The 101,453-nt window shown below is 51.3% G+C and overlaps 4 protein-coding genes and 1 non-coding gene across 5 annotated transcripts; 4 read left to right on the top strand and 1 right to left on the bottom strand.

Annotated features, from left to right (window-relative positions):
* Window positions 1-12,428: 12,428 nt before the first annotated feature.
* Window positions 12,429-28,416, top strand: CWF19L1 (CWF19 like cell cycle control factor 1). Its single transcript, XM_059821299.1, has 14 exons — window positions 12,429-12,451; window positions 12,555-12,639; window positions 13,179-13,257; window positions 15,532-15,633; window positions 16,420-16,634; window positions 18,590-18,708; window positions 19,418-19,502; window positions 20,362-20,502; window positions 22,801-22,912; window positions 24,584-24,663; window positions 25,667-25,876; window positions 27,025-27,144; window positions 28,048-28,145; window positions 28,272-28,416. The coding sequence occupies exons 1-14, from the start codon at window positions 12,429-12,431 to the stop codon at window positions 28,414-28,416; spliced, it is 1,614 nt and encodes a 537-aa protein (XP_059677282.1).
* Window positions 26,710-26,851, top strand: LOC132317578 (small nucleolar RNA SNORA12). The gene has a single exon (XR_009484113.1). It is a non-coding gene; the product is annotated as a small nucleolar RNA SNORA12 (small nucleolar RNA).
* A 108-nt stretch (window positions 28,417-28,524) lies between the features above and the next one.
* On the top strand, window positions 28,525-60,752 carry CHUK (component of inhibitor of nuclear factor kappa B kinase complex). Its single transcript, XM_059820989.1, has 21 exons — window positions 28,525-28,683; window positions 28,775-28,869; window positions 31,214-31,328; window positions 34,270-34,339; window positions 37,884-37,972; window positions 38,662-38,751; window positions 39,385-39,509; window positions 41,105-41,212; window positions 42,778-42,913; window positions 43,948-44,142; window positions 44,525-44,627; window positions 46,942-47,065; window positions 48,292-48,443; window positions 49,501-49,562; window positions 51,843-51,952; window positions 54,055-54,104; window positions 54,863-54,959; window positions 55,826-55,973; window positions 56,826-56,962; window positions 58,435-58,534; window positions 60,322-60,752. The coding sequence occupies exons 1-21, from the start codon at window positions 28,525-28,527 to the stop codon at window positions 60,346-60,348; spliced, it is 2,292 nt and encodes a 763-aa protein (XP_059676972.1). The 3' UTR covers window positions 60,349-60,752.
* Window positions 60,753-61,584: 832 nt separating this feature from the next.
* Window positions 61,585-79,785, top strand: ERLIN1 (ER lipid raft associated 1). The gene is made up of 11 exons (XM_009818963.2): window positions 61,585-61,697; window positions 63,120-63,201; window positions 63,728-63,774; window positions 69,614-69,675; window positions 70,581-70,706; window positions 71,878-71,951; window positions 77,101-77,159; window positions 78,240-78,331; window positions 78,893-78,982; window positions 79,266-79,345; window positions 79,543-79,785. The coding sequence occupies exons 1-11, from the start codon at window positions 61,585-61,587 to the stop codon at window positions 79,759-79,761; spliced, it is 1,044 nt and encodes a 347-aa protein (XP_009817265.2). The 3' UTR covers window positions 79,762-79,785.
* A 5,003-nt stretch (window positions 79,786-84,788) lies between these two features.
* Window positions 84,789-100,421, bottom strand: ADAM8 (ADAM metallopeptidase domain 8). The gene is made up of 21 exons (XM_059821300.1): window positions 100,364-100,421; window positions 99,151-99,260; window positions 94,221-94,297; window positions 93,864-93,942; window positions 93,680-93,756; window positions 91,606-91,792; window positions 91,062-91,127; window positions 90,890-90,958; window positions 90,086-90,255; window positions 89,917-89,998; window positions 89,139-89,287; window positions 88,741-88,918; window positions 87,852-87,941; window positions 86,919-87,114; window positions 86,601-86,697; window positions 86,308-86,491; window positions 86,131-86,208; window positions 85,941-86,025; window positions 85,651-85,765; window positions 85,368-85,545; window positions 84,789-84,962 (listed from the first exon to the last, which is right to left on the bottom strand). Exons 1-21 carry the CDS (start codon window positions 100,419-100,421, stop codon window positions 84,789-84,791), a joined length of 2,499 nt encoding a protein of 832 aa, XP_059677283.1.
* Window positions 100,422-101,453: the final 1,032 nt, after the last annotated feature.

Raw genomic sequence — 101,453 nt, forward strand, 5'->3', positions numbered from 1 at the left:
AACGTGGTTCCTCCCATGGGCGCCCACCACTCGGAGCGATGCCCCACCTACCCAAGCTCTCAGTGGCCATCCCCAGCCCAGCTCAGCCACCGACGGGGTGGGCAGGGGCTGCGTCAACCCCTCCCCGGCCCCCCTCCCGCTGTGCAAATGACCGCAGGCAGAGAGAAGTGCTGCAAAGCAAACACACAACTTTTTTAATGAATTAAGCAAGAAAGGGGCATCTGGGAGAGGGCTGGGGCAGGAGCGGGTGGGTGCAGGTCTCTGCCTCTGGATCTCCTCTGCGTGTGGGTGCTGTGGGGGACGGTGCGGGAATGGTGCTGGACCGGTGGCTTATAGGTGGCCTGGGTAGCCGTACTCGTTGGCTATGTCCATGTCGATCTCCCTCTGCACAAAAAACTGCAGCTGGCCCAGCGACATCTGCAAGGCCGCCCGCTCCCGCTCCTCCTGGGCCACCTTCTTCATGCGCTCCCGCTCAGACCGCTGCTCGGCTGTGATGGGCACCGACTCCTGCTGCTCCTCCAGCGGGGTGGGTGCAGCCGTGAGGCCCCCCCAGGGCTCCAGGGATAGCTCTGAGTCGGCAGGAGGGCGCGGCAGCACCAAGGGGGGCACCTTGGTGTCCTCAGATGCCCTGCGCTTGCTGCCGCCTGCTTGTTGCCCGCTGCTGCCCGCCTGCTGCCCACTGCCACCCACGGCCACAGCGTCCCTGTGTGGCTTTGCGTCCCACAGGGCTTTTGAGTGTTTTGCCACCCAGCGCTCCACCATCTCCTTCTTCTTGGGTGGCATGTTGTCCCGTGGGGAGGTCTCTTGTGTCTTGGGCGTGCCGGCTGGTGCAGGGCACTTGGCCTTCTTGCCGCCTGCATTGCCCGATCTGGGCACCAGCTGGCAGGAGATGATGTCCGGCAGCAGCGGCAAGCGTGTCAAGCCCTCCTGGGGCTGCCTCCGCAGCGGCTCTTCCACCGGTTGGGCCATGCGGGGTGGTTGACGCTGGGGGGTAGCCGTGGGGCTAGCCAGGGAACTCAGCAGCGGGAAGCTCAAGGGGCTCAGCAGGGGACTGTCCTCTGAAGTCTCCATAGGAGCCTCCTGAGAAGGCTCCATGGGACTCTGTGGCAGCCAGGTGGGGAGGACTGCCACCACCCCGCCCTGCTTCCTCTCGGGGTCCAGCAAGGGGGATGTTGGCACTCCCTGCCAGGATGCGTCGACATCCCCCAGCATCGCTGCCACCACTGGGTCCTTGGGGCAGTTGCCCTCTGCCCTGTACTCCGAGAAGTTGAGGAGCTGGTTGTAGAAGGCGGTGAAGCTGGGGACATCGGGGCAGGTGTCTTCGCTGTCCCCCGGTATCGCTGCTGCCGCCTGCTCCTTGGTGCAGCCGCCCTTCACCACGTGCTCAGAGAGGTCCGGGAGCTCCTGGACAAAGGCGGTGAAGCTGGGGCTGTCAGGGACATCGGGGACGGTGTCCATGCCATCCACGGTGTTGAGCCAGGCGAGCGTATCGTTGATGATGGTGTCACTGGCCTGCTGAGGAAAGGCCTTGGCGAAGGCGTCTGGCCCCTGCTCAGGCAGGTCCGCGGGCTCCTCTGGGACCGCGGGGTTGGTCACCACTGCTGAAAAATCCAAGAAAGCAACCCAACCCTGGGGCAATGCAAGCTGTCCTCGATGTGGGCCGCCACCCCGCGTGCTCTGCCACCCCCCCCAAACCTCACCTTTGGGCTTGGTCGTGGTTCTGCCGGTCGGCGGAGCCAGGGCAGGCCGGTGGGGACTGGCAGCGGGCTCGCTGTCTTCGATGGCCGCTGCGTCCTTCTTAAAGGCATCCGCTGTCTTGTGGGTGCTGCCAGGCAGGGTGTGGAGTACAGGGGGGGCCTGCAGCCAATGCTGAGCTGTGGGTCGGCAGGGTGGTGTGAGGTCAGGGCGGGCAGGGACGTGCAGCACGCAGGAGCCCGTGGGGTAGAGGGGCTGGTCCTGGAGCACGGCCCACGGCCCCATCGCCATCATCTGGTGGGGCAGCAGCATTCCCATCCCCACCTGCTGTCCCCAGCTGTAGGCAGGAGGACAGGGAGCAGCCATGGTGGGGAACTGCACCCCGTGGGGGAGCTGCACCACAGCAGGGAGCTGCACCCCACAGGGGAGCTGCATTACGGGGGGGAGCTGCACCCCACAGGGGAGCTGCACCGCCTGCCCTGGGGCCCCCAGTGGCCCTGGCACCTCTCGCCCGACGGTGGCCGGGGCCATCTGGTAGGTGGTGGTGTGGAGCTGGTCAGGCTCACGGGACACCGGCAGCCCCGGGACGGAGGGCGGCACCCAGACAGTGACCGGTGGCGGCATGGCTGGGGTGGTGAAGCTCACGCCGGCACCTCCGACGCCATCGGCAGCTGGAGAGGGAACCTGTCCATTGGGGGAAGCGAAGAGGGGTGATGGGGTGAGATAGTGTCTGATGCTGGCACAACAACCACCACCACCAAGGACCTCCTGAAAGGGGCCCAAGCAACGACGAAGGTCTGAAGCACACTGCCAGGTGTGCTTTGCATCACTGGGTCTGTCTCCGAGGCCAGGGGAGCTCAAGGCTGCATCCCCAAGCACACCCTGGAGAGCCCTGTGATGTCACCAGAGAGTCACAGTCACCCCATGATGTCACCTGTGCCGGGCAGAATACATGCCAGCATCGAGTACTGCCAGTGGCACAGGAGACGTCCAGTCCTGTGGGCAGCACCCGAGCCATCAAGTCCTGACAACAGCACCCCAGACGTTGTGAAATGCCAGCAGCTGAGGACGCACCGAGTCCCACCAGCGGAACACGAGCCTTCGAGTCCCACCAGCAGCACCCATCAAGTCCCGCCAGCAGCTGACAGGACACCAAGTCCTAGCAGCAGCACTGGCAGCCTCCAGGCACAAGCTGGCGGTGCCGGGAGCTGCCAGGATCTCCCAGGTGGGGGACACCTGAACCATCTGCTTGGGTCCCCTCAAAGAGCCCGCTGGCGTGGCCCCGTGCTGGCATGCGTTCTGCCATGCCTGCATCCAGCGGTGGGCTGCCACCGCCGTCGCTGCCACCTGCCCGCTCTGCCGGCAGCCCATCATGGCCATCCGCCGCTTGCAGGTGGAGAATGCCCACGGTGGGGTGGCCCGCCGTCACCGCAGCCACCTCCATCCCTATGTGGGGCCGTGGCCGTGGTGGCAGGGGCAGCAGCAGGGGCGGCAGCAGCAGCAGCAGGACCCCGGAGCTCCCCGGCGCCCGAGATTCTCCGCTGAGGGTGGGGATCGCAGTCCTGCCCATATTCCACCAGAGTGTCCGGAGCCTGTCCGGGCAGTGGGACAGTGACGGGCGCAGCTGGCTCCGCTCCCCGCCGGAGAGCAGCGAAGATCCATCATGGCTGCGGAAGGTCCGTGAGGATGAGCCGGGCTCAGGGGACCACGTGCACCGCCTCCCCTGGCTCCGCTTCTGAGTGGGGTGGCTGGGCCCCCTGGGGTCCCCCTGAAATAAAAACACTGGAGGTGCTGAGAGGGGCCTCGCCTGGTTTCTTCCTTGTGGTTTGCTCATTGCTGCAGAACTGGGGGAGTGGGATATGGCCCTGGGAACCAGGGGAGAGGGAAGGATATGGCTGTGGGAACTTGGGGAGAGGGTGGGATATGGCTCAAGAACTGGTAGAGAGGGAGGAAGGTGGATGTTGGAACTGGAGGAGAGGGGCCATTACTGGTTTCTTCTGTGCTGCTTTGCTCATGCCTGTGGGGATTCACCCCCAGAAAGGAAAGGGAAAGGGAAAGGGAAAGGGAAAGGGAAAGGGAAAGGGAAAGGGAAAGGGAAAGGGAAAGGGAAAAGGAAAGGGTAAGGGGAAAGGGAAATGGGGAGTCCCCTGGGACTTTTCCAAGCAGATCCCTGAAGGGGCCAGAGTCTGCTCTCCTTAAGGCCAGGACAAGGAAAGAGGCTTAGATGGATGTTTGGGGTACACCCTCATCTCCTCTCCTAGTCCCGCACTCCCTTGTGCTGCGGAGGGCTGCGATCCCGCAGGGAGGCTCTCTGGGCTGGGGGAGGCTGCCCTGGCACAGCTGCCTGCCAAAGGGTGCTGCATGCGGGAGAAGCGGACCCAGCCAGGATGTGCCTCATATTTAGTGAATCTCTTCTTCAGGGAAACCCAGAGCCCTTCCCCTTCCAGCTGGGGAGCACTCCGGGGCATGCCCAAGAGCTGTGCCACTCCATCTTACCCGTGGAGTGGGTGCCTGGGGAGCTCCCGGCGTTGGGGCTGAGGTGCTGCCCACACCCGCCTGCCGCCTTGGTGACCTTGCTCCCCAGTGAGCAGACCCAAACGTCGGTGTCAAGAGTTTTGAGGGCTGCGCCTACCCCAGCAAGGGCAGTCGAGCATGGGGTGATGCTCCTTGGGGCAGCCATGGCCCCTCAGTGCCTTCTGGGCCCCGGAGACGGATGCAAAGATGAAAATCTCACAGAGATTTAGATCAAAAAACACTGGCAAGTGGGAGGTGGCTCTTTGGTGCTTCCCAAAGGCTCCCTTATAGTAGCATCCTCTCATTGGAGGTCCTAGGCCACACCGTGCATTGAGGTGGCCCTTTCTGTCCTTCCCCAGCACTCCAGGAGAGCAGGAGGCAGGACGTTTGCAAGGGGCTTTCTGGTACCTAGAGGAAGATCCCACCTTCACAGGGCTTTTGGCAAAATCCCCCCTTGACCCAGTAGCTAGCAAAGCACCAGCCCTCACCCGTCATGCCGGTAATGAGAAGGGAGCGGGCTCGCGTGCAGCTCGTGTCATGGCTCACAACATCTATCTGCTTAACCTGTGGCACCTCCGGCACCAGGCTGTGTTCCTGTGTTTCGTGCTACATCCCCATCAATACTGCAGGGCTCCGCGCTGCTGCCGGCACAGCGTAACCCACTCTGGCGCTCCCACTGTATTGCAGGGTAATGTCAGCTCATCCCCCCAAGAGAGCCGCTCTGTGCCGGGCATCAGCCCGCGCTGGGGCCGGAAAGGATCAAGAGGCTGAATGTGTAATGGATCCTCGCTGGGCAATCAGTGTTTAAAGGCTTTGATCTGCTGCTTCTTGATTCTATTCCAGCCCCTCAGTGGAGTTTCTCACATGTAAGCAAGCCCCACTAAGCCACCCTGGCTATATATAATGGATGGCAGCGAAGCGAAGGAACACAAACGTGGCTGCATATCGGTAACAGATGTCTGGCAGTGGTGCAGCAGGTTCCTCTGCTGAAGATCCCCCACTGCCGGTACCCGCCCTCTGCGCCAGCCAGTGCAAAACGCTTCCTCTGTCCCCAAAATCTGGCCTGGCTGTGTGCGGGGGCAGGCACTGCGACCAGCTTCGGCCATTCTCCGCTGGCCAGAGGAGCAGGACGAGGCTTGGAGCCATGCCACTGAGCTGCTATTTATTTATGAGCCGCCCTCATACAAATCTCAAAGAAACGAACAGCAGAATGGCACCATTTGGAACAGCTGGCAGAGTTCATGTCAACAGTCGCCCACTCTTGCTCACATTTCTGCCAAATGGATTTATTTGGTTTGCCAAGACATTCATGGGGGGTTGACAGGACAAGAGATTTCCACATAGGCTGACCCACTGTGGCAGCCACTTAGAAAACACTGCTAGCCAAGTAAGTGAGCTAAAACTATTAGGAAAAAACCCAACTTCATTTACACTGAAGAGCATCCAGCAGGACCCTCCCTGCCCCGGCCACACATGCACGCACACTGACTTCTCCCTTCCCTTACATCCACCCCAAACTGGGTATCCTGCTGCCACACCTCGTATCATCTAGCATCTAGCTTCATATCATCTGCATATCATCTGTGCAGAAGGTTGAAGGGATACAAAGCCCAAGGCAAGGAGAGCTGCCTCCTAGCTCTCCTCCAGAGGATGGGGGAGACAGCCTGCTGCCCACTCCCTGCCTGCACAGTATTAACCAGGAGCACAAGTCTGATGAGGAGCGGCTGAGGGAACTGGGGTTGTTCAATCTGGAGAAGAGGAGGCTGAGGGGAGACCTCATCGCTCTCTACAACTACCTGAAAGGGGGTTGTGGTGAGGTGGGTGTTGGTCTCTTTTCCCAAGTGACGAGTGACAGGACAAGAGGAAATGGCCTCAAGTTGCACCAGGGAAGGTTTAGGCTGGATATTAGGAAAAATTTCTTTCCTGAGAGAGTGGTGAGACACTGGAATAAGCTGCCCAGGGAAGTGGTGGAGTCACCAACCCTGGAGGTGTTGAAGGAACATGTGGACGAGGCATTGTGGGACATGGTTTAGTGGGCATGGTGGGGTTAGTTGACGGTTGGACTTGATGATCTTACAGGTCTTTTCCAACCTCAGTGATTCTGTGATTCTGTGTGTGATTCAGGAGCCCTAACCAGAGCCACCAGGCAAGGAAAACTACAACCATCCTGCAGAGGTGGCCAGCCTGCCAGAGCAGCACATGTCTCTGGAGATGTCAATTCAGAGCCTGATGCTCCGAATATCTTTAGAAATATTTTAGTGGATCACTTGATATGGAACTCTAATCCCAGAAAAAGCAGCAGTACTGGGTTACATTCTCACCTCAGAGAGCCTGCAGGGCCATACTGACATGAAAGCTCACACCAATTTGTCATTGCCAATCATCTGTTAGAAAAGTATCTCAAATCTTCAAATATCAGAGCCAAATGCAATGGTATTTGTGGGCAACACGGCTGCCAGGAACAACTCTTGGACAGGACGGGGATCCAAGAATTCAAGCTTTAACCAACTGTTTGAACACTGGTGTGTGAACTTATTCAGAGCATGAAGGAAGACTAAGGCTCGCGTATGTTATCACTGCTGCGAGGCCGGTTTCTCCAAAGGAGCCTTCACAGTATCTTGGCAGTCCCACCCTGGTCACCGATGATGAAGCAGTATTTGGTTGTTGACCCTGACAGACTAGACATCTTCTGTCTCCCCAGTGTTCTCAATCACTATGAACACCATTGAGAAAGCAAAACTGTGCCAAGTGTGATCTGACGTGCCCGCAAAGGTTCATAATTGGAAGGGGCTCTGGGAACAGACTGGACTTCTCCTTCCTGTGAGGGAAGTACCAGGAAATTTCTACCAGCCCATCTGCAATTTCCTGGAATGCATCACCCAATTCCATTTCCTAGTAGACAGTCTGACAGTAGCAGAGTGGCCCTGTCATGAAATGAAGAGACAGATTTGGATGCACACTTTGTGTGATCCCAGTCAAGGGGACTGGTGGGGCGTGGGGACCTTCACACATAGCACCATACCCAGCACCGGTGTACTGTCGAGGCCTGAGGACCATCACCCACATGGGTGGGGTCAGCTGTCCCAGCTGTGTCCCCTTCCAACCTCTTGCCCACCCCAGCCTACTTGCTGGGTACCAAAACACTGTTTTGGTCAAAAATCCAAACACAGCACCATATGGGCTGTTGTGAAGAGAATCAGCTCAACCTCAGGCAGACCCAGCACACAGAGGAACACTGATCTTATGGGGAGGGAGGGGAACACAATCCCACATGCATGCTGGGGCCATGATCTGGTGCCCCAAACAGCTCACATTTATTCCAACCGCCCTCCTTTCCCAGGAGATCGCCAGTGCCCAGCTCCTGGCACTGCCCCAGCTCTGCTCTGCCACCCGACTGCTTGTAAGGCGGCAGGAGAAGTCACTTCCCAAAGCCAGGCTGTGACCTGACTCTTCCCCTTCTGTGGTGATAGAGGGACCCTGGAACACAGGGTCACGGGGCAGGGAGCCAGCAGGGACAGAGCCCAGAGCCTCACAAAGGGCCCAGCAAAGAGAGGGAACGCCAGCCTGCAGCCTGGTCAGGCCAACAGGGAGACATGGCAGCCCCAAGGCAGTTGTGGTCCCGAGCAGCCTGGCCTCCATCTCCCACCGGGATGGCACCCCAAGGCACTGTCCCACCCCCGTGGCAGCCCCCCCAGTGTCCCTGTGCAGAGGAGCAGCCCCTGCCATGCTCTGGCTCAGAACCTTCTGCCCATGTGCCTCTATGTCACTTCTCTGCCATGCAATGGCCTCTCCTCCTTGCTGTGGAGGCTGCATGTCCCACCTTCCCCTGGGCCACCAAGACCCTCCAGAGAGGCAGGAGGGTGAGCGATGCCTCAGGTGCCTGCAGCAGGCGGGGAGTCACAGGCTCCCTGGGGGCTGTTTCATCTTCAGAGTGCTGAAAGTAGGGTTGGCCAGAGAGATGAGCGGGGACGTGCTGCCCCAGCCGTGGCACTGCAGCGCAGAGGACATCGGACAATTGGGTACGTCTGATGGAGCTGCAGCAGTACACAGGGTGCCTGAGAAGCTGTGTGGCTACAGAATTTGGATGTGCTTGGTGCAGCTGTGGACCTCCTGTTTTGCATGGCAAAGAAGTAGAAGATTGGCTTTGCAAGGCAATACTCTGAAAAGACTTTTGCTTCCATTTTTGGCAGGTCTTCCTCCAGCCTTTGGGGAACCATGCGATCTCAGGACTCATTCCAGTGGCAGCAGCTAGCAAAGGGTGTGATGTTGAGTGCAGGGACGCATTGTCTTCTGCTCTCAGGGGAATGAGCGAGGGCAGCCCCCGCTGCAGGTGCGCACGTGCCACACACTTGCTGGCACACTGATCAAAACGGCCCTCATTGTTTGCTCTTGGAAAACAGACACACACCCTTTGCACATGCACACACACACAGAGGCACAAACACAGATCCGTGCACTCCACACGCACAGCCCCATGTGCCCCTCACACACAGAGACATGCAGATACACAAAGTCGCATAAACTCTGCATTCCCATGCAGAAACCCACGCTCCCCTCATGCACCCATTCAGCCTGCACACACATACACCGACACTCCCATGCACCCACCTGCCCCCCACTCTTACAGTAAGACCCACATACCCCTTACACACACACACAGACCCATGCACCTCTGACACACATACACACCCACACCCCTCAAACACAGTGCCGGTGCCCAGGGGATCCCCAAACGTGTGTGTGCTTGTGAGCCTCGCGTGAGGCTCACATGTGAGTGTTGTGTGTGTGTGTGCACCTGAAGGAGTGACCTCCTGGCTGTGCCAGCGCCAGAGGAGGAGAGGACGTGGCTGTCAGTGCTTGTCTGTGATGGTGACGGCAGTGCCTGGGCTATGGCAAGCTGTGTCACCGCCCATGCCAGTGTCCTGTGTACAAGTCCTGCACATCTGTGTGTACATGTGTGGGTGCACAGGTGTCTGTGTCAGTCTGTCTGTGTGTCTGTGTGAGTGTGCATGTCTCCGTGTGCATGTCGGGGTGCGTGTCAGCGTGTGCATCGGTGTGTGAGTGTCTGTGTGTGTATGTTTTGTGTGTTTGTGTGTCTATGACTTTGCGTGTGTGTGTCTGTCTCTGTGTGTGTCTGTCTCTGTGTGTGTCTGTGCATGTGCGTCTGTGCGTGTGCCTGTGTCTGAGCGTGTGTCCGTCTCTCTGCTTGTGTCTGTGGGCATGCCTGTGTGTGCCTCTGCATGCGTTGAGACTGTGTATCCAGGTGGGCACGGGCTGCTGCGTCACAGGGAGAGCTGAAATCATCCGTAACCAACTCACTGGCTAACTAGTCCAGAGAGAGCAGAGGTGGGGTGTGACAAGTGAGGGCCAGGCTAGGGAGCTCCTTCGGGCACCGCCCCGCTCACACCGCTTCATCCTTAGTGGCCGCAGCAGCAGCTGCTTGCTCCTTGTCTACCACCCGCAGGACCCACCGCCGGTGCCTCTCTCTGGGTGACGCTGGAGAGCGGTGGGAGTGCGATGGCTGCGCTGGCCCAGGCACCGGTCAGAGGTCCAGGGCCAGGTGCCACGGCCAGCAGGGTCTGGCAAGGGGCAGTCGTGGTGGCAGAGCCATTGTGTACCCTGGGAGGGAAGGGTTGCATGGCTGGGGCCTCTCCAGGCCAGGGACCACAGGTGGATCTGTGGACCTTCCTGCCCCCCGTTACAGTGTCCAGTCAGAGCCAGCCTGCCCCAGCACCAGCTGAAGAAAAGGAGGAGGATGAGGGGACATTTGTGGTGATGGTGTTGCTCTTCCCAAGGAAACACTGTGTGTCCTGAGGCCCTGCTTCCCAGAAAGTGGCTTAACATCGGCCTGCCGATGGGAAGCAAGGAATAAATTTCTTATTTTGCATTGCTTGTGCATACACCTCTTCATTCACCCATTAAACTGTCTTTATCTTGATCCATGAGCCATCTCACCAAATCTCACCAACTCTTATTTTCCACCTGTCCTGGGGAACAGGTGAGTGAGCGAGCGGCTGTGTGGGTGCTCGGCTGTTACCAGGAGTCAACCCATTCCACTGGCTCATAAACTCGAAGATCATAGAGGAGCCCAGGTTGGAAGGGACCTCCAAAGATCATCTAGTCCAATCTCTTGTGGGAAAGGGAGCCTGGATGAGGCTATCTCACACCCTGTTTGGTTGCATCTTGAAACCCTCCAGCGATGGGGACTCCACCACATCCCTGGGGAGGTTGTTCCAGTGAATGATTGTTCTCACTGTAAAAAAAAGTCTCTGTCAAGATGAAATCTCTTCTTTCTCATATCATCTTATATCATGTCCAATTTGCTGTCAGTCAAGACCCCCAGGTCCTTCTCTGCAGAGCTCCTTTCCAACCGGTCAGCCCCCAGCATGTCCTAGTGCAGGGGGTAATTCTTCCCCAGGGGAAGGACTTTGTGCTTCCCTTGGTTGAACTTCAGGAGGTTCCTCTCGGCCCATTTCTCCAGTCTGTCACCGTCCCTCTGGATGGCAGCAAGACCCTCTGGAGTCTCAGCTGTTACTGGAAAAGTCGGTCATAAAAGAACTCTCTAGCACTTGTTTGTGTGTTAGAAAGCAGGCATTCTTTATTGCGGCGCCGGATGCACGGGGGATAATTCCACCTAGCGTGCATACCTAAACAATGTTAGTTTGTAGCTTATATCGGCCTATATGTACTTGATTTCCCGGAATTGTTATACATATTCATCTTATTTCCGAGAACTTATTAACATATGCTAATGTCCTTTGCACATGCTTGTTAGTGTCTCCGGCTGGTCGTCGGGGGTCTTCAGGTGAAGGCTCGTACTCTTGTTCACTGTGTTCGCTAATTGACCTTTATTTCTGTGCAAGGTCAGTCCTGGGATCTCGTATATCATGTCCTTCAAGGCTGGTTTTGTACTCATCTTGCAACTTTCTTATCTTATAACCTAAGAATATAAAACTCTGAATGTTCTGCTAAGAATGCAGAATAACATCTTGCTTACCTGACTGTTGTCTTTGCCAAGTACTTGGCATCTCAGAGAATCGGGTCTGAAGTAGCTGTGGCGTTCGAGAGTTCTCACATGTTTGGGTTTTTTCCCTCTTTTCACACTCTTATTAGAACTAATGACACACTCATTTTGTGGAGGGAGGAGATGTTTTTGTCAGATTCTTGTCTTTCCCTGCAATATGCTGTATGCTTACCCAGGGAAGTGATGGAGTCACCATCCCTGGAGATATTTAAGACATGTAGATGTGGTGCTTAGTGTCATGGTTTAGTGGTGGACTTGGCAGCGTTAGGTTTACGGTTGGACTCAATGATCTTAAAGGTCTTTTCTAACCTAAATGATTCTATGATTCTATGATCTTCATGGTTCCGTGCGTGTGTTCCTCCAAGGCTGAGCTGTCTAAAGCGAGATCACGCCGGAGCTCCCTATCTTACAACTATTCCAACTATTTCTAAGTTACAAAAGATTTCTCTCTTTGTTTTGGTTACATCTATTGAGCAATAGCTCTAATTGTCCGGCTGCCGGAATTGATACAGGTACCAAGCCACTCCTCCCAGTTTTGTACCACCTGCCAAATGGCTGAGGGCGCAAACGGTCACCTCACCGTAGGCTGGCGAAGCGCCGTTTCCCCTTGGTACATCCACGCTGATTCCTTCTGGTCGCCCTGTTGGCCTTCACCGGCCTGGAAATGGTTTCCAGGGTTGGGCGCTCCATCCCCTTCCCAGGGATGGCAGCGAGGCCCGGTCGGCACTTCCCCAAATCCTCCTTCTGGCCCTTCTGGAAGAGAGGGGCGATGTTTGCTTTTCTCCAGCCCTCAGGAACCTCTCCCGTCGCTGGCACCTTCCCAAGGCAACGGAGAGGGGCCCCACACGGACACCGGGCACCTCCCGCGCAGGCCCTCCCTCACGGGCCCACTCGCTCCCGCCCGGGCACCGCCGTTCTCCGCCGAAGCGGCGGCGGAGCGGTTTGAGCGGCGCACCCGGAAGCGGCGGCGGAGCGGTTTGAGCGGCGCACCCGGAAGCGGCGGCGGAGCGCTTTGAGCGGCGCACCCGGAAGCGGCGGCGGAGCGGTTTGAGCGGCGCACCCGGAAGCGGCGGCGGAGCGCTTTGAGCGGCGCACCCGGAAGCGGCGGCGGAGCGGTTTGGACGGCGCACCCGGAAGCGGTGAGGGGTTGGAGGTGCGGCGGCGGCGGCGCTTCTCCGGGCCGAGCACCTCGACGATGGCGGCTGCGCCGCTGCGCGTGTGAGTGCGGTGGGACGGGACGGGACTGACAGGCGGCCGCGGGGGAGGAGGCCGCTGAGGCGCGGCGGGGCCGTACCGGCCGCTGACGCTCCGTGTCCCGCAGGTTGGCGTGTGGCGACGTGGAGGGGCGGCTGGAAGCGCTTTTCGGGCGGGTCCGGGCCATCCAGGGCAAGAGCGGCCGCTTCGATGTAAGGTTCCGGGGGGCTGAAGGGGGGACCGGGACCGGGACCGGGACCGGGCGTCTGGGGCTCTTCCGCGTGGGGTTCCCGTACCGGTCCTGCGGGTGAATAGGGGGGTTGGGGTGGCTCAGGAGCCTGCCCAGGGTGACGCGGGAGAAGTTCCTGGGTGGGTTTCGCGTGGAGGGGATGTGCTGGGGGTGCTGTGGGGCCGTGGCCCTCCTCTTTCCGCTCCGTGTATGAAGGGACCGGTGGAGGGGGCTTTGCACCCCCTCAGCCCTCCTTATCCAGCACCAAAGCGTTGGGAGGAGCCGTAACCTGCGGGCAGAGAGTGTGGGAGAGCAGCTGCCTCTTTGGCACATCTAAACCCGCTAACGTTGCTGTTACGTGCTTAATACTAGACGCCGATCAACGTAGAGGAACCTCTTCGCCATGCCAAACGAAGCGCTGTTGGAGCGATGCGTGTCATAGCGTTGTGACAGTACGGCATGTCGGTGACAAAGTTGTGTCTTTGGTCAAATGGCAACTCTCATTTTATCTGATGTTTTTAGATGCTTTTATGCGTTGGGAATTTTTTTGGCTCTACTTCAGAGACAGAATGGGCAGAGTATCACACAGGGGCCAAGAAAGGTAAGGAAGGTATTGTCACTCTGGATGCTGGCGATTGCACTGTTTCATGACCCAGTTCACTGTCTCATCGCAGTGTGCTTTTGAATTCAGAAGTTGCGGTTGAACGGTGTATCGTTAAAGCAGTTAAGCTCAAGTAGAAAAACTCCATGCAGCAGAGAAAAATGTGGGGTTTTTTTTAAAACAAAACTCGTTTCTGGCATGCTCTCAGACTCAGGAGCAGGAAGATGCATGTGTCCAAGCGGCCTGGCCACAATTTGGGCACCAAGGACTATGCCTAGGTCATCTGGCCAGCGCAGTTTGCAGTCACAGGAGAGACGCAAGATGCTGCTAATTGGTGTCAGGGTCTTCTCTCTCCTTGCCTGGATGTCTTATGGCTCCACTTCTGTTCTTACCGTCACCTCCTTACAGTTTCAGCCTGCAGGCTGCCGCGTGGGGCGGTCCTTGTTTTCTCAACCTGGGTAGCCTGAGAAGCTGTAGGTAGATGTTTACGGCGCTTCGGTCAGCAGGCTGTGGGATCCCAGCATGCCTGCCAGTGTGTAGCCCTTCTTCTGCCACTCCTGGTGCTTCCCTCACAGAAATTCCAGGTCATTCCCTGTTTACCCCCACCTTCACAGTTCCACCACAGACCTCTCCGCAGTGTGTAGCAGTGCTGTTCTTCCCCTTCCCCTGCATTCAGGCCCGAGGAGAAAGGGGAAAGCAGAGGTGATGGCGGGCTGAGCATCTCTGTGGTTTCAGCCGTGGCAATCAAAAGGCTTTCCAAAGGAGCAGGGTTTGCCCATTCCTCCTTGGTCCCCACAGCCTTTGTGCTGAAGAGGTTTTCCCAGCCACAGATACAAAAAGTCCTGTGTGGACTTCTCTGCCTCTTTCCACACCCGTCTTGTAAGGGAGGTGCTACCTCACGAGCGTAGCGTTCCTCTTTCCTCTTCAGTGCTACTCTGGCTCTTGCCCCTGGTGCGATGCAAGCCAGAAAGGAGCTGGGACTCTTGCTTTCCGGTTCCTCTCTGCTGCTGCGTCACTCCCCAGTTATCCCCCACTTGTTTGTGTGTCTGCGTGAGCCATCTGGGCAAAGGCTGTCCCATTTGCTGCTTGTGGCTGAGGACTTACCATGGAAAGGCATCCTGCCTTCTGTTCCTGTTGCTATGAGAATATAAGGAGAATTGTTACTGGTCTAAACTTCGCTCCCTGAGGAAGCTCTCCTGTACGCGCAGGGAGAAGAGTGGGTGTTAACAGCAAAGTCTTCCCTGGACTGATGCATTTTTGCTCATCCTCACTTGAATTGTCTTTACCCTTTGAACTGTTGAAAAAATCTGTAGCTTATAACCTCCCCTGTACACCCATAGATACAAACAAAATTTGTGTCACTTCATTTTGGTTTTAAGCCATTCATAAGGTTTTCAAAATCTGCTCTGCAACTGAAAGCAATCTCTTGTGTCTTCTGACTGTGGGAGCTGGAACTTCAAGCAACAGTCTAACAACAGCTGTAGCAGAGCTGCTGTATTGCTGCTGTTCTCCCTTCTTAAATAGGAAGCTATTGCTGTTTTTTTTCAGTGAAAAAATTAGGACCTGCTGACCAGGTGAACTGTTGACCAGCTTACTGGTGTACTGGTCTGCCAGGAAATCTACAGGAGGTGTCTCCGACATCTGTTGTTGCTTTTTCTAACTTCTAATAGCTTGAAAAGATTTGACTTGTGCTGCTTGGAGAAATCAATTTTTATTGATCACCTAGCCATAGAGAAATTAAAACTGGTACTTCCCATTGCTTTTTGTTTATTATATCCAGCAGTTCTAGGTGAAGTCATGCAGCAAGTTCTTCTGCCAAGTGAATTAAAGAGCTGACAAATTTGATGTTTTCCCCTAAAACATCAATGATTTGCAGTTTTTCCATACAAATTTAGATCAGCTTAAACTGAATCACCAGGTGTCCCTGTGCTCTGGTATTTACTTAGCATTGCCCTAAGGAAGACCCATGTTTTTAGGGCTATGGATCATATTGGAGCTGATCTTCTTATATAGGTAGTGGAGCAAGTTGTAGTTAAAGCGGAGGTTATTCTCTGCTGGTGCTATACGCATCTGTGGAAACAGCAGGCTTGGGGACTTATTTTGAAGGAAGGTTCCTTGTTCTGTGCTTATTGCTTCTTGGCACACTGCAAAGGAGTGGTGCTGGGGTCTGTAGGAATGGGTGGGACCTGCTGCAATTCTTAGTAAATGTGGACTGAACTTGTGCTAATATACTTGAATTAAAGCAGACTGAGTGCATGTGGTTTTCTTCCTCAGCTCCAATTCCAACCTACGTGCTTGGCGCTAATGACCAAGAGACCGTGAGTTATTTTCCTGATGTCAGTGGCTGCGAATTAGCTGAGAACATCACTTATTTAGGTAAGACTGCAGGTCCTTTGTGATCAGGGATGTGCATTTGCCTGGTGGTGCTTTCATAATCGTTTTCTAATCTTCCCACTTCCTTTTTCTGGAAATTTTAACGTGGCATTTCTTATTCTGGAGTTCAGACTGGAGTTGAACACTATGTTGAAAGGCTGATACAACCTGCTATGTAAAATGTGAAAGAGAACCCTGCTTTTTTTGTTGTTTTCTAACACTTAACTCGCTAACCAAAAGGAAGAGTGGTTGAAAGAGCCTGTTCTTTGAGAATATCTTACTCCCATAGCATGCCCGCCTTTGTATGAGGAAGGTTTCCTACTTGAAGTATGATTTTGCTATGCTCTGAGGCTGTCCTGGAGTAGCAGAGGTAAGAAGTGTCATCTTTAAAGGGTAACAAAGCTGTAGCAAAGCTAAAAGGAAAAACTAGTTTCTTTCTAGAATGCCACCTGACAAAAACCGTAACAAGTAAAGGCACTTGCAATTGTCTTTTTTTACTCAAACTTCATACCAAGCTTTTGATATGGATTGATTTTTGGGAAGCAAGACAGCAGTGAGGAGAGAAGACTGGGGGTTGTCTGAACAGCTTCTTCGCCGTAGGCAGGGTTCAAGCCGTTGCGCTAAAACGTGTCTTTACTGCAGTTTATGGGCACAGAAAATGAGCTGTCTGTAAGGACAGTTTCAGCAGAAGTCAGGTAGGACTGCTGAATTTGGTCCTCTGTCTATGACGCGACGAAGGGATTACTTGCCATGCCTACATCTCAAGTGCATGCCTGTGTATTAATGCAGGCCGTCGAGGTCTTTACAGTGGTACTTCTGGACTGCAGATCGCATACCTGAGTGGTACCGAGTCCCAGGATGAGCCAGCTCCTGCCTACAGTTTTAGCGCAAAGGATGTAGCAGAATTAAAAACATCTTTGTTATCAACCCCAAACTTCAAAGGTGTGGATATATTGCTGACCTCCCCCTGGCCCAGAGATGTGGGGACTTTTGCCAACAGTGCGGTAAGTGTTCTGTTTTCTGGTGGAATGGGTTTCCGGATGGATTTAACAAAGGATTGCCTTTCTGCTTGCTGTGGCAATTTGGGCTATTGGGCCATTTCCACGTGCTTGAGAAAGCTGAGAGTACAAAACGGACAGCGGACGGTTTGGTTCTTCAGAGAAGAAGGACCAGTGGGAAGGGGGGTTTGTGAAACTTCAAGGTGTTTTATCTGTCCCTGCCTGAAAAATCAGAGTCGATAGCTTTCATCTGATCACAACAGTTGCTCAGAATTCAGTTGGCTGCAGTTGCTGTGGAACGATGCTGCTAGTCTCTGATGTGGAATGCTGTGCTCTAAGCATCTTCAATACCACTTGACATTAAGTCGTTCTTTCTTCCCCCTTGAAAACTTTTTAGAGCGTTTTGGTGTTTATTTCCTTAAGTATGTCAGCTGTACTAAATGGTCTTGTTCTTCCTCTGTCTGGATTTTTGAGGATGTTGTTTCGTTTGTCCAGTTTTCTGTTGTTAATGTTCCTCACTAGAAGTGACTTTCCACTTGTAAGTTCAGGTGTTCTGAAACCTTCCTTGAAAGCAAGGCCACATACCATGGGAAAAGTATACTTTTTGCTTCCTCTCAGTGTCTTCCAACATCCAAAATGAGATATGATCCTCAGTCTAAAAGCGTAATGAACCCTCCCTCATCTTCCCCTCAAAAAAACCAATCCCTGTAGCCTAGAGAGTTGGAGAGAAACAAGTTGTAGGGATGTTCTGGCTTAAAAAGAAAACTCGTGTCTTGAAATTCCCATGGGGGTTCTCTGTAGTAGTTGGCTTCCCTCAGCATGAATTTTCTGAGAATGTACTCACTTGGATTAACAGAGGAGTATATTAATAGTGATTACATTCAAATATGCACCTTGTTTGAGTGTGTACTTTATCACCCAAGGATTTCAGTAGTAAGTCTTGGAGATGCCCTTGTGCACTGAGACCCTGAAATCCTGTCACTCAAATAAAGCAGGAAGTTTGAGGAATGAACAATTAGGTCTCTTGCTCTTTGTCGCCTGAAGTTTCTCTTTCAGCAAAAGCAGTGTGAGGAGCTAAATTGCATGGATGAGAATTGACTCCATGGAGAAGTCTGTGGGTTTCCTTTTCCTGAGATGCTTCATAGCTCTGGCTGTTTTCAGTGGGGCTGGAAGCAGCCAGCCCTCAGTGCAGACGCTGCTGGGCTCCCCTTTGCCATGCCTGCTGCGAGGGCAGCAGGAGGGAGCGCAGAGAGGAAAACTGCTTTCTTGGGGGTGGCGTAGTGCCTGCCCAGCTGCCACAATGAAGGGCTGTGACAGATGCCTGGAGGTTGGAGTCTCATTCCCTGTGCTTTTGCCAAAGATAACAAGTTATAGGTAACAGACGTACGCTGTTTCTGAATATCTCTCTTCCCCTGCCCTTTTCCTTCCCTGCTTCACTTCTCAGTCTAAGGCTAATGGGGGAAAAGGCAGCACAAGAGCCTTCACCCAAGGAAACGGTTGGAAGTCTGCTCTTTGGTTGTGTTTTGGTTTGCTCTGACTTCTCAGGGGTGGGAGTGGGATAGAATTATGCTTCCTAAGGAAACCTCAGAGCTTTCCTATTCACTTGACTCATGTACTAAGGCTTTGGCGCTCTGGGCAAGTCGTCAAAACTTGTCTTAATGATTTTGACATCTGTTGGTGTTTGCCAAACTCACTGTGTGCTGCCCGGGCTTCACAAGACCAAGAGAAGAAAAATACGACAAACTTGGATTAACAAAATGAGTGGATGCAAACTCTGAGTATGTGGAATGGAATAAATGAGGAGGCTCTGGTTGGCGATAAGAGATCAAGCCCTTCTGACTTTTTTTTCCACTTCCAGGGAACGGCGACCACTATAGCCAGTCTCTACATTTCCAGCTTGCAGTTCTGTATAAAACTGTTTCTTTTCACTGCAATTTTAAATAAAACTTTGTGTTTTGTAGGGAGAAATAGATACCAAGAAATGTGGCTCCAAGTTAGTAGCTGATCTAGCTGCAAGTCTCAAACCAAGGTACCACTTTGCTGCCCTGGAGAAGGCCTATTATGAAAGACTTCCTTACAGGTTTGTAAGACCGTATGAAATCTCTTTCGTTTTCTAAGAGTTCAATTTTTAAAGAACCCAGGAGGACAACTTTAAAATAATTTTATGAACTCATCCAGCCCTAACACATGGTCAAGATTGTTTCTCAGATGCATCTTATTACCATAATTCCTGCTGCCGCGAAAACTGCCATTTCTGACAACACTTGTCTGAGTACATTGCTGTGAATCTGATGCCAAGTTAGTTGCCCTTATTTGCATTTAAATAGTGTTCAGCCTAATTCAGGGGTGTGTCTCTGAAAATGTATTGTGGAAAAGCTCTTGTGTGGTGAAGAGAACGGTGTCTTCAGTGACAACTTTGTATAGAAGATGTCACTAGTGACATAATGTAGGTGTCAGAGCAACCTACAAATAAAACTAAGGCTGTCATGTTAATGTTGGCTAAGATTATTATCCTTTCCACAGGAAACACTTTAAAGGCGTAGCTGTTTTCAGACTAGTGAATTGTCTCATCTCTGTATTTGGACTGCAATGAGATGTCATTTTGGTCTGTGCAGCTGTTTGCGGTTAGATCTCATGAGTCAGTCTGTCCTCAGGCCTCCTTGTTCTTGGCCAGAGACTGTATGTGGCTGACATGCTGGCTGAGTAGCTTCCTGGAGAACACATGGTTTTTCCCACTGTCCTTTTCTATATTGTATACGCCAGTACAATCACATTTTGCTTCCTTACAGAAATCACACAGTGCTACAGGAGACCCCACAGCATGTGAGCAGGTTTATTGCACTTGCTGATGTTGGCAATACAAGCAAGAAAAAGGTACTAACACTCTTGAATCGTTCTTCTTTTCTCAAGTACCTGTAATAGGCTAGTAAGCCCAGCTTTGGCTAGCTAGAGCACAGCGTCAATCACTTAAAAGCTTGATTGAAGTGGAGGGATCTGGCTTACTTGAGTAACAGATACCATTTGCCCATTATGTCAGAAGGGCAAGGGCTGCAAGATGTGTTCTGAGGCACTGTTGTTCTTCTCTACCTGCTGAAATGGTATGTAGCTGTGAAAACGGCTGTAGAGGAAGGTGGTTAGAAAGCTGCCATTCCTTCCTCTTCCCCAGCTGCTTTACGTATTTTGTGTTTGCATGCCCTTAAGCGAAATTCCAAAGGTGCCCTTACAAATCACTGAAATAACTAACTGCTGGGATGGGAAGGGGCTGGTTTGTTTTGTTTTTTAACCTGTTTCTCTTCTGTTAACTTTCTTAAGGGGAGAATATTGGTATAGAAGGACAGGTTGCTAGTGGTTAAGAAGGCACAGGAACCAGGCCTGGTAACAAAAAAAGGTCCAGGAGTTCTGGACAGATAGAAGGCGTGGAAACAGGCAAGGATCAAGGTTGTTTCTTTTTTAAGTAGGATACGCTGCAGCTTCTCAAAAAGGTCTTTCCTTAAAGTGCAAGGAGTGAGCCTCTTGGAAGCACTCCATAAACTCTTGGTTGCACTGGGTGGGAGACCGGCACAGGGAGTGTGTTTTTCATGTCCTGCCTTAGCTTAAACACTGATTTGCTGAGTTCTTGCAGTGTTGAGTGGTGTGTTAACCATTTCAAGGTGGCTTAGTTCACAGCTGACCTCTTCAGAGTTGCAGTCATGGCAAAAGCTTCTTGCATTTGAGTCTTCTGGTTTTGTTCCAGTATCTCTACGCCTTCAGCATTGTTCCGATGAGCTTGATGGACCCTGTAGAGCTGGTGAAACAGCCACAGGACGTCACCGAAAATCCATACCGAAAATCACGGAAGGAGGCACAGAAGACGAAAGCACCCCTGTCTGCAGAGGTACTGCTGCCTTCTCCTTCATGTGTGCACTCTGGTTTCACTTTCAGTGTTCAGGGAGCTTAGAACGGTGTTTGGCTCTAACCTTGGAATATTTCTGTCCAAGACACTACAGGGTTCTGTGTAAACTATTTGCATCAACCAAATTGTACAGATGCAATGCATGGGAGTTTGTTACAGTTTGCCCCTTCTTAAGCCAAGTGTATCCTGGGCCGCATCAAAAGAAGTGTGACCAGCAGGTCAAGGGAGGTGATTCTGCCCCTCTACTCCACTCTGGTGAGACCCCACCTGCAGTACTGCGTCCAGCTCGGGGTCCTCGGCACAGGAAGAACATGGACCTGTTGGAGCAGGTCCAGAGGAGGGCCACAAAAATGATCAGAGGGAGGAACACCTCTCCTATGAGGAAAGGCTGAGAGAGTTGGGGTTGTTCAGCCTGGACAAGAAAAGGCTCCGGGGAGACCTTCTTGCGGTCTTTCAATACTTAAAGGGGGCTTATAAGAAAGATGGGGACAGAGTTTTTAGTAGGGCCTGTTGCAATAGGACAAGGAGTAATGTCTTTAAACTGAAAGAGGGTAGATTTAGACTAGATATAAGGAAGAAATATTTTACAATGAGGGTGGTGAGGCACTGGCACAAGTTGCCCAGAGAGGTGGGTAGGTGCCCCATCCCTGGAAATATTCAAGGTCAGGTTGGACGGGGCTCTGAACAACCTGATCTCGTTGAAGATGTCCCTGCTCATTGCAGGGGGGTTGGACTAGATGACCTTTAAAGGTCCCTTCCAACCCAAACCATTTTATGGTTCTTCCCGCAGGTCTGCATGCTGATGCTGTAGTTAGATTTTGTCAGGACTGTTCCCTACGGGACCTCAGCATGCAAGGTCTTGTTCTTTCTGAGCTTGTAGACTACAAATCAGTCCTTTGCAGTTGGCCCCTGCCTCTCTCCCTTAGCCTGCTGGCTATTTGGGTGCTACTTTATTTGATGTTGTGTTTCCACAGTATCCCTCAATGCTGGTGAGCTGAGTGTTGGGTACTGTTTGTTTTTTTTTCTCAAGTGTCCTAAGCAACCACCTTGGTGCTCCTTTAAATATCGATTGCTTGCCACCTGAGAGCAGAGGGATTCTTTCCTGGGGCCTGAACACTGAGCTGTTGGTGTCAGAAGCTTTGAAATCCCCAACTTCATAATTTGATGATCAGACAAATGGATTGTGTTAGTCGGTGTAGAGACTCAGATTATTTCTCTGTGCAGAGCATGTTTTGCCCTCTGAGCATTGCGGGTACTCTGCTAATGCGGACATGTGAATACCTATGCCTGTGTATCTTAACGTAACGTAGAGAAACCAAATTGGGAAATCATTGGCGGGAGGGAAACATACTCAGCCTGAAGTTAGGCTTGACTTGGGCTTTGCTGGAACAGTGTGTCAGGTAGGAAGTGCAAGCGCTGCTCTCCAGCCTCTCTCCCTTGGAGCATGCACACAGTGAAGGGCTGGCTCCGTCCAGCGGACAGCGTGGGTGGGCATGAGGGTGACAGACACCTCCCAATCGCTTTAGCTGTGACAACCTCCCCGCCCCCAGCTGAGATTTGCTGTCGTGTTCAACCCCTGGCAACAAGGCTTTAACCAAACAGTCAGTAACTTGATAGAAGCAAAAATTCTTGTACCTTTGAGCTTCAATATCCAATTGTAGACAGGCACAAAAGCTTGTGAAGTTTACTGGGAAAAATGCTTCCACTGTACGTGCCTGTTCTTCCAGCATGGGTTGGATTTTAGACTGCAGTTGTGCTCCTGTGTGGGCACCAAGCTAAGCTGGCAGGAGCAGGCCTGCTCTTTGCCATCCTTTTCCCCAGTGCTTTCCTCTGCAGCATTAATACCTTCTAGTGGTGTTTTGCCTTACATGACAACTTAAGTCATACGGTTTCAGCCTCTGTGTGAGTCTGTTGAGAGGTTACTGTCTCTAAGAAATAAAGACGTTCTTTTGGCACTGGCTGTCAAGTGAAAAAGGGATTTGAATAATCCATAAAATCAAGCAATTCTGAATGTTCAGCATAAGGCTAAATAGGAGAACATAGCAGTTTGGGACAGCTCTCCCAGAACTTTTTCCCTGGCTGAGGCGGTGTATGCAGGCAGGCAAAGTCTGCTGCGTACTGGGAGAGCTCAGTTCATTCTGTTCCAGGGTATTGATGCTTTCACTGTTGATGCTTGTCAAAGGTGGTTACACGCCTCTTCAGGAAAAAGCAAATTCTTGTACCTACCGTGACTCTCTGTGATGCAGTTACAATGGGCTTCGGTTTTCATTTTCTAAACAGGAAGAACCCGCTTGTCAGTTTTTCTTCGATTTGAACAAGCATCAGGGAAAGAAACGTCCCTCAGATGGGAAAGAGAGAGGCAACTCCCAACCTAAGCAAGCCAAAAAACCGCGTAAGTATGCGGATGCTTTTTTCCCCGAGTTCTTCCCTTGAGGCGTTGGACTATCTCACTCTTCATTCTTCTCAAGCTGTTGAGCTGCATATGTCAGCTTGCCAATGTGCTCTGTCACTATACTAGATGCTGTGGGAATACAGAGGAATGAAGGGTTCCTTGTTTCCTACAAACCTAACAATTAATAGGTGAAAGAAAAGTCAGATGTGTAGTTTAAAAGCTACTTGGATCTGTGGTGGCTGGGGTTGGGCTGATGCCGTTTAGCCTCTGAACCAGACTGGCCTCTGAACACGACAACAGGCAGTTTCACAAAGCAGCATGCTTCTGTTCAGAGAGACTGCGAGAGACTGGATCACGGTGCTGATGAGTTCTTGAAACACCGCTTCGGTTGTTCTGTGCTGTGAGTTCAGGAAGTATTAATGAACTGGGAAGGGAGGAAGCCCATCTGTTACCTCAGTATTTCTGTGCTGTAAATCTCGTTAGAGTTTGTCTGACTTGAAGAAATTGAAATGAAATCTTTACGGATCGTGACTGCTCGGTGACAGTGTTATTGCAAGCATGTATCTTTAGAAATGTTGGTCTCAGTTATAAAGAAATTTGGGCTTAAAATACAAATGTAGGTGTCGGCCTCCCCTTTGTTTCTGTGAAAGCTATTCCCACCGCCAGTGGGTAAGAAGGCATTCTTCAAAAATGCCTCTGGTAGATAAGTCTGGTTGCCTTTGTTACGTGAGACTAAGTCGTTCGGTTTTTATTTATTAGATTTCTAAACCCTTTGTGTAGTCCTTGCACATAACCGTTCTACGGGCTAAATTACTTTATGCTAAAACGAGCAGTGTCGTTGCTCTATACGTGCCTGAAGAGGCACAGCTGGTTGTAGTGGCAGCCAGTTTTGATGAAAGAATGTGTGGGGGTTTTCTTATTTTCCCCCATCACTTCTGTAGGACATATAGTGTGCCATCGTGCATATTCGTGTAACTTCCAAAGTCTTCTGGAGGTTGATGTCATGAGAACAGAGCCTTGTTACACTGTTTTGCTCCAAAATGAACCCCAGAATTGGACGTTCGGTTTCCTGCGGTTCTTGGGAGACCCCCAGCATGTTTATTGCATTTGAAAAGCTGCTTGTCTGTTCTTGTACGCGACCTGCAGAGGACATGAATATAGTGTTCGACCCTAAGGAGAGGCCTAGCTTATCAATACCATTAACTTATATTAAAGGTGAGCTCAGGTGTTGCAATTTGGGTGTGAATCCAGGTGTTTTGAGTGTGATAAATAGGCCAGAACTGACAAGTGTGTTTGACAACATCTGTCCTTGTCTGTACCTATGCAGTAATTGCACCTCATTTTGATTTGTTTGTTTAAATTTGCCGGTGCTTTCTTAGTAGTGAGCTGTAACGACTATATTCCTGGAATTAGTGCTCTTCCATTAAATTAGAGCACTCGATGAGAATGGCAATCAGCAAGAGTGGGACTGCCGCCACCTCCTCTCTTGCTGGAATTTCCCAGAGGCACCAGTTCTCTGACCAGATCTGCTTCCAGGAGCTATGTCCTTCTGACATCTTCAGCACTTTATCACCTGGGAAGGGTGGCTGGAAAATAGCAGCTCTTCCAGATCTTGTTCTGTTCCTTTTTCTGACAAATAAGCACTTGTTTCTCTTTCCTCTCCCAATAAAGCACAGCCTGTGGGGCCCTGTTGGTTCTGCCTCGCCAGCCCAGAAGTCGAGAAGCACTTGGTTGTTAGTATTGGCACGCACGTAAGTACCCGTGGCACATTCTTTGCTACGTGAAGGCAGAATCGTGCTAAGACACAGCAATACAAAAATATCAAGCTCCAATTTTAAATCTTAAAAAAACCAAACAAACTTTATTTGAAGCTGCCTCTTGGTTTTGTTTTCAGTTTCTTCGCATCTCCCCTACAAAAGACATACGTATATAGGTAAAGTCTTTTAAAAAATGAAGCATGGCCCAGTTTTGCTCCGGCAGCAGAGGTGGATTACGGTGCCAGAAAACTTTTTGCTGTGCCGGCCCTTATGGTTTGCTTATGTTACCATCTGGCAGAACTTTTCCAGCGTGAACTCAGTGTAAACTGGGACTTGCTTTGGCAGCAGGATGCGCTGTCTGGAGTTATGCCGGATCTCCCTGGGATGATTGGTTCCAGTTTTGCTATATATATATTAAACAGAAGATAGCCATAGATTAAACAGAAGATAGCCTTAAAGTCAACATCTCGAAGTACGTCTTGGAGATTAATTGGTATATTTGGTATATTCACTTTTGGTATATTCACTTTGCTTAAATTTGTTGTTCCTGTATAGCATAATCCACTTCAAACTGCTACAGGGGTAGGTTTGTCCACGGGCTTATTTTAAAAGCTGTTAACAATTTTCAAGTGGATTTTCTTGTCATAGTAAGAAATTCTAGCCACAGTGGTGAAGTTCACTCAGCTGCTTCCCTGCAGACAAGGCATTCTCTGGCATTCAAAAGACATTTTTTTTTTTAATTTTTTTTTTGTCCTTCAGCAGTCCCTCTCTCTCATTCCTCTAGTAATTAATAAATTGCTAATAAACAATCATAAGTGTTTATTATATATTATATTCACATCAAACATAAGTGACATAGAAGAGACGACTTTCCTGTTCCTGAGGCAGAATCGCTAAGCTGGGGGATACTTAGAATGCAGTCAGAGAGTAAATTTCCACAGCATGGTAAGTGAGCGTTGCTTGCCGCGAGTAACTGGTGTGTATTGTTTCGCTCTAGTGCTACCTTGCCCTGGCCAAAGGTGGCTTATTGCCTGATCACGTCTTGATTTTGCCTATTGGGCACTATCAGTCAGTGGTTGACTTGTCTTCAGAGGTGGTGGAAGAAGTGACCAAGTACAAGTCTGCCCTAAAGGAATTTTTCAGAAGCAAGGGAAAAAGATATGTCCTATTTGAAAGAAACTATAGGAGTCAGCATCTGCAGTTACAGGTATGGTTTTAGTGTCACCCTGGGAGAATATAAACTTGCACTTGTCTGGAAATTAATTGAAAGAGAAAGCTCACCATCAAATTCCCTTCTTTATTCTGTGCCTTCCCAGAGTATGGAGAGAAGTCGTCCTACCCACAGGCAGAGCCAGAGCAAAAATAAAACCCCTGTGCTGGTTCTGCCACAGTCCTTTAATTCTTCCTGTTACAGCAGCACAGCGTTGGTTGTGTTGAGTGGGTGAGGAAGCCTTAGAAGGAGCGGCTGAGGGAACTGGGGTTGTTCAGTCTGGAGAAGAGGAGGCTGAGGGGAGACCTCATTGCTCTCTACAACTACCTGAAAGGGGGTTGCAGAGAGGTGGGTGCTGGTCTCTTCTGCCAGGTGACAAGTGATGGGACAAGAAGAAACGGCCTCAAGTTGCCCCAGGGGAGGTTTAGGCTGGATGTTAGGAGAAATGTCTTTCCTGAGAGAGTGGTGAAGCATTGGAAGAGGCTGCCCAGGGAGGTGGTGGAGTCACCATCCCTGGAGGTGTTCAAGGAACGTGTGGACATGGCACTGCGGGACATGGTTTAGTGGGCATGGTGGGGTTGGGTTGATGGTTGGACTTGATGATCTTACAGGTCTTTTCCAACCTTAGTGATTCTGTGAACTGATTAAAAAGCCCACAAGGTTTTCAGATAGGCTCACACTGGCACACGAACTGTGGCGCTCACATTTGTAACTGAAGTAGGTTGAAAATCTAAAGATCTATGCAGAACTCTGGTCATTGTCTACTAGTACCAGCCCTTTGATTTGATTTTTTTTTTTTTTTGTCCCTGTGTGTCCATCATTTAGGGATTCATTGTGGTGGTTTCTGTATTTGGCAGATCTGTAACTGTATCAGAGCGGCCTTAAGCTACCACAGAGATCAGAAGGGAGAAGGCTGTGCTGAGAACTTTTTCAAGCTTTTAGTTTTCAGCTTTTTATTCACCTCCTACAGAAAAAACCTCATAAGTTTAAGCCTGTACAGATAGGTGCTCACCTGTCTTGTTTGATGATGCTGAGCGGTACTGAGGAGCATACCAGCTCCAGTGATGGATTGATTGCTTTCTGCAAGTGGTTTGTTTTGTCTTGTCTTGTCTTCTTTTTACGGAAAACTTGTCCTCCCTCTCCAGGTGATTCCTGTCCCATTGGACCACTGTACTTCTGAAGACATTAAAGAGTCCTTTATTGCCCAGGCACAGGAACAACAGATTGAATTATTAGAAATCCCAGAGCACTCGGATATCACGCAAGTATGAGACAAGTTTTTACCTGTTACGTACTTTCCCTCTGTCCTGTCTAGGCTGCTGCTTCCCTCTGAGGTCACTTTGTGTGGTGGGGTTGAGCTGTTGGAGGCGGACCATTGTAGACTTGATTTGGAGGTGTGCCAGATCTGTTCTGCTCCGGGTGAAGTTCCCCTGAACAACAGATGTGTTGCTTATCTGAAAATGACGCCAGCTGGGTGTAGGGCTTGCTGAATTCATTCCTCCCGATACCGAACACCAACCCTCTTCCAGTGCTGCTGCACATTAGGTTCCCTTGGATAAGAATTTGAAAGGAATCTTCCTGTTAGAGCAGCGAAATGAGTCAGTAGTGACATAGGTTTGGTTTTTTTCTTTGCGCTCAGTGGTCACAGGGAGACCTGATCTGCGGCAGGAGCCAGAAATAGCATGTGTGCACACTTGTCTCTTTCTAAGCCATTGCAGCTATCGATACCCGCGCTGGCAAGCTGGGAGGCTGATTTCTCAGCCGAGGGACGTGAAGGTAATCTCTTCACGTGCTCTTCTTCCTCCCACAATGTGCCGGATTGGTACGGGATGACTGAGCTCAGGTTAAGAATGATCAGAACTGCCTGGCTGTCGCATTTAACGACCCTGTAGTGGTAACTGCAGAATTAAACCACAAGAAGTGTTATAGTAGCGTCCTGTACGCATCCTCGACTGATGATCCCGGCAGGAAGCGATCCATCCTTGGGAATTACGGTTTGACGTCGGGCCCGTGCTGTGGTCTGGTGTCTCTGGGTCGGTTGGTTCCTTTGGCCGAGGTTCCCCTCCAAAGAAGTGCCTCTCCGGTTTGGACGCATCGGCCCTGCTCTCGGGGGGCTGGCGGGGGGCCGCAGCGGGGGCCCCCCCTCTCCCCGCCTCTCCCCCCCGCAGGTGGCACAGCCGGGGACGCCCTACTTCTACGTGGAGCTGGACACGGGGGAGAAGCTCTTCCACCGCATCCGCGGCCGCTTCCCGCTGCACTTCGGCAGGTCGGTGCCTTCCCCCGGTTCCGCCCCCCCCCCCCCCCGACCCCCGCCCGGCGCGTGACGTCACGCCCGGCGCGTGACGTCACGCCCGGCGCGTGACGTCGGCGCTGACGGCGGCTGTGCTTGCAGGGAGGTGCTGGCGAGCGAGGCGCTGCTGGCGCTGCCGCAGCGGGCCGACTGGCGGCGGTGCGCGGCGGAGCGGGCGGAGGAGGCGGCGCAGGCCCGCGCCTTCCGCCGCGACTTCCAGCCCTTCGACTTCGCCCTCCGGGCCTGACGGCGGCGCTGACGGCGGCGGACGCGCGGCTATTGGCGGGCGGGCGGGCGCGCGCGGTGACGCGGCAATAAAGGCGGAGTGCCGGTGGCGCCGAGTGGCTGCGGCGCGATGGAGCGGGGCGCCCCCCCCGGGCCCGGCGGCGGCGCGGAGCGGGCCCCCGGCGGGGCGGCGCTGCGGGGGCAGCCGGCGGGCGGCTGCGGGCCCTGGGAGATGCGCGATCGCCTGGGCACCGGCGGCTTCGGTAACGTCTGCCTCTACCAGCACCAGGTGGGGCGGCGCGGAGCGGAGCGGAGCGGGGCCGGGCGGCGGCGGGGAGGGCCGGGCCGGGCCGGGCGGCTGACGGCGCTGTGTCCCGCAGGACTCGGGCGCCCGGGTGGCCATCAAGTCCTGCCGGTTGGAGCTCAGCGTCAAGAACAAGGACCGCTGGTGCCACGAGATCGACATCATGAAGAAGTGAGTGCGGCGGGGCACAGCCGGGGCCCGGCGGCCCCGGGACAGCCGGCCTGAGGGACCGGGGCATGGGGACAGCCGGCCTGAGGGACCGGGACATGGGGATAGACGGCCCCTGGCCCCGGGGACAGCCGGTCTGAGGGACCGGGGCGCGGGACAGCCGGCCCAAGGGACCGGGGCATGGGGACAGCCGACCTGAGGGATCAGGGCATGGGGACAGCCAGTCTGAGGGGCCGGGGCATGGGGACAGACGGCCTGAGGGACCGGGGTGTGGGGACAGACGTCCTCTGGCCCCGGGGACAGCCGGCCGAGGGACCGGGGCATGGGGACTGCCAGGCTGAGGGACCGGGGCACGGGACAGCCGGCCCCTGAGCCAGCCAGCCCGAGGGATCGGGGCGCGGGGACAGCCGGCCTGAGGGATCAGGGCATGGGGACAGCCGGCCTGAGGGACCAGGGTGCGGGGACAGCCGGCCCGAGGGACCGGGGCATGGGGACAGCCGGCCCGAGGGACCGGGGCATGGGGACAGCCGACCTGAGGGACCGGGGCATGGGGACAGCCAGCCCCGGCCCCTGAACTAGCCGACCTGAGGGACCAGGGCATGGGGACAGCTGGCCCGAGGGATCAGGGCATGGGGACAGCCGGTCAGAGGGACCGGGGTGCGGGGACAGCCGGCCGAGGGACCAGGGCATGGGGACAGCCAGGCTGAGGGACCGGGGCACGGGACAGCCGGTCACTGGCCCCTGAGCCAGCCGTCCCGAGGGATCGGGGCATGGGGACAGCCGGCCTGAGGGGCCAGGGTGCGGGGACAGACGGCCCCTGGCCCTGGGGACAGCCGGCCCGAGGGACCGGGGCGCGGGGACAGCTGGCCCAAGGGACCAGGGCATGGGGACAGCCAGCCTCAGCCCCTGAACTAACCGGCCTGAGGGACCGGGGCATGGGGACAGCCGTCCCCTGAACCAGCTGGGGTGAAGGCCTGCCTGTCACCTGGCAGCTCTGCGTTGGTTTATCTGTCGTCCCAAGATGTCCAAGCGCTTCTGCTCTGGTGCGCTAGCTGATGCCTTGGCTTGGCACCTAGCGATGTCTGGACCCTCTGCACTCTTGGGCTGCCTGGGCTGTTTGTCCATCCCTTCGTGATACCTAAATTCCTCCAAACTCACGCCACGCGGTATGTTGAGTTTTAATGCGGTGACATGAGAACATCCGCATGTTCCCACAGCGTGTGGTGCGTTCATCTTTGATTTAGCAAACGGGGAGCTAGGAATTGCTTGCTTTCTGTCACGCTCCCACACGTATAGAATAACGTCTCCTAACACTTTCTCGTGAGAAACCGCGTATTCTGTGCTGCCCACCATCCCTCTCTCCAGCGTGCCACTCGGAAGTACCTGTAAACCAGACCTGGCCAAGTTTTTCCTCGTGGATGTGAGCGGTAGCTCTGGGTGTCGGGGTCTCATACAGTTGTTCCCTCATCCTGAGAATTCTTCCTCCCTTTTGAGAGATATCCCAGAGCGTGAAGTGCTCCATCCCACTGGTGGGAGCAGGGATGTTGCTCAGTTTTCTTCCGAGTTGTCCTCACCAAGGCCTGCAGTGCCCCTGCTTCACGGAGCTCCTGCTCTGCCCTCTCGTCACCCTCGCCTGCTTGCTGTTTCCACTAACATGGGAGGAAGCCATTTGCGGGCAACCTGGGTTTGTAGGTCAGGGCTTGGTGATCGCCGTTCTTGTTAGCATTTTCACCACATTCTTTTTCTGGATACAAGTGCTGAGCTGCACAGCTACAGCTGCTCTTGTGGTGGCTTCCAGAGGCTTTGGAAGGTGCACGTGGAAGTCATTTGTCTTCAGTTCCTTCTGGATGTGCCTTTTATTCCCAAGAGTAACGTATACTAGAGACAGTCAGGAAGCAGCTGTTTGAATTCAGTTGCAGAAATGAACCCTTCCCCGTGTAGGTGGATTCCACCTGCCTGGTTCCACCTCCCTAGTACAGTTGCACAAGCGTTAACAGATTCCTATGAAACCCTTGGGTCGGGGGGAGACTGTCCCCACGTGCAGAACATACGTAACGACTTTGCCAGGAACGTGCAGGAATCCAGAACTTGAGCCCGGATCCCCATCATCAGAAATCCTGTACCTTGACTTTGAGACGTTGGTTCTGCTCGTCGCTGGTTTGTGTATTCCCAAGATACGGATTTTGTGCGTTTAGATACTGGTACATACCAGTTGCAGAGCGTGCTTCTCCGCGAGGATACATTTGGGGAGCAGAAATTGTACCTGAAACATGGTTGGTTGACAATCCGTTGTCTCATTCTTCCAAAAGAGGAGTCAGAGTTTTCATCCAGCTTTCCATGTGCTTAGGTTGAACCATCCCAATGTAGTAAGAGCCTGTGAAGTTCCCGAGGAGATGAACTTTCTGGTTAACGACGTTCCTCTTCTGGCAATGGAATATTGTTCAGGGGGTGACCTCCGGAAGGTAATGTCTGCTTTGCTTTGCAATATGTAGCAGAATAAGTGGAGTTAATGCTGTTTCTGTAACTGTGGTTGTCTGTGAAACCATGTATGTTCTGTGGCACTTCTCTTTCTAGGTACAGGTGTGGGGAAGTAAATGTAAAGTGGGAAAAAACCACGCGTGGGAAATAAGGCTTGTGTTTTTGAAACCGGAGGACAGGGAGCAATCTAAGGGTAGATACTCTTTTATCGTGAAGCAGTGTGTCCTTTCATGGAACTGCTTTAGCATTAATACAACTTCCCGCAGCCTAGATACTTGCAGCCAGCGTGTTTGGCTTTGCTGCCATGTGTCTCCGTCTGTTTGGGGTCTGATCTGGTTTTGATTCACGTGTATCCAGTGTTATATTGCTCACAGCACAGGGAAGGATCCTTTTGGTACCGGATTGGGGCCTCCAGGACTTCAGAGATTTCCCTGTTTCCTGCTGAACTGGGAACTGCCCTTCCGCAAAGCAGCGACACCCCAGAGTAAAGGAACCTTTCAGTAGTTCCCCAGGCAGCAGCTGCATGGCCCGATAGAGTTTATACTCCCTTTCCATTGCAGCTGGATTCAGGAAGCAGCTATTTGTATAGGGGTGAAGAAGCAAATCCCTGTTGATTAAGGTTTGCTTAGAAATCACCTCATCTAAGTGATCAGGAAGCTTGTTTTTCTGTTGCTGCTTTTGTTGCTGGTGTTAAATAGCACTGGAGGAACATGAGCAGGTTCCTGCATTCAACAGTGCAATAACCGCATATCTGCAATAGCAGCTAGTGTATTAGTAATTTACTGAGCCTCACTTGAGTTGTTTAAAACCGTAGGGACAATTTTAAGAGACAATTTGAAGGTTGGCCATGAAAGGAAGCAAGTATATATGAATATAGCATTTGGATGTTGCAAACGCACGTAGCTGACCACGTTCTCAGTGACACTTGGATGTTGTATTCTTGCAGTAAAAGTTGAGACTACTTGAAGGTAAATTGGAGACCCTGGCCAAGAAATTTGGGGTTACATTAGCTCTATTTGCAATGCAGGATTTGATCATTTAATTTCTAATGAATCCTTAGATGTTGCATAGATGCTGGGACAATTTAGGAAGTAATGTGCTTAATTTCATTTGAGCGCATGTAATGCTTCATTGCTTAAAGAAAAAAAAATGCATTTTTTTTTTATTTGTGATCCCGCTTTTCTTTAAATCTTTCTCTTACACTCACTTGGCCTCATTTGTGTTTTGCACTGCTATTAATTTCTCATTGCACATCTGCAATGTTCCATAAAGCCTGGAAAAGCATCTGCTTCTCTCTATGGGCCACACACACGTTTATGCTTGTGCTCTTTCAGGGTAGTGTTGTGGGCTCTGAGCTTGATTTCTGACTTTGCCCCTCTCCTCCTTTGTTGTTCAGCACATCTGCCCAGAACTTAAAGGAGTGAGATGTTGAAGTTTGGCTTCTCCCCCATAGAGGTTTGACTACTGATTGTGCCTGAAGTGTGGGAGGCAGGCAAAAACATGAGGATGCATCATGGGAGGGGTGGCTGCAGTACAGAGGTGTACCTCAGTCATCTGCAAAAGCCTTCACTGTAGTGATCAAAAAATCAGATCGCACATTGATTGACTTGGGGCATATGCAGGAAATTGCTGAAGCTACTTGTTGACAGATCATTAAGACAGTGGTTATGAGGGGGTTTCCTACGGTGCTTCTACCATACCTTTCACTAAAGGAAGAGAACAATTCAGGGCAAGTGAGATATGAAGAGGCACCTTACAGCGGAGGCAGGGTTGAGAGTTCAGAGCATGGTCCATGCTGTGCACACTCCAGTGATCCACAGGCCAATGATCTGCTTTTTAGCTGAGGATTAACTAGGTGGGTGACCTAGGAACCAGCGTGCTGAAGTGTCGAGCAGCTTCTTCTCATTGTGGGAGGGCAGTCAGGAGGGAGACAGTGTCCCAGGGCAGAGCTAGCCAGCCATCGAGCGCTCTGAGCCGAACAAGGTGACTTGTGTGGAGTGGGGCAGCCTGCGACAAGAGCACCGTTACCGGAGAATGTGCCCTTTGCTGGTTTTAAAGTGCCTGACTATGAGGTGGGTGGCTGGTACTGTGCCTCGGACCCTGCAGGGCTCAGGCAGAGTTGGGGACTGACTACGGGTGACGGCGGAGGTGGCTGCAGAGTGTTTGGCAGCCTCTTGCAGCGGGGGCTGATACCTGGGTAGTTTTTCCATAGCATGGGGTATCACTTGGGTGTACAGCACACTGAGAAGAACAGGGTTTGTTAGAGTCCATGGTCAGCTTGTTCAGATTAAAGCAGCAATTGCTTTGGGGCAGTTGGGCTGTTTGGGAGCTGTAAACGACTGCATCGATCTTCTTCTGTGGCCTACACTGAATTTAGGAGTTAACCTCTTGGTTTCCCTTCTCATCCTTTTATCGTGACCGGTGTTTGAATGCCAAGGGCTCAGATGCGTATCCATTCCTTTTGCTTTTTGTCACTCAGTTTATTTTCCTCACTGGAGAGCTGTTCTTCCAAGCAGCAGTCCTGCTTCAGGTATTTGGGGTGTTCCCAAATGCCATCGAGCCAAACTTCAGCAGATGAGGAACAAGCAGATTCCAGGAACCTCAGGATCCCCGTTGCCTGCAGCCATGTGGCCCTGCCTGTGTCTCTTGCCTGTTTGCTTTCTGATGGCTTTCATGCTTTTGTGGTATTATTCTAGCAGTCCAAATCTTCTTTTCAACCCCCTCTCTGTGCAATGAATTTTCATTTTGTCCGAGCTGTTTTCTTTTTCCCCCATTCTTTTATGTCATAAAGCCAACTACCTCATCCAGCTGGAGTTGTATTTGAGCTGTGCTGTTTTCTGTGTCATGTCAGCAGGGGATGGAAGATGTTGTTCTTGACTGTTAACTGTTACACTGTGGGTCTAAACATCTTTTTCTTTACTGTAGTTGCTAAACAAACCAGAAAACTGCTGCGGACTTAAGGAAAGTCAAATACTTTCTCTGCTTAGCGACATTGGTACGTAGACTAATGCCTTTCTTGTGTTTTTTTTGGGGGGGTTTTTTTATTATGTGTAATGGCATTTTGCTTTTTCAGCTGACTTTGAAAAGGGGACTAACGAGAACAGGGTGTTAAAACAAATCAGGTCTCTATGCCAGAGGAAGGACTTGGTATCCCCGCTGGTCACAGACACAAGAAGCTTGCACTAATGACGTGTCTGTGGAATGGGATTGGAAAAGCTGTGTAGTGGTCAGTTGTAGAGAGCTATGACCTGAAGGTTTTGTTACGGTCATGGTTTTCCATTCAAACCCTGTTTCTGTTCATGGCTCTGGAGATGCCAAACTGCTTGTCACTTGAAGGAACGTAACTTTTACAAGCCAAAAAGCAAGAACCGTGAGAAGTGCCAAAGCTGCCCTGCAGTTTCTCTGTGTAGGGTTTGCTTAGTAGGAGGGAAATTTTGTTTGTTCAGGGTGACAGTACAGAGGAGATGATAAACTGGAGTGGAGCTGAGAGCAAGGCAGGTAAGAGCATAGCAGAAGAGGAAGCCAACCATGCTGTGGCTGGTCCAGCAATCTTCTGGCTAATGATTTTTTTTCTCAGCTGAGGGTTAATTAGTTAGGCAATCCCAAAATAAGCGCACCTAAATGTTGAGAAGCTTCTAATTTTGGAAGAGCAATTCTGTTGGTCTGCATTAGTTGTGGCTAGTACAGTGATGGAGATCATTGTCTCCTTTACTCAGCACTGGGGAGGCTACATCTGGATACAGTTGTCCACATCTGGCCCCAAGTTCCAGAGGGATGTGGAGATCCTGCCAAGGCCCACCAAAGACTGCCCAGGGCCTGGAGCACCCGACCCACCAGGAGATGGGCTTGTTGGGTCTGACTGCAGGGAGGCTGAGGAGGGTCTGAGAGCAGCTTGTGGCTACGGAAAGGGCAGGTGCAAAGGTGATGAATGGGACCAAACTGTACTTGGTGAGCAGTGTAACAAGGGGCACCAGCCCTGTGTTGCGCCATGGGAGGTTGAAGCGCAAGGTTGGAGGAGAATCCTCCTTTCCCACCAACGCTGCTGTTGTGCTGTGCATGGCCCTAGGGAGGGTCCCGAGGCAGCCTTCAGGGAGGCAGAGTGATGACAAGATGAGAATTAGTCAGACATCAACTTGATCTGCGTTACAGAAAGTGTCTGACATCATGTGGATTTCAGATTCTGGAGTTCAGAAAGGGAGCAGGCAGCAAATCCATACAGGATGGGAGCAGCCCAAGGTGACAGCACTGCTCATAGGGAGCAAGTTAATTTGATACCTTTGGGTGCCTGCTTTAAAGCCATTTCCCAAGGCTGTAGTAATTCGTGGAAATCATTCTGTGACACAAACTTGATGGTCTCCAGAAGCGTTTCATCAAATACCTCATTTTTCAAACTGTTGAGCTTTAGCTTGCTTGATGCCAAATTCTTGACCACCAAGAGCACTGTGAGAAAATAAAAAATGTGAGAGTTCAAACTGGCCTTCCTGTCCATGAGGAAGTGCCCGGCTTCTTGGACACCCTGGGGAGGACAAGTCATCTGATTGAGGGTGATGCCTACAGATGGTTTCTCTAGCAAGTAGGCTTTCCAGGACAGCTCCTCAGTAGAGTGCCTTGTTTTTTTAGATCTCTTACAGAAAAGCCATCTGTACTTGTAGGAATGGAGCTGGTTTTGGCATGAGAAAGCATTTTGAACGTATTGGCCTGGGCTTCTGTCCTTTCAGTGCTCAGAGGGCTTGCAGTTGAGGTCCAGAAATCAAGCGTAACCCTGCCTTCCTTCATCCTTGTTCCCCTTCCACCTGCAGAACGGGGTCTGTTGTGTTCATAATAAGTTGAGTGCCTTTGGCATGTCTTTGGCAAAGATTTGAAAATGCAGTGGAGAAGAAATGCAAGTTAGAAGCTGTAAAATGTATATATGATTGGTAAATCAGTGAAGGTTGGGGACTTACTCCCCAATGGGAGCGTATGTTTGAACTGTGGGCAAGGCATGTTGGTTGAATATTTCTCTTAAAATAACCCCATAAAGAATTTACAGTCACGGCCAGTTAGAAGTAGACTTTACACAATATGCAGTCAGAATATCTTTTGCACTGGAAAATTTGAAATACCCCATAATGGAGATGAGAAAATACAACACCTGCCTTGGGCCTTTCATGGGACCTTTTCTTTTATTGCCAGTTGCACATCTCCAAGACTGAAAAATCGTGACTTAAAAAACAAAGTCGTCTTCTGCTGTTTTGTCTGCCACTATGTGCTGTGGCAGACACTTGCTTGATAATCTTTTATTTAGCAGCCAGTGTTGTTATTTGGGTGGACCGGTAGTGAATTATTCTCCCCTTCCCGCAGGCAGAATTTCTCTTGTTTCTTTTTTCATTAGTGGCTCCACAATCCCCTCGAGGCAGTTCAAGTGTGGACTGTTGCCACAAGGCAAAGTCCTGCTCTTTGCCTTTTCTTGGGCGTGTGCTCCCATTCCCTCCCCTATTGCAGCCACTCCCATACCCAGGTGAGGAGCAGGTCTTGGAAACCAGCCTGGCTAAAACCTGATTATTTTTTTTCTTGGTAGTTTCCCAGGATCAGGCTGATCACACGATGCCATAAATGCTTGTGCTGCCATGGAAATTGCTTCTGGGAAAGGAGAGTTTGGGAACCTGTGTTCCTTCTGGGGACAGCCCCCACGTGGATTAGCTTCAAGCGATCATGGGATTTCGTTTTTAGCGGTGGGAGTGGCAGAAGTGGTGCTACTTTGAGCACAGCACTCCCCCACCAGCAGAGGGGAAGCCTTGAGCCCCTAAGTTCAGTGTTGCTAATACTGACCGGGGCATTGGTGGAGGCACCTCGGTCAGCTGCTCCACATAGCGTTAACCAGAGGCTGCCCAGGAATCAGTTTTTAGCTCCAGCCGTACTTCTGCTTCATCGCAGGTGGACGGTCCCTTCCCTGATGGGGGTGGTTTGCGGTTGTGGTGCTTTGGCAGTGGTGGAAGTTTACTAGAAGGTCTATAAGCCACTGTTTGGCAGTAGTTTTAGGTCAAAAGGAAACTCGACTTGTTTCATTTGCTTAATTAATTTCAGTGCTTTCTTTCATCAGCACCTTGCATAATGTGCTCACATATATAAAGAGGTCTTTTTGTTATCTTGTGTTAATTTACCAAGATCTTAGGCTAGAGGACATGCAGAGCTGTTTCAAGCTGCCTGCACATTTTGGAGACCTGTTCTGCTTGTCTGTGTGCTGTGGTTCATTTTGTAACTCTGCAGTTTGAGAAGAATTGAGCTGCCTTCTCTCTTGCCTTAGGGGCAAGAGATGTGAGCTCCGGTTATGCCACGAGGTCTGAACTCTGTAGCAACCTCCACTTCTGCAGAGCAGAGGAGCAGAGCTAGTTCAGTCCTGGCATAAATCTGACGAATCTTTTAAGTCACTGGTTAAAATGATGCTTTAAAATGAAAATTTATTTATGTCAACCCCAAAGTCAGGGATATTAGATTTTTATCAGATGTATCTTTAATCAGTCTGAGTTTATTTTCTATTAAATCAAACACGTGTCTTTCAGGGTCTGGTATCCAGTATTTGCATGAAAACAGAATTATACACAGAGATTTAAAGCCTGAAAATATTGTTCTTCAGGATGAAGGTGGGAAGGTAAGTCAGGTGGCCTCTGGCAGTCGTGTTCCCGCTGTCATTTCTGGAAGTTGTCAGTAGCTTTGTTTTACCTGAGAGAAATAAAAGAGAGCAAGTAGTTTGTGGCATTGAACTGAACTGAAAACTCAGCTGTGAATTTACTAAAAGTTTACGTCTCCTTGGAGCCACAAATCCTATTTTGCTTATTCTTAAATCCTTTTCATTAAAAAACCCCAACTTTTGCTTCCATTCAGGAACGCTGCCTGCAACTGAACATGAATGATGCGAGATTGTAGCCTATCCCTGTGTTTGTGGCTTTGAGGGCTGCAAGTAAAATCAAGCTAGTTCAGAGGGTCAGCCTAATGGATTTCGTAGTGAAATTTGTTTTCTCTGTTGTTACTCTTTACACAAATAACTTTCAGTCCCCAGATAAAAAGTTAGATACTCTGTTCGGCCAAGCTGTAACTGGGAAGCTGCTTTAAATAAAGTCAAGTCTAAGTTGAGATAGGTGGACAGCGCTAGCTTATGTGGTGAAACAGCCTTAACACTGTGTCACATGTCGACGTTTCACTGTGGACTTTTCTCCAGAATTTCCATTCTGGCTTTCTTCTTGAGTGTATGCTGTGGATGTCACTGTATAGATTTTGGGTTGTTTGTTGGGTTTTTTCACTTAATTTGCTCTTCTGATGAACTGTTTAAACTGTCTACAGATTGTTCACAAAATAATAGACCTGGGATATGCAAAGGATCTGGATCAAGGAAGTTTATGCACTTCATTTGTTGGAACATTACAATATTTGGTAAGACTTTTTTTTTTTTTTCCCATGTATACAAGTGATGTGGTATTGCCACATTTTTTAGAATCACAGAAGTATGTGTCAGAAGGAACCTACAGAGGTCCCTTGTCCAGCCTCCTGCTCACAGCAGGACTGTGACCAGCACTAGGTCAGGGCAGGTATGGCTTGGCCCAGCCACACCCTGAAACCTCCAAAAATGGAGATCCTGCACCTTCCCAGGGACCTGTCCCAAGGGTGTTCCCTCTCCAGGGGAAGAAGTGTTTCCTCAGGTCCAACCTGAACCTCCCAGACGGTGATCTGGGGCTGTTGCCCCTCATTGTATCGCCTGTCACTTCCAAGATAAGTTTGGCCCCGTCCATCCCTTCCTGTGCCACAGTCGGGGGCTGCTCTCAGTCCACGCCCCTCTCCAGCCTCCCCACAGCCAGACCCAACAAGCCCAGCTGCCTCCTGTCTCCTCGTGAGTTGGGTGCTCCAGGCCCCTATCCACCGGGCAGCTTAAGCGGGGCCGCATCGGGGTCCCCGTGCTGCCTTGGAACTGGGGGCCAGGCCTAGACGCAGCTTTGTCTCTGCAGAAATGCAAGAAAATAGTTGACCTGAAATACCACTTTCAAAGTGTCTTTTTGTGATCCTTTTTAGGCTCCGGAACTCTTTGAGAATAAATCCTACTCAGTTACTGTTGATTACTGGAGCTTTGGAACGATGGTGTTTGAATGCATCGCAGGATTTAGACCTTTCTTACATAATCTACAGCCGTTTACCTGGTAAGACATTTGCGCTGCAAGTGGTGATGCCAGGCAATAGGAATGACAGCCACTGCGTGTGGTGAGGTGGCAGCGTGAACCAGGGCGATAAATTTATTGTTAGTTAGGTGCTGAGGCTGGTGGTCTGCTAAGCTTTGCAGAAGCCATCGATACTTTGGTAGTATCAATGACAGTTCGATTGGCTATTTATACATATCGTAGTACGCGCTTATTACGTTGTGTGGTAGCATCTGGTCATCATAATTCCTTCACAAGTGAAATTTGAATAAAAAAAAATATAATTATAAACTAGTCTGTGTACTGGTGTCAGAAGAATGTAATGGGAAGGAGTGATGCAGTCCTTTGTTCACCTAGGCTGTGAGGTTACTTATTTTTAGTAATAACACACAGCAAGACAGAGCATGTTCTGTGTAGCAAACACATACTTACGTGTTTGTAAGTAACTTTACAAAAGTGATGACTGGAAGACTTCAACCTGCGTATGGAGGTTTCTGCTTGCTTTTTGAGGGGTGGAAGAAGGAGCAGAAATACATATTTTTGTATTTCCAATCTTTACCTTGCAATACCAGGAGTGTATATAAGCTTGATTTTTAAAAGGGTGATTCTGCAACAGGAAAAGTATGAAACTTGCTTTTCTGTTAGTGTTGAAATAACAGGAGAAAAGGTAAATTTGAGGGTTTTATGCAAGTATTAGCTTCAAAAATTATTCTGTGTTAACAAAAAATGATTTTAACCTGTATGTTGCAATAGTTTCCCTTTTAACTGCTAATTCTTGGGATTTTATTATTTTAATAGTTCGATATTCATTGCATTTTTTCCAACATGGAAAACTTGATTTCCTAATGTAAGTAGTAGAAAACAAACGAATGAATGAGATTAGAAACAGCTCTTCCCTATCCATAAAAGAAGGAAGGGAGCAGCGCAGGCCACACGCATTTAGCTTCAGTTCCAGTTGGGGCTGACTGGGACAGAGAGCAGGGTGGCAGCCTCCAGGAGCACGAAGCATTCAGCTGCCTCGCAGCTGACTGATGTCTGTCGGCTTGCCCTGGGAAAGCCCGCTGCTCCGGGAGCAGCTGAGCTCTAGGCAAGGTTCACACCAGCGCTGAAGTGAGCCAAGGTGAGGAAACTGAGGCAGAGTTGCTGGTGATGCTTTCCCTGGTACCGGATCCAATAGCATGCTGTGTTTCTAACACATATTGTATGCTTCGCTCGGATCAAGGTAAGGGCAGTGCATTTGCCAGATGGAAATCTTGGAAATCTTGTCTGTCTCATTAATGTGTAGAGGCTGATTTTATTGTGCAGGCTTGCTCTGTGGTCAGGGAATTGTTGTTACCTGTTGACCCTCTTGTTTGACGCTGTCCAGGCCTCCCTGCAAGCAGGTGCAAAAATGTTGCCAGAGACAGAGTTAATTGCAAGGACTTCCCTCTTCCGCTTGGGTTCTGGATGGATTGTTTGGAAATGTCATCTTTGTCCTGAAATAAGAGTTTGTTTTCTAAAAGCTACTAGACTGTGGCACTTTTTGCTGCTGCCGTATTCAGTTGGCCCTTTACAAAGGTAATGTTGTCAGTATATGCAGAAAGGATTTTATTTTCTAGGCATGAAAAAATCAAGAAGAAGGATCCAAAGCACATCTTTGCTTCTGAAGAGATGAATGGGGAGGTTCGCTTTAGTACCCACTTGCCACAGCCTCACAGCCTTTGTGGGTAAGTGTGTCCTTGAGGCTACACGTGATAATTTTTGGCTTGTATTTTAAACTGAGGATTCTTCCTCCTTTATCCCAAGCACTGAGGGGTGCTCCTTCTTTCTCCTAAGGAGTGTTTCAAGCTCCTGGCAAGCTCCCATTTGCTGTTAAGGAATAGCCCGTAGCCACATGGCTCTTTTTTGATACTTTGAGCTCTCCAATGGCAGTTCACCCTGAAGTTCGTGGGATGATGGCAATTCACCTTGCAGCGTGAACTCTGTGACTGCTTTCCACCCATTATCACAAGGCCACTGAGTGACATCTACCTGATAACTTGATGGTATTGAATCGCATAAACCAAGTGCTTGAGTTATCTGCTCCATGAAAGCAGAAGCTTCCAGTACTTGTGCTGGGAAAACTGCTGCAAGTCCAGCAGAGGCCACGAAGATGGTCGGAGCTTGTTGAATAGCGCGCACAAGGAGGGGCCCGTGAGGTGGGCTTCTTCAATCTGGCAAAGAGAAGGCAAAGGGGGATATAATTTTGTCTTCTGCTATCTACTGGGGCGTTACAGAGACAACTGATCTAGGCTCTTCTCAGAGGGCAAAGCAAAAGGACCAAAGGCAACAGCTCAAGTTACAGCAAGGGAAATGAAATTTGGGCACAGGACAAAGGTTTCCGCGTGCTGGTGATGCATCACTGGGACAGGGCCCCAAGCAGTGGGCGACCTCCGTCTGTGGGGACTGCCCAGACTCGCCCAGACACAGCCCTGAGCAGCCTGCTGTAGCTGCGACACTGGCCCTGCTGTGGGCTAGGGCTCAGACCGAAGACCTCCAGGAGAGCCTTCGACCTGAATTAATTGGTCTGTACCAAGTCAGAGTCTGATCATTTGTCACTTCCTTAGCAATTGTGTCTTTTAGATGTGCCCAGCAATGCAGCTCAACTCACTGACACTGGTAGATTTCTGGGAAAAGTACTGGAGTTGAGAATGAAAGAAGTGGCTTTATGCCAGCGTTTTGGGCTTTTTGCACTGTGTACTGTCTTTAAAGACGTTCTTGACAATAAACTTTCGTGCTTCTTGCGTGGATGAACATGGAGGAGAAGCTTCCAGGTGGCTCTGCAGCATGGGGATGGTTATTCTGCAGACAAGACTTTGAAAACTATTCAAATTCGTGTGTATCAGATAGTTTTTGGAGGAAAATGAACCAAAAATACAATTCTTCCCCTTAGCCATTTTGACACACCTTACTGATGTATCAAGATACTTTTGACTCAATGAATAGGAGTCAGAAGCGTAATGCAAGGTATATTGGGTGGGTGTGTGCTCCTGCTCAGGTCAGTGAAGATTGTTGTTACGGTGGGGACGCTCACTCTGTATGTGCCTTCCTCCCTTTCCAGGCTTTCCCTGCTGTCAGGACGAGTGACTGCGGTGAAATCGCCGCTCTTCACACGTGTTCAGCGGATGTTGCACACATACAGTCTCTAACCAAAGAGTTGTAACCTTCTTGCTGTTGTGAGACCCTAGTTTCCCAAATGGACTGAGTGTTGTAGAATATCTGCCTTCTCTTTCTTACGGCCCTTTTGTTTTAGTTTGATTGTAGAACCGATGGAAAATTGGTTGCAACTGATGCTGAATTGGGATCCACAACAGAGGGGTGGAGGTTTAGATCCTGAGACCAGTCGTCCAAAGTGTTTCCTAATAATGGATCACATACTGAATTTGAAGGTGAGCGAGGGTTGTTACTGGGTTTAAAGGCCTACTGAAAGCATCTCCGAGGACAGAAAGTGCATTCAGTGGAGCAAAGCTATAATCCTGGCATCATCCAATTGCAGGATCACGAGGAATGTTTTTCTTGGTATCCGGAAGCGAGCGTGTATACAGCTTGTCCAGTACAAGGCAAAATATCACCAGCGATATTAATCTCTAGCTTTACACTTGAAGTGGAATAATGACCCTATATTACTGTCTGTCATCTCAGAGAGGACTCACCAAGATCAGATAATGGTTTCATATTTGCTAATAACAGTTTTCCTGAACTCCACTACTGATGCTGTGACCTCCAGGTCCACGTACTATAGTAGTAGCTCTAGTAGAAGAGAGATTACATTCACCTGACTCTGCCCCTTCAAGTTAATTATTGGAGCTTTGCTGGAGTAAGACTAGCTGAGGCAAGCATGTGTTAAATTATCCAGAGGATAATTTTCTCTGATCTGGAAGGATTCCAAAGGAATTAAAGCCCAAAACACAAAATATTGTGCCCATAATTGGGAGTTGTCAAGATGTGTATATTGTGGTGTGTCCTACAGTCTCTGCCCAGATACAGTAAAACTATAGAGAGGGCCGTGAGAGCGGTGCGGAGACAAGCACTTGTATGTAACAGCTTTGTATGGAGGGATTAAAGGAAACAGAACTCCCTTTTTTGGGAGCAGTACTGGCCAGCACCAGAGACAACAAGGCTCAAGACGGCGTTTATGCTAGCTTGTCACCATTCTTTTGATGTAATTAAGCTGCAGCATGGCTTGTGAAGGCTATTAGAGCGTTTGATTGTAATTTCCTCTGACATTAAGTTAAAAGCTACAGGCCCAGGCTTTGAGTTTTATTATGTGGGGCTTTACTCCTGAACTCGGTTATTGTAGTCATTAAAACTCAAATGGTACTCTCAGTCTAACATGTTAATTGCTACATACTCCCTCCCAGGCCTTTGTGTCCTTTGTCTTTGATAGCCGGTGACTTGTAATCAACTTGTACTCTTTTAACAGATAGTACACATCCTAAATATGACCTCTGCCAAGATTGTTTCATTTCTCTTGCATCCCGAGGAAAGTCTTCATTCCCTTCAGATTCGGATTGAGTTTGAAACTGGAATAAGTACTGGAAATCAGGAGTTGCTGTTGGAAACGGGGATTTGCCTGGACCCTCGGAAACCTGCTTCCCAGTGTGTTATTGATGGCGTGGTAAGAATGATTCTGTTTGTTTAATATCTTTCACATTCTCAGGGTATTTAAAATCTTAGGGAAGATAGATTGCCTTAATCTTCTCCCACTGGAGACAGTTTGCTCTGTAAGTGTAGTAACTTTTAAGGTCTAGCATTATTTCCTTTATCGGGCAGTGTAAGCAGATTCCTATAGTTATACTCTGCCTAAATATTTAAATAAAGTAACTTGCTAGCAAAGGGTCGTCTGTTTCTGTGGGATCTATAAAAATCGGTTTAAGGCACCTAATAAGAAGAGTATCTGCCCACAATAAGTGGTTCATGACATAACCAGGACCCTCTGGGTTAGTAGGAGCTATGTTTGGGATTTCTCCTTTTTATGTTCTCTTCTCTTTTCTCACCAGAGGGGCTGGGATAGCTACATGGTCTATTTGTTTGATAAAAGCAAAACTGTCTATGATGGACCCTTTGCTTCTCGGAGTCTGTCTGACTGTGTAAATTACATTGGTAAGTATGCTGGAGGAAGCTGGGAACTGAAAGCGCTGCTTCTCATGTAACATGAAAGTAGATTTGCCTTACAAATCTCTGTGCGTTAGCTTGAAGGGCACTGTGTAATTCAAAGAGGACCATTTAAGAACCTGGAGTAGCCTAACGAAGTTTCATCTACAGTGCTATATCTCCACTTTTTGTAGATGTAACAGTTCAGAGAACTTATTCCCCACCCTTTGGGAACTCTCCCATAGAGCAACTTAAGAATTCATTCAAGGTTTTTGCTCTTGTATTAAATTCTGTGCGCTGAACAGCATCTACCCCACCTAAAGACCTAAACCTAAGCATTGCCTCACTTAAACAGAACCACAATGTGATTGAAGGCTTGGGAGGAATATGTGCAACCTAATCTCGTAGCCTAGAGAGGGAAACTTTTGGCTATTTTGGCTTTTTTGCACACTACATCCTGGAAAGAAGATTCTGACTTGGGGACTGTGATTTCATTGGCACAGCCTTCTGCTCTGCTAAAGGGTCTTGTCCCTTCACACCCACAGAGTGTTGCAGTGACATCACATCAGGAGATGTTCGCAGAACTTGAGCGATAGCCCACACAGACATCCTTTGGTGGTGCCAAGGGTCAGGGACCTTCTTATCTTAGGGTTTAGCATCTGCAGAAGTTGTGCACAAAGCCGTTCTCTTCCTCCCTGTGCACAGGTACAATCAGGTTTCAGCTCCTGGCAGTCCTGTCTCCTGAGATTGGGTGCTTTGGATGTTCATGAGCAGTTGCCCTCCTACAGCTCTCCTAGATTTATGCTTCTGAACCCCATATCAGCATCCTGAGGATACAGATTACCTGTGATAGTTGCATTTCAGCTGTGATCCATCTCTTGTGTCTTGCCTAAGTGAAAGCACAGGTCCCTCATTCTGTGCCACTGATCATTCAGGCCCTATATGAGGAAATCCACCTTGTTCTGATCACAGAGCCAGCCAGTGTGTTTGGCTCTGTTCCACCAGTGGCAGAACTGCTGTCATTCCCCTGTGGAGGTTAGGAGTTACGCTGGTCTTCAGAGACACTGGCCAGAGGTTCAAAACCTCTTGTACTGTCTTCCTGACAGTTTTCAGCTCTAGTGATAATGTGTCCATAACCCCATAGCATTGATCCTACTTCTGGTCTCACCAAGCAGAGCCAAGTGCCTGAAAAAGTCCAGGCCCTTCCTTCCTCCTGAGTCGTTAGGAGTAGAGCCTGTCCGTCGCTGCATGGATACTGGTGGGATCTGCTCCAGTTGGACCCTCTTGAGTTCTGGTGCTGCTGCCTGGCCCTGGCATCATCAGTATACTTTCAGGCCGTGCATGAAAGCTGCTTCTCTGCTTACAGCTTCCCTTGCATGTCTCCTGAAATGACAGCAGTCATCTGCAGGACCTAATATACCTTTTATAAAGGTATATATATACCCAGTATACCTGTGTGAAGGATCTCTATGAAGGAAAAAATAGTTTCAGGGGACAGGAGGCATCTACTGGGATAATGCATGTAGAGGAGATGCCTTGTGACATACAGTTACTGTTAAGTAGCTTAATTTTCTTTAGCCTGGCTTTGCAGAAATTGTGCTGGTTTTCCCTCTCTCCTTTTACTGTCGCTCAGGTTTATTCTGATTGGTTTTCTTCTGCGTTCTGGGCTGTTTTATTCTGGTGAGTCTCATGGTGTGGCATCATTGCGCTGAATCTGTTGGAGCTAAGGCTTTTTACAACATGTTTCTTGATATCCCAATATACTGACAGTTCCCTGTCTCTTTAGGGCAACACACAGAAGTTCTGCATCTTTTCCACTTAAAGATCTACATCAGGAATCTGGGAGAAAATGTACAAAAGATTTTTAAGACGTTTTCAGATGAAACACGTCAAGACAGTGACCAATACCAGTTGATTAAATGGAGCAATTAAATTTGCTTTGCTCGCTTGGGCAACTGCTTTAGATAGAGTTTTTGGGTAAAACCACCCATGGGTTCTCCCTCGTGCCATGTTCCGTGCAGCGTGCCCCGTGTCTGCTAGTGCCAGTAGGCCACGGTCCTCAAAGAAATCAGTACTCTTGTAGCTGTGAGTTCAAACATGAGCTGTTGCCTGGCCAGTAGCAGGCTGTCAAATACCTGGGGGGCTGTAACGTGAAAAGCTTATTCACGCTTAGACAGCATCAGATAAAAATTGAGCGGTTCTTATGTGGCTTGATTCCTTAGTTTAGGCACCTGCAGCAGGAATTAGGAATGCTGTAAGCACTGAAGTCTTTTTCTAGAGTTGTCCTTTCATTTGTGTACAATTGTGTTTTTCTTGCATTCAGTACAGGATAGTAAAATCCAACTGCCAATTCCTCAGCTGCGCAAGGTATGGGCAGAAGCAGTTCACTACGTGATTGGGCTAAAAGAAGATTATAGCAGGCTTTTCCAGGGCCAGAGAGCTGCCATGTAAGTTGTTACTCCTCATTCAGAAGATTCAGTATTCTGCAAATACAGAGGCTGTTTGCATGGAAGTGTACATCTCGGGGAGTTTTGGTTACCCAAAGTTTTACAGCCCTCTGCTCTTCTATACTTTCACATTATAAAACATATTTGCACTGGGAGCTTATTCCACTCCAGGAATTGTACTGCGGAGTGTCTGACATTGATAATAACTGAAAAAACTTGAACCTTGAATATAGTCGCAGACTTACGGAATGGCTGAGGTTGGCAGGGACCTCTGGAGGTCATCCAGTCCAACCCCCCTGCTCAAGCAGGGTCACTTGCCCGGATGGCTTTTAAATATCTCCGAGGATGGGGACTCCACAGCCTCTCTGGGCAACCTGTGCCAGCGCTCGGTCACCCTCACACTAAGAAAGGGTTTCCTGATGTTCAGAGAGAACCTCCTGTGTGTCACTTTTTTCTCCTTGCCTCTTCTTCTGTCACTGGGCACCGCTGAGAAGAGCCTGGCTCTGTTCTCTGTGCACCCTCCCCTCGGGTATTTGTTTGTTTTGATCCCCACTCAGCCTTCTCTTCTCCGGGCTGAACAGTCCCAGCTCTCTCAGCGTTTCCGTGTTGGAGAGACAGTCCAGTCCCTTAATAATCTTCATGGCTCTTCACTGGCCTCTCTCCAGTACGTCCATGTCTCTGGTGTGCTGGGGAGCCCACAACTGGACCCAGGTGTGGCCCCACCAGCACTGAGTAGAGGGGAAGGATCACCTCCCTCGACCTGCTGGCAACATTCCTCCTAATGCAGCCCAGGATAGTTGTTTCACAAGTGACAGAATGAGTGGAACTGTTTGTTATATTTGTGGGGTTTTGTTCTGTGATTGAATCACAGAATGGGCAGTGTCATACATCTCAAGTGATAAAAAAGGTGCTGGCGTTCACCAGGGGCAACATGCACTGCAGGACCCTGTAAATGCTAAGAAATACTCTACACTGAAAGGACTGTTTAACTGACCTTGACAAAAAACCTGGGAAATGAGGAAGGACTTTCTCTTTTGCTTGCTGAGGACCTGCAGCTTCTGAGGATGTGAGATGGAGTCTGTGACCCCACTGAGGCTCCCTGTTCCAAGGATCTTACAAAATTTTTTGCTAGCTATGTATTTCCTTCAGGTAATGTGACTGCACTGGCCACCTAAGTCCAGATACGCTTTTCAACTAAGATGTGCTGTTCTTGTTTCATTTGTTAGGCTCAGTCTTCTTCGGTATAATGCCAACCTAATCAAAATGAAAAACAATATGGTGTCAGCATCTCAGCAACTGAAAGCAAAGCTGGAATTCTTTCATCAAAGCATTCGCCTCGACCTGGAGAGATACAGTGACCAGATGGCTTATGGCATATGTATGTATTGTGTAATACTTGTCTGGGTGTCTTGTCTGATCCTATAAAGGATCCTATAAAGGATCAGACTGACTGTGAAGGACTGTGGGTAAGAAGTAGCTTAAAAGCAAATGAACGCAGGAGCTGCCGTTGTGTTCCTCAGCATCTTTATGGGTATGTTTTAGCTGGGGCAGATGCAGGAGAAGAGATGGGCAGAAGCAAAGGCAGGAGGGTAAAAAATAAAATGTTTTTGGAGGCCTTCAGTGACAGTGAAACAGGTGGTCAGGTGTTCCCCACTGAGAACATCAAGCTAAGAAAATTGGAGTATTAATAGTACTGGTGATGTAAATGCTTGATATTTATTCAATTCAGAGTCTGATTCATTTGGAGTTGTCACTGGGCGTAAAGTGGAGGGCAGAGTTGCCGCACCTGATGTACAGTGGAAGGGCCACTAACCATCCATGGCAGAACAAACAGGCACGGTGACTGTAGAAGCGCTGTTTTGAACAGCGCTAGGGGAGTGATCTTGCCGTGCTTGATATCAGGAGGTAGCATGAGTCAGGATGAGAGATGAGGTGGAAAAGCACCAGCTTCAGTTTTAACGTCATGGAAACGTCTGGATCGTGCAAATACTATTCAGAGGAAAATAGTAAGATTTATGCATCGTTTGGATATATGGCTAAAAATTGAAACTTGAGTCAAAAGTTATGACTGGGCTGAAGGATGATGATGGAAAATGGAAAGACTTCAGTGAACTGCTTTTGGACAGTCTGTGTTTAATCAAAAGTGGCAGTTGTTGAGCTTAATAGTGAAATTTAAAGACTCAAACTCATTTTAGGCCAGTGACTGCAAACAGTGAAATCCTACCAAACAGTTTGCATGTGAGTTAAAGTCAAGCGTGGAGTTGTTAATTTGCAACTTTGCTGTCTTTCTGTGATCTCTGGGTCATGACTCCTGCTTGGGGATTCAGCGTCATGCTCTTTGTGTCCAAATTCAACTGATGTATGTAAAGTTCAGGTCATGCTTTATTTTTGTGTGTATATCTTTTTTTATAAATTAACAACTCTCTTCTCTTAAGCTTCAGAAAAAATGCTCAAAGCCTGGAAGGAGATGGAAGAGAAGGCCTCTCAGTGTGCACAGGTAGGGGATATTAAAGAAGCTTCATTATCTCTCCGTGAAGGAGACCATGACAGGAACTTAGTGTCGTATGTGGCACTGCCCTGTCCCTTCAGCATGTTTCATATCCTGCCTGCTGTGAGAATGAAAATATTATTGCAGATGCATTAAAAAAGAAACAGTCCCCAGTCACCAGGTTGTTTGAATCTAGTGATTTGAACAAAACCGGCACAAATGTCACTAGACTCAGCTGTCTGTATAAGAAAGCAGACTGTAGAGACACGTTATTTATCGCCCAAAAGAAATGCTGTTGCTATAGACAACGAGTCTTCCTGGTTGGATTTGTTGCACACAAAAATTTCTTTTGCTAAAGATGAAAATAATACCAATCACAATTTCAAAATTGCAGTACTTCATTTAGGAGTACAGATATAAATTCCTGGTATTCTGCAAGTAAATATGCAAATTAGTTTTTAGTAAGAGTCATCCTGAAGAAATTTAGAGCAGAGTTAGAGTCAGGTCTTACTCTGTGTAGTCCTAATAGTTAACAGATGTTTTCACTTGTGGTTTATGGACAGTTGAGCTGACATAATGGCTTTCTGTTTCTCGGAGAGTTAGTTCTGGGGAAAGGCTAGCTGAAATCTATCTACTGCTTAGAATTCCGATCTCTGTCTTCTGGGAATGAGCATTTTAATTTTAGCTCCACTGAAAACCATGAGGAGACAGAGAATAATTCTGCCTACAGTTCTGTCCAGACCTTCACAGGGAAGGGGTAAGCTTTTAGCTGTGAAAACTAGGGACAGAGTTAGGATGATCATAGTTTATTGTCAAAAGCTGTTTCTTCTTCTCTTCTACTGGATGTACTGAATAAAGCTTGGGAGGGGGAAGGCATTCAGAGGGGAGCATTCAGAAGTGGGGGCATTCAGAAGGAACGCAAGGAAAAATCAGCACATTTGTAATGTATTTCTCAGAATAGAGGTCTTTTTAAAAAGACCTCTAAAAGTACTCTCTTTTTTTGTGCTCCGTGATAGTAGCTAGCAGCAGGAGTGCCAACAACACTGCATGTTCTGTCGACCAGGACTGTCGTGTGGTTTGCTGGGCTGATGTCTTGCATTTCTGCTCTCCCCTGCAGAGAGTACTTGTATTGGCTCTCACAGTAATACAGAGCACAGTGATTAATACATAAAAATCCCAGACACCATTAGAAATACAAACAATAAATTACATTCCCTATTTTTTTCCCCTATGAAGGAATAGACTGGGTAGTTCAGGTTCTGGGATCCATTACCTATTTTCATCTAAGTCAAAAGGTTCTTGGTGCCTTGATTCTTCTTGATCATATGATGGAGATCAGGGGAATTGGGATTTCCACCTGAATTCACCTCTGTTTAGCTCTTTAAATTTTGGGATCTTGTTGCTCCCTGTTAGGAAGCAAGAAAGATAAAAGGGGGAGGCTGCTTCTAGCAGAATAACTCAAAGTTGTCACGGGCTGCTTCCAGAAAACCAGGAACCTCAACAAATATTTACTTTGCAGACTATCAGAATTATGTTCTGTCTTCAAGCTGTGCCGTCCACATGTATCGTCACACCATGTCCATTTATCAGGAATGGAAATGTTTTACTCTGTAATACGCAGCGGTATCTCAGTCTATCTAGCAGGCAGCTTAACTGCTGTGAATTCAGTAGACACAGTTATGCTGTGTGGTGAGTCACAGTGCTCCAGATAAAGACATTTCTTTTGATAACAGGTTTTACTTCACATTTTTCTCGCAATCTGATTCTCCTTTGATTATGTGGCTTCTCACTTCTTCTTTTTCTTCTTCTTCATTTGTTCTTTACCTGCAACACCTACAGACATCCCTTTCTGGTCAAGGGGTCACATCCCATTTATACGGCCTCATACCAAGTTCTTCTGTAGCTTCAGCAAGGAGCGTGTTCTGCAAAATGTTCAAATTTCAGATCATACAGCCCCAGGTCAGAAAGGAAAAGCTGAAATATCTCAAAATACATTCTCAGGAAGGTAGATCAGTGCCCACAGTCCATAGAGCTAAGGCCCATTACGGTGACCAGCGCTTTCTTAACCACGCATCCAGTGTGGTTGTCAGAGATTTGGATCTAGGTGATACCATGCACTGAGGAGATAATAATAGTAACCTCAGTTACTGTAGCAGCAGTCATGTCAAAGAGCTTTCTTCTCCTAAACTCTGCGTGGAGTCAGCCTGTTATCCAAACAAGTATTCTGGAGATCTTTATCTGCTTTGTTGCTCTCCATCAGTTTGATTTGTACCTACATTTCCCCATTAGGCTGAAGATATTGGATATCTGGATGAGCAGATCATGGCTCTGCACACAGAGATTGTAGAGCTTCAGAAGAGTCCATACGCAAGGCGCCAAGGAGAGGTCATGGAGAGCTTGTAAGTCCTTTGCTTATTGTTTTTATTGCATATAAATAGATTTTGCATATTTCAGTGTCTGAGGGTGGGTGGTTTTTTTTCTCTGGTGGTGGTTCCATCAGCGCTTTTGAAATGCACTCCTTGCTTTTTGCAAACTGTGAGTGCAGAGTAGTTTGCAATCGGTTTAAGATCATTTTGCTGGTAAAAGGGAAGATCCCACCTCTTGTGGCTGTATGTTCCTCCTTCCTCTTGAAGTCCTAACGATCACTTGGCAGAATTATAAGGCAGAATAAGACACTGCTCTATCCGAAAGCTAGCTGTGCAAGAAAGATGAACGTTCAGTCGCAGGAGTAAACTCATCTAGCTTACCTTACTTACCCTGCAGCCACACAATGACTAGACCTGGGGAAATGTGGAAAACTCAGCTAGGGAGGACAGGACACTTCTCTGTCACTGACTATGAAACTTCATCTTAGAAGAGGATGGGCCTAAGATGTATCTTGGTCTCAACTGACAAATGCAGAGGATTTCTTTTTGCATTGGAGAAGAGTGAATTTTACAGTGTGGAGTGAGAAAATGATGAGATCATTGTAAAATCCTGTTAAATATCTTCAATGTGTTTTCAAAGCAAGGATAATTAACAACTCATGGATACTTGAATATTTGGAAACTTGAATATTTATTTTTTTAAAAAGTATTAAAATATGAAAGAGCTAAGTGGTATTACTGATCTTAAGAAGACCTAGGAAGCAATTATTGTAGTTTGGACTGTTGCTGCCAGCACAAGTGGCAATTATGAAAGAGAGGGATCAAATAGCCACCAAGATTGAATAGCTACTAAATCTGTTGTTACTAAGAGCTCTTCTGAATGACTCTGAGTATTCTGGGAGGAAACATGCCTGTTCCTGGCGTGTTCTCCCCCCTCCCTCTTTGCAGAGCTAGATCAGCTAAGTTGCTTTTCATCCATGAGTAGTTGTAGGAGCAGCAGAATTGGTGCACAGGAGAGGAAGTGGTGGAAGGGAGAAACCACCTCTTGCAGCAGTAGCCCACATTCAGAGCAGTTCAAACTAAACACTTTCTCCACTGCAAACCCAAGGCTGTATCAGCTATTTGCAAGGTGCTTAAAGTGCACCCTAAGCTGTTGATTAGTCTGGTCTAAAGCTACTCCTCTTAATGAGGAGTGAAGTGGAGAACAGATTGAGCCTCCTGCTCTTTAGTTTTTGGGACTGTAGCTTAAGGTTTGATATACACAGCCACAAGACACACACGGATCCTGGGGGATGTCTCAAATTTACCTGACGGTGCTGGATGCTAATGTTCTCTTTTTCCCAGTGCAGCAGGATTAAAGAGCACCTCTCCCCGTATCCTCGGCTGATGCAGGAGTTTCAAGATGGATAACTCTCCAGCATGCTAGAAATGCTGACTTAAATAAGCAGAAGCAGGTTGCATGATCTCTTGAAACTGTATCGGGGTGATCTGAGAGCAGCTAAGGGGAAGAAGAGGCCTGGTGAGGGCCCAAAAGCAGAGTTAGAACTGGCTAAACTGCTACGTGTTTCTGACAGACTTTTGATTTAGGACAGTGAAGATTTGTTCAAGGTGGAACACTTCAGTGTTTGGCTGCTTTTGAAATATTTGAAAGAAGTAACATTTATTTAATGGGAAGAAGAGAAACACTGTCCTTTTTGTTTGTGATGCAGCCATCTCTTCCTGTTTGCAGAATATCACTGGCAAAAAATGCAGAACAGGAACAAGAATTTCTCAGGCAGTTGTGCAGAAGTACCTATAGTTACAAAAATGAAGTTTCATAATTAAGGATACCATGGAAAGAAAACACAGCTGAACCATGTGAAAATTTGAAACTGAAAATAACCTCGAATTGGTATGGTTATCTGAGAAGAAAATGCATAATCAGAGGAAAAGAGAGGCAGCTGTTAGGGAAGAGTTGGTTTCCATCACAGAAAGACCATCCCTGTGTTCCAAATGTCGTACTTCTATACTAGTTATAGAAGAAGGTGGCAGCTCCAATGTATGAAGTTCAGCAAGGCATAACTTAATTGTAATGCTTTCTTTCTTGAGTCACCTGCTTGTTGATACATGTATGAATAATTTTCTTCTTTTTAAAGGGAACAGAGAGCCATAGACCTGTACAAGCAATTAAAGACAAGACCTCCAGGTATGGAAGGAGGTGGTTCGAAGACTGTTTCACACTCATATCCCATGACTAAATTTTCTGAACTCAAACCCAGAAAATACTGCTTAGTGTAGGAGAAGGCAAATGTTTGTATTAAAGTTAACCAGACTCAAGGGCATAGCTTAAGCTGATTTCTTTTTCTGGCTGAGCCTAGAGCTCTCCCAAATTCCTGTAGTCCTGTTCCTCAGCCCTAGGTTTATCTTTTGGTTTTCAGTCTTGGAGCATCTGTCCTGAACACGTGCCTGCCTTCTGGCATTCTCTGCCTTTTTTCCTGCCCCCAGTACTATTGCTTCACTCCCCTCAGACATGGAAAGAACTGTTGTTCCTCTGTCATTGCTCCAACCCAAGGGCAGTCTCTTTTCTCCCTTTCCTCTTCTCTCTTAATGATACTGGCTGGAGCCCCATGTTTGGGAATTATTATGTTCTGACCATTGTAACTGCTGAGCTGAAAGATTTAGTTACTTGTGCGTTTGGCAACTACCCGCAGTCCTTATTGAAGCCAGTAGTATCTAGACAGCAAGAGTGGCTGGGATGGTGTATGTTACTGCGGAGGGAAGAGACATTAAGGAAAAGCTGTGCCTAATGAGAGATTGTGACAGGTTTTAGGATGTTTCATTGTGTTTCAGTTTGTCTGGCTGCACTTGTTAAGCCAAATCTTTCCTTCACTCTGGGTGTTTGCGTCCAGAGTGGCTCCTCGCTGAAGAGCACTTTACTAATGTGGTGATTGATGGCCCTTCTAGATCATGCCTACAGTGACAGCACGGACATGGTGAAGATCATTGTGCAGACAGTACAGAGCCAAGACCGAGTTCTCAAGGAGCTCTTCGGCCATCTCAGGTACTTTATGCAGAAAAAACCCCAAACAAATGCAACTTGCAGCATTTGTAGCTTTGTAGCAGGAAAGGAGAGGGAAAACCATGGAGATAAGAGCCCAAAAGCTCCATCCACAGGTATACATTTCTCATAGCAATATTAATTCTGCTCCTTTGTGTCTGTGTTGAATTTCCACTTACTTTTTTAAAACTTACAGCTAATGTGTATAGCTAATAGGGAAGGGGAGGAGAATGCAATGACTTGTACTGTTAGCATCCAAGAGTTCACTTTAAAATGAGCCAAATTCTGCCAGTGTTTAGGCTGGGATTAAAATCTTAAGGAACAAAAGAGAAAGTGTAACAACTGAGAAGATACCACAGTGCTTTGCTCATTAATTTATTAATTCTTCAAGTAGCTCAGAAAAAATGGCATTATGCAGATCTTCGTAGTCAGCAAAGCATGATTTAGTTTTATTTTCGTGTGTGGCTTATGCTTAGTAGATCCCATAAGGAAAGTTGTTAGCTGTGGTATGGTCAGCCCACAGAGACCAACACAGACAAGAGAAGATTAATGAAATACCACGGTTGAGTTGCTGTTCTGTCCGTTGTCATCAGGATCAATTTTTGCATTTCAAGTAAGAGGAGCTTATATTGTGGGTATTATTAGTAACATCATCTGCCTCCTTTTTTGGGTCCTAACTGGACTTGGAAAAGTCCAGGGGTCCCTCTAGTCTTGCAGGTTTTGTACCTGCAGATATCACAGTGCTGTGGTAAGAGAAAGGGGTGTTCTCACAGAATTGTTCTTGAATCCCAAGGTGAGGCTTTCGGTTTTGCCAAAACAGACTGCCACAAAAGCTGGAAAGTAACTTTGTGTTTGGGTTTTTTTTACAGCAAGCTCTTGGGCTGTAAGCAGAAGATCATTGACTTGCTTCCAAAGATTGAGGTGGCTCTAAATAACATCAAGGAAGCTGATAACTCAGTGATGCAAATGCAGGGCAAAAGACAAAGGGAGATATGGCATTTGCTGAAAATTGCTTGTGTAAGTAGCTTTTGGATAATTTGTTTGCTCTTCCTTCCAGTGCAGGACCCAGGGGACATCAAATGACTCTCTTCAGAGACCAAAAAGGGATAACTTCCACACAACAGTTGATTTTACTGTAGAGAAGGAAAGTTTGAGATGCTAAAAGTTGATGCAGGTTTAGGAAGGGGGTAGACAAATTCATGGAAAAGAAGCCCAGCAGAGGAGTCTTTGGTCCCAGTAAGACATCAAACTGCAAATCGCTGGTGGCTGGAGTACAGTAGACATGCCATGCCGTGAGCCTTGTTCTTACGTTCCCTGAACATCTAGTGTTGGCCACTGTTGGAGGGCGTACGCTGGGATTGGTGAACTTCAGCCTGACGTATTAAACTTATCATGATTCAAGTGCTGCAAAAGTGAAATAGGTGCTTTCCTGGTTAGTTTAAGGTGGTTTAAGACTACACTGCTTTTTCTGCATCTGTTATAGTGACTATACAGCTGAAGCGATCTCCTCATTTCCACGTGCTTACATTCACCGTCAGCATAGAAAACACGTATGTCTTTCCCCTGTCAGGAGAGTTGCTGCTGTGAGTGACTCACGGTTTAGGACATGGCACCACCTCCTAATTCTTCAGTGTAGAAGACATGCCGTGTACAACACGGGTGACTTACACCCCGAGACATTTGGTACCAGCTATTTGCAGAACTGTGGAGAGTCGTATCAGCTGACTTGTCAGCCACAGGCATGGCCTAGATTGTGTGCATGTGTTACAAACAGTGCTTATGTTTAATCGCAAGTCTTGTGTACAAAATAATTAAGCCAGACTAAATTCTTCCTTTGTCCGTCACAGCAGATGAATTTCTTTTTTCTAGACTCAGAGCTCTTCTCGATCGCTGGTAAGCTCCAGCTTGGAAGGGACAGCCTCAACTCTGGCAGCCACGTGGCTCCTACAGAGCTCCTCAGGGAACGTACCTCACCCTCTGTCATCTGTGGCAGCTCTCGAAGATGGGTAAGAGCTGTTGGGAAAGGAGGCCGCTGCAGAGAAGTCAGTGTAGCCATTTTTCTATGCATACACTCTGAAATCCTGTCGTCTGCCACCCGAGTCTCCAGTGCTGAGGGGGATGTCTTTACCACATCCCATGCAGTGGTTTTTGGATGTACTGGACAGAGAGGGTTTTGGCATACCAGACTGTCTCTGAAGGCAACATTGTTCAACCCCTGACTGGAGTTTCAGTAACTTACCTCTGGCTGTGCCACAGCAAAATGCAGCAATGAGATTTTGAGCCAAAATGCAGTTTCTTTTCATGCCCAGGTTCTGTTGCACATCCCAGAGAAATCAGGCCATATTTAGTGTTTTTTACAGCTTCAGTGATTTTAGAAAGTCTTAATTCAAATGGAGGTCTGAAGTCGGGGTCAGTACTAAGCAATCTATCTGGTTCAATATCTGGTGGGTTGTTTGTTTTTTATCCTTCCAAAAAACGTTTCAGTAGCTCATATGGTGCTAATGCTCTAAAAAATCGGGAGTTAGGTTGAACTCTGTATTCAGAAACCTCCGCGCTCTGGTCCTGAGGAAGTTCCACGTACCACTCTCAGCTAAAGCACTGTGCTGTTCATTTAATGCATGTCATGTTACTCTGTTTTGGGGTTGGATTTCATTAAGGCCCCTCTCTCTCAGCCAGTCCTAGCTGAGCAAGAGAGTTGTCAGGAGCTGAGGGTTTTTTCTCTTTGCTCCATTAGCAATTTTACTTCCAGTCAGCATAACAGAAGGGAAGGCACCCCTCAAAGACTGCTCAGCCCTCGATCTGCAGCAGTGCTGGTTTTGTGGGGGCTGGGGCAGGGGTTGTGAACATCGACGTCAAACCATTTGGCCATCTTTTTTTTTTTGGGTGGTCAGGGAAATGCCTAGCTTCTGAAGATACACGTTTTCTAAGTAGGCTTTTGCTGGAAGTCAGTTGATTTTTCTGAAACTGCGAGCAACCTTTTCTGCTTCCTCTTTTCTGTCTGCTGCTGCGGGGCAGTTTTCGCCTCTGAGTAATGTGGGGTGATCCCCTTTTAGTAGGTGCTTTCCTGAGCAGGGTGACTTTGGATCGCCTCAGAGCTTCTCTTTGAATCACGATGGCACCGTACACAGAGTCAAGAGATGTAAACCTTACGGGGAGCAGACAGTGATTTCAGGCCCCTCGTACTCAGCTCACTTTCTAGATTCCATAAAGACTGAATTTCAGTGTGGTTCGTGCAGTTCCTCTGTAGGGAGGGAGTGCAAATCCACGCTTCCAGGGTGGGGATCTGCAGGATGCCACCTCAAGGCATGTTTTTGTGCCCGATAAGGTAGCTCCTACAATTGCAGAGAACTCTTACAAATCAGATTTTTGGTTTGTTTGGGTTTTGGTTTTTGGGTTTTTTTCCCCAGTGCAGAGACTTTTGACGTTGGTGTTACTTTGTGTTTTAAATCTGTCACCTTATGCCTTCCCTTCCCTGCAGGGAAAATTTTGTCCATGTCATAGAAGAGAATCTGAATTACCTTGAACTCTTTAGCAGTATTTTGCAGGAGGTGAGACAGGAGCAGAACAACAGCATGATGGTAAGTCTGTTGATGTATCTCTGAAGACCTGATTTTTAAGAGCCACAGCAGGGTCCTGTGGGTGTGTGGAGAACTCCTTAAGTAGGGTCATTTGTGATGATGTGAATTGCTGTGGCTGGCATGTGATGTCTATCATCCCTCCCGGACACCGCTAACATGCCGGTCATATGGAAGGTATGGAAGTTATGGCAGAAGTGGGGCTTTAGAGAGTCTAAGAAGGCTCTTTGCACAAATTGGTATTTGAAATAGCAAGAAATGAGAAAAATAGATAACAATCATCCAGGCATTTTGATGCAATCTGAAACTCTGTTCCTGAACTACTAATTGAGGCGAGTAAGTTACTGCTCAAAAGAGCCCTGTTACCAGAAGAATGAAGAGCACCACAGAATACTGGTCTTTTAGAAAAAGAGGCTCTCAGCTGATTTTAGAGGCTGTGTTGTAGAAGCACCTGGATAAATATAATGAGAAAAGGCCAGTTAGGCCTGTAGATTGACCTGTTTATAATGGAGAAGAGTCAATACAGCTTCTGTTAGTGTGAAATTGTCTCACAAATTTATTGCAGTCCTGTAAAGAAGTCAAAGATCCACTGATATGCTGTAATTTGGGTTTTCAAAAAGCTTCTTAAAGGTCTCCTTAGGGATAACTTCCCGTTCTCATGGGTTAAAAAAGTTGAAGCTGTTTACCAGTTGTAACTGCTGAAATTACAAGGAACGGAGGGTTGGGGAAATGGAGGTGTTGATGAAGTGGAGCTCTTACAACTCGTAAACATTTTAATTCATAAACATTTTAATGTTCTAATGTTTATGAATAATAGTAAACAGTGAACTGAGAGTTTACAGGAGTTACTAAGTTATTTGGGATGGTGAAATGAAAACTTATTAGTGGGAGTTGCAGATGACATTGTAATATCAAGGGATTGAGCAATACGAATGGGGAAATGAAATTGGCTACCGATTAAGGCAAAGTAATTATGTTAGTGGGGAAAACAGCCTTAATTATACATACCCTGGTCTTCATCCGTTGGCTGATGAATGCTTTGTTTGTCTCTGTTCAGTTCTGACAGGGTTGCTATCAGTTCTGCAATAGTCTTCTCTCCTGTCTTGTCTCCTCGCTGTGGCTGGAGATGAGGGAGAAGCCGAATGACTGACTTCTTACCTGTTAATCATCTGTGTCTCTGTCATCTCCTGTGTCTCATTCCGAGCTGCAGCATCTGTCTCTGACATGTTTTAGCCCAGAAAAATTATTCATTGTTGTGGAATCACGCTCTGCAGATCAGCACCTATTGTGTTCTGTTTGGTTTCTTTCCCCTTTTCCTTGCATCAGGGGACAGAAGTTAGGCAACGGGAAAGCAGCAGAAAATGGAATTTGTCCTCTTCAATTCACTTGGGGGGAAAAACAGAGGAAAAAAGAATGAATAAGAACCTTTTCTTTGTTCTTGCATACATTTGACTTGGAGCCTTTCTTTCTTTTTCATTTGTGTTCTTGGTGTGGTACATCCCACGGTGCACTGGGAACCCCGGCGGCAGTTTTTGTGCAGGCACAAAATGTAATTTCCAAGGCGACTACAGTCTGTGACATGCCTGAGCACTGCAATAAGTATGGGGGATTTTATATCGGGGGCAAACTGAGCTGTGAAATTGTGAGATTACTTATCAGCTGTTAGATCAGCATCATTCTTTGAGGGGAGAGAGATGCTGGATACCGAGCGTCCTTTGGTCACCACCTTGGAAATGTACATTCGATAGCCGTTTCCTGCGCTTCAATTGTTTCCTTGCTTCTTCTTTCAGAGTTTTGATTGGAGCTGGCTAAAATAGCCACAGGAGCCGACGTGCTGCTACCCGCAGAGCGCCTGCGTGCTGAGAGGTGGCTTGGCAGCCTTCCTACGTGACGAGCTGGAGGGGACTGGTCGATCAATCACCTTGTGTTTTGTAAACCTTAGCGGAGTTGATTACAGAGGTGGTGGTCAGTAGCAGATACACCATTGGCAGTAACGGACAGCGTTTTACGGCCTGTTGCCTACTTGGGCTTTTAACTAAACAAGTAACCCGCTTCTCGGACATGCACCCACAGCGCCCGCTGCCTTCGCGTGTGGTGGGTGCTCGGGGGGGCAGCCAGCCACACGTACCCCGCTGAGGGCCCCGTCCCCGCAGAACCTTTCCTGGAAAGAACGGGAGGAGAGCCAAGGGGGATGGCGGCTGCCTCGGGGCCGGGGCCCTGCCACCCCCCCCGGCCCTCCCGCCGCTTGTCACGACTGCTCACGTGTGTAATATGAATGTATAGATTATATATATTTTAAATAGAATTATCTGCAATAAATGCTGTGGAGAGGCTCTGGGTGCTGCCTTGCTGCGGGCCGCTGGGCCTTGGCCCTCACGCCGTTGCCAGGCAACGGGCTCGGCGGTCCTGCGCGGCGCCGTGACGCCATCGGTAGGCGCCGCGCGCTCCCCGCCCAATCCCGCCCCGCGCGGTGAGGAGGGGGGGCGGTGCGCCTGCGCGGCGGGGCGGGGCTTCGGCCGCACGTGGGCAGGCGGCGGCGGCAGGTACGGGGCGCGCGGGGTGGGGGGGGGGGGGGCGGCCCCATCCCGGCTGCGCGCGGGCGCCGTCACCGCCCACGACGCGGCCTGAGGCGCGGGAGCCCCGGGGAAGCAGCCTGAGGGCCGCCGGCCCTCGCAGGGCGGCTGCCGGCCCCGCCGCGGCGGGTGCGGGCCGCGGCCTTCCTCCGGCGGTGGGGGTCTCGTCAGGCGAAGGTCGCCGTGAGGCTGCGGGGCGGCGTTCTGCCCGCTGCGGTTAGCGGGAGAGGGCAAGGCGGCCCTGAGGGGAGGGGGAGACGGCGGCCTGAGGTGCGCTGGGCGCTTTGAGGCTGTTCCCGGGCTTTTTGGTCCAACAGCTGAGGGGGTTTTCTTGTCGGTAAAGGGGCGGCGGGAACGCCGTCGGAGGGGAGAGGGAGTGAAGCTCTCCATGAGGACCGCGGACAAACGGCGCCCCATCCATCGTCCAGGCGACGCGCTGCTCCGGGCGGTGACGGCCCCTGTCCCGCGGGTGATGCGAGGATGACCATGGCCCAGGCTGGAGCCGTAGTTGCAGCTGCCACCGGACTCCTCGTCTTCTTCCTCTACTCCTCCATCCACAAGGTTGAGGAGGGGCACCTGGCTGTGTATTACAGGTACTGATCCCTGCCGCCGCCTCGACGGCTTCTGTAGCCTTCCCTGAGTTTCTCAGCTGGGATTCATCCCTGGCCCCAGATCACCTCGGGAGGTGGTTGCGCTCTCCTGCGTTTCCCTCCAGGTTTTGCCCTGAGGTGGGCAGACCGAGTTGTTTCCGCTCTCTTGCACCAGAAACGACGTGGGCCTGGATAGCCTGGCCCTGTGCAGAACCGTTAGGAGTTTTGGTCTTTCTGAATCCTCAGCTACTTTTCCTCCCTCCCCTTTTCTAGCTCACAATTTGGATATCAAAGCTTTTGGTCTATCCAGTCTTTTCATGTCTCTTGGTCTCTCCTTTTTACATCAAGGGCTGCCCAGGGAGGTGGTGGAGTCACCATCCCTGGAGGTATTCAAGGAACTTGTGGCCGTGGCACACAGGACATGGTTTAGTGGGTGCGGTGGGGTTGGGTTGGTGGTTGGACTTGATGATCTTACAGGTCTTTTCCAACCTTAGTGATTCTGTGTGATTCTGAGGGCTGTTGCCTCTGTCCCAAGATTGTCGGCCAGCCAGAGTACCCGCTTCGTTGTTGCTTTGAAATGGGTTTTCTCCCCCGGCTCTGGGCTGAGTTTCACCTGAGGCCCATAGCTGCCCCAAATAGCATCTGTAGAGCAGCTCATTGTCAGTCCACAGCAGCGAGCGGTCACAGTCACGTAGAGCCACTTCTTGACTAGATTTTGCTTCGAATTTGAATAAAGGAACAGAGAAATTCAGCACCAGCCTTTCTGTGTTTTTTTGCCGTATCGGCTATGTTTCTGTCCTGTCTTTTTTACCCTTCGTACTCACCGCCGTGGGCTGGTTTCCTTTGCACTGCTCTTTCCTTTAATTACAAGCGCTTCAAACAGCACGGGCCCTTGCGGGACGCTGCCAGAGACCTTACTGCACTGCGAGGCTCGATCGCTTAGAGCTCTCCTCTGTCTCCTGTCTTTTAACCACCTGCCAGTCCCCCCAAGAGACCGCGGGTTTTCTTTCTGCCTTGGGTAAGGTGCTGTGCTGAACGCCTTGTGGAAATCCAGACTGGTGGCATCGCATCAACTGCTGGATTTTTTCCATGGTTACCAGTGAACTATTTAGAGAGGAAAATCTGTGTTCTTGAAGCTCTCTATAATGTTGCAGCGATGGAAGAATTTAGAAATATCTGCCTTCTCTAAAAGTTAATTGCTCACAGGACTGAAGCAAATGATTGTGGAGTTGCAGCAGGTAAGTATAAGCAGTCAGCCCTTTTCTGGGGGAATTGGTGGCAAATTTGGTGCAGGTGAGTAACGTAATTTGCACTACCACAGCTGTGACCCCTGGCAGTTTGAATGTACTCGCTTGCTCTCAAAGCCAGCACTTATTATTTTGCGGTTGCTTGAGCCTTTTCCCCCGTTTGTCTCTCTCTCTGTAGGGGTGGTGCGTTGTTAACTAGCCCGAGTGGACCGGGCTACCACATCATGCTCCCGTTCATTACCACGTTCAAAGCCGTGCAGGTTAGTATCTTCTCATCTTGGAAGAGGGTGAGTAGGAGCAGGTGTCGGTAGGGATATTCCTGGATGGGGGTGACTCGCGCAACTGGTGTTTGCAGAGGGGCTCAGGTATTTGGTAGTCAGAGCAGCAGCTCCTAGGAAGCCCTTGGTTCCTTCTGCCGTAGGTGCCGGACCCAGCTGTGCGCTGGGATTTGTCCTTTTGGTGGAATCTTCACAACACGCATGTGTGTTGCTTGGGACAGGAGAGGTCTTGCTCTGGGAGGACAGTCTGTGTTTGTAGCCCTCATTGTTTCCCAGGACAGCTGCAAGAGCTGAGAGTAGGGAAATGAGCACAGCTGCCTTTCCCTCTCCCAAAAGGCAAGTTGAAAAGAAGTCTGTCTTCTGCCCATGCCTGCAAAACTCAGGAGGGAGGCAGAGGACACGGTTTTGAATCCATGTTCCTGTGTAATGGTTGTGAGAGTCTGGGCACAGTGTGATCTTCCTGGAGAATGGAGAGGTTTTGTGAGCACTGGTTGTCTTTTTATTTCAGACCACGTTGCAGACTGATGAAGTGAAAAACGTGCCTTGTGGGACGAGGTATGTTTTTCCTTTGTATTTCTTCTGGTGATGAGCAGATGCACTCTATTGTGTAGTTTGCGGCTAATCGTTTACAGTGCTGTGACAGAGAGGCTGAAAAGTAAAGGCACATACCCCAAAATTAGTCCCAAACATACACACGTACATCACACTTGGAAATAATAGAGCAGGAGGCATGGGAAGGAGTGCTCTTGCTTTTGCTAGAATTTATGTTCGGAGGGTATTTGCATTTATAGTGGCATTCTCTTGATTTTTCTTGGTTTCTTCCCTCGATTACTCTGATAGCCCGTTGCTTGTGCTTTGGTCTGCCCTCTGCTTTGCGGTATTTCTGGTCTGAATCTTGTGGCTAATACCAGTGTTGACCCCAGCAGTAAGCAAAAGTAAAGTGAATGGGAATCCTCCTGACGGGAGATGGTTCATTTCAAAAAACGGCTCAAGAAAGTGAGTCTCCTGGAATCGTTTGGACATTTTTAGAATTGACATTTCACCTGCCGTAAAGAGAGAGTGAGAAAGAATAGTCCTGTGCATGAAAGAATAGTCCTGCCTACTTCATAATTCAGCTGATCCTTTTGTCAGCACGAATCTGTATAGTTTTAACAAGCAGAGCGGTGACAGAAGGAGAGGGCTGGTTGAGCTGTGTTGCAGATCCTGTTGCGTTGGTTCGGTCACAAGTGAAAGTGATGACCGAATCTGTTTCTTCAGGATAAAAACAAAACTGGTGATTCTCACCGTCTCTTAGCTTTAGGGTACTCAACAATATTTCTGTTATTATAAAAAAAGTATGACTTGAATGACGACACGTAACAACCGCGGTGAAATTAGAAGTTGAACGTTAGTGGCAACATTAATGAGGCAGTGTTAATTTTCATCTGGTTTAGCCCTTATTGAAATGAGTTCTTGGAATTATTCCTGTAGCAACTCATCAGACATCACTTGGGCTTAAATATTAACATAAAGTTCTCGTGGGCTCTAGCTGGTTTTAGTTTTAGATCTCTTTCAGGAGTGTCTGTAAATAATGCTGGTGTTCAATGCTGCAGCCAGGGCTTTGTGGTCAGGTGAAGAGTCTTGAGGTCAAGCGAAAAGTAATTGCAGGAAGGAGGAGTAAGACTCATTATGTTCTCTATCCCTATGGCAGGGTTAAAAATAAGTCTTCAGAGCATATTTTAGCGTTGTGTTTAATGGCAACTTTTAGCTCATAAGTAGCATAAATAGGAGTAATACTTCACACCCGCTGGATGCTGTAAAATAGCATCACAGCTCTGGGCCAGAGATGGTGTCCTGCTGTCCTGCAAGCCTTCTCAACAGACCGAGCAAAGCTTTCCGCTGAACCTTAACCACGTTAGACATGCTAAGACGGTCAAAATTAAACTGTGCTGCTTTGACCCTGCTTGAGCAGGGAGATTGGACAAGATGACCTCCAGAGGTCCCTGCCAGCCTCGACCGTTCTATGCGTCTGTGATTTAGGAGCTAAATATTCTGTTTAATTCTGTGTAGTTAGTTCATTAAGTTCCTGTGACATTTCAGCATTGCCGGGATTCAGCTGTGCAATACAGGTGGTTGTGAAACTACAGGTGATAAACATGCTTTAAAACACCAAACAGCTGGTGAAGCAGTTCTTAGTTAATAATTGAATACACTTCAGACCAAAGGTCCCAGTAGCCCTGTCCGTTTTTAAGGTGTTACCGCAGGAGCCTTTAAATTTGCTGCATTTGGAATCAAAGTCTGCAGCTGCTCCATGCCAAAGCTTTGAATCCACATTTCCATAACAAAACGTTAGCTTACAAATAACTAATGGATCAAATGTGAAATTTTAGTATCCCGTTTTAAAGTTCATTACAAGAACAGATCATGAACAGTTTACATTTCTGTAATTGTATATTAAACCATCAGATTTTAAAGGCTGGGTTTCTCTTCCACCATATTCATATTCCTGTTCCCTGTGTCCTCATCTACATTAGGAAACTTCTGAATGGCTGTGGGGGTGTCCCATCCCCAATTTCTGCCTTACCTGTCCCATTTATACTTGACAGCATTAAGTGAATACATTAAATATAGATTCTAAAATACTTTGGCACCAGACGACTGTTTTTCATAAAACAGCTGTCATCCCAGAGACGAAAACCGTTTCGTTACAGCAGGTAGAATATGTATCTGCTCTAAGCTGTGAATTGCCTCTGGTGTCTGAGATTTCTGGCTTTCCCCAACAAGAAAATATGCACCACAGTTCCTCGGAAAGTTCAGCAGTTTCCTCATGGCAGGTCTGCTGATCTCCAAAAACTGATGGAAAACCAGTTCAATAAACTAGTTTTAGAAGAGCAAAGTATTCCAAAGGACTGACTCGAAGAGTTAATTGAGAATTAATGTACTGATGAGTATATTAATTGTGGAATACAATAAATGGCTTGAAAACAGTATCATGTAAATATTGCATGAGAGAATTAGGTAAGTAGCATTTTTCTTATAGACTTAACTGGAAAGAATCATGCTAAATATTGTACGGGTTTTTACAATGCCAAGAAACAGTAAATAGCTAGGACGCTAAGCAGTAATATTGCCCAAGCATTAGATGTTTACTTGCAAAGGTGTGAGAATCGGCTTGTGCCCGTGCTGCAGATTGTTGGCAGGAAGGCAAACGGAGCACTGGAGGAATGCTGCTCTGGGACAGATCCCTGTTTGTTAGCTGGTCACATGGAAAAATGTGTCATGAATATTGCAAGTGGATTTATTGCATTAATCCCTGTATCTCTAGACAGACCAGATCTGACCTTTAAGCCCAATTTTTACATGCTCTGATTGCCTAACCTGGTCTGGTCTTGTTTGTGGTCAGCTCCAGCAATAAGCATTAAACCTTCACCTTTTTGTACGGCCCCTTTTTTACGGCGACGTCCTTCAGTTTTTTCCCTTGTCTTCTCCTGGCCTGGCATAAGCTAAAAATCCTGAAATGTATGAGGCTTTCTAAGGTCTACTGAAATGCCTGCTAGTGTATGTTAGTCCCCTGTACGCTTTCACCTCGTCCTGTAAAGTTAGGCACTATTGCTGCCTCATTATGCTTAAACTTCTCCCAGGTGCACATAGCCTATGTGTTGATCCTCCTTTCAGACTTCCTATGGACTTGTTCTTGTTCCCCTCTCCCTGACCAAAGAGCCTGCTCAAATCGGCGCTGCTCTGCCTGCCCAGCCTCATAAGCAGCTCTGCGGTGAGGACCTTGGGGGGGTGCGAGTAGCCCTTGCAGAGGCTGCAAATGCCGGTGTTAGAGAGGCTGCAGAAACTGCAGTCGAGAATTGCAAGCACTGGAAATCTCCCCGTGGGAGTCACCCTGCTTTGCATCTGGCAAGAAGCAGGCTTTGGCAAACGAGGATGTTTTGAGAGTGGTAGTGGCTTGTCGAAATGGAAAGAGCGCTGTCTGAGCCAGCGTTTAAGCCGTAGGTGTCCAAGGGCAAGTAAAGCAGCTGCGGATGATGAGAGGATTCGTACAGTTCCAGATCAACAAGGTGTGTGAATCGCCCCAAATCAGTGCATGATTCTCTGCCGGAGCAACTGTCCTGAACTGCCCAGGACAGTATCTCCTGCACCCCAGGAGTTTCCTAACATCTTCTGGACCAGGCTGCTTGAGAGGAGGTCTTCTCTGAGATGCTCACTTTAAGATCGGAGTGTTACGGTTCAGTTTGGCTCCTGGGCTTACAGCAGCAAGGTCCAGAGAGCCATCTCCACTGCATAGTGTGAAATGATGATGGCTCCAGCAGCTGGCCGGATGGCTGGAAAACACGGTGTAAGTGCTTTTTAGGCTTGGTTTAACCTTAAGCCCTCGGTGGGGAAATAGGTGGCCAGCGTATTTGGGCTCCGAGTGGCACCTGTTTCCTCGAAGCCATTGCCTGACCAACAGGACTGATATAATTGACTTGCGCCCCACCTTGTTGAGATCCTTGGCAGGGTTGCTGTGGGTCAGATGGGCAGCAGGCAGTCCTCTCTGGTGTGAGGTGCCAGCCTTTCTCGCGTGTGAGGTGATGAGGGGCTGTGGATGAGTCCTGCGTAGGAGGCAGGTTGTCTCAGGTGTTCTCTTTCCTTCTAACATCCCCATAAAACTGAAATGCCAAAAGAACGCCGACATAACGATGTGCAGTGGAGGACATTCTGGTGGAAGAAGCCCACACGCTCTGCTTTGGTTCCTCGCCAGGATATCTAGAAGATACCCCAAGACAGTAGCTGGGTTTCCCTGTCCTGGTAAAGATGTCATAATGTGACTGGAACAAATCGGGAAGATGAAAGCAGCTTCAGAAGATCATGAGGAATGCTGTTGGGCGTCACTTGCGATGACAAATAGTCATTTCATTGGAAGTGGTGGGACAGTTAGAGTGCAGAACAGATGAGACGGAGAAAAACACGTATACCATTATAACTGCTTGTGCAGCTTGACGTATCTATAAAGGATCCATAAGCCTATCTTATTTAAAAATAACAGTAACGGCTCTTAAAAGAGAGCCATCAAGAATGACCATAGCCTAAAGAGAAATCTTGAGTGAAAAAGAGATGAATACTCTTAATAGTAGTATCTCGCTGGGAAATAAGTCTTCTCTTTAGTCACAGATATTTTTTTCTGCTGGCTTGTCCCTTCCAGCAGGCAAGTTCAGTCCATCACCAATGTTTTTAGCTCATAGCTTGCCATGAAGCAGGCAGGTTTGCAGAGCGACCGCAGGCCTGTGCCTGGGAGACCTTTTCTAAAAGAGCACAGACAGGGGCAAGATCAAGTGATTTTTCTGCAGACTTAGCTTTCGACTGCCAGAGGTTAAGATCTCCAAAATAAGAAACCGAGTTTGTCATGGGGGATATATTTGAGTTCAAACACCACAGAGACTAAGTTTGGAAACGTGTGAGGTCTGCTTCTGGGGATCAGCTGTCTCTAAACAGTTTCTGCTAAAGTTTCTCATTCGTGATTTGCCTTTGCCCTGAGGACAGAATCATGAGTGTGCTTTAAAAATATGCTCTCCAGAGATTTGGGAGCTGTTGAAAATGAAGGGGTTTTTCCTCACGGTAGAGTTTGTGCTTTTCCCTGGTGCCACAGCTGGGCATGACCTGCTGAAAGCCACGTCACTAAGAGCAGAGGCTGGGATCAAACCCTACCTCTGATTCCCTCTTTTCTCTGCCGGTCTGGCAGCACGTCATCCCTTGGGGAGAGGACTGCTTGCAGGCTTCTTCCGATGAGGTGCCTGGAGCTTCTTAACAGTGCACGTTGCCTGGGCGTGTGTGCACGGTTGCGGTGTTATTGGCGAGCCATTTGCAACGTGACATTGATGCAGGGAACGTGAATTAAAGTCTTTTACGTGCTTTGTTTCTTCCTCTCTAACAGGGGCCTTGACAGGTTCCTGCTGGGGTTAGTAAACGCATGAACTTAAACGAAGGGCTTTTCTATTTAAAAGGTATTTGCTGCCTAGAAGAGCTGCGGTGCGTCTGCAGTTCGTGTCTGCTCTGCTGCTTGCAGGTGTCATCTGCTGTCCTTGTTGCCTTCCCTTTGTTGTGCTGGACTCCCCCTTCCTGATAGTTGCAGCTACATTCCCGTTCAAAAACGTTTTCCTTTTGCTGGCTAAGCAGGAGATAACAAAGTGAAGCGAAAGTGCTTTGCAGACTTGCTGGAGCACGCTTTTGATCTATGCAGAGAGAGGGACCAGTCTGTACAAAGCTGGGGTTTGCTGCCATCTAATTGCAAAATGCTCAAGAAATCAGAATTGTTCTGGGTAAGTTTAGTAGAATTTAGTAAAAAAGGGGAAAAGATGACTTTGCTTTAAATACAAACCACTGTTAACAGTTGCAGTAATAATTCATGAATCCTCTTTTTCACTTACAGTGGCGGTGTTATGATCTACATTGACCGAATAGAAGTTGTGAATAAATTGGCACCGTATGCAGGTATTTCCCGTCGTGTTTCAGCAAGCAGCGCTGTGACTGTCTTCATTCCTTCTGTAGCCGCTCTATCTTGGTTTGCAAGACTTCTGTTTTCTGCGTCTTACTATCTTTATGGTTCCCAGTACCATAGCAGTTAGTTTCATGCGTGTGTCTGCAACCTTTTCAAAGAGCCACAGATTTGCAGAGATGAAAATAAATTCTGGGATTGCTTCTCCCCTGTGACGAGTGCTCAAGTAGTCCTATTTCTTGCTGCTGAAGGGGAGACCACATGTGAAACTAAATACACGGGACAAAGCCCCCAGGTGCTTGCCAGCTCAGCTCCTGGGAAAATTACAAAGGCAAAGCTTGCGTAGGAGCCTCTTACCTCCTTATTTCACCAGCTGCCAAATGAAAGACCCACATAGCTTTTTTTTTTTCCACCAGCATAGCTTAATGCAAAACGCTAGTGTTGTTGAGGCATTGAAGGGTGAATTTGTGTTATAATTGTGGGAATGATGCTTGTTTTCTCTTTATATTAGTATCTGTTCCTATGCATGCAGGTCCTGGACAGGCTTTACTGTTTTATTTGTTTATGCAGATCATAAAACAGCACCGTGCAGTGTATCTTGCCGTAATTACTCTGCTCTTTGAAGTCATATAATCCAGCAGCACTGGTGGAGGGGACCTCTGCAGGTTTCTCCTCTGACCTCCCTCCCACTCACAGCAGGCTTCTCGCTAACAGCTGGGCAGGGCAGCTGTGGTTTGTCCACCCAAGTCCTGAAAAATCCCAAGGATGGAGATCCCCCACCCACCTGTCCTGGTGCTGCCCTACTTTCCTAATACCCTGAGCTGCTGGTTTTTGTGGTTGTGGCATTGCGGAAAGCGGTACGTGTCAGTGGTGACCTGTGATAATTCTCTTTCTTCCTCAGTGTACGATATTGTGAGAAACTACACTGCAGACTATGATAAGACCTTGATCTTCAATAAAATTCATCACGAGCTGAATCAGTTCTGCAGTGCCCATACCCTGCAGGAAGTATACATTGAGCTGTTCGGTAAGTAGATGGCAGCTGGGTGCACCGCCCAAGGGCTGTGTAATCTCCCTGTTCTGTCTGCTGTGGAATACATTACAGCAGGCTCCTGTGAGTAAACAGCCTCTGTGCTGGAGTTGCAGTCTAGAATCCAGCTCCTTATATATCCATATGTCACCTCCCGTGTAATTTTACTCTTTAATGATTCAGATTTCTTTGTCTTTCCACATCTGCACGTGGGAATTTGATTTCAGTCCTTTTCCCCTTAAGACTGAATTCTGGACGCACGAAGTAGCCACTCTGCTGTTGTGCGCACAGTAACGCCCATTGCCTTCACTATGATGATGGTTTTGTCTTGTCTACGTCTACTTTTAGGCCCCTGTTCTGTGGCTGAACTGACTTTTTTACTTTTAAAAGCTTCCTTCTGGCTGTTTTTAGCAAGTGAGAGCTGGAAGGGACATGCTCTCAGTTTATTGCAATGCTGCAGTTTTTTCACCAGGGGGTAGCAGTGGTTCAGGAGTTGGCAAATTTAACGTTCTGCTTCTTGGTACCTACATGTGCCCCCAAAGACATAGCAGCATTGCGTTCCTTCTTGAGTGGCAGAGCAGGGGAAAATGGGTTTATGGAAGATAAAAGGTTGTCAGAGTTTTAACATCAAGAGACTGTCAATCTTTGAATGCTGTACTCAGACTTGCCAAGTATCTGTACTCAGAGAGGAGTTTCCTGGTAGTATATGCAGCTTAATCCCTTCATAACTGGCCCTTTCTGTGGAAAGATCTTCCTGGAGCTTAGAAGTGAGAAAATGCATTTTTTCAGTAGCAAGTGCGGGATCCTGCAGGTTCCTGGAGACTTAAGGCAGAGCTTGCTGCTGGCAGCGGGGTTGGTGTGGCTCCGGCTAGGAAAGGATAGACTTCTACCGCAGGCTCTGGGTGCTTTTTCTTGCTGAGACGCTGAAAACCATTTGCCCTCAGCTCAGATACCATGAGTTCATCAGTAGCTGAACCTTTTTTAGAGACACTAGTGTGGCTCTCCTCTCAGGAACGTTTTCCAGGGGTTATAGGAGGGGAAACAATGTACTGAATGATCTTATACCGTAGAGATACCTGCTCTTCAAGGCCAGCTGACTCTCTGCCACACAAGCTGTAGGAGAAATGATGATAAGCTAAGTGGTCTCTCTCTTGTCCTCCAAACACAGATCAGATAGATGAGAATCTGAAGCTGGCCCTGCAGAAGGATCTCAATGTCATGGCACCAGGTCTCACTATCCAGGTAGGTTCATTCCCTAACAAAGATTATTCTTTTTCCTACCTCTAATTTGCTCACCTTTCGCTAGATTGATGAGGCTTCTTGCTTTGGTTTTCCGCATAACATGAAATAGTTGAGCCTTGAGTTGAAGTTTGTCAGTTGAAGACTGTCCATTTGACAGCGACCACTTCTAAACACTAGTTTTACGTTAGGGGAAGACCTGCAGGATAGAGAAGAGGACCTTTTAGGCCACAGACCTGCAGGTATTGGATTTAATTTGCAAAGAGCAAGAAAGTGTTTTTCTTTAAGCTACCTTTGACACCCCTGCAGAGCTGGGCGCTCCAGTGTGCCAGCGCAATTCGTACAGGTAATTGCAAAAGAAAAGAGATCTTCATCTTTTCTGTGCTTGTGCCAGAGATAGGGAAAGATGTTATATCTTAAGTAATTTTCTGCTTACGCTTAATGTTAGAAAATCATGTTTAATCTTAGCTGGCCTGTGGGACATACTGGCTTTTTGGCATGTTGAAGTTCAGGGCAACCAACCAGGTAAAATATACCTTAGGCTCGCAAGGGCTAAGATGGAAATCTCTGGAGATTTCTGCTGTAGGGAGGAGCGAGACCAAATCTGTTTTGCCGTTCTTGTTGCCACATTTAGCTAGGTTGGCTGACTGCGTGCAGGGAGGGAAAGCCTCCCATTGACAGCACGTGAAATGCTATGATAAATACTGTTCTGCTTTGCGGCTCATTTGTGCATAGGCTTGCTCTCTTTTGATGAGGCTGAACCACAGGCAGCGTCTTATCACAAAGAAGTTGAGATGGCACCGCTCTTCCAAATATCCAGTTAACACGCACTGTACGTCGCAGAGAGATTTCCTACAAAAGTTCGTCATCAAAATTATCGTCATAATGTAAAGGCCCTTTTTGATCTCAGGGTAGGGAAGGGCGTAAGCAAAGTTCACAGCTCTTTGCTGGGAGATGTTAACTACGGAGCTAAAACTGATCTTCAACGTACACTATCCCATCTCAATTTGGCATGCCCAATCCTCACTGTTGGTCAAAAGGTGAAGGATATCCTGCTTGCATCAGCTGAGACTGAGCTGACCGGACCAGCAGTTTGAAAAAGTCCCATAAAACTAGCAAGGAAAGTGGTTCATCTCTAGTACTTAAGAGACAGTGTGATCCTGCCCTCGTGTTCCTATTGCTCCCTTTCAAAAGAGAACTGCACCCTTGTCTCCAGTGAAATTGTGCCTCAGCGTACAACTCTGCCACGCTGCTGTGTCTCTTGTCAGGAAATACCCTGCTCCTTCAGTGAAGAGCTGAGCTTTCTTTAAACTCTCTGCATGCACCTGTGTAACCCAGATTAACTTAACTGTACCTAGAATTAATTTTTTTTGTGAGCTCTAAGGGAAATAATTCTGTATTTGGGCATAATGCTTTCCTCTTGAAGAGCATGTTTGCACTCATGAGTACTTCAGAGATCACTGACAACTCATTTTTGAAAGAAGTGACGCAGAAAACAACTCATTGTTGGAAAGATGCTGTTAGAGGGAATTAACAGCATTTATTTGTAGGCTTATTAAAACTAGCGTATATAAAACCTTCACAAGTCCTCCCTGTTGCCTGATGCAAAACATTCTTTGCTAACTGGAATGGTGGCCACAGCTGGAAGAGAAGTGGAGGCCAGTGGATGGTAAGAAGCGGCTAGGGACAGTGTCGTAGGGGAGGCTCTGGCACTTCCCCTGTGAAAGCAGCACTCCCCGGGGCTTGTCTCAAGTGTCTGGACAGAAACACACACATCCTGGGAAACAAACCTGAGTAGCTGGAAATCCGTGCGCGTTTGCAGTCCCGGGGCCTGGTGGGATAGCTCACGTGAGTGCAGTGCTGCTGTGGATGGGTACAGGCTCTCGAGGGAGGACGGGCTGAGAAGGTGGGGGAGCAGGGTTGTGCTGCCTGCAAAGGACTGTCTTAAATCCTGTGGAACTTCACTTTGGGATGGATGATGAACAGCTGAGACAAGAGCCAATATAGGTAAGAATCAGACCAACATGGAGAAAGGACCACATGGTCTTTGTCTGCTGCAGACCACCCAGTTAGTAAGATGAAGTAGGTTAAGCTGCCCGTAGAAGACCGGAGGAAGCCTCATGATCACGGGCCCTGGTACTCATGGGGATCTCTGACCACCTCAGTGCCTGCTAGAAGGGCACTTGCTGGGTACAAGTCATGCTGGATGTTTCTGAAGGGTGTTGAACAGAGGTTTTGGCAGTGGTGAGCAAAGCTGACATGCTCTGCTGGACTTTTTAGAAACAAGGAAGAACTGGTTGAGAGGTGAAGTCTGGTAGCAGCATGAGCTGTAGCAGCTCTAGGGTGGGGAGTTCAAGGTCCTCGGAGGAGCGAGGTGAACAGGAGAATTACGGGCCTGCGCTTAAGGAGAACAGAACTGAGTTTGTGCGAGATGTGCTTGGCAGGCTCCTGTGGGACACTGCCATGGTCAGCAAAGAATGCCAGGAGAGCCCATGGCATTACCAAGAACACCCCGAAGTGTGGAAAGTTAAGCAGTTGAGACAGGAGGCCAGCGTGGATGAACAAGGAGCTCCTGACTGAATGGAAAAGCAGAAAGGAAACTCAACAGGTGGAGTAGGGATAGATGAGCTCGGAGAAATAAAGCTAGTTGAACTGAGAGTGCAGGGACAGAGTTAGGAAAACCAAAGCTCAGCTAGACTTGGACCTCATGACTGCTGTGTAGGGCAACACAGAGGGCTTCTGAGGTGCATCCACAGCAAAAGGAAGGCCAAGGAAGCTGTGGACATAGTGACCAAGGACGTGGAAAAGGCTGAGGTACTCAACACTTTCTTGGACTTCTTTCTGTCAAGGTCTGCCTTTGGGCCTCCCTGTTCCTTACCCTAGCAGCAGAGTCGGCAGAGGTGAAGCATTACCCAGAGTAGAGGACAACTGAGCAGATGGACACACACAAGTCTGGAACCAGGTGGGATGCGTTCCAAGGTGCTGAGTTGCCGGCCCGCACCATCGTGAAGCCACTCTCTTATCTTTGAAGGATGGCAGCGGTCAAGGGAGGTCCCTAATAACTGGAAATAGGCAAATGTCACACCCATATTTAAGGAGGAGAATCAACAGGAGAGAAGTACTATACGGTCAGCTTATTCCCATTCTCTGCAGCGTTTACATTGCCATCTCAGTGGCTTTCAACAGCACTCTCCAGTTTGTTGGTATCCCTTATACTGGGTTCCCCACACTGGAATAAATATTGCCTTCAACCTGCTGCTGAGCTTTTGCCAGTGCAGCTCAGGATGTGGCTGGACTTCGTGGCCACGGGGAAAAGTTGCTGTCGTATAGTCAGCTTGTCTTTTGATTCCTTCGTGCTCTTTTTTGCAAAGCTGTTGCTCAGCCAGTTAGTCCCAGCATCTCCCAATGCCTTAACGTTTGATTGTTAACAATACTGACAAGGCGCAGCAGTGTTTCCATCTAGCAGATTTAAGTAGATTTCACCATTAAATAGATTGAGCCATTGGCTTGAAAAAGAAGCAGCTAGTGGAGATTTTCAAAGACCTGGTGGCTTTCCTGATTGCAGAGGGATCTTTCCCCATGTTGGACAAGCCATGCTTCTGGAAACTGATCTTTGTTTTGGTGCAGGGGGTGTTACGGAGGTAGAAAGAATATCCCCCTGCCTACCCTGCAGTGGCTGGTGAGGTGAGCTTTCTGCATGCGTTACCTTTCTAGGGACTTGGTAGGAGCTTAGAAAAATCCTTTTGCTGAAGGATGTTCTGGTCTGATGTCCCATAAATCTGCTTTCTTTGCTTGTTTAGAGAAGCGGCAGAGTTGGGGTTGTTCCTCCTGGCGAAGAGAAGGTTCCAGGGAGGACCTTATTGCGGCCTCTCAGTGTGTAAAGAGGACTTTTTACCAAGGCCTGTAGCGACAGGACAAGGGACGATGGGTTTTAAACTTGAAAGAGGGTAGGTTTAGATCGGATATAAGGCAGAAATATTTTACGATAAGGGTGGTGAGACACTGGAACAGGTTGCCCAGAGAAGTTGTGGATGCCCCATCACTGGAAGTGTTCAAGGTCATGTTGGATGGTGCTTTGAGCTACCTGATCTGGTGGAAGATGTCCCTGCCCGTGGCGGGAGGGGTTTGGACTGGATGATCTTGGAAGGTCCCTCCCAGCCCAAACCATTCTGTGATTCCCAAGTGTCCCATTTTGATGACAGGCTGGCTCCTTCTCCCCAGGCATGGTGTGTTTGCCAAGGCCAGGGCGCCTGTCACATGGAAACAGTTCCCTTTTCACACTGCATAAGAAGACTTGCCTGGATGTGTCCATATCCCATTCCCCTCTGTGGAAGCCCCTTGGTTCTTTGCAGACTTACTGACCCTGGAGAGAAGCAGCAAGTTCAGCCCTAGATCTACAGTGGAGATGGAGCAAGAGGGTTGTGAAGAAATTGTACAGCCATGGACTATCAAGCCGCATCTCCCAAAGCTCAGTAATGAGCCACAGAACATGCCAGCTGAGCAGCAGTAGCTCCTGGTCCTGCCTTTGGAGGTATTTCCCTCATATTTCAGAGAGAGTCCTCCACAGAGCAGCTTAGCGGAGGACATGTCTCTGGCATGTATTGGAGTTGTGGTGTCGGCATCGCCATGCACATCGCTCTTGATGATCCGCTGCCCTTGCCTGTCTTCACCGCTGTGCCTCTCATTGTGTTGTCGCTTTTGCAAGTTTTTCTCCTGGAAAACCCATTCCTGAGCTCGTAGCCTTGCCTCTGTTTTGCAAGTCTCGCTCCTGCAATTTAATTTAGGTTTGTGAGCCCCTTTCTTGAGCAGTACTTTGGGAAGTGTTGTCTGGCAATGTTTGAAGAGTCTTTGGGGTGAACTAAGCTGCTTCTAACAAAGGTGGTGGACCTTTTTAGCAGTCTATTCCACAGGCCTTGATCACTTAGGTGCCATTAAAAGGTGCAAAGACAGCAAATACAAATGTAAGGCATCTCTGTGAGAGTGGCTATGCTCAGCTGTGTTGTACAAGAGGATTGGGAACCATGATGTGTGGTCTTGGATCAATGTGGAGATGTCCAGAGCACTACAGTTGGTTTTTAAAAGACGTTTCTTAGTTATGCAACTTGCATCAAAATGTTTAATTCAAAATGCGCTCTTTTTTTTTTTTTCATAGGCTGTGCGTGTTACGAAACCCAAAATCCCGGAAGCCATCCGAAGAAATTTTGAGCTAATGTGAGTAGCTATACATAAAATTGTATGCATTGGTTTTGAGGGTCCAGCACAGGCATAATGCTATTAGAAAACTCTTACCTGGTGCTCAGAAGGTGAGAGGGTGGGCTCTAGTCAGTGTGTGCTTGGCTACGTGCACTTGTGCATTCTGTTTCTCCATTTCCGTAGCTCTTTCACCTTGAAGCCTTTCAACCCTTCACAAAGATGGTTGTTAGTGTGTACAGAGTCCGTATCAAGGCTGTGTTCCTACTCCTTTACGTAGAGGGGTCACTGTGCTATAGAGAACCTGTAGAAGACTCGTAAACTGAATTCGGGGCTCAGGGGTCTTGAGACCTCACCCATAAGCACCCCTCCAGCAAACTCACAGAATTGCAGACAGATTTTAGTCTGATACATACCCACGGAGATCTCCTGTCCAAGCCCTTTCCCAAAGCGGGACCAATGCCACAGCTGCAGCAGGTCCTTAGGGGCTGTGTCCAGGCGAGTCAGCATATCCCCAGGGATGGAGATCCCCCACCACTCAGGGCCCCGTCCCAGGGACGTCCCGCTTGCACGGGGATGGGCTGTTTCCTTGGGGCTGGCCCATGCTGCAGCTGTGCCAGCGCCTCTGGGGCTCTCGCTGTGCCCCCCCAAGCAGAGTCCAGCCCCGGTGTCTCCGGGACCCCTTTGGGCAGGGGGAGATGCCGTTGGGTCTGGCTGAGCAAGCCCAGCTCCCCCAGCCTCTCCTCGTATGCCCTGGCCTCCACCCCACATCTGCAATAGCTCTGCACTGGACTCACTCCTTGTCCTGAGGGCCTCAAACTGTATATAGCGTCCAGATGTGGCCTCACCAGTGCCAAACAGGAGGAATATTCCCTTCCCTTGACCTGCTGGCTATGCTTGTGCTCATACAGCTGAAGACAGAGCTAGTCCTCGTGGCTGTGAGGACGTGATGCTGGCAACTGGTCAGATTCTTGTCCTCGTGGCTGTGAGGACGTGATGCTGGCAACTGGTCAGATTCTTGTCCCCCTGGCCTCTCGTGCCCTGGTTTGCAGAGCTGCTCCACAGCTCCGTTTCCCTGCGATATCGTTTCTCACCCTGCAGGGAGGCTGAGAAGACCAAGCTGCTGATCGCAGCCCAGAAGCAGAAGGTAGTAGAGAAGGAGGCAGAGACAGACCGGAAGAAAGCGCTCATTGGTATGTCACCAGTTGGGAGTACTAGTGGACGGGAGGCAGACTGAATTTCCATTCCGACACCCCCCCCCCCAGTAAGCTGGAGTACGACATTCTCTTCCATCGCTGCCAGCTCCCTGAAGGAGGCACAGCCAGGCTGCACCAACAGTCATTTAGAAAACGAGTGTTTGTGCTGCTGTATCTACGTCCCACCTCCCTCCCCATAGCAGCAGAGCAGCAAACACCTCTGTCCTACAGTGGGGCTCCTATTACCGCAGGCCAAGAGGTAACAGCTTTGCCAGAAAAACTGCTTGGGCTTGAAGCTAAATGTCCCTGTGCCAGGGGGACTCGCCCTTGTAAAAGGGATGTCAGCCAGTGCAACTCTAGAAACATCAGCGCTGTGTTTTCTTTCTGTAACTGTATTGCTTGGAGTACAAACCGGCGCTGTAGGATCCGAGTAGAAAGGGAGGCAGCAGAGAGCAAACTACTTGGCGTGGCAGATTCTGTGACCAGGTGCTGGGGTCGGGGTGCTGATGCTCAAGCCCTGAGAAGCAAATGTCTGAGCTGAGCCTGTTGTGATTGCAGAGGCAGAGAAGGCTGCTCAGGTGGCCAGGATTCACTACCAACAGAAGATTATGGAGAAGGAAACAGAGAAGCGAATTTCTGAGATTGAAGGTAATTGGGGTGCTAGCGTGCTGCTAGGGTCATCTTCCAGCTAAGGGTGGTGGCAGGTAGAGGAACCTCAGAACTGAGCTGATAGGCATCACCATCCTGCAAAAAAAATAAAGGGTACAGTAGCTCAAGGTTGTGCACTGGGGTCATTCCTCCCCTTTGCAGGTACCTCTGTCACAAGCACACCTGGGTCAGCTCCTGCTCATGGGACAAAGGCTGAGGTGCTGGATGTGTGATGGAGCTGTTCACTCGCTAATGCTGCTTTTCCTGTCCTGTCCTCTGTTAGATGCTGCATTCCTAGCAAGAGAGAAAGCAAAAGCTGATGCAGAGTACTACACTGCTCGGAAGCTGGCTGATTCCAACAAGGTGAGCACTTCAAAGCTGGTCAGAAGAGGACTTGCTTACTCTTTTCTGCTGCACAGGAGATTAGGTTCAGGTGGGCAGTGCTGGAAAAACACTTGATTTAACAGCCCACATCCCAGCAAGCAGCTGTCTGAGATGAAATCTAATGATGCGAGGCCCAGAAGGTTGTCTCTTACAGTCTCTGGTTTTTCTTTTTGTAGCTGAAGCTTACCCCTGAGTATCTGGAACTAATGAAATACCAAGCGATAGCTGCGAACAGCAAGCTGTATTTTGGTGACCGCATCCCCAGCGTGTTTCTGGATTCCTGTGCCTTCCAGCAAGCCAATCTGAGGACTGCCCAAGAAACCAGCCTTCCTTCACAGGAGGCCCTGGAGACCTCTGGAGAAAGCCACCTCAGAGCAAAGGAAAGCACTGGCTGACAGAGGTAGAAAGACACCTGGTACAGCTCAACAGCTAGCCCAGCTGTGAATGGGGATGTTGCCCTGCGTTGGTGGGGCGGATGCAGCGCATGCGTGGACATCTTGTGTATAGGTGGCAGTTAGGTTGATTTTTTTCTTCTAGCAACACGTTGCAAGTGCTCTGCCTCTTCCGTTTCTTCCCCTATTAAATTGGTGCTTCCAAATGAGGGATAATCCTGTACTAACATACCTATACTGGAATATTAAAAAGACAGACGCCAGGAAAGCCTTCCGCAGTAGGTGCAATTATTTAGCAAGCATTACTCTGGAGGTAGGAGATGTGGCTTTGAATGCTGTGTTGCTGCACAGTGCTCATTCCCCAGTGCTCCTCACTGAGGCCGAGCGAAGAGGTTTCCTTTGTCCTGCCAATGAAGCTTCGCGTTCTGGACTCCGAGGCAGGTTTCTTACCGGCGCTATCTAACTCTCCTCAAGGACTCCAGCGGAGTGGGCTCTCCTTGGCCAGCGGAGGCTGTGTGTTCCCGCTCAGGGCGAGGCCTGGCGAGGAGTGGTTTGGTGTGGAATAGCTTATTTGAATAGAATCTGCATAGCCATAATCATCTTCTTTCTTGTAAGCAGTGGCACTAGATAACAACTCAGAGCAAGCAACCTCTAACAGGCTTCTGTAACTCCCCCTCTCCAAGCAAGAGCCTCATGCTGGCTGCCCGTGACTGACTGTAGTACATTTCAGCTGGGTGGCTGGGTCTCACCTTGCACCCTAAACCAGATTTCAGAATGCATGGAGCACCTCCAAGCAGCTGGTTGGGAACAGAGCTGGGAAATCTTGGCTCAGACCCCAGCCTCCCTGTAGGTCTTTTCACCAGGGAAAGGGGGCTGAATTTCCACTGCTGGCAAAGTGAAGGGGAAGAGAAGAGTGAAGGGACCCAGCTCTGCAGCAGATCAGATGTTTGACACCTCAGCTGCAAAGTAGGTGAGGCATCACTGCTCCCCAGTACAAAATGCATTGCTCCAAGAAGAAGCGGGACCTGTCTCGTGTGGCCTTAAACAGCCGCAGTGGGGATTCTGTCGCCGGTCCTCTCATCACTGGCCAGGCTTTGCTGCGTTGCAGGCCTTTTGACTCACGAGCGGTGCTGGCAGGGATGATCTTTTCTCCTGGTGTGCATTGTAACATATCCAACCCCTGCTCCCCATCTGCCACTGCAGGGTGAGAGAAAGAGATGTGCTCGGGGAGAAATCTGATGGTACGATCTGCTTTCCTCTTTTCTTCTGTCCTCCCCTTTTCCTGTGAGGACGTGCTTTTTTCTAGGACCTGTTTCTCATCGTGTTCTGTGACAGTCCCAGAAGACGATGGCTGGGGAAGGAACTGGCAAAGGCTTGAGCAGGAACGCTGTTCCTCAGCTGGTAGCACCACAGCATTGTTTGCCTCTGAACCCACTACGTGTGCGGAGACCACCTCTGCTCCGCCAGCCTGGGATATCCGTATGCTCATCCTGCTTTCCTGTCCCCTCGGGTGCAGCCATGTGCTGCACTCAGCCCTGGCGCGGTTCACCGGATGGGCCGGTTGGTGGTGACACTCCGGGCACTCGGATGGTTGCTGATGGTGTGGTGGTGACACTCCAGGCACTCGGATGGTTGCTGATGGCGTTGAGATCTTCTGTCCCTGGCACTGTCTGCAGCCTCATGGCAAGGGGAGGAACATGCTTTGCTTTTGCCTTGTGAAACATTCAACCCAAAACAAATGGCCTGAACTTCACCTCTGCTACCGATTTCCCCAAATGAGTTGTGTGGGCTTCAGGCGTTCCAGTGCTGCTTTCCTATCCTGTGTGGCTTGCCTCGGAGGATGGCAGTGTCTCTCCTCAAGGAAGTTTGGTAACATACGGTGCCTTACGCTGTCTCAGCTCCTGCCCTGGCTGCCTCTCCTCCATCTCTGGGGCAGAGCAGGGATGTGTTGACTCTGCCTCTCCTGCTTGCCGCTGCTGGCCAGCTTGGGTCATACATGACCGTGGGACTTTGCAGCAGTTTCAGGTGGTCTTTCTTTCCTCCACCTGTCTGCAGACTCCCAAGGCCCGGTTGGTGCTCTGCTCCAGGATACCAGCTCCTCTTCAAACCCAGCCGTGGCAGGAGCCAGGGACCAGGACCCTGCCCCAGTGAGAGGCCAGCTGAAGGTGCCGAGCACCTATCCCGGCTTCCAGGGAGGTCATGGGTTAGCGTGCTTCCTCGTGCTCCGAGGATGAAAGGAAGCGCACTGCTGTTGCCAGGGAGAGAGGTTTCTCCAGGTTTTGCTGTACGCAGTTGGTGCACAGGGGTTGTGGCACAGCCGTGTGCCTTGCAGGTGCCAGCCTGGGGAGCGCTAAGCTGAGCTTTTGCGCAGGGGGGCTCATGTCTTCCGCTGTCGAAGACTTAGGCAAGCAGTGCCCTCCTGGCGAAGAGCAGCCTTTGAAAGACACCGGTGGGCAGAGGAGCAGGAAGGTTGTCTGCGTGTCATGCTGGAAGGCAGCTCAGCCAGCGGGCAGGGCAGAGCTGAAACCCGTGGCTAATGGCAGGAGGGGAGCAGGCAGGCACAGTGTTAGCCCCGTTAGACCCTGCAGTGCCCTCCCAGTACCAGGGCAGAGAGGGGATGGCAAACTATTTCATAGCTGTGGTGTCCGAAATGTCTCCTGGAAGTACAGTTTAATTTGCAAAGTCCCCTTTCTCTTGTGGGAAGGGCTTTGAGGAGCCAGTGCAGTCGCATCTCTTTGATCCACCTCCTCGGTGTTGCTGCCTTGCAGCAGCCACTTTGGTTGAATTTTGAGATGAAGGCAGGCTTTTTAGAACAGAAACGCTCCTGGGGGAGATGTAGACTTGCCTCCATGGGGTTGGGCACTATCCAGTGCTGGTGTCCAACCCTGAGCATCAGGCTGGGTGGACAGGGGTAGGTTCTGCCAGCCTGGAGATGACAAGTAGCAAGGACAGGAGGGGAACCACTAGAAGCAATAACCAGGCAGCTCACAGCTCTCCTGCAGCGGTCAGAGCGAGATCCCAGTGCAGGGAGCGGGAAAACCGTCCAGGCCGCTGCGGGAAGGGCTACTTCTCTTCGGGTGTGAGCCTTGCTGGGCCTCCCTGCAGCCATCCAGGTGGATGCGTGGCTTCGCTGTTAGTGGCTGTCACTCTGGCTAAATGTCATCCCGCTGTGGTTGGGTATGCATCAGCCACCTCCTACCCGCGTGGTCTTGAGGGACACCTGGGGCCGCTCCTGCGGTTTGAAGTCCTGCCGCAACGTGTGTGTGATGCTCGGTGCCTTCTGCAAAAGTCTCTCCCGCCCCTCTCTGCTTTCCCAGCCACCGCTTCAGAAGCCTGAGTAGGTGTGCAAGAGGAGGGAATCGCCATGGCTTTAACGCCCCAGTCTGGGCTTTGCTTCTCTCTGAGCTGGGAGCTGTGGAGCAGGAACACGGGTGGAACTGGGAATGTGGGTTTGAACTGGTTTTTCTCTCTGTTCAGAAGGCCTGTGTGCTCATGTGACTAAAGGGGTCTGCCACTGGATCCCCACCTTCTTTAAGGAAACACGATACATATGTTCAAGTTTACATGCACAGTGTTAAGTTCTTTTGATAAAGCGGAATTAAACTATTTTGTTACAATTTCCTTGGTGGCTTTATGTGTCCTAGGGCCAGTATCACTCTAGGCACAGGGAGGGGGGACACCTATGCTTCTTACCTTGCAGTAACACTGCATCTAGTTGCATGTCCCCAGCTGCAGTGAGTGCCACCCTAGCAGCCCGGGCTCAAAGACAACCACAGGATGGTGCTGAGCAGCAGAGGCAGCACTTAAAGAGTCCTGCTGTGTTTCTGCTATCATCCTCCGAAGCTCGTAGTGGGAGCTGAGCCCTGCTGGCCCTTGGGCCCCCACCTGAGCTGCCCTGTTGCTCTCGTGCGGGAGCGTTTCCCAAGCAGGCATGGCCGCTGTGTGCGAGCAGTGTCCTTGGGGACCACGGCCTGGTCCCTGAGTGCCAATCTTGACTGCAAGCATGAATGCTTGTCTTGGACCAGGATCGTGGGAGCTGAGCTGGTGCTGGGAGTCAACGGGGGCCGGTCTTGGGTCACAGAGCAAGCCCAGGGCCTGTTTTGGCAGCTGGGGGTGCGCAGGGGCTTGCTGCAGCATCCTGCGGCCCCCATGACACCCTCGGTCCCCGCAGCTGGTGGGAAGTGCTGCCATTTGGCCCCCGTGCCTCTGGGACCGGATTTGGGAGCTCAGCTTAAGCTCTTCCCCCTGGCTTCACCCACGCCAGATCCCCTCTAAGCCCCTGGCAGCTTGCTGCCTGTGCTGCACCCTTCTGCCAAGAGACACCCCGTCACACCACTACCTTCAGTCTTTATTGGTATAAAAGCTTTCAACCTAGATTATATCAAAAACAGGGAGGCCTGGTTTCACAACAGATGGCTCAAAATGGACATATAAGGGTCATAAGTTAATGGCTGCAGTAAAAAGGCTCCCAGGAAATTCCCTTTCAGGAGAACAGTAACTCAAGTGGTAACTTCAGAGATAAAAGCCTGGTGGGGAGGCCAAGGCGGGCTTGGACCTGCCAAAGCCCCTGGCAAGAACCCTCCCAGCGTTACTGTCCCCAGCCGGGGCGGTGGCCTCGGGGCACGGTCCCCGCGGTACAGCTCCTCCTGTCCTGGCGGGTGATGCCAGGAGCTCCTCACCGCAGACCCAGCAGGGAAGGGGCAGGAGGAGCAGGACACGTTCAGGGCGTTGGGAGAGAAGGCAGCAGCTCCAGGGCACAGGAGAGCCTGGACCAGCTTGGGGCTGGCATTGTCCCCGCTCCTGGTCTCCTCACGAAGCCCCAGCTGATGGCTCTCCCTGGGCCAGCCATGAGGCTACAAAGTCTGTTAAGGCACAAGTCAAATATCTGTAAACACTGGTGCCCTCCTGGGGGAGGGTCCGGCGAGCGATTCAAGTAAGGGTGGAAGCAAGACGGCAGCTCCCCAGCTGTGCCACCCAAGCGACCGGAGCCGGCAACTCCTCAGCTGCGGTGGCGGATGGAGCATCCTTGGTCACCTCCTGGCCGGGGGCGGCTTCAGGGCCACCTTCGGGGGAACACCCCGCTGAAACACCGAGGGGGGTGTCGCTGGGGGGCAAGGGAGGGCTGGTCCTGGCGACCCCTCGCCACGGCACGGCACCTTGCTCTTCAGTGCCGGGAGAGGCTTGCTGGGCGGCTTCGGCTTCACCTGGTGGGAGGAGAGGAGAGACCTGGGTCCCTTGCCTGGCTGCCAAGGAGGCACCTGGAGGGGGACAGGGAGCAGAGGAAGGGCCCCCCCCCAAAGTCACCAGCTGCCTGGGCCACCCCATGGATGCACCCCACACGTCTGGGGCTGATCAGGCCAGGGGATGCTGGTGGGGAGGATGTCTGAGAACAGCCCCTGGCTGTGGGAAGGGCAGGCCACCCCGCCACAAGGCAGCGGTGGCTTTCGGAGGGGTTGTTACCTGCCGGGACCGTCCTGGAGAGGCTGGAGATGTCTCCTGGGGGGCTGGCGCCGGCGGCTGCAGGGACAGCAAAACAGGGGGTGAGAGGCCGCCCTCCTGCCCACGCCGCGAAGGCTGCCCTGTGCTGGGGCTCCGTTCAGCGCCCTTACCTGCGGGGCCGGGCGGCAGGGGCCGAGGGGCCGGGCGTCCCGCGGGGCCACCGTGCTGCTGAGCAGGTTGGGGTGGCCGATGTCGTGGCGGGAGAGCTGGTGGCTGGGGGATCGCCTCCGGCCACCGTCCTGGAAAAGCGGGTTGGCGAGGCCGGCAGCAGGCCCGCTGGAGGTCCTCCTGTGGGGTACAGGGACAATGTGGGGCTGCTCTGGGCAACCCCCCAAGCTCAGCTTGTGAGGCCGTGGCTCAGCCCCGCTGTGGGGCAGAGGAGGGGGGAATTACCCTTTCTGGAAGTGCCTCATCCCCCTGGCTCTGAGGAGCACAACACCACTGCCGAGAAGGATGCTGGAGAGTGCCAGCACGGCCAGCACAGCCGCCAAGACCACACTGCTGCTCCCTGTGGAGACCCGGTTGGCTTTGGGATGGGCACCCCGTGCTGGGGACGGCCCGTGGGGATGGAGAGGCGCCCACCAGCATCGCAGCAGGGTGCCTACCCCCTCCCCAGGCTCCCTCCCTGGCACACGCATCGGGAGGAGGGAGCTGGTGCCAGCCACACACAGAGGATGTCATACCTGCCACCATCCCTGAAATCTTCTGCTCGCAGTAGGGCGCTGCCCAGCCCGGATCGCAGTGACATTCCCGCTTGTGGTTGCACACCTGAGATGAAGGAGGAAAGCGTCAGAGCGGTGGACACACCGTAGGGGCTGGGGCCACTACCCGGGCCCCGCGGCTGATCTGGGAGAGGACGATCCCACAGCGTACCCCGTGGTTGTTGCACTTGGCCGAGCAGTTCTTGTTGCCATAGACAAGGAGGTTCTGGCAGCGCCCAGCGTAGCAGACCTGGGGACAGGCACAGGGGGGTTCTGAGGCTGCCCCGGTCCCCACAGACAGCGATCACCCCCCACGCCGCCACCCCACCACGGCCACCAGCACGCTCACCATCTCCTCTCCGCACTTGGCGCCGGTGGGCACCAGCCCGAGCTTGGCCACCACCTCGTTGGCATCGTTGCTGGCGATGACCGCCTTGCACTTGAAGCGGCCAAGTAAGAGGGAGTAGGAGCTGCCGCCGAAGACGGGCCTGGCGTTGTTGCTCAGGCACATCAGCGTGCCACACTTCACATCCCTGCGGGAGAAGCAGCCGTGAGCACGGGGCTGGGGAGCCTGGCTCAGACCCGCGGTGCTGTCACCGGACATGGATGCCACCATCCCACCCCCTTTCCCCAGTTCCTTACTTTGGGCTGCAGGGTCGCTTCCCATACTCGGTGAGGCAGTGGTGAAGGTGTTGCTCACTGTTGCGCTTAAAGCAGACATCAGGAGCCACCTGGGCCTCTGCGGGACACACGGAAAGGGTCACGTGGAGCCAGAGCCCGCAGCAAGCCGGCAGCGCCGGCACCGGTGGCCACGCTTTAGGGTCAGCAGCCGTAGCACCCCAGCTAGGGATGCAGGAGGGGACCACAGCCGAGCGATGCCCTGGCCCAAGGAGTCAGGGCTCCAGGCACATCACCCAGCGCATGGGGCAAGGAGGGGGGACAGGGTGAGGGAGCAGCTACCTGCGCCCCAGAGCGTGCGGCACTGCTCGCTGTGCGAGGGGCAGGCCCCGTTGTAGCAGTAGCCATTGCCGTTCTGGCAGGAGATGCCATTCTCCTGGAAGACATCCTCCGGGCACTCGGCGCTGAGGCCAGTGCAGTACTCGGGCAGGTCACAGTCATTCTTGTTGGCCCGGCAGAGTGTACCAGCAGCCTTCACCTGCACAGAAAAGGGGCTGTCGGCACGGCCTCGATGCTCTCACAGCCCCAGATCCACGCAGGCACCACTGCGTGGCAGCTCCCTCATCTTCGAAACATCTCCCGGCACCCCACAGATCCAGACACGGCAGCTTGTGCCGCTCTGGCACAAAAAGACATTTGCTATTGACTGAGCTACTGCGCAGGACAGAGACACCACCAGGCTTTGGACTGGGTCTTCCCATAGTTAAGTCTCTCCCCGTGGGCAACACCGTGTGCTTTGCTTTCCATCTGGACTTGCCCCGGGGTCCTCTTCCAGCCCTGTCTCTTCACATCAAGGCATTTCTTACGCCTGTGTGCAGGAACTAATGCATCTAACTCTTAACTTTCTCTTGGAGGAATGGAGCAGAAGAGGCAGGTTGGCCCCCCTGAATCAGGAATGGGCCACGCTGAGCTCTTCTGAACATTGCCCAGTTCTCCAACACCTTTTGTCCTGCACTTAACCTAACAGAGCCCCGGGATATAGGCTCCAGGATGCCAGAAACAGAGGCTGCTTCACCTTCTCAGCCGCTTGCACCCGAGATGCTGACTGACCGTGTAGTGAGAGCATTGAATGGAAAGCGCAATTCCCCCACCCCAAACCATTGGGTACTTTTGGCTCTGGGCAGGCTGCTAGAGAGGTCCTTCAGTCTCTCCAGCGGGCTATGGACACACCTTGCCTCTACCGGGAAGCTCCGGAGGAGCCCATGGCGACAGTACCTTGCAGTCCTGGCAGCAGTCCCCCCGGGCGCACTCGGCTCCCTCTCTCAGCTGACAAGTGGTGGCATTGCAGCAGCGGTCGGAGCACTCCTGCGAGACAGGGAGGAACTGAAACCTTCCCAAAAGCCTCCTGAAAAACCCTTTCTTTCCTTTCTGGGGTGGGGGGTGACCCACTTGCCATGTCACCGGGTGCCACGGCAGCGTAGCTACCATGGGCTGAGCCGTGGGGCAAAAACCACAGCATCATCCCAGGTGTGAACCGTTCCTGCAGCCTCTTTATCCCCATTACCAACACCAAAGGCTCAGAATAATTTTTTTTTTTCTTTTTCAGAAGATGGGGCCTGACCTGGGCCCCTGCTCTCCGGTAGCACCCTTTGCACATCTCCAGGAAGGAGAAAACAGGAGGATCTCTGCGCTCTCTGCATCGGGGGAGCATCCCTTCAGGTCCCAGAGCAGGGCTGTGACCCAGGGATTTATCCCAGAGACATCGCCCGGCCATTTGTCTCGGATCTCCCTCCTGCGATGCAGTGATGGCTGCTAGGGATGAGGGAAAGCTGAGCATGGCTCTGGAAAGGACAACATGCCGTGATGGCCTCCTCCCTCCATCATCTCTTTGGAGGATATGCTGGGGGGATGTCCATCTTCCCTAGACACGTTCCTGCTAAAATCACAGCCAGCCACATGAAGGGGGGGCACGCATCCAAGTTAACAAATATCCTCTGCGAGTTATTTTTCGAGTTATTTTTCGGCAGAAGCATCAGGAACATAAGGAAGGTGAGTCTTGCAAAGCACGACGTCCAGGGAAGCAGCTTGCACAACCTTTTCCGAGTCTGAATGACAGGTCCCAGCTGCCCACCCTCCTTCCCAGGCTCTCAGAGAGCATCCCTACCTCCGGCGTGCCGCAGTCGCACTGCTCTCCCCGCTCCACAAACTGGTTCCCGCACACCGGCCCCCCGTACAGCTCATCTGCCCTGGGGACGTTCAGCAGGCAGCTGGTCCTGGGGTCCCCCAGGAACTGCCACATGTCCTGCTCACTGCAGCGGCTGAAGAGCTTGGGGTAAACCAAGCTGGAGGGGCACAAAAACAGGCGGTCATGAGCAGAGATGAGAGCCCGAGGGCCCTCGCACCCACCAGCCCAAGCCGGAGGACCACCAACAGACCTTTGAAGCGCAACTTCAAAAGTGAAATGTCCACCCAGACCTGACCATCTCACAGGCTTCACCCAGTGCCAGAGGACACCTCGAGATACTCGCTCCCCGGGGATATTCCCCTTTCTCCTTCGCTCACCCAACGCTGGCCGCCATGACACATCCTCCATCAGCTTTGGGGAGAGGACAGCGGCAGCCGGCAACGTCTTCGTCATGAGACATCCCCAGGTTGTGCCCCATCTCGTGAGCCATGGTGGACGCAGCCCCGAGAGGATTCGCGCTGTGGTCCTGTGGGACAAGAAGCGCAGTGTGGTTCAAATGCATCTCCACGGGGCCCACTGGGGCTGCAGTTCGTTCCCTAATGCTGCCATGCCGAGGTAAAGGAAGACAGAAGCCGGACTTGGTCCTGTGGCCCCTGAAGACCTCCAGAGTGGGCTCTCAGGAATGTAAGTGAGCTGAGGTACAGCAGTTACCCTGAAATGATGTATTGTGGCGGTTCTGGGCAGCCGCAGGTCCCATGGCCAACCACTCCCGCTCCAGCAAAGGATGCCCTCCCCGGGGAGGGATGAGGAGCACAGCCAGGATGGCTGAGGAGCAATTGCAAACCAAGTCCCAGACACCTTACAGGTGGTGGGAGAAGCCCTGTGTCCCCGGAGCTGCTCTGGGAGGCTCTTCAGGGCTTGGGTATATCGGAGCCCTCCGCAGGCACACACCCTTCCCCTGCGGCCCCGACACTTCTCTGGGGGTCAGCCGCTCAAGGGTCGGAGTGCCAGGAACCAGATCCAGCCCTAAGGCTGTGGAGGGGGAAAGCTGGAGAGCCACAGGGGTGAGCCCCGCTCTGGAAAATACAATGCAGGGAGTGCAGACCGTGGGACGGCTGCCGCCCTCCCGGTGCCTGCCCGGGCAGCGGGACCCACCTGGTTGACACCGCCCGAGTCCCTGGTGCACATCACAAGCTTCTTGGCGAGCCCTACGGTCGTGCCGTGGAAGTCTATGCCCCTGCGGGATTGAGATGCCACTGTGGCCATGTGGCCCGGGCGGCAGCAGGGCTGCAAGGATGGCGAGGTGGTGGGCTCCCGTCCTTACGTGATCAGCTGGGCGTTGTCGTGCGGCTTCCTCCGCAGCAGCTCTGCCTCCCGCCAGTGGAGGAAGTTGTCCAACGTCACCTCCGGGTTGGGACTGACCACGATTTTGTCCTTGTGGCTCCACACCTCCAAGCCGATCAAGGCCACTCGCAGGTGAAGAGGCTGATAAAGCTGGGGTGGGAGACAGCCCGGAGGGAGCGCTTGGATTTGAGCTGCACAAGCAGAGGGAAGGTCCCACCTCCCCTGGGGAACCGCAACCAAGCCCAGGACCCCCTCCCTCACTGGGCAATATCAGCTCTGTCACCCCCTCAATAAATAACACAAGCTGGGGTGACCACATAGACAGGATTTACCCCGGGACCTCTGGGCTCCTTCGGCTGGTGAAGGCTGGGATGCTGCTCCCACGCTGCCGACCAAAGAGTGAGGCTGAAGCAAGGCATGCAGAAACCCCGCCTTGGTGCACTGCATCCATCACCCTCCCCTCATTAGCTTGAGAGTGGCCGTGGGACGCGCTCCCGGGGCTTACGAGAAGAAATTTCTCCCCCCCTTCCCTTACGAGAGAGCTGGGAGTCAGCCGTCCCGTGCTCCTGAGGACCCAGGGCTGAGCTGCTTGTCATGTCCACTTCGCAAACCCGGTTGGCCGAGGGAGTTGGTCACCCTGCGGCAGCCCACCTACGGGCTTGAGACCGGCTCCAACTCCATCACCTTACCCACGCCAATCTCTCCTCCACCACGTTCATGCCCATGCTGGCACGGCGGAGCACGTGTGGGAGCGGAGAGGGCAGGTCCAGACCCCTGGGCTCACCTTGTCAACGTGGTTCACGATTTCCTTCATGCGGTTCTGCACTGTGTGCAAGTCCTTGTGTTTCCTGAACTACGGGAAGGACACAGAGAGATTTCCAGGCTGGCTTCAACCTCTTCACTGGAGTGGATGACAGCAAAAATGCAGGCACCGGCTCACCCCCCCCTGCGCTTACCTCCTCATTGTCCACGACCAGGACCAGCTCCACGTACCGGGGACCTTTGTGTAACGGAGCTGACTTCTGGAAGGGAAGAGGAAAGTGAGCGCAAAGAGGGGCTCAGCTGTGCAGCTTGCCGAGCCCTGTGGTTGACCCTTCTGTGGGGTGTGTTGGATCCTGGGGCATTTTCCAATGTTATTCAAGGCTAGCAGGTCTTCTAGCTTTGCTTTCTGATGTTACTTTGCTGGGGGGTTCAGACACCTTCCAACACACATGGAAAAACCCAAGCCTGCTACTGGGATAAGGGACAAGAGAGGCTCTGCGGGCATCACGGAGCTCATGGGGTAGGAGGATGCTCCTGCTAATGGTAGAGGATCTGAGGACTTGTTCCCACCAGGAGCTAGGCCACTGGGAGCACCTGTGTTTGGGTACCCAACCAACAACGCGTGGGAGAGGAGCATCTCCAAGAGATGCGGTATGGCCCCATGCCTCTCCTGGACTTCACAGGACCTAGGCTCCTGCAAGCTCAGTTACAGGACAGAAAAGCAAAGCAATCCTTAACCCAGCGGTAGAGTTTCATGGCTGCAGGAATTTTCGGTTCGTGGTCATATTCCAGGGTGGCACCAGACTCTTGGCACGTGCCGCAATTCCCCCGCAGGTGAGCGGCTCGGTACACCGCGTGCCGGCCGGCCGCATCCTCCTCCAGGGGCTCCAGCAGGAAGGTGGTCTCATTCACTCGGAAAAACCCACTGCCAAGAGAGAGGGCGGGCGTCAGGTTGGGGAGATACCCAGCAGGACACAGCCAGACCCTACCCGCGCTCCTGCAAGTGCCTGTGATACAAAATACAGCTGCCAAATCCCAGCTAGGAAACCACCCTACCCCTTCATGGTTCCCATAGGCAGCTTGGATGGGCTACAGACCACTAATGGGGTGTGACAGGCGGGTCCTTCTGGCCACGTGCATGAAACCACGCTCAATGCAAAGCCCCAAGCAGCCCTTGGGTGGTGCATGAAGCCCCGCATCGCTGTGCAGAGGTATGGGGTGCAGGAGCTCACCGCAACACGAGGGACTGGATGCGTCTTCCCTGCAACCTCACCTGTCCCGAGAGGACATCAAGGCGGGGCTGCGGGACCGAGCTGACCTGGGGCATGCGGGGAGATGGGGAGCAATAGGGAACGCATCCACAGCATTTGCTTTTGGAGGCTGCAGAAGCACCAGTTGAGCAAAAGGACTGTTAGGGAGGCTGGAAACTGGCTGCTGGGCTGGGAGGGAGCGAACTGGGGCAAGGCATCCGTGGCTGGTAGCAAGGGGAGTATCCCGTACTTTGGGCAACAGCAAGGTCCCAGCGTTCAGCAAAGAAAACTGCCCAGCGCTGCCGGGCCAGGTTTAACACAGCATTTCTGCTGAGCAGAATCACAGAATCATTAAGGTTGGAAAAGACCTGTAAGATCATCAAGTCCAACCACCAACCCAACACCACCGTGCCCACTAAACCACGTCCCGCAATGCCACGTCAGCAGCTCTGGCCTTCGAGATGCTTTCCGTAAGGTGTCCCATGTGCCCTGTCTGTATTGTCCTTGTTTCCTGTCCTGCCCTCGCACATCTTGTCCTCCTACTAGACAAGGATGTCAAGTGGCCCACATATGCAAAGCTGTGCGAGACAAGGTCTCCGCAGACACGACCCCTGCTCTCAAAGTGAGCAGACAGCTGCCACGCAGCTCCAGCGGGTGTTTCTCCTGCAAAGGGGTGTTTGCAGGTCCCTCGGTGCTCCAGGGACCACCCATCCTCCTCACACATCCCCCTGCGAGGGACCCCTTCCTCTCTGTCTTACCCTCTTGCAATGTCTGGCTGCCAGCTGATCTTAAAAGAAAGAGAACAGCAGAGTACGAATCTTCCACGGCAAACCGAGCAGCCTTGCACGGAGCTAGTGGCTTGGGTTACTCTGCAAGGATGCTTTCTGCTGTTAAATGCAGGTAGACCCAAGGCAGCTTTTGAGGAATGAGCACCAGCGTGGCCAGCAGCCGGCGGGTAGAGGGAGGCACAGCTGGCCTGATGCACTCTATGCTTTCCTTTTCTTTTGGAAAGGCACTCGGCCATCAGCTCTAGGAGCTTGGCATGGCCCGGAGGAGATGCCGGCTGCCTGCGAGCTGGTGCATCGCCACGAGCACACCTTTGTGCCACGGGCAGCAGCACTCGGGGAGAGTTTGGTCCGGTCTGCCCTGGGAAGAGAGGATGGATCCGGGACAAGCTGTATCTTGCTGCCCAGGGAGGGCAGTCCTGCCCGGACCTCCTGTCATGCCCAGGTTTCCAGTCTCATCCCGTGCCATGAGTCAACCCCTCCCAAAAAACGACAGGCTTAGCTGCAAAACGCTGCGTGCCTTTCCTGCCGGGCGCTGAGCCAGGGCGGTCAGCACTGCCACAGCCAGCAGGAAAAGGGATGTCTTCTTCTCTTCCTCGGGGGAAAGCTGAGCTCTCCCTCCATCGGCACAGCTCCGGCCGGCCGGGGCTTGGTGGCACCGGCTCACCCTTATGCGGCACTGCGTTTGCCAGGAGCAGCGCCGTGGCGTGCACGGAGGCCAGGCTCGGTGTTGTCCTCCGGCCAGCCACAGTGCCCCGGGGGAGTCGGAGGTCCTACCTGAGCCCACCGCAGGTGCTGATGCTCACTGCTGAGTCGGCGTATCCGCGCACGTGGCCCTGATAAAAGCAGTGATCCTGTCGCCGAGAAAGAGGAGAGGTGTAAAGGGGGTCTGCACCAGCTGTCGGCATGGCAGGACCCCGCAGGAGCGGGAAAACTGCTCTCCCCGGAGCCAGCCCCGTACCTGAACATCCGGCTTCTCCGTGATCTCCGTGCCGTTGGCCGAGTAGTGCGTCTCGGTGTAGTGCTGCCCCAGCAGCTCCCTGCAGGATGGGGAAGGGGCGTCAGCAGTGACCCCGGTTTTGGGGAGAGGGTGGAAAGCTCTGAGGATGAGGTTGTTCAGGTTGGGTATGGTGGGCCCATGACCTCCCCGGGTGGGTTTGGCAAGGAGGGAAAAACTGCAGCATTTTGCTAGCGAGGGTCTGGGACGAGGGCTTAGATCACCGGTGTGGTGACGCCAGACCTTGGAGACGTGATGTTCACGGCAAGGGTGGGAATCGAGCCTCCCCCCAGCCATCCCGCTGTGCCCACCCGCACTCACTTGTTCTTCTCCAGCCGCAGGAGGTAGTCCCTGCCTTCGGCACGGACGCTGTAGAGGACGTGGTCCGGGTAGATGCTCTGCATGAAAGATAAACGACAGCACAGACCCACCGTCACCAGGAGCAAGAGCTACAGAAGAGAGGACCTGCCCAGAAAGGGGATGGGGGGTCTGCATGCGCCCCGCTGGAAGGCAGCTGCGGGACGGGGAGCCTGGCTGCTCACCCTGGAGGCATCCAGCAAAAACACGGGAAATCAGAGGAGAAAAAAAGCATGTGGGCAATAACCCAAATCCCTGGCGCATCCCGAGATAAAGAACAGGTCACCAGCAATGAAACCGAGTCAGCAAAGTCTGGTTTCCCGTGTCTGACACATGGCTGCAGATGCTCGTGCCAGAAACTGAGGTTTCCTACTCATCAATCACGAAGCTCCTTTTTTGGTGACTGAGTTCAGCGCTTACTCATGGGCTGAACCACAAAGATCCCCGGTGCCCAACGGCTCTCATCAGCAGAGACTTCCTTATCTCTGACTGATCTAACACACAACATCACGGGTAGAGAATAACATTCTCTTGGGTCTTGTCTGCTACCGAGAGTAGATTTTCGTACCACCATGTGCCAGACCCCCTGCGCATCACCCTAGTGCTGGTGGAAGGCACCTCAAGGCATCTCAAGTCGTCCAACCTCCAATCACTAATGCTGGGTCGGGGTGGCTGTGGCTCAGCCCAGCCGAGCCCTGGAGATGGAGATGTCCCTCCAGAAGAAGTGTTTCCCTCTGGGATGTCTTGTGATCATCTGCAAGAGGTTGGGCCACAGACTTCCAGAGGTCCCATCCCACCGGCGCCTCTGAGAGAGATGACGATCCCTTGCATGGTGCCCCGTATCAGGCTGCACCCTTGGCACCAGGGACCTCCTCAGCCACCACCGCAGCACAGAGACCTCTCCTGAGGGCACATCCTCGGCTCCTACGGGATCCCAAGGCGGAGAGCTGAGCAAAAGGCAAAGCAAGCGTCTCCCGCAGGGCCGGCATTCCTCCCAGATGAGGTGTGCGGCCCCTCCCCGGGGAGGCTGACAGCACCCGCTCTCATGCGAGGGCTCTGCGCTCCCGGGGGATGATCTGCAGCCTGGCTGGGGCTGGGGCTGAGCGGAAAGTCCTGCTGACTCAGCGCCAGCGGGGCCAGGTAAGAGGGTTTGCCCATCACTCAGTCGCCCTCAATTCTACCCGGTTTGCGTTTCCAATCGGAAGCGGCGGGTTGCCGGCCACGAAACATCCTCTCCGCGTGCCGAGCAGGTTGCAACAAGCCTGCCGGGTGGCCAGGCAGCCCCGGCTGCAGGCGGGCAGCCTGCGGGCGCGTTCACGGGTCCCCGGCAAATTCTTCTCTTATGAACAGCGTCTTCCGCCTGACGTGGCCGTCCCGTCCCGTGTCCGCCGACAAAGCAACGCTTTGTTATTGTTGGCAGCGCTGGAGCCAGAAGAGGTCTTAAGAAATGGCAGGAAAGCACTTGGAAGGGGGTGGTGGGTCAGGGACCGTCTCTCGGAGACAACCGCAGGGCAAGTTAAAAAAAAAAAGTCCTGATAAAGCTTCTCTGAATCATCCCCTTCCTTATTAGCATGGGCTTTGCAAGGGCTCCAGATGGGAAGGATTTGAAAGCGCAGGCAGCTCAGCCCTGCCCCTGCCCGAGCCCTGCTAACCCAGTGACCGTGCTGAGCAAGCAAACCAGAGCCGTGGCCACAGCGCACAGAGAGGAGGGGCTTCTTCCAGCTGGTCTTATTAAGGGATCCAGAGAGCTTGCAGAAGATCGGGACGTGATGCCACCGTCCCACCCCAGCACGGGGTATTTCTTCCCTGGGTGGGAAGAGGTGACGGGTCTCACTAGGACACTAGGGATGGGGCTCGTTGCACCATGCCACGTATCAGAGGAGCCGCATCACGAGAGGGAAGGAAAAGAAGGCGGGTCGCTGGGCCACCACCGTCCCTTGCTCCTGCTCCATCAGGCCCCACCGCTTGCTCTGCAATGTCCTGCCGCTTCCTGCAGAGCCCCAGGCCGGGACAGCAGGAGCTGGGCTGTCTCCACCCAGGCAAAGGACTTGCCTCTTTGCACCACCTGGCTCTGGGACGCGGTGGGGGAGATCGGCAGGGACGTGCGAGCATAGGTGCGCTGGGGGAGAAGCCAGCAGCTTGCAACACCGGGTCTTACACGGGCTGGAAACCACCCTCCCGTTTCAATACAGCTCTTTGAAACGCTGGAGCACAGGGATGAGAGAGATGTCACTTCTGCAGTCAAGGGCGTGTAACTATAAATCCTTTTGAAGGCCCTTCTTGCTCTTTTTTCAGGTCCCTTTCCGTCAAGAACGCAGGTTTTGCCACATGCCCTGTCGTGCCCCTGCTAAGGGAGGGTGGGAGGAGAAGACTGTGGCCTGTGGGAAGGCTGGCACCCCAGGAGATCCTGTGCTGCAAGACCCAGGTCTCCCCCGCGTCTGCAGGGCCGAACATTTTGATTTAAGCAAAGCCAGAGGGGAGCTGGTCGGCTTCAAACCTCAGCTGGCAGGTGTTCTGCTGGACCAACCCCATGTGTCCCAGCTGCTCCGACCCAGGAACCAGCTCTTGGCCCAGCCAAGAGACCGCTAATGCCAAAGCCAAAGGAGGAGCTGGCGCAGAAAACACCCGACCAGCAACCTGGCTTCACTTCAAAGAAGGGCTTGGTGGTGGTCAAGCCTTGCTGAGAACCTCTTCCCCACCAGGGTTACCGGGAGAGCAAACCCAACTTCTGTGGAAGAGGAGGAAAACGGCTTGAAAGGCGGGAGCACCCTCAACGCCGCAGGTTGGGGAGGTCCAAGGACCGTCCAATACAAGACCGAATCCAGGTGCCACCCGGTAGACACCACCCAGGGCTGTCCCAAAGTCCACAGCTCAAGGCAGACGTCTTCTCTCGTGCCGTGGAAAGCAGAGAGACCCCAAGACGGGTGAGCTCCCTTTCCAGGGGAATCGGTGCAGAGCCGCCCGGCGCGCCCGGCACAGATGGTGTCTCTAAATAGCCTGGGGAATGTTTATCTCGTGGACAAGTTTAGGTTTCTAGAGCAGAGAAAACAGATGCTTTTGGGGAGTGTTTTTGAAGCTAGTTTATCAGAAGGGGTTTGAATCACAGATGAACGTGCTGTACAAAGAGTTTACTAGGAAATAAATGTCCCCAGCCCCTCCATCTCATCAGGTGCTAAAGTTGGTGCTTTTTGGTCCTAGAAAATGAATCCACGTATTTGGCTGACTTTAACTTTGAGGCAATGAGGAAAGCGTCTTTGAGGTCAAGGCTGTCATCCTGTGGACGTCAGCCCTGAGCGCTCAAAAATCCTGAGTCAAACCCCATTCCTTCCCCCAACTTGCAAGGTTTCCCAAGAAAAATAACACTGGCTTTCTTTCATGTGGGTTTCTGCAACTTTCTGATTCTTATTTCCCTGTCCCAAAGGATGAAAAAAACCCAACTTCAGCAAACACAGCAAGAAAAATGCTTACAGCTCAACGAGGCTTTGCAAATCCCTCCTTAAGCAAAGACCAGATGTCACAAGATCACTGCTAGGCTGCAAAAGGTGGCACCGCTGGGCAATGTTTCTGAAGAAAGCGTTGGAGAAAGCAACCCCCCTTCTCCCAGAGTCCACCCTGCTATCTGCAGTGCCTATTTTGACCCAAAACAGTCCAGGAAAGCTGATCTGATCAATTGCGTCAAGATCTCCATCCTCTGGGATGGAAGCCATGCAAGAAAATGTGCACCAGGTCATTTTTCTGGCACAGGGCTAATGGGGTCCAGCTCCGAGCCCAGTTGGTGGGTCAAGGGGTCCAGCTCTGAGCCCAGTGGTGGATCAAGGGGTCCGGCTCCAAGCCCAGTTGTGGGTCAAGGGGGTCCGTCTCCAAGGCCAGTTGTGGGTCAAGGGGGTCCGGCTCCAAGGCCAGTGGTGGGTCAAGGGGTCCGGCTCCGAGCCCAGTGGTGGGTCAAGGGGGTCCGTCTCTGAGCCCAGTGGTGGGTCAAGGGGTCCAGCTCTGAGCCCAGTGGTGGATCAAGGGGTCCGGCTCCAAGCCCAGTGGTGTGCCAAGGGGGTCCGGCTCCAAGCCCAGTTGTGGGTCAAGGGGGTCCGTCTCCAAGGCCAGTTGTGGGTCAAGGGGGTCCGGCTCCAAGGCCAGTGGTGGGTCAAGGGGTCTGGCTCTGAGCCCAGTGGTGGGTCAAGGGGGTCTATCTCTGAGCCCAGTGGTGGGTCAAGGGGTCCGGCTCCGAGCCCAGTTGTGGGTCAAGGCATCCGGCTCCGAGCCCAGTGGTGTGCCAAGGGGTCCGGCTCCAAGCCCAATTGTGGGTCAAGGGGTCCGGCTCTGAGCCCAGTTGTGGGTCAAGGGGGTCCGGCTCCGAGCCCAGTAGTGGGCCAACGGGGTCCGGCTCCGAGCCCAGTGGTGGGTCAAGGGGTCCAGCTCTGAGCCCAGTGATGGATCAAGGGGTCCAGCTCTGAGCCCAGTGGTGGATCAAGGGGTCCGGCTCCAAGCCCAGTGGTGTGCCAAGGTGGTCCGGCTCCAAGCCCAGTTGTGGGTCAAGGGGGTCCGGCTCCGAGCCCAGTGGTGGGCCAACGGGGTCCGGCTCCGAGCCCAGGGGTGGGCCAAGGGGGTCCGGCTCCAAGCCCAGTTGTGGGTCAAGGGGGTCCGGCTCCAAGCCCAGTGGTGGGTCAAGGGGGTCCAGCTCCAAGCCCAGTTGTGGGTCAAGGGGGTCCGGCTCCAAGCCCAGTGGTGGGTCAAGGGGGTCCGTCTCTGAGCCCAGTGGTGGGCCAAGGGCCAAGGGGGTCCAGCTCTGAAACGAATGGTGGGCCAAGGGTCTCTGCTGATTGCAACACCCCCCCAGACTCCCTGCAAGGCAGTGAGGGCAGCTGTGCTGAGCCAGTATTTGGGAGGCGACGCTACTCACCGGTGGCGCGGAGAGGTCCCTCTTCGACCGAGGCGCCGACACCTCGCGCGGTGTCACCATCTCATACTTCTCGACATGGGTGAGCTTCTCCTCCAGCCCGGCAGTGGAGCCTGGGAAAAGTCAAAGGGCTTTGAGCCGGGATGCCCAGAAACAACCGAGTCGGGGGATGATGGAAGTGGCCAACGTGAAGGCGCAGGGAAGAGCCAAAATAGCAGGTCCTGAAATACCTGCTGGGAACGCCACTCGCTGACGGGCTCCGGGGATGCTCCAGCCCCCCCAGCCCCAGCGCCCACAGGGCACTCAGCATCACCCACGGGCAAGCGGGTCCCTTCAAGGCTGGAAAACCCTCCGGAGACCCCGATGCGGAAAGACAGACGGAGGCTGTTCGGCTCCCCATCTTGATGCCACGGTTTGCGCCTCGGAGTCTGGCACCTTCCCCGGGGTTGCGTTTTTGGAGAACGGCTGGCGCCTGGGCCGGCTCAGCCCCCTCTCCCATCCTCTTTTGGACACGTCGGAAGGGAGATATTGCTGCAGGAGCCCCTTCACCTTCCCTGGGAGCCCCGAACGGGGGAGCTCACCCCGTAGGGTGCCGGGGTCAGACGGGGCCGACCGAACCCGCGACGGCGGAGCATGGAGCCGGGAACCGGGAGCCTCCTCACCGCCCCCTCGGCCAACTGAGTCACCGGCCCCCCCCGACAGCGCGCCGCAGGCCGGTGGTGACAAATCCCCGTTCCCTCGTGGGAGCCTCCTGGCCAAGGTGCCTTCCCCCCCCCCCACAGCGTGGGGAGGGGTCCTGCACCTCAGGGCCCCTTTCCCCAACCCTCACCCTCGAACGAGCCCCAGGGGGGGGTGATGCCAGCCATGCCCACTTCATCCCCCCCCACCGCGATGTCGGGGCTCAGCCTGGCAGCCCCCACCTTGCCGAGCTGGGACCCGTCCCCAAACCGCCCCCCCCCGGCTCCCACCTTCCGCACCCCTTCCCCGTGCGCTTCCCACGCATCCCCTTCATTCTCGCAGGGAAAAGCAGCCCCCCCCTTCCCTCCCCAGCCCCGCGCCCCCCGGTACCTCTAAACCTGCCCCACGGTAGAAGACACACAGACACCCCACACTCGGGGGGGGGGCTTTTGCCCCCAAAACTTCCCACCCGTCCCGTCGGCGGAGCACTGCTGCCCACCCTGCCCGGGACCCCCCACCCCGTCCGCCCCACACTCACCGTGGACCAACGGCAGCAGCAGCACGAACCGGGGGAGGAGGAGGAGCACCGGGGCCATGGTTTGGGGTTGGGGGGTAGGGGGGTGCCCGCGGTGCGCGGCCCCAAATACCGCCGCGTCGCACCGCGCCGACAGCTCCCGCCCGTCGTGACTCAACGGCCACTCGCGGGACGGGACGGGGCGGGACGGGGCGGGGATGGGGCCGCCCCCGACTTGGGGGGGGGGGGGTGTCGGTGAGGAGTGGGGCTGGGAGAGCCTCGGGGTGGGGTTGGTCTGTGGGGTAGCGGGGGGGGGGTGTCCGTGGGGTAGCGGAGAGGGTCCCTACAGCACTGGGGAGTGCCCACGGGGCGTCGGGGGGTGTCCGTGAGTCACTCCGTGGGGTATCAGTGTGCATGTGGCAGTGGGGCGGAGTGTGTGGGGGGGTCCGAGTGGCACTGGGGACTGTCTGCGGGGTTTCGGGGTGAGCCCAAGGGGCATGGGGGTGGGCCCACCGCCTCCAGAGGCACATCGGGGGCACTGCAGGGGTCCGTAGGGCATTGAGGGGGTGACAGGAGGGCTTCAGGGGTGGGGGGTGGGGGCTCACTCGGAGGGGATGGGGTGGCTGAGCCGCCGCAGGAGGCAGTGGGGCTGGGAGTGTCCCGTGGGGCACTGGGGAGCGTCTGTGGGGTATGGAGAGGGTGTCCATGGGGCGCTGGGGGAGGTGTCCGTGGGGCACTGGAGGTCCCCACTTGGCTCTAAGGTGACAGAGGGGCTGGAGGGGCCGGGGACATTGAGCAGTGGCCACTGGACGTGAAGGGGGTGTCTGTGGGGCACTGGGGTGGCCCCAAAGTGATGCAGGAGCTGAGGGTGGCTGGACTGCCAGAGGGCAGCAGTGGGAGCGGGGAGGCATTGGGGAGGTATCGGTGGGGCGTTGAGATGATGGAGCACTGAGATGATGGAGGGGCTGGGGTCACCTTGGGGGGGGCTGAGCTGTCAGGAGGCCCCGGGGGGACCGTGGGACATCAGGGTGTATCAGTGGGGCACTTGGGACCCTCCCCGATCCCAAAGGATCGGAGGGGCTGGGACCACCACATGGGGCTGAGCTGGGAGGCG

The sequence above is a fragment of the Gavia stellata genome, chromosome 9, assembly GCF_030936135.1.
Source record: "Gavia stellata isolate bGavSte3 chromosome 9, bGavSte3.hap2, whole genome shotgun sequence".
In the NCBI taxonomy this organism is placed as follows: domain Eukaryota; kingdom Metazoa; phylum Chordata; class Aves; order Gaviiformes; family Gaviidae; genus Gavia; species Gavia stellata.

What these genes read in the sequence shown, in the direction of transcription:
- CHUK (XM_059820989.1), top strand. Translation starts at nt 28,525, where the DNA reads ATGGAGCGGGGCGCCCCCCCCGGGCCCGGCGGCGGCGCGGAGCGGGCC. An exon ending in CCAGATGGCTTATGGCATAT is followed by an intron (nt 48,444 to 49,500) that starts GTATGTATTGTG and finishes TCTTCTCTTAAG; the next exon opens with CTTCAGAAAAAATGCTCAAA. An exon ending in AGCAGAACAACAGCATGATG is followed by an intron (nt 58,535 to 60,321) that starts GTAAGTCTGTTG and finishes TTCTTCTTTCAG; the next exon opens with AGTTTTGATTGGAGCTGGCT.
- ERLIN1 (XM_009818963.2), top strand. Translation starts at nt 61,585, where the DNA reads ATGACCATGGCCCAGGCTGGAGCCGTAGTTGCAGCTGCCACCGGACTC. An exon ending in CACCTGGCTGTGTATTACAG is followed by an intron (nt 61,698 to 63,119) that starts GTACTGATCCCT and finishes CTCTCTCTGTAG; the next exon opens with GGGTGGTGCGTTGTTAACTA. An exon ending in AGCTGGCTGATTCCAACAAG is followed by an intron (nt 79,346 to 79,542) that starts GTGAGCACTTCA and finishes TTCTTTTTGTAG; the next exon opens with CTGAAGCTTACCCCTGAGTA.
- ADAM8 (XM_059821300.1), bottom strand. Translation starts at nt 100,421, where the DNA reads ATGGCCCCGGTGCTCCTCCTCCTCCCCCGGTTCGTGCTGCTGCTGCCG. An exon ending in GTCATGGCGGCCAGCGTTGG is followed by an intron (nt 88,919 to 89,138) that starts GTGAGCGAAGGA and finishes GTGCCCCTCCAG; the next exon opens with CTTGGTTTACCCCAAGCTCT. An exon ending in CCTGCCGCCCGGCCCCGCAG is followed by an intron (nt 84,963 to 85,367) that starts GTAAGGGCGCTG and finishes TCCTCCCACCAG; the next exon opens with GTGAAGCCGAAGCCGCCCAG.
- CWF19L1 (XM_059821299.1), top strand. Translation starts at nt 12,429, where the DNA reads ATGGCGGCTGCGCCGCTGCGCGT. An exon ending in TATGAAAGACTTCCTTACAG is followed by an intron (nt 18,709 to 19,417) that starts GTTTGTAAGACC and finishes GCTTCCTTACAG; the next exon opens with AAATCACACAGTGCTACAGG. An exon ending in GCAATACAAGCAAGAAAAAG is followed by an intron (nt 19,503 to 20,361) that starts GTACTAACACTC and finishes GTTTTGTTCCAG; the next exon opens with TATCTCTACGCCTTCAGCAT.